The 144,179-nt window shown below is 45.7% G+C and overlaps 1 protein-coding gene and 3 long non-coding RNA genes across 7 annotated transcripts in view; all 4 read left to right on the top strand.

Annotated features, from left to right (window-relative positions):
* The window catches only part of LOC135897006 (uncharacterized), a 51,007-nt gene extending 6,211 nt beyond the window's left edge, over window positions 1-44,796 (top strand). For all 3 annotated transcript variants that reach the window (XM_065425565.2, XM_065425564.1, XM_065425566.2), the window contains exons 3-5: window positions 1,708-1,878; window positions 33,199-33,288; window positions 44,501-44,796. In XM_065425565.2, coding sequence (XP_065281637.1) covers window positions 1,708-1,878; window positions 33,199-33,288; window positions 44,501-44,596 — 357 coding nt within the window. In that variant the 3' untranslated portion in view covers window positions 44,597-44,796. The remainder of the gene's footprint in view (window positions 1-1,707; window positions 1,879-33,198; window positions 33,289-44,500) is intronic.
* Window positions 4,724-14,864, top strand: LOC135897001 (uncharacterized). Of its 2 annotated transcripts, none has more exons than XR_010562867.2 (5): window positions 4,724-5,148; window positions 5,760-5,850; window positions 8,604-8,788; window positions 10,590-10,751; window positions 14,627-14,864. It is a non-coding gene; the product is annotated as an uncharacterized lncRNA (long non-coding RNA). The 2 variants fall into 2 exon arrangements; XR_010562866.2 differs by having other exon boundaries at window positions 14,624-14,864.
* A 26,153-nt stretch (window positions 44,797-70,949) lies between the features above and the next one.
* On the top strand, window positions 70,950-78,628 carry LOC135897005 (uncharacterized). The gene is made up of 3 exons (XR_010562869.2): window positions 70,950-71,118; window positions 72,619-72,755; window positions 77,851-78,628. It is a non-coding gene; the product is annotated as an uncharacterized lncRNA (long non-coding RNA).
* Window positions 78,629-82,876: 4,248 nt separating this feature from the next.
* Window positions 82,877-119,566, top strand: LOC135897012 (uncharacterized). The gene is made up of 5 exons (XR_010562873.1): window positions 82,877-83,041; window positions 95,081-95,217; window positions 95,284-95,351; window positions 109,802-109,888; window positions 119,383-119,566. It is a non-coding gene; the product is annotated as an uncharacterized lncRNA (long non-coding RNA).
* Window positions 119,567-144,179: the final 24,613 nt, after the last annotated feature.

Here is a 144,179-nt window from a genome sequence, read left to right as displayed (position 1 = left end):
TGTACAAAGCTTGTGATTAACGATTGATTATATTATTGATTGTTTGATTGATTGATTGAAGTTATTGCGCTATACGCACCTCAATACCACCAGCCATGCTGTTAATTGTTAGTGCTTCTATAAATAAACAGTAAATAACAACACTAATTAAAGTACAGGGTCGTAATACGAACTTTGTAACGTGTGATTGAACAGCCCCGTATAAGCCGTACTCAATTGCTTTCTAAGTTACTATAGTAACTTAAGAAGCCGGTTGTCGCGTGTACGCGAGGGTCAGCAAGTCGACTGAAGTCAAAGCATCTGCAGGAGGCTGGTTAGCGTGCTATCCGCTTGCCCAATTAGCCCATCAATTCGGTCTAGTCGTGCAGTCCAGTGACAAACGAAACGTGGGAATTGGTGTTAGGCGTATAACCATCTTACATGTCTGGTCGTTCAGAAAATGTAAACGCAAGCTCTTTTCTAAAGCTTTCGGAACTAGTACACCACAAATTTTATTTCTCCTATTAGAATCAGTATCTTTAGGTATTTCTTATATATATTCGTGGTAACATTACTTAATAACTGATTTGGCCTACCCGTTGGAAGTTGAATGATTTTTCTGTCCCCATTGTTTCGCTGAAGACGTTTTATCATTGGAACAAGAGTCGTTCTTCTTTCCGCTATGAATTATTATCCAACACAAGGGGGCTGGTCCAGGATTGTTGCGAACGTGCACGAAGGAGGTTGCGATACTTCTGCTGGAGTAACAGTTCTCGCGTGTTTAGCACCACTTTCTAGAGCCCCATTCCCGATAGAGTACTCTGATTCTATCTCGGCATAAGTAAAAGGAAAGTGCTCGAGCTATAACGTAAAGAGAGGCATTAGGGAGTTTGGCGACTCTTTAAACGAAGTTAAATGCGGGATGAGCAGTTACTCCCTGCAGTAGGAGTTTCCGGCACACCCTTCTCCTAACAAGCGTGCGACACGGGAACTAACGCGCGGAACGTGGTATGCTGCAAAGCGAGCATGAAAACAACACGATGCACTATAAAATAATTTTACATTGGTTTGAGGCTTATGTTGTGCGGGAACAATAGCGGTCATCTGTCTTGCGCGCGTTTTCTCGTTTTGACGCTCTACGCTGGCAGCTTCCTGTAAAGAACGTCGTCACGCTGATACGCGCGTGAGGCTCGCGACCTGAAAGGGCTGAACGCGCGCCAATAAAGAATGTGATCGCGACGCAAGAGAGTCCACGATTATTGTTTGGGCACAAGATAGGCATAAACGGGTAAACGCCTCCTTAGAATAGAATTCAATTCCAGGGGTTTTCGTGCCAGAACAACGATCTCATTATGAAACGCCGTAGTGGCGGACTCCTGATTATATTTGACCAGCAGCTGTTCTTGTACGTGTACGTAAGCTTAAGCACACGGGTAATTTTTCACCCTATAGAAATAGGACTGCCCCGACAGGGATCGAGCGTTCGACCTTGAGTTTAGCAGTGCAATGGTACAGCCACTAAGGTACCACGGCAGGTAATTCTTTTCTGAGAGTGTGGGACGTGACTCACATATTTCAGGCCAAGTATAGACCTCGTTGACCTCGCTTGCCTTCTAAAGAGCACACTCTGGTGAACGTTCGCACCATTTGGGGGCTTTTAGCCAGTTTAAGTCACCTGAGGACCGTATTATTATTGAAAACTCGTACTCGCCGCCTCCCTGATCGCAGCTGGGTGGCGTGACCGTGTACATGATGATGTCCTCGACGCCGTGGATGGCATCTCGGGCGACGCGCTTCCTGTATGCGTGCTCCCTCACGTGCAGCCTCTGCGGAGTCCACATGATCGTCTCCAGCATGCTGAGCCCCACCTCCGCCTTCTACCTGCCGCGCACCTTCTACGTAAGCATATGCGCGGGTCAAGGGGGGCGCGCGGCAACTTACACACCGTTGTCGACGGCGTGTTGAATTGGCCGAACGGGAGCGTATTCTAAAGCCCCATAGGCTCCGGTGCTCGTGCGATGGGATACTATATAACGTGAAAGATTGTTGGTTTCCTTCAGTTCTCGGAATTGACAAAAACAAACAGTGAAGGCACCTGTCCTGTCGGCTACTGTAATTTGTCGTCCTGTTTTAGTGCCATTTCTACGATGACGAACCTGTACGGACACAGCCAAGAAGAAGTCGTACTGAACCAACAGTGGGCATTTTTTAAATTTAGTTTTCCAGCCCGGAGACGGGGTTAGGGTAGAATATATGCGCTAGATGCTGTTGCATGAAATGGGGGCCGCGGCGGCGGGTTGACTTAAAGGTACATTTCAAGTGAACGTTGTTCCATGGAGGAAACAAACAAAACAGGATAGGCCCTGACGTCACGTTTCTGAACCTGGAAATCCAGCCACGTTGGTGTGCCATCCCCCTTTGCGCCTCCAGTCAGCTCGCTGGAGTAGATAGGCATGAGCCTTGAACTTGCATACCTGCGAGCCGCCGGAAGTGTGTGCTGCCGACGCGCATCAGAACAAAGCCTACGAAACTTTTGTGCGGTTTAGTGAAGCAGACGCGCTTCTGTGCGTTTTCGTAGCTCGCGTTGAAGGCGACGCCGAAGACCCGCGCCGTAATTACTTGAGTGTCTGTGTTGCTGGCTGACACTCACACTCATAGACTCTAAACACAACTTGAAAGCTTGCACACCGCGCCCTAAAGTCAGCTAGTTTTGCGAACAGAATTCGCTGTGGGAAAGCCACTGTCCGAAAAATTTTATCTCACTTTTCAGAGGCAGAGAGCAGCAGCGAGAGCTTCAGGAGCGTGATTGCTATGGCAACGTTGACGTTTGGGGTACCAGTCTCAGACGAGACGTTCATTTGAGGGGTCGCCAGTCGTTTGTGCGCAGGCGCGAGTAAGAGCGGGCGCGATAGAGAAAATCTGTGGGCTTTTGCTTCTTGAATATATGACTTTGCCTAGGTACTACGGAGGAGGCTTCTTAGCACGTGTTGTAAGCTTTTGTCCCTAGGCGTGCCGGCATTGCGGAGTGGGGCAGAGTTTACGTTCCGACGCTGGCTGCCGGCGCGATAAAGTAGGTGCAGCAGCGGGCTAAGTCAGTCGTGGCGGATCATACACTGTAAAAAATTTCCGTAATTTTACGGGGGATTTCTGTCATTATACGGAGAACTGCAGATAAAAATACGGAAAGTATGTCATATTTCAAAAATACGGCAAAATCTGCCGTTAATATACGGAAAGTGCTCTCCGTATTCAGCTTTACGGACATTTTCACTGTAATCATATTACGGCTATACACTGTTTTGGACGAAACAGAGAGAATTCCGTATTTTTGTTATGTGAACATCCGTATATTGTGAGAAAATTTAAGCTGTCTGAATGAGCGCTCGTACTCATAAAGTTTCAGCTAACAATACATTATTGAACACGCAAACTGTACGCATTATAAAGTTGCGTACAAAATGTGAGAGCTAGCCTTCTACCAAAAGCTGCAATAACAGATCGTATAAATATATATACGCATCTTCTATTCCGGTCGCAGTTTGCCGCGCATATGGGCTTTGTAACGCTGATCATATGCGCAAATATATGCGTGTTCTCGCAATGTTCTCAAATTAAGCGCTTTGTAGTTAATAACACAGCATATATGTTTAAGTGAATGAAGAGCCTGGGACATATGTGCATACGTAAACAAGCTTGCGGCACTCAGGTGCTGGTGCACTTGGAATGACATTGGTGCTCTGTACGCCAAAAATTGTGCGCACTCTAAATCAGTACCGAAACGCAGGGAGTGGTATAATGACCGTAACTGCGTTTACATTTGGCAATAAATGGTCTCGAAGGGGACTGGCGGCCTATAGATCCAAGTATAACGGTAGGAGGAAATTTTCGAATGCGGCAAGCAATTAACCCAAGTGTCAAAGGGCACTGCTGAACTGCAATGTAGTTGGTTGAACTCATTCCCATGATATTTACAAAATATCTCGTCTCTGACAATAACTGCCCATTCATTGAGACAAATCGATTACGCATAATCTTCGCTGTTCATGTGTTAATTCTTGCGATAACATGTAATCGCAAACATTTGGCGCTTCATCTTGAAACAAGACCGGTAAGCGCGCTCGTTCTTGTACGGTAGAATAAAGAACGCGAACATGCACCGACATGTGTGTAAACTACTGGAAGGTGACTGAAGATGAAGGACCTATTACCGTGCTAGTACTGTGTATACTGTCAAAAAGAAGAAAAAAATAATACGGAAAGAAAGAATGCCCAGTGTCGAGATGTAACGATTCAAGCTTTATTTCTTTTTGACCTAGAATGCAACACCATTAGTTCCATGTGCTTTATGCATGGGTAATGTTATGACACAACTCATTATTTACCCGTTCATTACATGCACCAACCAGCCCAGATTATCACTGTACTAGAGCTTATGGACGCATCGCAGTGCACTGCTTTGCACTTCATTGTAGCACAGGGGTTTGCTATCGCCAGTAGCGAATGCTTTGGTTGACCTCCCTGCCTTTCTGCTTTTTGAATTCTCTCTCCCTTTGTATAAAACGCACTAACTTGTGGGAGAGAAAGCGTTCTCCTCTTTTAGAATTCAATTAATTGTCAAGCAATTATATTGCAGTTCCAGTAACTAGAACACAAATGCGAAAACGAAACCGATTCTGTTCGGTTCTCCGCGCTCAGAGTGCGGCACCAGGGGGCAGCGCGTGCTGCGCGTCCGTTGGAGTGGCAGACGGAGCTGCACATGTGTAGTCAGCCGGCATTTTTCGAGTCGTGTTGTAAATGTTGGTAATTCGCCGTAAATATCTCTTGATTCGTGCTCAAGAGTGGAGCAAGACCGCAAGGAAGAGAGTTTGATGCATCGGGAGCGAAGAACAGAAACGATGGATGGTTACGCTGCTTGGGTCTCGGCACGTTCGAATTGGCAAAGTTCCGAATTTGTCGCTGTGTTGTGTACGCTTGTGCGCTCGTCATTTGCCGTCATCGCGCGGAGATATTTGCGCTGGATGTCTTTCACTTCGTGTACAAAACTCTGCACGCTGCGGCATCGAAGAAGTTTTCCTGTGTTTGGGTGCACGTATGCGCTTGGACACGGATAGCCTGCTTGCTCTCAACGGGTGTTCAACAGTCCACGCGCGCTCGTAACTTGCTCATGAGGTAAGCCCATTTTAATCTTATTTGGTTTGCATAACGTAGATGTTAAAATGATGTGTGGTAAGCCGGTGTCGCGAACAGAAATATTGTTTCAAAAGACCACTATGCAACGTCTTAGGGCAAAAATGACGCATGAATGGGGAAAGGGATCACCCTATCTTTTCAGATCGATTCCAGTCGTAGCGCGATTGGCTCGATCGCAATTTCCGTGAGGTACTTCTAACCTTTTGTTTACTCGCGTTAAAAGCGTAGAATAAAACTGCGTTCAGTTGAGCTCTTGTATTGACGCTTGTATTGGCTTGAGAGCATACTGTATCCGATACAAGAACTTTAAAATACGGAAATAAATGTTCGAGGCAATAGCAGTCGCTCACTACCTGTGATCGTTACTTTCTTGCTTGGGTGCACGCAAGCAGTAAACGGGGTATCAGTGCGAAAAAATTTGGACATACAAGAGAAGCGAATGGTATCATCATAGACTCTTTTATTTGACGAATAATTCAGTTGTGTTACTAAAGCGGAGAGTGGATATGCATGAAAGTCAGATTGTATTGATACTCAGCAAAAACAAGGTAACTTATCATTACTAATCAATCCTTTTCTTTTACTGAAAGGCAAGTTGCTGTTGTGCTGGAGCTGAGAAGAGGTCTGCTGCCTGCAATGGGTCCATCTCTCCCAAGTTATTGCAGTATTGTAGCTCTCAAGGTGAGTGGATTTTTTTTTCTCTTAGCCATTTGCCACCTGAATCATGACCGTTTACTTAGCTGTGTAGGTGATCACTGTTAGTGGCATTGGAGTGCTGGTGGACCAGCACTCATTTATGATTGCAATGCGTATGACAGGGTGCAGCTGTGGCAGTATGCAAATGTGTTAATCTATAAGCCAAATTAGGTTCTTTGAGGTAATATGTTAATATATTGATGACATTGGATTGTGGTCTAGCAGGCAAAAATGCTAAACAAGAAGAAATTTTAATTTGCACTTGGTAAGATGTGCAAGCAATTCAGGCTGTTATACATGAAATGGGACATTTGTAGATGTCTTCTACAGTGCTGCAGTCCTGAATTGCTTCAGAGTTGAGTGATACCACTATAATTTCTCTGTAGAGCACGCAGCACAGTTTAGCATTGGGGGAGGCTGGCATCAACAGGCGTCTACTTACTGTGAAGTTCAAATGAGGTGTTACTGTTAGGGTGACTATATATAATTTATGGTTTAATTCTAATCTTTGTGTCAGGCAGACAGTTTACCCAGTGGGTAAACAATAGAGATGTAATATCTATGTATACAAGTATTACCCATTCATTTATGCCATTTAGACAATGGCAGAAATGCGTGGGTAATACTTGTGTACATAGACAATACATCACTATTGTTTAACGAAGCGGTGCCCCTGCATGCTAAATTTTACAGGGCTATTATTAAGTAATGTCAGCTTTTGTTGTAACATTAAGCCACCTTTTATATTATTACAGATTACCACCATTGTGCACCATCATAGTGTGATATTTACACTAAATGTATTTGACTTTGCTATAAAACCCTGCACAGCGGTGCATCATGAAATTTTTTTTTATAGTTTCTGGCCTCAGAATGCACTTCACGTTATATTCTTGTTTGCAACAAGACCATAATGCAGGTTTCTCTCCTTATGTGTTGTGGCACTTCAAACTGCGGTGAGTTAAACCACTGGGCAGCAATACTGGATACGCTACTGTGTGTGGAGCTGTCTTCAAACACACACAAGGAATACATCATTGCTTTTTTAGCACAAAACAACGGACACAAGAAAGACGACAGAACAAGGCGCTACTCTCAACTGACATCACTTTATTGTGTCCCTCCTTTGTAGACAGCAGAATCTAGAAGAACATGCGCTGTGAACACCCATGTGCAGGAACCACCAACATCTGATCAAAAAAGCACACTCATGCGACAGAATCCAAAAAAAACCATATTGAGCACTGTACAAGGTTAAATAAAGCACACTAATGCACTGTGACCCCAATGACTGTATGAAGAAAACTTCCGATAACTCTCTGGCGGTGGTATCACGGCTCTTTTTCAAAATCATAGCATCATGGAACATTGCGAACCTAAGCGATCCATACCAACAGGCACAGGTTCCCATTTGGCTCAACATTGTAAAATATGGAAGTGCAAAGCCATGTTTCGTGATACTACGATTTTGAAAAAGTGTTGTGATACCACTGCCCGAGAGTTATCGGAAGCTTTCTTCATGCAGTCATTGGGGTCACGGTGCATTAGTGTGCCTTCTTTAACCTTGTGCAGTGCTCAATATGGTTTTTTGGATCTCGTCGCATGAGTACACTCTTGTGATTGGTTGTTGGTGGTCTCTGCACATGGTGCTCACTGCGCATGTTCTAGATTCTGCTATTTATAAAGGAGCGACGCAATAAAGTGATGTCAGTTGAGTGTAGCGCCTTGTGCTGGTCGTCTTTCTTGTGTCCATTGTTTTGCGCTTAACAAAGTATTTATGGATTCACACCAACTAGCCCGCCTACACATTGTGTTGCGGGCACTTCTGAAGTACTGTCTGTCCAATAACCTTGGTGGCATGGAAGCGCCGTCCACTTCTATGCGTTGCTTTCTGTTTCATTGTGGCATCACATCACATTATAATAATGTGTGTGTACTTTTTCCAAGAGACCCATATTCCTATCCTTTTATTATATTTGCTGTCGCATTATTTATATGCAAATGACCAGTGCTCCAAGCTCCATTTTATCGCAAAGTAAACTACTGGTACCTAAACAGTTCTGTATATCAGAAAACCAAAGCTGAACTGCCGAACAGTACCAAGCGGCAGCCTTAGTGCAGTGTCAAGTACTCAGATTTTATTGGTCATGCAGAGGTGCACAGGATAGCTCTTTATTACTTGCTGAATAGTTAAGCTGTGTGAAAACTGAGTATTTATGTAGCTTCACCCACATGCTATTGGCCATTGCTCCTGCCCTCATCAAATGTGGAAGATTATCACGGCATTTCCTATTCTCTTTTTCCTTATTACAGTGTGATTACTGCATGCGTAAGTAGGAAACGGGTCACATAGGCAATCGGAAGCCAACAATGTGCAAACTTGGAACATTGATTGTACAGTTTGATGACCCAGAATGAGTAGAAATACACCATAAATGATTGACAATTAACTTTTACTTGACACAGAGCTAAAGCATACAGTAAGCATACTGTAAGCATAATGTATGCTCATACGGTGTCACATCAATTTAAATTTTAGTGTAGCTTTACAGTGTGCGCTTCTATTGTTGCATTCTGTCAGAGGAATGGTAATGTTTCGCGCGTATAGCAACTAGACTGTCTATATACAGTAGTAAAAATGTGGGAACTGTATTTCTTAATGATTTGATAGAATATGTAGCACAATAAAGCCATACAATCAACGCACAGTGATGTGACTTTCTCTGCACATGTTGCAGGTTCAAAAATGTATGGTGGAAGCTGTTGCCAAGGTTCTGACCAGAAAAGACAGCCAGTATAAAAGGGTCCACGCCACTGATCTCTACTACAGGGAATGAACAGCTCATCGAGCACCCTCGATTGAAGCCGGCCTTGTCCCGGAAGTTGGTGCTTCACAACTTTGCGGCAGCACTTTGTTGCACGGGTGTGTGGCATTTCTTCCCCTAACATGCCTGCCTGATGTGCCATAAACTACCCAAGCAGTGTTTCGAGGTGTCCAGAATTTTTCCATTGTAGTGTCTACAGTGTCGCTAACATAAGTGGCGTGCAATGGAAACACTGGTAAATCAGAAAAAACTTGATGTAAAAGAACACTATCGTATACGGGTTCAGATTGTCATAAAAGTGCTTACCAGACATCTAGAGACCTCCTAAAATGTGAAAAACCACAAAGAAAAGTTTTTCGGGAGCAATATTATCTGATTGCACGCACTAGTTAGTCCACCATATGCCCTGCTTCCAGGACAAGCAACCGCATGACATCGCATTTCCACTGGCTTCACCTGCATCCGGTGCGGTGTGCTGCATCCAGCGAAACATGTTAGAAATCAGTGGTGCACAGTGTTTTCTGTCCCCTTTCTCGACGCCTACTGAACACATGTTAAACTGTTTCCAAAGCAGACAAACAGAGGGAAAGGGCTCTGAACACATTGCATTTTAAAGTGGCTGGTACTGGGTAACGCAAGTACTGTGGCATAGTAGATTTGCACCAGGCAACCTGGGTGCCCAAAAAGGCTGCTGTTTACTTGCAAATGGCCAACATATTGTGAGCATGTTGAAGTTCTTTTTTTATTCTCATCGCTTATTTAGCTAATGGAGACAGCTTTCACAACTGAAGAAGCCTTGGAAGCATGAAACACTTCAAAAAACCAGCTTCAATATATCGTGTCTGCATCACAATTTCATGGCTGCGTGAGTGAACCCTCTGGTTAACATGTAAGAGAGTTCATGATGTTTGCCATGCATTATCCACTTTACAGGTCAACCCTGTCTTGAGATTTAAGCTGATGTTGCGTTTAGAGAAATTATGGCCGAGAGCCAGCTTTTGAGAATACAGATTGAGCTTGACAGATTAAACGCCAGAACAAGTCGTTGAGGATTTCAGATCAAGTATCTTCAAAGGCCAGTTCATTTAGTGGTGTTAATATTCTGCTCGAAGTTGTTGATTGTTACGTTCATATGGTGCCCAAGCATTGCGGTAACAACTTCACTTGGAGTACATAGCAAGGGTGTATTCGATGTAAGCTGCCGGCTTTTTTTCTGTGTTTTCAAAAACTGGTTTCTTGTTCAGTTTAAATTTTCAAATTTTGCATTTTTTATTAGGTGTTGTGTCCTGTTTCCTTTTCCTGCAGCTTCTTAGCTAAACATCTGAATAGTGAACACAACTTGACCTTTTGCTTGATTGTCTAGATTACATGCCCTCGATGCAAAACAATTTCACTTCAAAACTGCTTGTACCATACTGAAAGAATAACTTGAAGCAGCCATAGCCACCAATGACACGCAAGAGATGATTATGAAAATTTAAATTTTGTTTTTTGATCTACAGGGTGTCTTAACTATCATGCACCAAGATTTAGAAATATGTAAATGCGATGTAACTAGACAAAATGAAGGTAATGTTTGCCATCGCTTGGAGATACTCTGATTATATTGTGCATTCTGCCTAATTACATAATTCTTAATTAGTTATTAAATATCTCAAATAATTAAATGAAATCTGTCAATGAAAAGTTGTAGAGCAACATGAAAGCCTCCTGATACACTTTTTTGTTACTGTTACTCATTGTGCGCTACATAAAAGTGCTTTTCCAAGGAATAAGCCTGCGAATACACAGTGTCTTGAGTGGCCAGTCATGTGTCAGTTTTGTGGTGCAAAGCCACGAATACAACTTAAATGGGTTCTTTTAAGAAAAAGACTTAGCAAATTATCTTTCTTTGTGCAGCCTGTGGAGACAAGGTTTCTTAGACATGGCCATGGCTCTCAAGGAAGATGCCGAGGCCACAGGCAGTTCCTCCAGTGACCGTGAAAAGGTCCCCTGGGGCACAAGTCTGGTTTGGCACCCTGACCTTTCTCCTGCAGCTTTTCTGACTACTTAGTTAACCAGGTGGGTCAATGATGGCAAAAGGAAAGAAGAATCAACAGCATCAAACGCAGAACTTGCTCAAGCTCAATGCATTTTTGGTGTGAAGTTTTTCCCTTATCATTTATCAAAAAACGGGTAATAAGTATATGATATGGTCTTCATACGGACACCTCTTTCCCACAGAGAATTAGCAGTAAAAAAAGCAGCTTATGAAGGCTTGAATATTAGCTAGGATGATGTGGCATAGATAGGATAATGATTATGAATGTTTCTAATGAAGGTAGTGGTAGTAGAGTGAATAATCAGAGTTTATATATAGATGGAAAAACATTTCATTCCAATGCCAGAATTTTAAATCATCCCAAATAATTCTTGCATTTTATAGTCTTCATTTTATAGTTCTTGATGCTTGCTTCTTGCTGACATCATTCTTATGCTGCATAATTCACCTGTTATAAGTTCCCTATTTTTCCTGTTCAAGCAACTTTACATTCATCATAAGAAACCTCGTAGATGAGTTCCAGAAACTTGCTGATGAGATTAAGGGGCGGCGTGTACCCCAGGCTTAGATATGCATTCAAGAGCCTCATATCTTGCAAATGTTAGAAATACTCCTGCTAAGCAAGTTCTTGGTGTCATACAAGGTTATTTGCGAATACGAATTTGCCTAAATTTAGAAAACAGTCAATATAAAACATGTCAAGCGATATCGCTGACGATAGACACACATTCCAACTGAACTAAATACAAATAAATATAGCACCAAATGCAGAATCATTGGCATGATGCCATTCTTTCAGTGGAATAAAATCTGTCCTGCATTGTAAATCTGGAATGCTTTATAATCCAGACTACTAAATACTTATGAGGGTTGTGACGTAAAATATGCATGTATTTATTCCTCGTTTTTTTTACTTTAGGACCCGATAATGCTTAAACAGCAGTGAAAGAACTGAGATCACAGTACCTAATACTTTATATTGCTCCAGAAAACCGTTTCTCTGCCGATCGCAGCATTCGACACTAAAAAGAAGGCACATAACACTTAGGGTGGTGCTAATCACTTTGATTGTTTGGGAGCGAAACCCATAATGTACATGTTATGGCCCTACGTGTCATTACGTTTGAACAACAAAAAGGTAGGGGGTTTGCGTTTTGATAAACTGCGTGGAGGTTTTCACTGTGTGCAATTAAAATTAGGAACCTTCCCAGCTCATACTAAATGCATTCTCCAAAGCTTTAGGTTATACAGGTGCACTACTTTACACGGAACACTCTCTTTTCCCTCGTCACGGCTCACACTCTTAGGCAGAGTTACACCCCTTGAAGAGCCCCTTCTTCCACACAATGATAATTGTCATCTGCCTTTATGCATTTCCTTTCTTTAACGCTGCGAGCCCTGTGCTTTCCAGTAACGAACGGCATGCGCGTTATCAGCATGATAGCATTCCTGACAGCAAAGTAGCGGGCGTGGCGTTTTCAAGAAAGGAAACGCATCAAGGCAGATAACGATTATTGTTGTGTGGCAGAAGGGGCACTCCAAAGGGTGTAACTTTGCCTAAGAGTGCAGGTGGTGATTCAGATTCTTCAAAGGTGTTTCATTGTATGGGATGGCACATCGCGCTTCACTTATTTGCAGAATATTGCATTCCAATTGTGTCATATGAGAAATCCATTTGAGAGCTTTAGCTTGCCCTAAATTTATTACAGCTGTGTACTGGTAAACTGGCCGCAGCTTGCAGTGCTTGTGGAAAAACAATTGTAACTGCCATATTATATGTCACTGCTAGTGCACAGGCATCGTCAGTAGCAATGGTTAGGGTACACTTGTTTCTTCTATTCTGCAGTATGCATCCTCCACCAGAAAGTAGTTTTTTTCGTCTTCCTCTTCTACCATATTGGAATGTGAAATGGGGTGTAATTTGTAGGATATACTCTTGCATAAACTTCATGAGCATTTATTCTTGTCTGTGCCACAGATCATTGTTGCTACCACTGTAAAAGCAGGGTGCCTGTTTACAGCACCCGTAGGGAACAATCTGTGAATCTTTAACGAACAGTAAGGATAATGAATAATCGAATAATTTTTAGTAATTTTCAACAAATTTAGCACTCTTTGCTTTCCACTATGGTGTTTTTCAAACTCTAATGTTGGCACAAGGTTTGAGTGCAGGGTGTCATTTTGTGTGAAAGAGTACACTTGTGCGCATACCACCTCATCGTCAACATTCTGCTGCACAGAATGTCATTAGCTTTCGTATGCATTGGTCACTATCTCACAAACCGGTTGCTCCTTTGTTAGTTGGAATGTAGCATTTATGTAAAGCGCATTTGGGGTGCGATCTTGTACGCGTTCAAAAATAGAACGGAGGCGGTCCGTTCCACCGAGCCGCACACGGTTGGTCAGTTTGAACGGTGAAGAACGCCATGACGTCAATTGTGAAGTGATATCTGCTGTCAATCATTCCGTGTTGTCTGCTATCGGACGAACGCAACGGAACGGACCGCCAATTTCGCGACGGAAAGAACGGACCGCCTCCGTTCGAGTTTGGAACGCGTACAAGATCGCACCCTTGATGTTCTAACAAAAAGCATTGTGCCCTCTTATCCCCTAATTCTCCTCACTTGATGCCTAGTGTTGTAATAGCATGGTTGACACCACGAGAGTCAGTGTGGTGAATAATTGTGTCTGGTGGAGTAGGGGGTGTACGTTAACTTAAGCAACTTTTCCAGATGACTTGAATCAGTATTGTGGAATGCTGTTTTTTTTTTTCAATCACTGTTACCAAGTTTCACTTTGGTTGTGGCAACAAGTATAATGTAGTTCGCTAGCACTCCAGCCAACACATATAATGTGCAGGCATCTGTGTTGAAAAAAAGACCAGCTAATGGTTTGCCAGGAGCTAAGGTCCATTTAGACCATTAAATTTTGAACTACCGGTGGAAATAACTGGTGAATGAAAGCACACCCAGGAGAACTGACCATAATATTTTCTTTCATTATAACACTGCTGAAGCTTTGAACTGCATTTGAACTGGCTTGTTTAAAAAATGACCCGTTTCCTTGTTCAAGTAAGACAAAGGTTCCACAGGAAGACAGAAACTTGAAGCCGTCAACAGCAGCATGAATATAAACAGCGCTCGACGTTTTGCAATCTTGCACCTGGTTATATTATCCATCCCATTTTTTTCCACAGGCTGTTCTTTACTGTTTTATGGTCATACCCAGTTTAATTTTAATGTCCCTATTTTTTAATATTTGGTTAATAGATCTTTTCTTCATCGGCTTTCAACAAAATATATATTCATAATGTGCCTTCATTTACCATTTGCAGTGATCTTAACCAGATGCATCTTGATACAAAACTTATTTTCCTTAATTCTTCGTTTTCCTTTTCCAAAAGTGCAAACTGTTTATCTTGATACCTATTTTGTCTTCTGGGAAGATTTGGTCTACTGGATTAATGAATGCCTACATGTGTATATCGTTTTCTGTTTTGGTCACCCCTACTCTTGGCAAGTACTGACAGCATTGCTCATACCCGCTCCATCACAATCACCACTGCTAAGCACACCCTTCCTTCCTTTATTTTAACACTTTGGCTTCTCTTGACCTATTATATGCACCAGTTGCTTCTCCCCCAATGAGGCTAGGGGCCAGTGAGATATGCACAATCCAAAACAACACAGCCAAAGAAAACATTTGCTACCCTAATGACAAGCACCTATGTCGAAATGTTGGCTACAGCAACATCCCTTGTTCCAACAATGTTGATCTACTTACATGTTTTTCTTAACACAGAAGTTACTGCTTTGTCGTGTTCTGTGATTATACTTTTTTGCTGCTTTCTTTAGGATGGATATTCACGAATACTATTTGTTTCTCCTAACAGCAGCAAGTTTATCCTTGCAAGCGTTTGGAGTCGAGAATAACTTTCACCAGGAAGAAGTGCAAGACGAGTGATTGAAGAAAATAAAGTTGCTTCTGTGATCTAAGAACTTGAGGACTGAAATGTTGCACCTTTTTGTATATATGCTATGCAGTGCATTCATATCACAAAGTGCAAAGTGTTTTATCTCTGCAGCCATGTCAGTGTGTTGGCAAGACAATTTTCTCAATGGTGACCTGCTGCTTTGATTATGCGCTGCCTTCATGACATCTGCATTAAAGGAGCTGTACTATCGTGGACAAAAGAACCCTGGAAGTGCGAGCATTGACCAAATTGCATTTCTGCTCAAGACCGCTGAAAACAGTGGGTCACGTATGCACATTCCGAACGCAGATGGTGGCACGGCTGATCCCAGCAAATAGCACACCAATAAAATTCGGTCGACTCTCGCATGTCCTGGGCAATTTTCTCCCCGATGGCACATTCTTCGAATAATGGATATGCTCTGCAAGATGAGATACGGGAAGCACCTGTACTTCAACGCATATAGTACAGATTTAGCATACGGAGTCTTTCGTTTTCTGAATACGGCAAGCACCTGCTTTTTAACGGTTATAGTACAGATTCAGCATACAGTGTGTTCCGTTTTCTGAATACGAGAAGCACCGTACTTTAACGGTTATAGTACAGATTCAGAATACAGAGTCTTCCGTTTTCTAGATACAGAAGCACTCGTATCTTGTACTACGGTCTCTTTTTTTACAGTTGTCCGTTCTACGGAAATGACCGTTCTTAATTTACGGAAGAGTGTTCGGTCACAAATTACCAGCAAATTTTCTGTAAAGTAAGGCAATTTTTTTTTACAGTGTAGCTTTCTCGCGCCTTATGGCGATGTACCTTGTAAATAACATCACAGATGTTTCTGTAGGAACAGTAGCGACTGCAGTAGAGCCTGGACCGCATGTATTGATAATCTAGAAGGCAGAGCTGAGCGCCTTAGCAACCGCGGTTGAACGCAAGTGGCTGAAAGGCCACCAGTGACGATGACTGACTCAGCACCAGCGCCGCAGGCGCAAGAAAGTGTGTCCGACGTACGTACGTACCTTCAGAGGCAAAGTTCTGACTGGTGTTGTAGAATTCGCAGGGTGCGGTGGTGCTGAACTTAGCATCACAAGTTGGCGGCTGGACGTATCTATATTTATTCAGTCGTGTTTTTACTAGTTGTAAAAACGTGCCATTATTTAGCATTATTGGTGGCGCCTCCGGGACACCAAACAACGCCTGCGCTTGCCAGAGGTGTATGAGATCGGCTGTCCACTATCGCGGACAGGCAATTTTTTATGCGAACACCCCCTGGCACGCTTCGGCCTCCGTGGCCTCAACCCGCAGGCCGCCCTGCTTCCAGCTTTGATCCCCCCGATATATATACACCTTGGGTGCCCTGGAGATCCTGCGCCGCCTGCTTTAGTGCAACCTAAGCTGCTCTCCTGAGGCCTCCGTTTGCCGGATACATGTGCCCTCCTGGAGCAGTGCTTGTAAAAAATCCAAACTATCGTCGCGACGAAAAAAGCGGCCCGCGATTTATACAACACCAGTCAGAACACTGACCCTTCAGACACAGCGATCACCAAATGGGGCGTCCGTGCCCTGCCTCAACGCGCGGGCAGCCAGCGGCGGAGGACAAACGCATACAACCCACGCCAAGAAACCTCCTCCTTATGTGCCTCGGCAGAGTCATACATTCAAGGAGCAAAAGCCCCCAGATTTTCTCTCTTGCGCCCGCTCTTACTCGCGCCTGCGCACAAGCGACTTTCGATCCCTCGAATGAACGTCTCGTCCAGTCTCAGTGCTCCTTCGCAAAAAACAGCACGTATCTTCCGCCACACTTTCCCCAACACGTCCGTGCTGGCCGGGGCCTCTCCTACGCCTTCCTGCCTCCATGACGTTGTTCAAATAAAAGCACCCGCATTTCCTTACCAAACACAACGATCACAAGTACATATGTTGTTCCGTTTGCATAGCGGCTGGATTTAACCGGTGATACCATAATTAGCCTAATCTATGTTGACTACGGGGACGAAGGCCTCGCCAAGAGGTGCCTGACTACTCGTCTTGCGTCAGCTGACTTCGTCCTATGTCTACTATTTTTTTTAATTTTATCATAGCGCCTAATTAATCTTCGACTGGGTTTTTGTTCATTTTGCATCTATTCTGTGAATACACTGGTCATAGCTCTACACATTACATGGCCAGCCCAAACAGGTTTCTTTATTTTAATCTCAACTGCGACTCGATTACTTCCGGAAGGTCGCTAATACACGCCGCTGTCTATCTGTCTCTGACGCTACGCCTATCACTTTCAGTGTCTTCGGTCGTTGCGCTTTCTGTACATACCTCGTAGGCTTCGTTGTTATGCTTGAAATTTCTGCCCCTTAAGTTGTTATTGGTAGAATGCAGCTCGTGTATATAGACCTTTTTTTCATGAATGACGGTAATCTCTCTGCATCTACAGGACTGTTCAACATGCAGCGACCGCTCGATTGCCCTAATTGAACGGGAAACATGAAAAAAAATCTCGCCTCACGAACAAAATTACTCATCGACAATGACCCGTCGGTATACATACTGCAGATTATCAGTAACATTAAGGTAAAATTCCAGTAGTGTGCCAGAAAGCACGTAGGTACCCAGGACAGCTAAATATTTTACAACACAACCTGATTGTCATGAGGGAACACATACTATGGAAGGGCCACAGAGGCACGGCGTTGTTGTAAGTCCTGGGAACATTCGCACTTTGTAACATGGTACTGAAATTTCACCACACCGTTCCAGTGGGCCTTTATAGTATAGATAAATGCGAGTAATGTTTGTTGCCTAATTTCTTTCGTGAGGTATGTTTCATTCTTCTCATTTGTTTAAGGCGGGGCGCGCGGTCGCCCGACCCTTTGTAGTTTCTGCAACTAGTCTCGTATGTCCCCCATTTTCGGCCGTGCTATGACTAGGTTTCTTCTGTTGTGCGCAGTGTAACCCCTTCATATTATTGCGTAAATTTCCTTCTCGCAGTACAGCTCCCCTGTGACTAATCGGCCTTCATGTATGCTCTCTTGGACAGCTTCTAGAGGCTGGATACCAATCCCGAATTCTTGTTATCTTTCGAGACCAAACGAATCATGCCATAGTCTTCGGCATATTATTCCTCAGAGACACTTTTAGGTCGCTTAGGGCAATCAGTCAATTGTTGCAAGTCATCGCCAGAGTTGCTGAACAGGGCAGCTACCCGTTAATTCTCGAATTTGATTGTTCCAAGTTTATGTAACAGTCCGAATACCGCGAACCCTTCATTGTCGCGCGTTTTCTTAAGCTTCCGCGAATTTCGCGATTTGAAAATGTCGCGAAATTTAAGGGTGCGAAAAATTTTCGTGCTAGTTTGCACTAAACCAGCTAGTTTTGCTAGCTGGTTGAGCTGCTGGCCCCATAAAGCGTGGCGCACCCAACTTACTTGGCTGCGCAAGTTTGCACTATGCTATTCACTTCAAGTGCTGCACGCGGAATCTCTGGCCTCTCACAGTGCAATACTTTGATGAACCAGGCGGTGCGCAGTGGCTTCAAAAGTGAAACCGTTAGAAGTACTTGTTAGTTTTCGGTCTAACCCGTTGCGATTGTGTCATCGTACTGAAGTACGGCTTACTGCAGCGTACTTCACTGTTTCCAAAATGCAAAAATTGTAAAAAAATGCAAACTAGCTTTTGCGGGACATGTCAGCGATTGGGCACAAGCTCGAAATCGCGAACAATTGGGACCGCGAAATAATAGGGTTTTACACTACTTCTTTCAAGTGTGCAGTAAAGAGCATTGAGCAGATTGCTTCTCTTTGCCCGGCAGCCTTAATCTGCCTTATCGCGCTTTTTTTATAGATGCTTAAGATAGCTGCGGAACATTCCTAGGGAATTTTTCATCATCATCATCATCATCACCATCATCATCATCATCAACAACAACAACAACAACAACAACAACAACAACAACAACAACCTATTTTAAGTTCACTGCAGGACGAAGGCCTCTCGCTCTGATCTACAATTACTCTTGTGCTGCGCCAACCGTTTCCAACTTGCGCCGGCGAATTTCTTAATTTCATCGCCCCACCTAGTATTTTGCCGTCCTCGACTGCATTTCCCTACTCTTGGTAGCTATTCCGTAATCCTAACGGACCACCGGTTATCTAACCTACGCACTACGATACCTGCCCAGCTTCATTTCTTTCTCTTAATGTCATTTAGAATAACAGCTATGCCCGTTTGCTCTCTGATCCACACCGCTCTCTTCCTGCCAACGTTACGTCTATCATGCTTCGTTCCATCGCTCTTTGTGCAATCCTTAACTTGTTTTCGAGCTTCTTTGTCAGTCTCCAAGTTTCTGCCCCATATGTTAGCACCGGTAGAATGCATTGATTGTACACGTTTCTTTGTAATGATAATGGTAAGCTTCCAGTAAGAATCCGAGTAGGTCGGCCGTATGCATTCGAACTCAGTTTTATTCTTCTATAAATTTCCTTCTCATGATGAGGGTCCCCTGTGAGTAATTGTCCTAAGGAAACGTATTCCTTCGCATACTCTCGAGGCTGACTGGCGATCCTGAACTCTTGTTCCCTTGCCAGGCCATTGATCATTATTTTTGTTTTCTGCATATTAATCTTCATCCCCACTCTTACACTTTCTGTGTTAGGGTCCTCAATCATTTGTTGTAACTCGTCCCCGGTGTTGCTGAATAGCACAATGTTATCTGGAAACTGAAGTTTGCTGAGATATTCGCTGTTGACCCTTACCTCTAAGCCATCCTAATTGACCAGCTTGAATAATTTTCGAAGCAGGCAGTGAATAACATCGGAGAGATTGTGTCCTTGCCTGACCCCTTTTTTATGGGTGTCTTCCTACTTGTGAAGAATTAGGCTAGCTGTGGAATCTTTGTAGATATTTTCCAAAATATTTACGTAAGCCTTCTCTACTTGATTACGTAGTGCCTCTACGACTACTGGTATCTCTACTGAATCGAATGCCTTTTCGTAATCTATGAAAGCCATGCTGAAGGTTGAGTGTACTCTGCACATTTCTCGGTTACCTGATTGACTACATGGATGTGATCCATTGCACAGTATCTCTTCCTGAAGGCAGCGTGTTCGCTTGGTTGAGTGAACTGAAATGTTGCCCTTATTCTATTGGAAATTATCTTCGTAAATATTTTTTTACAATACTGGAAGTAAGCTAATGAGCCTATAATTTTTTAATTCTTTAACGTCTCCCTTTTGGTGGATTAGTATAATGTTGGAATTCTTCCAGTTCACTGGGACCCTTGAAGTCGTGAGACATTTCGTATAAAGAGCTGCAAGCTTTTCAAGCATTATGTCTCCTCCCTCTTTGATTAAATCGACTGTTATTTCATCTTCACCTACCGCCTTTGCTCGTTTCGTGTCTTCTAAGGCCCTTCTAACTTCATCGCAAATTACAGAAGGCACCTCTGTAACTTGTTCATTTCTACTTTCAAAGTAGGTGTCCTGGCTGCTCTGGGTATTTTATAGGTCAGTTTAGAATTCTTCCGCAGCTTTTACTATATCTTCGAAATTGTTGACGATATTACCCTGCTTATCTTTCAGTGCATACATCTTGGCTTGTCCTATGCCAAGTTTTCTTCTGACTGATTTCATGCTGCGTCCATTCAATACTGCTTCTTCAGTCTTTCTTATGTTATAATTTCGAATACCCTTTATTTTATCTTTGTTGATCAGTTTTGACAATTTAGCGAATTCTATCTGATCTCTCGAGTTCGACTGTTTCATTCTTTGTAGTTTATTTATGAGGTCCTTCGTAGCTTGGGAAAGCTTACTTACTGGTTTCCTTGGTGCATTACCTCCCACTTCAATTGGTGCTTCTGGAGCCTGCCTAATTATGGTTTCATTCATTAGCTCTATGTCGTCTACATCTCGCTGTTCTAAGGCTGCATATTTATCTGCAAGTACCAGCCTGAATGGGTCCGCTTTTATCTTTACTGCGTCTAGGTCGGCCTGTTTCTTCTTGACCAATTTTACTCTGTTTCTCTTCAAATTCAGGTGAATCCTAGACCTCACTAACCTATGATCACAACACTTTACCCTACCTAACACTTGTACATCCTGCACTATGCTGAGATCAGCAGATAGTATGAAATCGATTTTATTCCTTCTTTGGCCATTATGGCTTTTCCAGGTCCAGTTTTTGTTACTACGCTTTCTGAAGGAGGTGTTCATTATTTGTAGCTTATTCCGTTCCGCGGATTCTACCAACGTTTCTCCTCTAGGGTTCCTAGAGCCGACGCTGTAGTTGCCAGTTGCTTATTCACCAGCCTGCTTTTTTCCTATTCTTGCTCTGAAGTCGCCAATTACTACAGTATACTGAGTTTGGGCTTTTTTCATGGCTAATTCCACGTCTTCATAAGATTGATCTACTTCATCGTCATCATGACTGGAGTTGGATCGTAGGCTTGTACCACCTTTAATCTATACCTCTTATTAAGTTTTATTACGACTACTGCTACCCTATCATTAATGCTGTGGAGTTCGTCAATGTTGCCCGCTATGCCCTTATGTATTAGGATTCCTACCACTGTATAACTTCCTATCTGGGAGTCCTCTGTAGCAGAGGACGTGACCGTTAGTGAGCATTGTATAAGCCTCGCCAGTTCTAATCTCACAAGGCCAATGATATCCCAAACAATGCCTGAGAGTTCCTCGAAGTGTCCTCCTATGTTAGCCTCACTCGAAAGAGGTAGGGTGTTAAAGGTTGCAAGGGTCAGTTTCCATTGGCGGCCTTTCCGGGTCCAGAGATTCGTAGCACCGTCTGCTGCGTTACAAGACTGACCGCCGCCTTGGTCAGGTGCTCCGTAGCTGCTGGGGACTGAGGGCCATGGGTTAATTGTAGGACTCGAGCCCTACAATCATGGGAGGTAGTTGCCGAATACTGCACCAGGGAGGCCATTTCCTACTCTGGTGAGGGAGCGACTTTGTTGAAGCTTAGTGGGCCTTCCTAATTCGATTTGTATAGTACCACTGGCTCCTCGCATTTTAGCCCATGACAGGCGCCACTCCAAGCCTGCATATTTTTGAGTATTGGAGATGCTGAATTCCAGATTACCAATCTATGAGGGCCATATAGAGGGCTTGGTTTTGTTCAGCATGATACGACATTCATCCAGTGCGAGCCTGTTCTCTAGGTCGACTAAACCAAGCGTAGTCCTGATGATTCAAAGTACAATAGTGAATATTTTGTGGAATATGGAAAGGAAGCTAAAGGTACGATAATATATATATATATATATATATATATATATATATATATATATATATATATATATATATATATATATATATATATATATATATGAATATATTGTCACAGTCGTTAATGTGGACAGAAGAGGACGATGATGGCGGCCTTGTTGGCTCAGCCATTAACAGCCATCTGTAAATAGACGCACGCTTCTTCCTTCCCGTAACATAATCGGTGGAAGTGCTGGGTAATCACTTGCGCAAGACGGAGCTCCGCAGTGGACGTAACCTGGCTGCCATGTCATCCGAAGGAGAGAGTTCAACCATGGCCCCGTCCTCGCCACCGACGGCGCAGCTTACCGTCGCCGCTCTCCGACGGGAAACTAACTGCGGCAGACTTGATGAAAAGAGCGCTACGAAGACGCGGACTAAAAGAACAACATGTACGACGGACAACATGTCCATCGTACATGTTGTTCTTTTAGTCCGCGTCTTCGTAGCGCTCTTTTCATCAAGTATGCAGAACCAACTCGCCCACATCAAGCTTCTGCTAACTGGGGCAGCTCCTGGAGGTGACGCTGCTCTAGAACCCCGGCCTGAAATTCGTCTGATGACTTTGCCTACTAATCGGAACCTTCTGGACGTGGATGGTTTGCGCGTTACAGCACTCATCGATACTGGAGCCCAAATTTCCATCATGAGTGCGCAGCTTCGAAGGCGCTTGAAGAAAGTACTTACTCCTGCTCCGGCTCGGCTGCTCCAGGTCGCTGATGGTGGAACTCCGGCTGTGCTTGGAATGTGTACTGCTCGTGTCAGTGTCGCCGGTCGCCACACGTCCGTTTTGTTTAGTGTGGTGGAACGTTGCCCTGACAATGTAATCCTCGGACTCGAATTTTTGGTTGTCCATTCTGCTCTGATTGACTGTTCCACCGGTGTTGTAGAACTTACCGTGCAACTTCCTGTTCCCGTTGACCTTCCTGCTCAAGCTCCAACTCAGCTTTGTTCCGCGGATTTTATACACCTGCCATCTCTTGCAGCAACCTGCATCCCTGTCTTAGCCTGCCCACCTGTACCTGACGGAGACTATGTCCTAACTCCCGCGACTGCAGTCCTGCTTTCTCACAATGTCTCGTTACCGCACACCATCGTTTCTGTTGCGGACAACGAGACATGTCTTACCATCCTAAATTTCGGACAGTGCCCTCAAGTACTTCCTCGAGGCATGTGTCTTGCCACATTGTCACCGACGCACGAGTGCCACATTTCCGCTCTATCTGTGGCGCCGTCTTCGACCAATGCTCATTCTGTGCCTTCTGCATCAGCCCCGACGGACGACTTTACAAGCATGATTGCACCGGACCTCTCAGCCCAACAAGCCGCAGAGCTCCGTGGCCTCCTCGAGTCCTACTCCAACATGTTCGACTTAAGGATTGCCCTTTGTGTCAAACTACGGTCGTGAAGCATCGTATAAATACCGGCGATGCAGCACCTGTTCGGCGACGCCCATACCGGGTGTCGCCCTCTGAGCGACAAGTTATCCAGAGCGAGGTTGACAAGATGCTTGGCAAAGGGATTATTGAACACTAACCAGCCCGTGGGCGTCCCCTGTTGTTCTCATCAAAAAGAAGGATAACAGCTGGCGATTCTGCGTTGACTATCATCATCTAAACACGATAACCGAGAAAGATGTATATCCACTTCCCCGCATTGATGCTCTGGATTGTCTCCACGGCGCCATTTCTTTTTCATCTATAGACCTTCGCTCTGGATATTGGCAGATTGCCGTGGACGAAATGGACCGTGAAGAGACCGCATTTGTCACGCCAGACAGTCTGTATCAGTTCCAGGTAATGTCTTATGGCTTGTGCAATGCCCCGGCGACCTTTGAACAGAGATGATGGACATGATCTTGCGTGGTTTGAAATGGTGCATCTGTTTGTGCTATTTGGATGACGTCATCGTATTCTCTTCAACCTTTGCGACTCATCTTGAAAGAATTTCATCTGTTCTTTCTGCTTTTCGCACCACTTGCTTGCAACTCAACTCGTCCAAGCACCACTTCGGTCACCGCCAAATAACCATGCTCGGACGCCTCGTCAATTCGTCAGGAATTCACTCCTACCCCGCTAAGATTCATGCTGTGCAGAATTTCGCCGTACCAACTTGTGCCAAAGATGTTCGCAGCTTTATTGGCCTTTGCTCTCACTTCCGCAGGTTTGTGAAAAATTTCGCTCATGTTGCCCGTCCCCTGACTGACCTCCTGCAGAAAGACGTTTCTTTCTGTTGGGGCTCTGAACAAGCGTCTGCTTCCTCGCAGCTCATCACGCTGTTCACAACACCTCTTGTTCTCGCCCATTATGACGCCTCCGCTCCGACAGAAATCCGCACTGACGTCAGTGGCTACGGCATCAGCGCAGTTTTAGCTCAACGCCAATGTGGGCGCGACCGCGTCATCGCCTACGTCAGCCGACTCCTCTCTCCCGCAGAGCGCAATTACTCGATTACTGAGCGCGAGTGTCTCGCCCTCATTTGGGCGGTGGGCAAGTTCCGACCCTACGTATATGGTCGACCATTTACAGTTACAACCGACCACCACGCCCTTTGTTGGCTTTCCTCCCTCATGGATCCCACCCGATGCCTCGGTCGCTAGACCCTACGGCGCTAGACCCTTTCGTTTGTTTTTACTAACATTAGAAGCATTTTTCCGAAGCTTGACGCTCTCAGTAATCTTGCCGACACAACAGAGTCTGACCTAATTCTTATTACTGAAACTTGGCTTAATTCTTCAATAGAAGACTCTGAAATATTGCCATTTTCCCCTAATTTCAATATCTTCAGGCATGATCGAACTACCAAACGTGGTGGCGGCGTATTCATTGGCGCTCATAAGGACCTTCAATGTACTGAAATTAAGACATCGTCCTCCCTAGAAATTCTGTTCGTCCTGTGTAATGCCTCTTACCCACCCACAATAATCGCAGTCTGCTATCGCTCCCCTGGTAATGGTCCTAACTTTGTTACAGAATTCCACGAAACATTGCGTTCGGTAACTGAATTGCATCACCACTCTCCGATGTTACTGTTCGGTGATTTTAACTTCCCCGCCATAAACTGGACTAACCTAACATCAGCAACTTCGCAACACAGTACCGAAATCGATTTTGTTAACTCCTGCCTAACCTTTGGATTAACGCAACTTGTCACTGAACCTACACGTCAAAGTTGTAATTCTTCTAACATACTCGACCTAATTTTTGCTTCTGATCCTGACAAAGTTTATGCAATGACGCATTTGCCTGGTCTTAGTGATCATTCTATAATCCATGCATCGTACTCCTGTCAGCTTACACAACCTACAAAGATAACCAAAGTGATCAAACTGTATGACAAAGGGAATTACTCGGCAATTAACTCGGAAGTCGCACATTTTGCTGCTTCATTCCACACCAGTTTTTTGATGCGTTCTGTCGAAACTAACTGGCTGCTTTTTAAAAACAAAATGCTCGATGTGTTCGCGAGATACGTACCCGTTATTACCCTAACCGAAAAACAGTCATCCCCATGGTTTAATATCACACTAAAGCGTCTTAACAAAGAAAGAAAAGAATTTTTCGCTCGTCTAAACGATTTAACAACGCAGGCGCATGGAATAAGTATTACCTTGCAGAAAAAGAATTCGAAGCTCTAGCAAATAAAGAAAAACGCACTTTTTTTTTCGCAAACGCGGCCGTCTATGTTAAGAAATAACCCCCATAAATTCTGGAAGGTTATTAACCCTAATAACTCCCAGCCATTAGCTCTGTTTGATGATCAAAACCATCGTATTTCCGATTGCCAAATTGCTGAACAACTTAACCTTACTTTTTCTTCCGTCTTCACAACTGAACCTGTTCACATATTACCTCGCTTCCCTCTTTCGGATCATGCAGTCATGCCTGATATTACCTTTTGTCCTTACGGCATTGAGAAACTAATTGATTAATTAAAACTTACATCATCGTCTGGCGTCGATGAAATAAATGTTAAAATGCTGAAAAACACCGAAAGAAATGTGAGCGCGATGTTATGTGCTATTTTTAAGCAATCATTGTCATCAGGAGTGGTGCCGGAAGACTGGAGAGTAGGCAAGATTGTTCCAGTCCCCAAAAAAGGTCCTCCATCGTTGTGCTCTAGTTATCGCCCCGTTTCACTCACCAGTGTTTGTTGCAAACTAATGGCGCATGTTATTTACTCTCAGATCGTAAACTTTTTAGTATCCAATAACCTCTTTCACCCAGCTCAACATGGCTTCCGTAAAGGTCTTTCATGTGACACCCAACTAGCTTTATTTTTTCATGATCTAAGCTCTAACCTCGACTTGAACGTACCTGTAGATGCTATTTTCTTAGACTTTGAAAATGCATTTGACAAAGTTCCACACCAACGGCTACTCCTAAAGCTTTCGCGTCTCAAGACTAGACTGGATACATAGCTTCCTCACTAACCGACAACAGTTTGTATTTGCTAACACACAGTCATCTAAAAGATCTTCTGTCCTTTCGGGCGTACCACAAGGCACAGTTCTCGGACCACTACTTTTTCTAATTTACATTAATGATCTTCCTACTGCGATCTCTTCTAACATTCGATTGTTCGCAGACGATTGTGTAGTTTATCGACGCATAACTAACACTTCAGACATGCATTTGCTTCAAGATGACCTAAAACGCATTGAATTATGGTGTAACAAATGGTTGATGTCTTTAAACACTAAAAAAACCTCGCTAGTTTCTTTCCATCGCAGACAGCATCACCAATCAGGGAAATACACGATATACGGTGCCGAAATCTCATCCGTAGACTCGTATAAATACCTCGGCATAACATTTTCAACTACCCTAAATTGGTCACATCATGTCATTAACTTAGCCAATGCCGCGAATCGAACCCTCGGTTTTCTCCGCCGGAATCTAAGACTTGCTCCCCCATCAGTAAAATTGTTAGCTTATGTTACATATGTCCGCCCTAAGTTAGAATATGCATGCTCTGTCTGGGATCCTCATCAACATAACCTATCTAATACACTGGAATCAATTCAAAACCGTGCAGCCCGGTTTATCTACTCTGAATATTCTTATCATGCAAGCGTGTCTGAACTAAAATCCCGTGCCGGTCTTACTAATCTAGAATCGCGACGTCTTATTTCTAGACTGTGTCTTTTTCACAAATTCTATCATTCACCACTCCACATTTCAGCTATATTACCAGCTCATCGTCAGTCCAGCCGCATTAACCACAGCAAAGCCGTGTATCCTCCCCCGGCGCAGACTACCTCTCATCTACGATCATTTTTTGTGAAAACCGCCAGGGACTGGAACGGTCTGTCTGCCGACAACACGCACCACTCCGACACTCATCACTTCAAGGCTGCTCTCGAATCACTGTTTTGTTAAAGCCCATCCCTCATGTAATACCTCATCTCTGGGGCCTTTGAGGTATAATAAATAAATAAATAAATAAATAAATAAATAAATAAATAAATAAATAAATAAATAAATATCAGTTGTCTAACCGCTTAGAATAATATAATGTTGACAATCTTCCACGTCTCTGGTACACTTGCAGTCATAAGGCTGAGCGTATAAATGGTCGAATTTCTTTCGAGTACAATGTACCCGCCATGTTTCATCAGGTCAACAGCTAAGCCATCGCGTCCTACCGCTTTTCTCCTAGACACACCTTGCAAATTTCTTCTAACCTCGTCACGTGCTACACATGGTACTGATAGCTCGTTTTTGCTATTGCGTGGTGTAATCGTTGTTCCGTGGCAGTTCTGATTACTGCATAGTTCAGCATAGAATTCCTCTGGTGCCATTAATACATCGCAGATGTTGCCGGTGACATGACCCTGCTTATCTATGATTTCATGCATCTCGTTTTTTTTACAATGACAAGCATTCTTCTTACCGATTTCACCCTTCTCCTATTCTTTGACATTTTATTAGTATTTCTAATACTATAATTTCAAACGTCACTTATTGTTATTCGACTGTGACAGTTCACCAAGTTCAGCTCCGTTTTTGGGTTTGGACATATTCATGGCTTGTCGTCTCTTTATTATGTCTTTTCTTACTTGGGAGAGGTTGCTTGTTTGCTGTATTAATGACTTACCTTCGACTTTAGTTCCTACTTCCGAAGTTATTTTCCTGAGAGTGTCGGTCCTTATCTCCATGCTATCTTCATCCTGCAGTTCTAAATCCTAATATTTGTTTCCGAGTACTTCCCCGAGTTTCTCAGCGGTTCTCCGGACTACTAATGTGTGGCATGTTCCTTCGTCACTCATTTTCACTCATTTTCTTCTTTATTTTTTATTCTTTAGCAATGCTAGACCTCTCTAACCAATTATTAATGTCCTTTATCCTACCTAATATTTTACGTCCTCCGCTATGCTCAGTTTGTGAAAGAGCAAGAAATTTAATTAATATCTTGTTTGCTCGTTTGGACTTTTCCATATCCACTGTGTGTTATAACATTTCTGAAAGAAGGTACTCTTATTCTTAGTCAATTTCCTTCCGAAAGCATTTCCTCTACTAATCCTAGAGTAGATGTCATAATTGCCTGTTGCCTGTTCGTAAGCTTGCTTTCTTAAACTTATTTTTTTGATCTTTCGAATTGAACTTTATCATAACTACAGCGTACTGAGCTTTTCCCATTTCTCGCCACTGATTGAACGTTTCCGCAAACAGCTCTATTTTTTAGCCATTGTGATTGTATGTTGGGGCATGTACTTGTACCACCTCCAATTTATATATTCGATTCAAACTAAGAAATACCAGCCTGATCGGCTAGAGGGTTTGGATGCGAAAGTTTCCAGGCTCAGCCGTTGCGCATTATTGAGGTCTTGATGCACTCAGCATTCATGGCTGCGTCAGAGCTCTGACTGTCGCCATGCTCAGGTGCTCCGCAGCCGCTCGTGGCTAAACGCCGGGGATTACTTGCGAGATTTGCGAGAAAAAGGTAGTGGAGGCACACTGCACCAGGAAGGTCAATTTTTCTTCTCGCGGGTGAGTATTTGATTGCACATCAACTATAGGCAGGTTGCGAACGTAGTTCCCGCGCCTACTAGGGCGCCCCTCGTGGCGGCGAGCGCGGAACCGGCAGGATACGACCGGCCCACTTGCGTTCGGAAAGCCTGTCTGTGCACTGTTTTGCGCGTAGCTGTTGCCTTTTCTGAGCAATGCCTAAGTGCAAGCCGAGCTGTTGCGTAGTGGGCTGCAACAGCACGTACACCAACTCACGAGGAACAAAGTTTTACAGGTTTCCAAGCCGACCGTATGAAGCAGAACAGCGTCAACATGGATAGCGCTCGTCCGACGGCATCAGCTGTTTTATGTTCTGGCGTTATGCCAAGTGCGTTAACGCTGAATTCTTTGCTTTTACAGCAATGACGGCAGCAACGGGACACCTGCAGTGCGTACCAGGATATGCAGAAAACAAAGTAGTTTGTTCCCACACTGTACCGCAGTAAAGCTGTGGAACTCTTTCCCAGTCCTCTCTCATTCAAACAGCGAGGGCTTGCTGAGAGATTTGAGGAAAGGTTGGAACTGTTTGAGCTGGCATACACCCTTCTGCGCCCAGCTTATCAACTAAGGGGCAGTTGAGATCACCAAAATTTTTGACGACGTGGTTTATTGGAACCCCCTTTGCACGCACTGAAAAATCGCAACATAAATGTATCGCACTTCCAGTAACTTGGGCGAAAATATTTTGCCAGCGTAGTCTAACACAACTGGTAAGTTCCTCCATTTTTTGTGTTTTTGGGGAGAGCAACGTTAGAATACCTCGGGTAGGTCTTACGAGTCGTTCGTACGCCCCACGTTCTTGGATGAGATGTTTTAGATCCGTATTTGCCGTCCTGTATGTACAGGGAAACTACCGCGGCGTCCTTGCGCTTCCCTGCGATGCCAGCACGGCAATCGCAGCTCCCCGCTAGGATTTGTCTGCTGTCGCCGATCTTCAAGAATCAATGTCACCTATAATTTCATGCGTCCACACCGTATATAACGAAGTAACTTACGAACATTGTTTAAGTGCGCGAACAGACTGAGCTCAGAGAAAGCATGGGACAAGGACGGGCGCAGACTTGCAACTAATGTTTATTCCACAACGACCACATATAAGTACACCCCCGACTTACACCACTGCGCGTGCGCGAAAAAAAGAAAAGATAAAGAAAAGGAAAACCTTGTATATGCAAAACGCGTCCTAGCTAGAAGTAGTAAAGGCAAGGCGCAGAAGACCAGGACTCAAGAAGAAAAACACAAACGACAGGACCGGTCCTGTCGTTTGTGTTCTTCTTGAGTCTTGGTCTTCTGCGCCTTGCCTTTACTACTTCAAGCATGAACCACCTAGCCCAAGCAAGAGTTTTACGCGACCTAGCTACGCTTGTCAATAAACCTCATCTCACTGTTGTGTATATAAACTGAGGTGTCACTGACACTGTCTTGTTCCTTCTTTCTAATATGGTACGCGGCCTCGAGTAGCTCTCTGGCTCGGCTATCTCGGCAGCGGCACAAAAAAAAAAGTTGTGGAATAAGCTTTAGTTGCAAGTCTGCGCCCGTCCTTGTCCCATGCTGCCTCTGCGGTCCGTTTGTTCGCGCAGTTAAACAATGTTCGCTGATATGTACCAAATCGCCCAACAATAAGTTCTTCGAAGTAACTTACGCTGAGCTTCACGCATGTTGCTGGTGCGTTTTTCGCTTGCGGAATACACATAGCAGTCACTTCCGATCAGTGCGAGTTCAACACTTCCCTCAAGTCATAGACGGGCCCCACTTCAAATAGACGACTTCCTTTCACTAAATTCTTTTCACGAAAAAAGCTGTGAAGATGTTGTAATTCCCGAAACCCGGTGAAAATTCGGCACGCTGTTTCGCGCTATCGCTACCGTTTGACAGGGCGCCAAACACGCAGCGCGAGCTGCTGACGCCGTGAGTAATCCTACCGCATTCGCGCAACTGTTCGTCAGATGGCGCTAGGGGTCGAAAAGACAGGGTGCCGCCTAGCACTTGCAACGTGCCCATAGTATAGCCCCACCAGCACTCAGTAGTTTCCTTTCTTTCTTTTATTGCCGGGTTCTGGGACCACTCATGCTGAAGGATTTAGTTGATTAGACGAGGATTCGGACTGAAGAGCGAGTAAGGAACTCGATGCTTTACTCCATGCCACCACCACGTGACCAGACATACACGAGCATGCCTTTAGAAGTCATATAGAGGTACCAGATTTCGTGCGATGTCCTTTGATTTACTAGGATTCTAGTCTCCATGACCTGCGATCGTTCAAGCTATCTCACAAACATACTGCAATTTCATTTGTTTTTCTTCTTGCATATAGCCTAAATCTGAAAAGGTATACTCAGCTACATCGCTTCGATGACTCACCTCTACAAATTTCGGACTGGCGTCGGAACGTAATATTCTGCATGAATTCTCTGTACCGCCACATCAACACACAGTCCTTATGTCACGCCCCGCTGGGGCTTTGAGCAATAATGAATAAATTTTACAATGTAAATAAATAATAACGGCCTCTGAAGTGACCGCTTGGCAGGGCGTCAGCGCAAAGTGTCAAAAGTCACTCTTCGTCTGAGCCACTGACGGCAACGACAAATTTCTGCGTGATCACTAGTAATGACAGTTCGCAAACTGGAACTCATTGACAACTCATTGGAAAAGCCACCTCTGTAGTTCACTTTCACTACATTCATGGTACTTTTAACCTCTGCAAGGACCGTCCCCTCGCAAGTTGGATGCTAATAAGTTCCAAGACAATCACATTTTTTAACTATTCGTTGACTCATCGTACAGCCATTGCACACAAACCTTTGATTTTATATTGTTTGCCTGGTACATATAAAGCACATGACTAGTAGTTATGCCTACGACTCGATCAGTCGTGCCACTTGTGTAACAGAGCTTGACATGTCGGTGAACTGAGTCTTGAAATATGCGGCTCGTAACGCAAACGTTTAAAAGCTTAGAACGGGCGCACCGTAGTCTGGCGGCAGCGGTTTGACAGTTTATTTATTTTTTCACAGAATATACGTTTTCCTTTGGAAGACAAGATTCCTGAAAACCGAGACACCGGGCGGATGCGTACTTTTTGGCTGCTCTACTACAATTTTCAAAAATTTTAATTAAATTCTGTGAGGAGGAGGAAACAACTTTAATAAGTCAGTTTGGTTTAGTGAGGGGTGGCTACCAGGCAATGCCTTACAGTCACCTCCTCCGCTGCTTCCATGGCCCAAAGTTGAACCTCCAGGCTCGGGTCCCGGAGTATTGCTTCCCACGCTTCAGGTGAGGGAGCGGTGAGGCGATCTGACAGGGGAGGGTCTTCCCTGCAGTCCCAGAGGATATGAATTAAAGAGGCCATGGACCCACATAGTGAGCAGTGTGGATCTGTCAAGTCAGGGTAGAAGTGTGTGTATACTTGTGGATTGGGAAAGGAGTGCGTTTGGAGCCGGCGCCAGGTGAGTTCTTGTCCCTTAGTGAGCTTGGGATGAGGCGGAGGTTTTGTCCGTCTTGCGAGGCGGCAGTGTTGGGCTATGTCGTGGTGTGTGGTCAGTGGCCCGCTGACCAGGTGCCCCGGGTCAGAGACGGGACCCACCGCTCGAATAAATTCTACCATTTTACGTGTCCAAACCATGATATGATTATGAGGCACGCCGTAGTGGGGGACTCCAGTTTTTGACCACCTGAAGTTCTTTAACCTGCACCCAATGCACGGCACACGGGTGTTTTTGCATTACACCCACATTTAAATGTGGCCGCCACGGCCGCGATTTGATCCCGCGAACTCGTGCTTAACAGCGCAACGCCAAAGCCACTAAACAACCACGGCAGTTTCTACAATCTCTGCTTCAGGCTTTGCATTCAAGGATTTATTGATGAGCGCGAATTATGATTCGTAACGACAGAAAACAATGTGCAGCTAAGTGATTCCTTGTTTTGTAGAGGTTCTGTCGCTCTCGGTGCATAGCATACAAAGAAACGTGTTTCCTATGCAATTTGGCATGTCTTAGAAATTAGAAGGACAAACTCACGGCCGTGTCTTTTATGTGCGTAACTCGAGGTGACACAAGTTCATAGCGTGCAAGATCGAATTTGTGGCGAACTAATAGGCAGAACGCAAATGCACACATTGATCCGGGCACAGACGCAGTTGCAGAAATATCGGCATTCACAAGCTTTTTGATCATGCAGTGACATCACACTACGCTTCATCCACTGCTTCGCAGTACATCCTCTTCCAAGGCGCCGGCGCCGGCTGCTACGTGATCAGCTGCATCTCGATCATGCACGAGGTCCAAAAAATGTCATCGCTTTGTGTGAGTATTTTCCAGCATTTGGCGAATTGCGACAGTGAGAGGGCTGCAGGAACCTTAAACCTGTCCTCTACGCTAGAAGCCCCCGAGATTCGTTATTTTAGGCTTCTTTGGCAGTAAGGAGGCTGTCCAGTTTTCCCTATTGCCAGAGCGGAAGCTACTCCTGATGGGCCTAGTAAAGAAACACTGTAAATCAATCAATCAATCAATCAATCAATCAATCAATCAATCAATCAATCAATCAATCAATCAATCAATCAATCAATCAATCAATCAATCAATCAATCAATCAATCGTATCAACTCGATTAGTGCTGAAGCGCCAAAATGTCGTTCTACATGCTGCGCATGTCATGATGTTCAGTTTATAATAAGCATGATTCGTTCCTGGACGTGCCCTTCGCATGAATACACCGCGAAGCTACGAAAGTAACCTGCACTGTACTGGTTTTAGCACTATAGTTTCGTTGTCAAAATTTTTCGGGCATGTAGTCCACCAACTATTCTGGTTAGCTCTTCTATTAGGCCAGTGAGCGGAGCAGTTCTCCGGCAGAAGCGGTGACACCGCGTTCGATTCCCGGGCCAGGACAAAATTTTCTTCAACAGCGGAGCTTTGGTTGTGACGAACCCGTATATGCTTCCTTTTGTAAATTCATGCTACGATTCGGTAAATAGCAACTATTTTTTGTTTCAATAAATTTACTTACTTTGCTGGCTTCAGCAGGAATTGTTTGCTTGCGAGTCCTTTCAGTGGTCGCTAACCGAACAGCAGACAAAGCGTTCGGTGGTAGTTTACGTGCTGCCACATAGACAACTTCCCTGACAAGCCTGAGTAAACAAGCGGCAATGAGGGAAACCGAGTGCCCTGCGAGACGCCTTAATAAAATACGTTTATCTTTGTCACCGTAAACACTGGGGCACTGCTATGTCTTTCTGTTTTCTATCTGTGATCCAGATTTGCTGGGAAAGCAATCGGGTAGCTCGATCACGCTTTTGTCACGTATGAGGGTACATGCCCGCAACGTCATGAACCCCTGCCCCAAGAGTTCCCATCGAATAAACTCAAAGAATCTGGGACTTGTTTCGTCGTATAAAACGGAACTCTGACAAGAAAAGCGTCGCAATAAATAAAATGGTAATAGTATTTTGACATACTACGTTGCTTGTTCGATTGCTTCGAGATTCACTGGGAAAGAAGTGTAAATTTGTAAAATTTATCTAAAATATAACCGCCTGGTTCGCTATTTAGGCATCTGACTAGCGCCTCTTGTGTTGCAGCGTTTTAAATTACAGGTATTGTGGAAGAAGGCAGACACTAGTCAAGTATTGCGCAACACCTATCACTCGCTCTTCATTCACTTGCGACATCTAATTATTAAGCCAAACGAGATTACCTTGAGGTACGCCAAATGAGGACCTCGAAGACACGACAAAGATGCTAAAAATATTGACACGTGGACTTGTTTGTTTTTCGGGTGAGCGCTTTTCACCGTCTAACAAACGTTATCGCTAAGCGTGGGACTCGTCTGCATGCGTTAGAAGTTTCTAAAATGTTATCGATGGTTCTATCCGCTGTCTGTTGTCACAGAAGCATGTGTAATCTGATGGCATCTATGCGAGACGCGAATGACGTAGAGCTTTCTGGAGGACACGCTGGCAGCAGCGATTTCTCTGGAACGCTCGATGGCTCGTGTATAAAAGCCGACGTGCTGGACCGGCAGATCAGATTTTCGACAATTGCCGACTGCGTAAGCCGCTACCGTTGTTGTTTGAGTGTAGCCTGCTTATGAGAACACAAGTTTGCCCAATAATTTCGTCAATCACAGTTTTGCTGCCTTCTTCACCGTCACTACTACGTGACACCTGGTGAAGGTGCTAGTGCGTTCATGCACTGCAAAGTTCATGTACCGTTCATGCCCCCACAAAGCCGCGATCCAAGCCCGAAACTCGAAAATGACACCAACGTCGCCCAAGACCAGCAAGCTAGCTGCAGACTGCAAGGACTGCCCCCGAAGCACGGACTTCTGCCTGATACGACCAGGAACACTGTGGCCAGCTGAACAATCACAATGGCAGCCCCAGCGTTCCCCATCGTGCTTAAACAACCCAGGGAGCTCCCTACCTTCCATGGAGCTTCGTCGGAGGATCTAGTAACCTGGCTCGAAAACTTTGAGCGGATTTTAACTTTCAACAACTGGACCTCTGAGGATAAGCTACGCCATGCGTACTTCTCCTTAGAAGATGCCGCGAGGACTTGATTCGAGAACCGGGAGTCCACCCTTACAACATGGGACCTATTCCGCAGTAACTTCCTGAGAACCTTCACGAGCGTTGTCCGAAAAGAAAGGGTCGCAGTTCTGCTGGAAAGACGAGGGCAACTACCCAATGAGACCATCGCCATCTTCACGGAAGAGATGACCCGTCTTTTCCGGCACGCCAACCCGGAAATGTCCGAGGAGAAAAAAGTCCGCTTCTTGATGCGAGGTGTAAAGCAAGAACTTATTGCAGGCCATTCAAAGTAGTCAGCGACCATCACGCGTTGTGTTGGCTAGCGAATGTAAAGGACCCTTCAGGACGGCTGGTGCAGTGGAGCCTCAGACTGCAAGAATCTGACATCACTATAATTTAGAAGTCGGAACGAAAACAGCAACAGCAACGAGCCGACAAGGGGCTAAAAAGCCTCGTCAAGTATTTGGAAGGAAACACCGACGTTGTCCCTGGGGCATTTAGATGAGTATTGTTTTCGTTATCGTCTATGGATGAGATAGTTCAAGTGGCTGAGGAGTTCTATAGAGATTTATACAGTACCAGTGGCACCCACGACGATAATGGAAGAGAGAATAGTCTAGAGAAATGCTAAATCCCACTGGTAACGCCGGAAGAAGTAAGGAAAGCCTTGGGAGCTATGCAAAGGGGGAAGGCAGCTGGGGAGGATCAGGTAACAGCACATTTGTTGAAGGATGGTGGGCAGATTGTTCTAGAGAAACTGCCACCCTGTATACACAATGCCTGATGAATTCGAGTATACCGGAATCTTGGAAAAACGCTAACATAATCCGAATCCATAAGAAAGGGGACGTCAAAGACTTGAAAATTATAGACCGATCAGCTTACTGTCCATTGCCTACAAAGCATTTACTAAGGTAATTGCAAATAGAATCAGGAACGCCTTAGACTTCCGTCAACCAAAGGACCAGGCAGGATTCCGTAAAGGCTACTCAACAATAGACCATATTCACACTATCAATCAGATGACAGAAAAATGTGCGGAATGTAACCAATTTTTATATATAGCTTTCATTGATTACGAGAAAGCGTTTGATTCAGTCGAAACCTCAGCAGTCATGCATTGCGGAATCAGGGTGTAGACGAGCCATATGTAAAAATACTGAAAGATATCTATAATGGCTCCACAGCCACCGTAGTCCTCCATAAAGAAAGCAACAAAATCTCAATAAAGAAAGGCGTCAGGCAGGGAGATACGATCTCTCCAATGCTATTCACAGCGCGTTTACAGGAGGTATTCAGAGATCTGCATTGGGAAGAACTAGGGATAACAGTTAATGGAGAATTCCTTAGTAACTTGCGATTCGCTAATGATATTGCCTTGCTTAGTAACTCAGGGGACCAATTGCAATGCATGCTCACTCACCTGGAGAGGCAAAGCAGAAGAGTGGGTCTAAAAATTAATCTGCAGAAAACTAAAGTAATGTTTAACAGTCTCGGAAGAGAACAGCAGTTTACGATAGGTAGCGAAGCACTAGAAGTGGTAAGGGAATACATCTACCTAGAGCAGGTAGTGATCGCGGATCCGGACCATGAGACTGAAATAATCAGAAGAATAAGAATGCTCTGGGGTGGGTTTGGCAGGCATTCTCAGATCATGAACAGCAGGTTGCCATTATCCCTCAAAAGAAAAGTTTATAACAGCTGTGTCTAAGCAGTACTCACGTACGGGGCAGAAAGCTGGAGGCTTACGAAAAGGGTTCTACTTAAATTGAAGACGACACAACGAGCTATGGAAAGAAGAATGATAGGTGTAACGTTAAGGGATAAGAAAAGAGCAGATTGGATGAGGGAACAAACGCGAGTTAATGATGTCTTAGTTGAAATCAAGAAAAAGAAATGGGAATGGGCAGGACACGTAATGAGGAGGGAAGATAACCGATGGTCATTAAGAGTTACGGAATGGATTCCAAGGGATGGGAAGCGTAGCAGGGGGCGGCAGAAAGTTAGGTGGGCGGATGAGATTAAGAAGTTTGCAGGGACAACATGGCCACAATTAGTACATGACCGGGGTAGTTGGAGAAGTACGGGAGAGGCCTTTGCCCTGCAGTGGGCGCAACCAGGCTGATGATGATGATGATGATGATGATGTTTTCGTTCTCGCTTCAAGATAACGTACTCGTAACCCGGTCGCTCCTGACGGGCGACTTTGCCCGTTACGTCAAGACACGCCGAGATTGTCAGCGACGGAAGACGCCACCGACAAGGCCAGCGGGATTACTACAGCCCATCGGTCCTCCTTGCCGACCATTCCAGCAGATCGGGATGGACTTGCTGGGGCGCTTTCCGACGTCAACATCTGGAAATAAGTGGATCGTCGTGGTGACGGACTACCTCACCCGCTTCGCTGAAACGAAAGCTCTGCCGAAAGGTAGCGCAGCCGAAGTGGTGAAATTCTTTGTCGAGAGCCTCCTGCTGCGACATGGTGCTGCAGAAGTCATCAGCGACAGAGGAACGGCCTTTACAGAGGAGCTCAACCAAGCCATTCTGCAATACAGCCAGACAAGCCACCGGCGGACAACTGCCTACCCACCGCAGACGGATGGTCTTGCGAAGCGCCTGAATAAGACCCTCGCCGATATGCTAGGGCTGTACGTCGACGCCGAACACAAAACCTGGGATGCCGTCCTGCCATACGTAACGTTGGTTTACAACACGGCGGTGCAAGAAACAACACCGATAACGCGGTTCAGGCTGGTTTATGGCAGGAATCCGACAACGACTCTCGATGCCGTGCTGCCGCACGTCTCCGACGAAGAGAACCTTGACGTCGCCACCTATCTCCAGCACACCGAAGAAGCCCGACAGCTCGCCCGCCTGCGGATCAAGAACCAGCACAGGACCGACAGCCGACACTACGACCTTCGACGACGCTACGTCGAGTACCAGCCCGGCGAACGTGTTTGGGTATGGACCCCGATACGTCGACGAAGACTCAGTGAGAAACTATTGCGACGCTATTTCGAACCCCACCAGATCACCCGACGGAATGGCGCACTCGAGTATGAGGTCCTACCAGACGACATTTCGCTATCACAGCGGCGCCGCTCACGACCGGAAATAGTCCGCGTTGTGCGACTTAAGCCGTTCTACCAGCGCTAATGAACTTTGGGTCTTTTACATAGCTGAACTTTCGACTTTTTTTGGAGTGTGTTCCTTTGTGATTTGTTTCTTTGATAAGTGTCCTTTTGTGTTTCGCACTTCTCTTATGTTTGTAGCATCAGGACGATTCTTTTTGAGAGGGGATCATTGACACGTGGACTTATTTATCTTTTTCGGGTGAGCGCTTCTCAGCGTCTGAAAAACGTTATCGCACAGCGCGGGGCGCGCTTGCATGTATGGAAAGTTCTGGAATGCTATCGATGGATCTTACCACTGTCTTTTGTCACCGAACCTTTTGTAATCTGATTTCATTGCGTAACCCTAATGATGTAGAGCTTTCTGGAGGACACGCGGGCACCAGCGATTTCTGTAGAACGCCCGATGGCTCGTGTATAAAAGCCGACGCGCTTGACCGGCAGATGATATTTTCGATGATCGCCGACTGTGTTCGCCGCTACCGTTCTTCTTTGCGTGTATCTTGCTTTTGAGGCACAAGTTCGCCCAATAAGACGCCTGTTTCGATGAAGAAGGCAGTTTTGCTGCCTTCCTCACCGTGACTACTAGGTGATAATACGGTATTAATTATGCACGTTAACACTCGCAGTTTCATCAATAAAACGTTTCGCCGCTTCTTCAGCAGACGACAGCCAGAGCCGTTTTGAAATTGCGCCATGCCTCTGGGCACCTCACGTTTACTGAACTCCAAGTCATCCTATCGAAGTTATCAACGCGCACCATATTAAAAGAAACCTTTCTAGCGAAGCCTCCCGGGCTTTAGTAACGACCTACTGCTGGTGTCCCACCAAATATTTCACACACGAGGCAACGCTCATACGAGGAATCAGCTTATATGCAGCCCGTCTGCACTACCGCTACAGGTGTGCCGGTGGCTGGGACTATTCTCTACTGAATTGCTCAGTGAAACAAGAAACAGTACCCAAATATCCTGATTGCAACAAATATGTGCCATCAGGCGCTTAATTACTTTATTGAAGCGAAACTTTATAAGGAATATTCTCGGGGGATGGTACGTCTTCTCAGTCGGCTTTCTTTAACTTTTCTGCCGAGTAAAGTCGGCCGGTCCTGTAGATTTTTTTTTATTATCGGCTTGGCAAACGAAAATACATTGTGAGTATTACATGGCCATAAAAAACAACTAGTCAATGCCGGATCAGTGTGGTGTGATAAGAATGATGTACCCTAGTCACTTTGTCCAAAGCACTTAGCCAATCAGGAGGCTCTGTGCACAGAAAAATTCGCGTATATATAACACACTTTCAATGAAATATTCATGTGCTGGGGCCTGAACAATGCGCTCATGTCTAATATCCATACGCGTTCGCCATACACTGTGCATGCACAAAAGCATTAACAGATCGACAGGCACTCCCTCTGGTTCCGCGCATGGCAGGAAGCGTATTCCGAAAGTACTTAACGGCAATTCCTTTTTAAGGCTACGTTTTAGAATATCCCACAAAAACACTGCGTCATGACAGTCCAAAAAGATATGCTCAATCGTCTCCGGTATTTTGCATATAAAGCAATTCACAGACCAAGGTACAAAAATGCCTTTGCTTTGCAGCCACGGTTTATCTGGCCGTTGTTACTAGTAAGAAGTTGTACAAAGATCTTGTTGATGTATTCTTGCCTGTACCATTGTATCGTACAGTATTTGTTTTAGGTTCGGAACGAGATGTTCTTAAGAGAGTTAAACGAATGCCGGTAAGAGCTTCTGTTAAATCTTTCTTTTTTCAACTACATACAAGCACTCTCCCGGCCGGTCCTGTAGATAGTGCAATAGTAAACTGGGCTCATTCCACGAGGATCGTGTGATGAAAGTGGACATATCACGGAGGCAGTGTAATTCGCCGTCACGTGGGTCACATAGTGGGGCATTTCCGCTTCATGCTGACTTGCCGGGCAAACACTCAATCGCTGTGGTGAAATACGCGCTGCAGAAGATGAACATATGTATATCATTTAATTAACCTCTTGAGGAAAAGTCCACTTCGCGCAGATTTCAAAAATGCGTGTTGGATCTACATTCGTGTCTCCACAGCAAGTCAGGTGCGAAACGCTGCTACTTTTCGATATGCAGCTCCGGTATGCTTCAGAAACGGGATAACTGTTTTCTAAGCGCAGTTCCTATAGAAAAACAATATCTATATATGTGCAAACAGCTGCATGATCGCTACTTGAGTGCATGCGGGAGAAACGCTGCCCACTGTTTGCGAAAAAAAAAAATTTAATATATGCTTCTACTTAGATTTGAAGAGGCAGATAAGTTGTTTTTGTCGTGCTTCTCTGTGTCTGCCTTCTTATTTTATTGAAAAAACGGTCGTTATAACCACTTTATCTTAAAAAAAGGCCTGTATGCGACATTCTCTAGGTTGCACAAGCGCATTTAACAGAGCTCCACAGCACGTTGGCGCATCTGGGAAACAGCCAACTATGACGGAAATACACTATTCTGTGACGAACGAAGCCAAGCCTTGAAGAGAAGTAATGCTGCAATGACGAGTCCCGTAGAGCCACACCGGGTGCCGAAGACCTACGAAGATGTGCGAAAAATCTCGGTATCGGGGTTGTCGGTCTTGCAGATTAGCCAGCATCAAGACCTGATGTACAGCAGTGAGACTGTGGAGCCGAGGCAGCGCCTCGGAAACTTCGGAACTTATAATAATAATGTTTAATAATAATCCTTATTTCCCGTCAAGAAAGATGGAGGAGGCTGTAGGTAAAAGCTGCACGAACAAACGGCAGCTTGACAGGGGCTTGCAGCCCCCTCTACAAGGCGGCAGTAAAAAGGTTGCAGGAAAGAACATCGAAAACATACATAGGCACCGAAATGGACGCTGGGAATTAACACAATAATCATCCGATCAGAAAGACTAGATACCTTATACATAGCGTTTCCGTATTACAGCATTAGTTATTTTTAATATGTCAGTGGTACTTTTGTTGTATTTATTCAGGAGAGTGGGCAGGTTGAAGGACAGTTTTTCTGTGGAGTAGTTAGCCCGAGGGGTTATAACATTCCATTTTTCTTTGTGCCGGGTAATGTGTATGGAAATGTTCTCTTTTAGTGATGATAAGTCGCGTAGAAACGTTCTATTTTCAAGTACTTCGTGTTCGAAGGCTAGTGTTAACTTATAGTCATAAAGATTTTTTACTGGTATAATGTTTGTTTTTTGAAATAGACTGTGTGTATGGCTGTTATATGGTAAGTCATAAGGCAGTCTGACAATTTTTTTCTGGAGGACAAAAAGTTTCTGTAAGTTAGTTTGAGTAGTTGTGCCCCAAACGAACGAACAGTAATTTAGATAAGAGTAAAAAAGCGAATTATAAAGAAGAAGTTTGAGCTTGAATGGCAGGTATGTTCTTTATGCGACATTTGAAGTCAACCTATCTAATGGCCGAAGTGTAGAAGCAAATAAGCGCAGCTCGCATGAACTTGCTACTCTTCTTTGAAGACATGCACCTTTTTGAAGCATTGAAGGTATGCACCACTGGTACGTGATGTGAAGGCATTGTTCTCTAAGGAGGCAGATCGGGAGCCTTATACGCACGCGTCCAAAATTTTTACGGGGCTAGCCAATAATGTCAGCGCGAAGAGAAAGTGAGAGAGCGGAGGTTGCAGTAGGAGCGCGAGTCCCCTGTTTCCTGGAACTCTTCGGTTATTGCACGTAACATCTGCAAGTTCCGTGAGGTTTGTAAAAAAAAGAAAAAGAAAGAAAGAAGAAAAGAGAAGTAAAGCTGCAGGCGAATAATGGGCGATTTCAATAACACGGGATCACACATCGCCGCAATCCACCCAGGGCTGCCGCTGCACACTGCTGGCAACGTTGTATGGCGGATAAAGTGAGTGGCCTAGATTTGCATTTTCGCAAACTCACTTCTTGTCGTTCTTACGGAAACGTCCGTTTTTAGAGCTACCACTGCGTCCTCTAGGGCCGCCCGCAAGTGCGTCGCTTGAAGTTTCTCTCGCGTAATTATGATGAAAGAATTACAGACCGAAGAGTCGCGCGAGCTGGATGCAAGAAATAAAAGCAAAGCAAGAAAATGATTACTCTGCCTTCTTTATCTTCCACTGCGTTCGCTAATCGCCGCGACAGCACAGTGGCTTTGGCGTAACGCGGCTGAGGTCGCAGGTTGAATCCCAGCCGCAACGGCTGCATCGCAATGAGGGTGGAATAAAAAAAATGGCTGTGGCTTAGGTAAGGTTAAGCCCAGGATGCGAAGCATACTAGCCTTTATTTTAGTTGTTGAACCACTGTTTAGCCTGGTGAACTGCTGTTGCTTGGCTATATTTGGTTCGGCTAGACGAAGAAACAACTCATGCGTTACTCTGCTTCGCCTTCAAGAGTGGAACGTGACAGCGTTCCCGTCAACCCGCCAAGGGGTGTAAGACATTGGGCTACGGCGCAGCGACTACGCGCCCCGCATTGGACGCGCTGAGCGTCGAGCAACGCAGCGTTCGGCGCGGCAACGAAATGTGCCCCTGAGCAAGCGACGCACGCCTGAGCGTTAGAAAAAGCTCGTTTCTAAGGCAACACCGCATTCACTAGAGGCGCTTTTGTACCGCTTTGAAGCATCGTACTCGTGGCTGAGTTGTAGCGTCTCCGTCTCACACTCCGGAGACCCTGGTTCGATTCCCACCCAGCCCATCTTGCAAGAGTTGAGCCAAAGCCACTTCTCCTCTGTCGTGACGTCACGGTGCCACGTGGTATTGAAGGCGACACCGCCGCGCCTGAGGAGCTGGGTTGAGCTCTCGTAATATGCTTCGCATAAAATACACACTCGTGTACCGAAATTTAGGTGCACGTTAAAGAACTGAAGGTGGCCAAAATTAATCGGAGGTCTCCCACTACGGATTCCTTCATAATCAGATAGGGCTTTAGATAGATAGCCCCAGAATTTAACTTTGCTCGTTTGTTATCTTTGTAACAGAAAAAGAAGAGACGCAATGTGAATTTTCGCTGTCCGTGACACGCAATATGTTAGGCCCTCTGCGCATGCGCTGCTTCTCCGCGGAGGTTTCGATGCGTGTTAGCATACCGTCACCGCATTATGTGCTTGAGCGTAGAGTGAAATTAATCATGTAGTGAAGAGTGAAGCTCGTACAGCTTTCCACGTCGCCATTGCATTAGGAACGTTAGTGCTTTGAAGACTGGGCTGGTTCGGACACTGCAATGTTGTTACGCAATCACGCTAACTTGTCGCGATAGCCCGGTAAAAGATGGGCATGCAGAGTTACAAGTGAAATTCGGGAATTTTACGGGCTAAAACCACGCTATGACTATGCGGAACGCCGTAGTAGGGTTTCCAGTTTAATTTTTTACCGCCTCTGATTCTTTAACGTGCACCATATGCACGGTACACGGGTGTTTCTGCACTTCGCCTCGCGTTGAAATGCGGTCGCTGCGGCCGGTATTTGCAGCGCAAGGCCAAAGCCGCTACGCCACCACGGGGAGTGCGCATGCGTAGGGGGCCTGACTTATCACGTGTCACGCAAAGCTAAAACTCTCTAATAACCTAAAGTGTTTACCACTGCTTCGGTCTTGCGCACTCTTGTCATTGCAGAAAATGCGCTCGCTGTGGTACACGTTTCTCTCACAAATGGCGGAATATTTACACTAATGAGATCCTCAGTGCCGTCTTCCTTTATGTTGCTCTCCCGTTAGCGCTCTTTTTTCGCTGCGTCCGATGTGATTGCAAAGATTTTAGCACACTACATATATGGTACAAATGGACGGCGTGCTGTCACAGAGCTCTTGAAACGAAGTCTTATGTACAGGCCATTTTCTCTCTCTCTCTCTATTGTGCAGATCATCGGACTGAGCACGGGAGGGCTGCACGCTCTGCACTTCACGTACACCTTCTACAAAATGTACATCGAACCTAGGGGCTTCGGCTTGTTCTGAGAACCTCGTTTCCTCAGCCGTAAAGCCGAAGGTCGCGAAAAAAAAGCAGCCCGGCGTTCTCAAAATCAATGTGCCTGCGTGTATTTCTTTCAGCGTATTTGGGCGTAGGTGCTTGCCAAAATTGAAAGCTTAATGGGGCCACTGTAACACTGCCCTTTTGTTTGCTCTCATTCAATGAAAAATAAATGAAGCCTGGAAGTAGCCGCTTCCGCAGTTTCACCTGGTTTCGCAGGCAAGGTATCAACACACCAGTGAATACAAGGATGCACACGAAAAGACTCCTTGTGGACATGTGGGATTCGCAATAGAAGCGAAAGTTGTGGACCTTTTACCAGTTCGTTATATAGTTCATAGTGACTTCGGGATGGCCTTGCAATTGTTCAATGTGGGCCTTTCTGTCCCGCTGTACCAGTGTACGCAAAGAGGCGGACACGCGCGAACTCTGTTGGAACTCGCAGAGGTGTGCATGGTGGTCCGCATAGTCTAGTACAGCGCAGAGGCAACAATGCATATGGAGATCAAATGAATAGAATACCGATCATCGGACACTGGGTATACTCATAGCTGCCGGAGTATGCTCGTAGCTCGGAGTGTGAATTTATTTGCGTATAGTAAACATTTCTTGCGTGATGGTGTAACGTTTCCGAGCCCATTCGGCACGTTTAGGACAACGCCCTGCCAACACTTCTTCGCGGAGGATCCGTTTTAGCGACTTCTTGAACCTGCCGTTGAACGCCGCCGCGATTTTCGACCAACCACCGCAAGCTTAGCAAGGGGAAGCGGTCCAAGTACATACGCCAGCACCGACATCCTCTCCCTGTTGACTACTTTCACTGCGCTAGCTTGGCTCCACTTAAACCCACTCCATTGCTTCGTGCTCCTCGCATTTTGTCAGCCAATTCAATAAGAAAAACCAGTCAAGATAGGCAATGCTATTTGTTTTGAAAGCAAACAAAAACGTCTTGCAATAAACGGACAGACCATTTGACTGGGCACTTTAAACAACGCTGTGGGTCACCGCCCCATGCTTGTGTCGGTGGTTACGAAACTTTGACATCTGGACATTGAAATAACGTAGTTGAATAGTTCTACGCTATAGGGCCAGTAGTTCAGGCAAGGCATTGCGTGGCTTAATGTAGGCACGACGTAGGTAAGTAATTTAGAAGAATGCTCGATTTTCTGGCAGTCGATGGCACCGCTCATTACGTCGCTTTTTCCCCGGAGCGCCTTTTATCGACTAACCACTACAGCAAAGTTATCGCTTGGCGCAAACCGCACCTTTCTATTCTTTTATTAACTGTGTTCGATATCTAAAGTGGTGCCGGTTATACGGTGGCGCCTGCTCTGTTTCACTTATTTTAAGTGTGTTCGAAAAAAAAGTACTAAACAAAGAATGCAGAAAAAATACAACCGAACTCATCTCGCAATGACTGTCGACGGTAATGCGAAAATAAATAGAGCAATGTTGTGATAGACCACATTGCTGAATTCCCGTTTATATAACACATGTAGTGGTAATTCTGAGACTTTCTTTGACACGTCTGTGTGCCACATACTCCGATAGGGTCCCACTTTGCTATGACACCCGCTTGACAAGGTCGCCGGTGGGCATGGAGGCATAGCGACGACTGTGTAGCGACCGTCCGTCACTATACGTTTTCCTGCGATCCTGGGAAAGCCGGTAACCTCGCCTGGCCTCCGCGTAGGGGTCAATACCCCTGCTGTTTCTTGGAAGCTAGGTGGCTACCCGACGTTAGCGACACCACAGCCACTCGGCAAACCTGCTTTTACTGTGGAATAAATGCAGTCGACCGTCCGTTCTCAACCTGTCAAAACGTGTATTACTCGCCTCCGCTAAAATAAGCTTCCAACAATTGGTGACCCAGGACATTGACGTTTTTTTCCAACACTGCGAAGAACGACGCTGTTTCTACTTCTGCTAACAGAGAAGACGCCACGATTACGCCTCCTGTCATCGCGGCAGAGATTTAGCTTCCCAGCTTATGGACCAAAAATCCTCGAGTTTGGTTTATGAAAGTAGAGGCCCGTTTTCAACTCCGGCGCATGACTTCACAGATAGCAAGGAACCTGGACGTCGTCGCCGCTCTACCGTCCGACATCGCCGTTGCCATAGACGACTTCCTAGCGGGTACGATGTCGGCCACAGCATACGACGACCTGAAACGCTTGGTCTGGCACTGCCTCGAGCCATCCCAACAGAGTAGGCTTCAAGAGCTTCTCTCCGAGGCTATCGGCGAGCAACGACCGTCACAACCAGTGCACCGGTTGTGTCAGTCGCTGGGTGGTCACTCCGCAAAGGAGAGCCAACTTCGATTTTGCGCGAACTGTTCTTGCGGCCCCTTCCACAGTCCGCACGCATTGCGCTGGCGGGTTCTGACGAGACTAGTATCGATCAGCTAGCTGCACTCGCTGACCAGATATGCGACTGCTCGTCTGCGGCACAGCTAGCTATCTATCGCCAGTGCGAGAGTCTCAGACAGGAGAACGACTCTTGCGCCTGGAGCAAACAGTGGACCGCCTTACCAGTGCAGTGGAGAAGCTCAAAATGGCGGCAACACTGGCGACCAACTTCGGCGCAACCACTCGGATTCACAGACTCGCAGTGCACCTAGAGGCTCTCTGCGGCAGTTGTGCTGGTAGCACCGTCGCTTTAGGGAACGAGCAAGTCGCTGCACCCAGCCCTATTCATGAACGGGAAACGCAGTGGCCACTCGCTAACAGCGGCACGCGACACAACCCTCGCGCAAGCCGTGTGTTCTTCGTAGTCGACCGCATCACCAGCACCTGCCTCCCCACCTACACCTGAGCCGAGCTGTCTATCGTTCCCACCACGGCCGCAGATAGGAAACGCGGCAAGTCCACACATACGATCCACGCAGTGAGCAACACTGCCATCGTGTCGCATGGGCTCCGGTCAATAACGCAAGAAATTTGACTCCGGCGCTTGCACAGATGGGTGTTTGTGATCACCGATGTCAGCTTTTCCGTACTGAGAGCAGACTTCCTCAGCTGTTGCAACGTAGACGGGAGACGCCTAAAAGATAACGTCACATCCCTCGATGTACTTGGCCTGCAGTCCAACCTCACCTCACCTGGCATCCGTACGTTTCAGTCGGTCTTAACGTACGAGAAGATACTTGCTCAGTACCTACAACTCACGGAGTCCCGAAATGATGCACTGCCCGTGAAGCACAAGGTGACGCATCGTATACATGAGCAACGAAGAGTGGCGCCAGTCATAAGATGATTCGACATGCACACGTGTAATCATTCTCGGCAGCTATCTTGTTTATCATCATTGTCTCTCTTGTAGACATTGTACATACATCTTTATATATGACTTCTGCGACGCAATAAATTGGTGAGAGGTGCGGGCAGTGGCGTAGCCAAAAATTTCGTTCGGGGGGGGGGGGGGGCTCACTTTGCAGCTCGGCCTCCTCCTTAAGAGGAAGCTTTAGCTCGTGTGTTAGTATCTAAATACATGTAGAAGGAGAATTCGTTTTTCTCGGCAACCGCTGCACCAAATTTGACGAGGTTTCTTGCAATTAAAAGAAAAACGTTAATTCTAGTGATTTTTTCTTATTTTTTGTTTAGGCAGTCACTTCTTTATTAAAAATTCGCATAAATCGCACATTTTCAGAAAGCCAAACTATGAAGGTTACAACTGTAACTCAATAATGAAAAATGATATCAAAATTCTGTGAATTGCATCTAATAGTATATTTATAGCGGAAAAAAATTCTTTTGTTATACATTATCCTAAAAAAATTAATATTATAAATACAGTTTTTGCAGAATCCTTGTACACAACGTAACAAATCCACGTAAGATACCAATTGACCAATCAAATTTGTCCGCTTTGAGTGTCTTAACAGATGCCGTTTACAGAACCGCAATATCTGTTCTTGATGCAGAGCAATTAATATGCAAACGTCGTGCTTCAACTTTTTTCCAAATTTCCAAATTTTCAAAATATTTTAAACAAAATTCAGACCCTAAATGGAAATTCCGTTTCCAACAGACTCTAGAATTTAACTTTCTCTCTCAAATGCAACAAGCTTCATTAAAAGTGATCCAGGGGTTATCTCAGAAAAGCGTTTCTGCCCTTTACATGTACTTGAATAGACCGCATCGGAACAGGGCCCGAGCTAAAGCTTCCTCTTAAACAATTTGTCGAGGGATCAAATACATACTGCATTGTCATTGCCAAGGATGCTGATATATTTTTGAGTTATTTGTTTGTCTATTTATTAAGTAAAGAAAATATCCCACGAACTTTAGTACTATATCAGTTCGAAGCCAGCAAAGCAGTGCATGCCGCTGATATGAAAAATGTAAAGGCCATGAAATGAACAAGTTGACAAATGTGTTAATGAAACTTTGGCGTTCAAGAACCTTTTTTACATTCTTGTACATATGCAAAGGCCAATGAAATATCTCAATAACGCTGTCCTTTGCTCCAATATATTACGCAGGAGCAGATGTCACCGGTCGTGTATCGTGAGTAATTGCACCGAAATTATAGTCGCAACAGAGAACACGTATAAAAAGCAGAAGTTTTGCAAAATATACGAGGGCCAGTCAAACGAAAGTGAGCCAATGCGAACATATGACAAACGGGTTACTTTATTTAAGATTAGTCTGCATGACCAATTAGACATTTGTCCTATTGACTAACGAGTCGCGTGATTCCCGTCTCATAAAACTCCTTGGGTTGCTGCTTCAAAAAGTATGCAACTGACTCTTGCACGTCATCGTCCAACACGAATCTGGTTCCCTTGAGCTGTTTTTTCAGTTGCACCAAAATGTGGAAGTGGCAAGGCGACAGGTCTGAGCTGTATGGCGGATGTTGAAGCGTTTCCCACTTGAACTTTGCCAGTTTTGTTTTCACCACATCAGCGACGTGGGGACGGCCATTTTCGTGGAGCAACAAGACCCATTCGTCAATTTTCCACGTCGTTTGTTCTGCATTGCGACACGCAACCGATCCGGCGTTTCACAATATCAGAAACAATTGATACTCTTTAAATATTCGGAAAATTCTATCAGTAATGACCCCTGATGATCTAAAAAAGTCAACAACACCTTCCCTGCGGAAATGACGGCCTTTGCTTTCTTTGGGGGTGGTGAATTCGAATGTTACAACTGTAAGCTTTGCCGTCGTGTTTCAGGCTCGTAGTAGTGGCACCATGCTTCGTCCCCGATCAATATTGCAGACAAGAAGGCGTCATCCTCATTGTCATGCCAGATCAGATGAGTCAAGGCAGTGCCGAAATTCTCCGTCTTCTGGCGGGGGTTCAACATCTTGGGCATCTATTGCGCACACAAGAACCGATAACCGAGATGTTCATGAATTATGGTGGGAGCTAAAGCGTGGTTGATGTTCGCACGCTCTGCCAGTTTATCAATCCTTATCCTCCGTTCCTCTCTAATCAGCCCATCAACCTTTGCACGGTGGTGATTGCACGGTGACTTTGGCCCGGTCTTGGATAATCCTTGCAACTTTCACGTCCTTCTTTGAACCGTTCGCTCCAACGCTTCACAGTGGCCAATGAAATCCGATGTTCAACTTACATGGCAGCCCTACGGCAACTAATTTCTTTTTACGAAATACCTTCAGCAGTGGGAAACCTCACAAGAACACGCTGCTCAAACTCTGGAGCGTACATTACGTCACGCAGCCATGTTCAACCCAGTGTATGAGAGTATTAAAGAACATTTATCCTCACACCTGCATTTCACTTTTGTAAATGGTAGATGGTTGGGTGCTACGCGCATACCTCGCAGATAATAAATCGAACCATTATTGCGTGGTGTGGGTTGGCTCACTATCATTTGAAGCGACCTCGTACATTAGAAATGCGAAGATATAATGGAATATACAAATGCGAAGATAAAGCTTGATAAAGACCATCAAAGTGTCACTGGAAACAAAGCTCATGCACGTATACAAAAAAACCTCGCAACAAGATTTTTAAATATATATGTAAGTGTCCAATAAATCTACGCACCTAAGAAAAAGCCACTGTTGTAATGTGTCAAACAAGGCAAATAAACATGTTGCGCAATCACGGATTCACAGATCACAGAATCCTAAGGCCCGCCCACCCTCCTTCCACGTCCCCGATGTATAGCGCGCGCCGGAAGGCGGCGCGCTTGCTCCCCGCTTTTCTCCTCGCACATACACCATGCGGCGCGCGGTCACGGTGTTATCACCCTTGGACTTTATACGAAACACACGGGTGACGGTGATGGCAGGAATGCGCTTGGAGTGTCCATATAATTGCTATCGCAGTAATATCATAAGAGTATCCGGCAACTCAAGCGTCCCATGGCCCATTACTTCCCTTAAAAGAAGTAACAAAATCGAACTTTTACCATGCAGAAATTTGCTGCATCGAAACAATGTATTTTTTTTCTTCCTCTTGAGAGGCGCGGCCACCGAAATGAACAAACGCAAAGGAAGGCATGTTGGCCACAATCGAATGCCTACTTTGGGCACGTAATGGGGCTGCCGAAAGAATTTCGAAGAAAACGTGAGACGCTTGGCCCACAAAGAACCGTGAGCATGCTGCTCTGTATCCTACACCGGCGAGACAAAATATTCCGGAGAGGTTGTGCTCAGGCGAACGCCTTGCAATCCGTCGAGTCCCCACAGTGATGGCGGCGAGCGGCGAGCGTCCATAGTTTTTTTTTCTAGTCTGCTAGCCAGAAAGCGTCCGAAACTCTCGAAGGCGAAAATCCACTCGGCCAGAGAAAACCGAACGCGCACCGAAGTGCGCCGCGCGGTGGTAGGGGCACACCAGGAAAAGGCATGCGCTCTCGCTGGCTCTGGCAGCCCGCGGGCAGGGTAGCGAGAACAAAAAAAAAAAAAAAAATTGAAGAGGCTCAAGGTGTCCTTGCAAATAAAAGTCAAAGTAGAAAAAATAAATAAGAACATAGTTACCTTGGCTGGCTTTAGTATCTTGACATGGATGCTTTGACGTAGGTGAAAAAAGAAATGTTGATTTTTTTTGTATGACATCACGGCACAAATGAACCACCACAACATTTCGTCTCATCGGACTTCGCTGCGTGCTTTGTCAACTTGTCTGATAGTGTGTTGATTTGGCTTTTGTCATTGTATGTTCCGATGTAAGATTTTAGAAAAATCAATGAACCTATGGTGCCAAATGTTTATAACAACATTTAACCCACAAGGTTCCGCAATTGAAAATCTAAAGCCCAACTTTGGAAATGTCAATGAACCTTTCACATGAAAAGTTCATGAGATTTATACCCATATAGTTTCGGAATTGACATCCATGCGCTCCATAGATTCCGCGGCCTCCGCGATATGCCGCGACGAGCCTGCTCGCCATCAAAACGCCCTTTGTGCTCGGAGGGGGCTCCTTGTATTATGTGACTCCAGGTGTATGGATGCTACCGCGAAATCTAGCCCGAGTTCGCAATGTTCGCGGGGAAATGCCTTTTCGAGCGTGAAAAAAACATTCTACACAAAATCCAGACTGATTTCCGGCGCCGGAGGTTGCTTTGGTCGGCGGTGCATGGACAGCACGAAAAAAATTCGGGGGGGGGGGGCTGAAGCCCCATAAGCCCCCCCCCCCCCTGGCTACGCCCCTGGGTGCGGGGTACCCAGGAGAAACAACAGCGGTCATCTTGGGCTGCACAACATGACGTACGAAACAGGACCCGACATGGCGCGGGCCACATCAACGCCTACATCCCCAATGGTTGTGCTGGCTCAGCCACAGGATCCAGGAGCGTTCTGCGGCACCAATCCCCTAGACGTAGAAGACTACATCGCCACGTATGAGCGTATAAGTGCCCACAACAAATGGGATCCGATGATTATGTTAACTAACTTTGTCTTATCTCCGGTTGGCTACCCTGTACCGGGGGAGGGGCAAAGAGATGCGATAGGTGAAAAAGAATAAAAAAACCATCCACACGATACAGAACTGTTTCTGTGGGCACTATCGCGCAGTCTGCGAAGGCTTTCCTAGTGTTACGCAGTGTCACCGTCCCCATCCTACGTCAAAGAGTGTACAATCACAATTTGTCAAAAAATCCCGTGTCCTTTAAGTAACGCAGCAGCAACTTCATAGCGGATCGCGATGATGTTCGCATAGGCCAATTTCCAAGACTCGGTTGCACATGTAGTGGATCGCTGACGATGCTTTTAGCCTGCTCATCTCCTGCCTGCTCATCTCCTGCCTGCTCATCTCCTGCCTGCTCCTGCCTGCTCATTTTTAGCCTGCTCATCTCACCTCCTGCTCAAAAATTTTACAGGAGGTATTCAGAGACCTGGATTGGGAAGAAATGGGGATAAAAGTTAATGGAGAATACCTTAGTAACTTGCGATTCGCTGATGATATTGCCTTGCTTAGTAATTCAGGGGACCAACTGCAATGCATGCTCACTGACCAGGAGAGGCAAAGCAGAAGAGTGGGTCTAAAAATTAATCTGCAGAAAACTAAAGTAATGTTTAACAGTCTCGGACGAGAACAGCAGTTTACAATAGGCAGCGAGGCACTGGAAGTCGTAAGGTCATCATCAGCCTGGTCACGCCCACTGCAGGGCAAAGGCCTCTCCCATATTTCTCCAACAACCCCGGTCATGTACTAATTGTGGCCACGCCGTCCCTGCAAACTTCTTAATCTCATCCGCCCACCTAACTTTCTGCCGCCCCCTGCTACGCTTCCCTTCCCTTGGGATCCAGTCCGTAACCCTTAATGACCATCGGTCATCTTCCCTCCTCATTACATGTCCTGCCCATGCCCATTTCTTTTTCTTGATTTCAACTAAGATGTCATTAACTCGCGTTTGTTCCCTGACCCAATCTGCTCTTTTCTTATCCTTTAACGTTACACCGATCATTCTTCTTTCCATAGCTCGTTGCGTCGTCCTCAATTTGAGTAGAACTCTTTTCGTAAGCCTCCAGGTTTCGGCCCCGTAGGTGAGTACTGGTAAGACACAGCTATTATATACTTTTCTCTTGAGGGATAATGGTAACCTGCTGTTCATAATCTGAGAATGCCTGCCAAACGCACCCCAGCCCATTCTTATTCTCCTGATTATTTCCGTCTCATGATCCGGATCCGCCGTCACTACTTGCCCCAAGTAGGTGTATTCCCTTACGACTTCCAGTGCCTCGCTGCCTATTGTAAATTGCTGTTCTCTTCCGAGACTGTTAAACATTACTTTAGTTTTCTGCAGATTAATTTTTAGACCCACTCTTCTGCTTTGCCTCTCCAGGTCAGTGAGCATGCATTGCAATTAGTCCCCTGAGTTACTAAGCAAGGCAATATCATCAGCGAATCGCAATTTACTAAGGTACTCTCCATTAATTTTTATCCCCAATTCTTCCCAATCCAGGTCTCTGAATACCTCCTGTAAACATGCTGTGAATAGCATTGGAGAGATCGTATCTCCCTGCCTGACGCCTTTCTTTATTGGGATTTTGTTGCTTGCTTTATGGAGGACTACGGTGGCTGTGGAGCCGCTATAGATATCTTTCAGTATTTTTACATACGGCTCGTCTACACCTTGATTCCGTAATGCCTCCATGACTGCTGAGGTTTCGACAGAATCAAACGCTTTCTCGTAATCAATGAAAGCTATATATAAGGGTTGGTTATATTCCGCAGATTTCTCTATCACCTGATTGATAGTGTGAATATGACCTATTGTTGAGTAGCCTTTACGGAATCCTGCCTGGTCCTTTGCTTGACAGAAGTCTAAGGTGTTCCTGATTCTATTTGCGATTACCTTAGTAAATAGTTTGTAGGCAACGGACAGTAAGCTGATCGGTCTATAATTTTTCAAGTCTTTGGCGTCTCCTTTCTTATGAATTAGGATTATGTTAGCGTTCTTCCAAGATTGCGGTACGCTCGAGGTCATGAGGCATTGCGTATACAGGATGGCCAGTTTCTCTAGAACAATCTGTCCACCATCCTTCAACAAATCTGCTGTTACCTGATCCTCCCCAGCTGCCTTCCCCCTTTGCATATCTCCCAAGGCTTTCTTTACTTCTTCTGGCGTTACCTTTGGGATTTCAAATTCCTCTAGACTATTTTCCCTTCCATTATCGTCGTGGGTGCCACTGGTACTGTATAAATCTCTATAGAACTCCTCAGCCACTTGAACTATCTCATCCATATTAGTAATGATATTGCCGGCTTTGTCTCTTAACGCATACATCTGATTCTTGCCGATTCCTAGTTTCTTCTTCACTGTTTTTAGGCTTCCTCCGTTCCTGAGAGCATGTTCAATTCTATCCATATTATACTTCCTTATGTCAGCTGTCTTACGCTTGTTGATTAACTTCGAAAGTTCTGCCAGTTCTATTCTAGCTTTAGGGTTAGAGGCTTTCATACATTGGCGTTTCTTGATGAGATCTTTCGTCTCCTGCGATAGTTTGCTGGTATCTTGCCTAATGTAGTTACCACCGACTTCCATTGCACACTCCTTAATGATGCCCACAAGATTGTCGTTCATTGTTTCAACACTAAGGTCCTCTTCCTGAGTTAAAGCTGAATACCTGTTCTGTAGCTTGATCTGGAATTCTTCTATTTTCCCTCTTACCGCTAACTCACTAATCGGCTTCTTATGTACTAGTTTCTTCCGTTCCCTCCTCAGGTCTAGGCTAATTCGAGTTCTTACCATCCTGTGGTCACTGCAGCGCACTTTGCCGAGCTCATCCACATCTTGTATGATGCCAGGGTTAGCGCAGAGTATGAGGTCTATTTCATTTCTAGTCTCGCCGTTCGGGCTCCTCCACGTCCACTTTCGGCTATCCCGCTTGCGGAAGAAGGTATTCATTATTCTCATATTATTCTGTTCCGCAAACTCTACTAATAACTCTCCCCTGCTATTCCTAGCGCCTATGCCATATTCCCCCACTGCCTTGTGTCCAGCCTGCTTCTTGCCTACCTTGGCATTAAAGTCGCCTATTAGTATAGTGTATTTGGTTTTCACTCTACCCATCGCCGATTCCACGTCTTCATAGAAGCTTTCGACTTCCTGGTCATCATGACTGGATGTAGGGGCGTAGACTTGTACAATCTTCATTTTGTACCTCTTATTAAGTTTCACAACAAGTCCTACCACCCTCTCGTTAATGCTATAGAATTCCTGTATGTTACCAGCTATATTCTTATTAATCAGGAATCCGACTCCTAGTTCTCTTCTCTCCGCTAAGCCCCTGTAGCACAGGACGTGCCCGCTTTTTAGCACTGTATATGCTTCTTTTGGCCTCCTAACTTCACTGAGCCCTATTATATCCCATTTAGTGCCCTCTAATTCCTCCAATAGCACTGCTAGACTCGCCTCACTAGATAACGTTCTAGCGTTAAACGTTGCCAGGTTCATATTCCATTGGCGAGCTGTCCGAATGTGCAGCGGTGGCGTAGAGGTAGAACACCTGCCTCGCGTGCAAGAGGTCCGTGGTTCGAATACCGGTGCCAGCAATTTCCCACCGGATTAAAAAAAATCCACGTGTTGATAAAATTGCACAAACAGGCCTGGAGTGTGGCCTGATCCCGGTGACCAGAACCGGTAACGCACTCCCTCACCAGAGCAGGATTGGCCACCCTGGTGCAGTACTTGGCCACAACCTCCTATATGAACACAACAATCAAACCCCGGCCCTCAGTCCCCAGCAGCTGCGAAGCAACTGACCACGGCGGCGGTCAGACCTGCAACGCAGCAGAGGGTGCTAAGAATCACTGGCTCCGGACAGACCGCAGATTACTGGCCAATATATTTTGCCTCCCGGCGTATCGGTCACGTTGCTCGCGACTGTAACAACCGTACTGTCTCCTACCCTCTGCGACCGCCATTAACCAGCGATTATCGCCACGAACAGAGCGAGCGTGGTTACCAGTCTCTAGTGGCAGCACAACAGCCAAACAATGACGCTCGTGTGCTTTGGAAAAGTCCCTCGTAAACATTACGGCGTCACCAGTCCTGTTCGCCGCCAGCTCATCGGCCATCGTTCCTGTCGCCACAGGCTCGTCGTCCACCGTCCTCGATGCAGCCCCGACGCATGTCGCTGGAAAAATAGGTGATGTAGCTCCCTGAGTTGACGTTGCATTAACGACTCGACCGCAAAACCCTCTGATCACTTTGCTCACCAAACAGAACTTGATGGACGTTTTAGTCGACGGCGTCAGTGTCCCAGCAATCATTGACACTGGCACGCATGTATCCGTGATGAGTTTCCAACAGCACCGACGCCTGATGAAAGTTCTCACACTCGCTGCATGACTCATCCTTCGCGTCACCGACGGAGGAACGCCTACCGTGCTTATTATGTACACCGCTCGCATTGGCATCGCGGGGTGGCTAACGGCTGTTTTGTTTGTCGTTTTAGAACAATGCCCTTACGATGTTATGCTCGGCTTAGGTTTTTTATTGCCTCATTCAGCCCTCTTTGATTGCTCGTGTAGTGTCGTTCAGCTTGGACTTCCGCACGGCTGCTATAGTCCACCAGTCACACAGCCACGATTATTCTCTCCCGAAGGTATGCGCCTGTCACCTCAAGCCACGCACGTCACTTTGCTGTCGTTCCCGTCTCTTCCTGAAGGCGTCTATGCACCATGTTCCACCGCTGACATACTGTTTGAAAGAAATTTGGCCGTTCCCCATACTTCGCTCACTGTTACAGGCAATCAGACTTCGCTCCCATTCCTTAATTTTAACTGCTCGATTCAAATTCTTCCCAGAGGCATGTCTTTGGGCGACATCTGGCCTGTGATCGATTGCGAGAAACTGGCTCTTGACGCCGACATTTCATCGCCATTTACAGGGACCTCTGATTCCCTGACTCTCACAGACCTTACCGAGATCGTTGCATCTGATCTTCGGGCACAAGCTGCTGACCTCCGCCATCTCTTGGAAACTTACCGTGACATTTCTGACTTTGACGGCCACCCTTTAGCTCGGACATCATTGGTCACCCATAGTACTTACACCGGAGACGCCAGTCCAAAACGCCGCCGGCCGTATCGTGTTTCCCCTACTGAACGGCAAGGGATACAACGAGAAGTCAATAAAATGTTGGTGCTTTGTGTGGATTACAGTCACCTCAACAACATCACAGCTTCGGGATCGGCTCACGTAGGAGGAGTGCTTAACGGCTGCTTCACCTACTATGCGCCTTGTTCCGGCATTGCACGATCATAGGGATTGGCCCACGTATGGGGATTGCTGAACGCCTGCTGCACCTCTGCCACGGGTCGGCCCGGTATTGCACTAGCTTTGAGGTTGGTTCACTTATCGGGGGCGCTTATCGCCGGCGTTACCTGCGCCATGTGTCGGCCCGGCTTTGAACAGTCTTCGGGATCGGCCCATGTGCTTAACGGCTGCTTCACCTCCGCCTCAGGTATGCCCGGCATTGCACAACCTTCGGGATAGGCCAGAGTATGGAGAGTGCTTAACGTCTACTTCACCTCCGTCGCGGGTCGGCCCGACATTGCACTAGCTTTGAGATCGGTTCACGTATTGGGAGGTGCTCAACGGCTGCTTCACCTCCGCCACGGGTCGGCCCGGTATTGCACTAGCTTTGAGGTTGGTTCACGTATAGGGAGGGCTTAACGCCTGCTTCTCCTCCTCCGCGGGACGGCCCGGTATTGCACGGTCTACGGAATGGGCCCACGTATGGGAAGTTCTCAACGTCAGCGTCACCTCCTCCGCGGGCCGGCGCGGTATTGCACGATCTTCGGGATCAGCCCACGTATGGGAAGTGCTTAACGGCTGCTTCACCTCCGCCGCAGGCCGGCCCGGCGTTGCACAATCTTTGGGATCGGCCAAAGTATGGAGAGTGCTTAACGTCTGCTTCACCTCCTCCGCGGGTCGGACCGGCATTGCACGATCTTCGAGATCGGGCCATGTATGGGGAGTGCTTAACGCCTGCTTGACCTCCTCCGGGGTTCGTCCCGGCATTGCACTAGCTTTGAGGTTGGTTCACTAATTGGGAGTGCTTAACGCCTGCTTCACCTCCTCCGCGGGTTGGCCCGGTATTGCACTAGCTTTGAGATTGGTTCACGTATTGGGAGTCCTTAACGCAGGCGTCAGCTCCGCCACGGGTCTGCCCGGCATTGCACAATCTTCGCGATCGGCCAAAGTATGGGAAGTGCTTAACGCCGGTGTCACCTACGTCGTGGGTTGGCCCAGTGTTGCACTAGCTTTTAGGGTGGTTCACGTTTTTGGAGTGCTTAACGACTGCTTCACCTCCTCCGCGGGTCGGCCCGGCATTGCACAACCTTCGGTATCTGCCCACGTAAGAGAGGTGCTTAACGCAGGCGTCACCTCCGCCACGGGATCGGCCCGGCATTGCACTAGTTTTGAGGTTGGCTCACGTATTGGGAGTGCTTAACGCCGGCGTCACCTGCGCCGCTGGTCGGTCCGGCATTGCACGATCTTCGTGATGTTTTTGTACACGCGGACTCGATAGCCAGGGAGGCAGGCGTCAACAGCTTCGCTGTGACAAATAATTTACCTCTGTGCTTTCAATATGTAGTGCGCTATGTTTTGGTCGAGAGGTAATGCATTGTGGCTGCTGGTCTCAAACCATGTCATTCGTCTTGTGCGCTGGTAAATATGCTCAGATGTCCTAGGCATTTCATAATTTGTATAAGACTTAATTTCACAAAGCGTATTGCAGTTAGTTTGTGACACACTATTCGTAGTCGTCAATGTAAGCAACGCAAATGTACTTGTTAAACAAGGCTACGAGAATGAAAATGATATAGAGAATCAGAGAACAGAAATCTGCTGCCAACTGTCCCTCTGCTAACCTAGATTTCTCGAAATTATGAGGCTTTGACAGGTTGCATCAAGAGCTTATATCGTGACATGATGTCTGAATGTGGCACATGTGATATGAACACATCCTTCGCGCCAGGGTGTCCTCGCGTGTCGTGGTTTCCAGGGAAGACATTGTAGGCCAGAGATGTGTTTCACCGCCCATTTCTTCCGCATCCTGCATCTATTCAGCACATTTTGTGCTGATGCTGTGCCACAGACTGTCATGACAATCTCCATTGCCTCTTTAAGTGACGCATCATCGATGTAGGCCAGAAGCTGAAATCGTGACTTCAGAAGTCCAAACGTGCCTTCAATAACCACCAATGCCTACTGTGGGTGGCATTAAACTTCTATATTCAAGGCTGCCAGTTTCCCATGCACTGTCGGTATGGTAGCAGAAACTACGGCTGCAGTGGATAGGCTGCGTCATCCAAGATGTAGCCCCCTGCGAGTATTTACAAGAACATTTCATAAGCAAAAATATCTGCAATGTTTCACAATCTAGAAACATCTGCATCATCTGCATGCCATGAGCAGTGTATGCGTCCATGACATCTAAGTGATACGCAAGGCATGCTGTAAATTTGACAACAATCGGTTTGTAAAAAAAATTGCAGATGATTTGACCAAACAAACTGCATAGGCAGACGCTAGTCTTTGTTACTGTGAGCGTATATTACAGCTCCAGCTTGTTAACGCCAACGGCGAAACATGCGAATAACACAAGGAGCAGTCACGTAGGGCTGTGTTTTCTGCAAGCTCCAGCTCCAAGCTCTTAACCAATAGCATAGCAAGAGCTTCAAGTATCAATTTAGAAAACACCCAACGCGGTGGCGCCGTAGCCGCCGCGGCTGCCTTTCGATACGGTTGAATTGCTAAAACGCTGGTGTACTCATTTTTAGGTGCACGTTAATGAGAAGCAGCCAGTCAAAATTATTCCGATATGATCAACTACAGGGCGCCTCACAATGATATTGTTGTTTGGCATGTATACTTTCAATTTTTATTTTGTTATCTTTTCTAATGTACTGCACACATTCACACTTCAAGGCGGCGTTCTTAAATAAGAAGCTGCCTTTCAGCTCTCAGGCATCGTGGGCCCTGCCCTTCTAGTCTAAGAATACGTCATTGACTCCGTCGTGTCTCGTCTAACGACTTTGAAGGATCATCCAGTGTAACTTTTTCGCAGTTGTAGTTCCTCGTGCTTCGTGGTTCTTGCGATGCGGACGTGGCAGCCGTCAACGGCCCCTATGACATCTGACAGACCAGCATGGTTCCTTGGTAGCAATACAGAGCCTGAAATGCGCGTTGGCTGCGCACTGCTTCATCGCAATCAAACCAGTAGATCTCTCGTGCGCTAATAAAAATGAGGAAGCTGAGAATGCGGAAAATTTCGCTGTGACCTGTCGGCTCACTCGCGTCGAGTTAGTGAGCAAAGCTGTACAATGACGCTTGAATCCCGAGTTGGGTTAGTGCGATAAGCTTCGTATTCTCGTCTGATGTCTCCGGTCTTTCGGGGCAGTGCATTCATGAGAAGGGAATCTACAACAGAATAGCAATGTGTTGGAATGCATGCGTCCGACATTACCAAGGCCTGACTGGAAGTTTAGGGCGGTCACTTACAAGAGAAGTGTACAATCACTGCCTTCTACCAGTGCTAACGTAGGGGCAGGAAATTGGAGGTTAACAAGAAAACTCGAGAGCAATTTAAGGATCCCACAAGAAGCCATAGAATTAAAATGCTAGGCGTAACATTAAGATACAGGAAGAGAGAGGTATGGATCAGAGAGCAGACGGGGATAGCCGGTGTTCTAGTTGACATTAGGAGATAAGAAAATGAAGCTGGGCAGTTTATGTAATGCTCTGGGGAGATAACCGGTGGACCATTAGAATTACACAATGGGTGCTAAGAGAAGGGACACGCAATCGAGGACAGAAGAAAACTAGGTGCGGGGATGAAATTAGGAAATTTGCAGGCGCAAATTGAAATCAGCTAACATAAGACATGAGGGATTGCTGGAGAAGCCTTCGTCCTGCAATGCAAATACATACAAACTGATGATGATGATGATGATGATGATGATGTAAGAAGGCTAATTCAAGACTTCTGGCATGGCAGGCTTACATCGGTTGCCTCTCGAGGTCACATTCACTTGGGTCGTGTTTTCCAATCTGCTCAGTTCGTGCCATCTTGCTGTAGAAGGTTCGCTTCCAGCGCGGCCACCATGATTGCGCAGGCAGCCAAGCTTGGATGCAGCCAGTCGCTCATCTGGCAAGATGGATGCAGCACGAATACGTCGGACGTCACCGGCTGCCTTCATAATCGTCAGCAAGCCGCCTTTTCACTCCGGCACGGCACCACTTCCAGCATAGCAGGCTTAAGTACGTTGCCTTTCGAGGTTGGTTACCTGAAAGGTGCTGTTTGTCTGCAATACAGTAATTCTGGGTTGTCGTGCCTACGAGACCTGAATAATGTATGAAAACAGTTTCTGGCTATAGCGTCGGAAGTGTTCGATGCCTTGTCTGCAATAAGACTGAAGGCATCGGGAGACGTTGAATGAAACCCTGGACGAATGAAAAATGCTCAAGAAGATGCATTTGCTACGACACTATAGTGGCAATTAAGAAATTAGAAGAAGGGCGATCACACTTGCTCTCTGAACTAACTAGTGTCAAAAACGGTTGTACTGCAGTCACAGGCAAGTTTAAAAAGCCAGAAGAGGAGCCGGTAACACTATTCACTGATCTAAAAACTTCGAAACAAGGGAAGAAGGCCGCTGAAGGTGAAATCAAGCTGCCGAACGCAAAGATCGCCATGCTGGCCAGCCCTCCCGCATCCGGAAGCTCGGCTGATATCCTATGCGGTGTATCTGATTGATTGGCTCCAATATCATATCGTGCGATGACACTGAGACTAGAATGCGACGCTTAAACCGACTCTTTAGGATAGCGGAGGACGAAAGAGAGGACTGGGCTGCGTCCGAGCGGAAAAATTGTTGCATTCGGTTCTCATAGGCTTGACATAAGCCTATGAGGCACGCACTTCGAAAGGGTGCACAGATTAGGCAAGCATGCTCACAATATAAAGAGGCCCTTCATAGCGAAGTTGATCTTCTATAAGGCTAAACAACGGATCTTGTCAGCTGCGCGAAAGCCTAAAGGGTGTGGGTTTTCTACGCGAGAAGACTTCTCCTCAGGTACACGAGACGCAAGAAGGAAGCCGATCAAATTCGCGAAGGCGACAAAAAGGTTTTTGAATCTCAACGTCGACAGAATGCGCATAGATGACACAACCTACACGTGCGAGCACGTCACAAGCACAGTAGTGCCGCTGAGCAGACAGCATGCACAGCGGCGATTCCCAGCAAGCACCAGAACCACCGAACTTACCGCCATTATCAACGTCATTTACTAATATTCGAAGCCTTGTGCACGAGCCCGATCAAGTCTCTTCTTTCATTGACGATACTGGTTGTGACATTATCATTTCCATGAAAACAGGACTCCATCCTTACACTTGAAAGAAAGAACTCGGGCCCATGCATAGCACGCATAATATTTACTGATGTGATCGCAGTAACAAACGAAGCAGATGCGTACTTGTAGGCGTTAAGATGACGATGACCTCTCATTTATTTCAGCTCTGAAGTAAACTTGAGATTGTCTGGGTTTCGTGCTTGACTCATTAAAAAAATTACTGTTAGGTTGCTGTTATCGTCCTCCAATTGCTTGTTAGCCACATGCGAAACGGCATAAATCACGCCGTTAAGACTTGTCTGCTTGAAAGCATTTATCTTTTTGGGGAATATAATCTTCCCTCCACAAACTGGATGCAGTTGTCATCGACCTGGCACCTTTTTATCTCACTTTATTGCCTTAAAATTGCATTTCAGCCTGTCACCGGTCGTCAGCTAGCCCGCTCGTGATTATAACATATTGGATTTAATATTAGCCATGGTCTCAAGTACTGTTGAATATATAACATATATAGATGATGTCGGTAACCATAAATTAATGCAAGTAAACATTAAAGTCCGCTCCCGTTTGGCTGGTGCCAGAACACAGGTAATTAGATATTATAACACTGGAAATTACAATATTTTCAATGCTGAATTTGAAACATTTCTTGGCAGTGTATTACTTCCTTCTTTCCTTAATGGTTTAGTTCATGATAACTGGGCTTTGTTCACAAAACAAGTTCCCATCACTAGTCAGTGAACGCATTCCGCACATAGTGGTTAACCAAGCTAAGCTTAAGTGACTGAGAAATAAGAAGCGATTGCACGCCGGCGCAAAACGTGCGTGGGCTCCAGCATCTTGAAAAAAAAAATAGAGTCGCTTCTTGAAGAGCGCCTGCTCTTCGACATGGGTGCTTCTCACGATTTGCAGTCAGTATTCACATATAAGACACACACAACAAAATGTTGGGAAGCAATGGGCCCGTATCAACACGACTGCAACATCGCCTTGCAGTAATGATGACCACATTCCTATTCCAGACAGTGACTGTCCTAACGCGTTCAATGCACTCTTTTCATGAGTATACACCGTAGAAGACCATTCAAGTGGGCCTGAGGTAGCTGATCTTTACCACCCAATTTTGCAGCCCTTCCACATCACTGTCTACGGCGTCGCATCCATTATAAATAATCTGAAAGTGTCCAAATTAGCAGACGTTGACGAGATTAACTCAAAGATACTATAAAACGATATCAGTCTCGAGTAAAATATTATACATTCCTGCAATCGCTATGGACAGGATAGCTTCCCCATGACGAGAAAATCACGAAGGTCATTCCCATATTTAAAAGCGGCAATAAAAATTCACCTATATCACTAAATTCCCACTGCTGTAAGGTGCTGACGTATATCATCGCCTCCCATATTTACGATCATTTAGAGCATACTACCATTTCTTTCCAAATCCATCACGGCTTTAGGAATGGTTTATTGTGCGAAACTCTACTATTTGAGCTCACGACTGAATTACATTTTAACTTGGAGAAAACCCAGCCAACTGATTGCATTTTTTTGTTAATTTTTCAAAAGGCTTTGATCGCATTGCTCACGGCGACTCATTTCTAAACTATCTTCTTTTTTCTCAGTTCACCAACAGTATCTTCGATCCGTAACATTAGTAGCAATCGGCAGAAGTTGATCGTTGTTAATAACATTTCCTACCCCCTCTCTTACGTTTCTTCCGGTGTGCCGCAGGGAAGTGTGCTAAGTCCACTACTTTTTCTGATATCTAATAATGACTTACAGAATAACGTATCCTCTCATGCGTGGATTATTGCAGACGGTTGTATGATTTGCCGGATGATTACCAATGCTGATGACCACTTAAGAAATAAAAGTGACCTTGACCTTATTACCAATTGGTATAGCACGTGAGTTATGTCGCTTGATCCAAATAAATGTAAGGTATTTACTTCGCGAAGATATCATTCAAACTTTTTTCGTGGATGAATAACAACCCCGTGTGTGAAGTTACTTGTTTTAAATATCTAGGCGTAGCCCCGACATCAAACCTTCCTCGGACTACACATACCAGCAACATCTGCAGCGACGTCTCCCGGTCCTTGAACTATTTACTCCGGAACCTGCGTAATACGTTGATTATTATACGCACATTAGCCTAACACGTGTTCGCCCTAAACTTCTACAGTATGGTCCCCTCATTACGTTTATTGAACCACTATGCTAGAATCAGTTGAGAATATGTAATCTGGATGGATCATTCACCTCAAGAAATCAGTACAACGCAAGCATAACCCAAATTAAAAACAATTTATGAATTTTTTCTTTAACACTCCCCGTGCTGTAGCACTCTTATCGCAGTTTCACAAGTACTTTCAAGGACCAACACCATCACCGATAACTCCGCAAGTCTCTTCATTCACGTCATGAAGAATACATAATAAACTTTCTGCCACGTGCATCTGCGCTAAAACAGACTTACCTGCGATTGCATGTGTCATCCGCTTGTGGAACGACCTTCCCGCCTTCCCGATATCCTTGCAGTTGAAGCTGACAAAGGGACATTCCGCCACGACATCAACACGTTTTTTTTACTTGTGCTAACTTCTTGTCTCGTTTGCTTCTTGGCCGCATTTTTTGTATTTTTTCTCTAAGGAATTTTGACTTTGGGTAAACTTGATTTTCATTGTATCATAATTAACAAAGTGGTCTTATGATTTGTAGAATTGTATGCTGTCTTCATTGGGTAAGTTTTGAAGCTCCCCTTATCCAATAACCATCCTTCGGGCCTGTCGGGTATTTTGAATAAATAAATAAATAAATAAATAAATAAATAAATAAATAAATAAATAAATAAATAAATATTGCGTACGTGGCACTCCGACAGCCTCCCTTTCTTGCCCCCCAATATTGTGCTTTTTTCTCAGAAACGCCAAATTGGTACTGGAAGGGCACGCTGCCCGGCCGAAACGTCAGTAAAGCCCTGTTGTTATTTTTAAGTGATTCTATTCCTTGAACTATATATATAAATATAATTTGCAGACGCAAATTAGAATAAGCTAGCGCAAGACAGCGGTAATTGGAGATCTCTGGGAGAAGCTTTTATCCCGCAGTATACATAAAAATAGGGTGATGATGATGATATATTTAGTTCTCTTTACACTGGAAGCATCAAGCTTCATTTTAAAATGTTTATTCAGAACATTTTACGAGGCAACATACCGGGTAGCTATCGAAAAGAAACGGCAGCACTTCACGGCCACTGGCTAGCCGCGTATATTATAGCCTCAAGTTCATATTTTGAAAACTTAAAGCTATCCTAATACAATCTGCATGAACACAACAAAAGGCTCGAACGCGCATACATAGGAAACAATGAAGGTAGCAGCAAACACTGCAAGTAGCTGTCACCGTTTAAATAAAAAGAATTGCGTAGTTTCTGACAACGGTCAAGTTTAGCACCAGTGTTCGTTCTTTCAGCTGAAACAAAAAAAGAAAAGCTGCGGCAAGTGAGAGCCCAAAAGCACGTTTGCGTATTGTACAGTGCATGGAATCTACCGGTTTTCACATTATTGGAGAGATTTCACATTATTGGAGAGAGCTCGCCCAGGCTTGGACGATACGGTTAGAGTGCTGAACAATGGCCGCTCACATGCATTAGACATAGAAGCCTACCCTGCATGTTATTTTATGAAGGCGTCATTTTCTCTAGTCATAGGTATTTTGTAACGGGCGAGTTCGTTGACGTAGAAAAGGTAGTTGGCACGGTAAGGCATGCAACAATACCAATGAGGTGGACTTCCGTGAATACAGGGCAGATTGTCTTGAGTAGGCAGTGGGGAATTTCTTGAACACACTTCTTTTTGCTTCTTTTCCTTTCTCGGATTTCTCATCATATAAGTTCTATGCGTTCTTGCTGATAACCTCTTTCTGCATCATTTGTCTGGGGCGAATTGTGCGACAAGACATATTTTATTGCTTTTATATAAGTTCGATCCGCTTTACACGGCTAATGCTGCCGTGTTGTGCTTTGTTATTTGTTTTATTAGGAGTTGTTATACTTCCTGGGCCGGTGTGATGGCTATGGAATAGCACTGGCATGACGCCCACGTATGCGGCACCTATTTAGGGCGGATCTCTTAGGCGCCCGTTCCTGTATTGAGCGTCGGCGTGCCTCAGTGTCGTACTTGGAATTTATTCTCTCTCTCTAGGCGTAACTAAGGGAACTAGCACAGCGAATGATGAATGAGCGAACGCTAGCGGCGGATGAAAGATGGCGAGAGCGAGGAGAGCGCGAGAAGGAAAGTGGAGGTGGAAGTTGCAGCGGAAGCATAGGGAAAAAAGCGGAGGAAGCCACCTGGAAACATGTACAGATGGCGCTCACGTCCATGCATCCGTAAAGCCCCTGTAACTTCGTAAAGTAGTGCCACTCTCCTCCTCCGCCTTCACTCCTCCTCGTTTCTCCTCTCTTTCACGGTCCCTCCTCGACCATGGCGCCGCCTACGATGCTCGGCAGTGCTAAGGCAGTGCTCTTTAGGCGTTCACGTTGGCTTTCCAGCTCCGCGTAACTTCGTGTACAGCATAGAACTTCTAGTCGGATGCTTATACGAATTCGGTAACGGCGGCTTTTGTTTCATTTTTTGACAACTATTTCTTAAAAAAAGTACCTAAAGGAGTGTTAACGCTGTGCGTTGACGACTGCGAATGTATCGCGTGCCCTACAATTAGTTACGCAGCATTTGTCAAGGGCGTGTGGCAAGATCTTGTTGCGAATGGTTGTAAATAACACGTTTACCATCGAATGACAACCTCTTGGCTTCCAGCAAGCCCTCAGCCTAAAGAATCCGCGCCACCCTTACCATGTGAATTCGCGGTGCGTATCAGCTATGACGTACAAAGGCTGACGGAGATCACTGCTCTGGAGGTTCGCAAGTGTATTACAAGCTACACTCTAAAAATTTTACACCCTTATGGGTGTAATGCGGGTGTATTCATCTTTTCACCCTTGTAAACACCCTTGAAACACCCTTTTTAAGGAAAAAGGGTGTTCAACAAGAAAACACCCTTAGAACACCCCAGTCTTTCTAATTTACACCCTAATTATAAGGGAGTAAGTGAACAAGCTTACAGTATATGATGAATGAACATTGCCAGTTAAGGCGTTGATATTGGCTGTACATGAAACGCGCGCTACCTGCGCTTGAATCAGGTAGCTGGAATGATTAGATCGGGGCACCTAGGCAGCAGCGCACTGGCTCCGAACAGTGGTCAAAAATGAAGTTTCCCACGAATGTTGATATTGAACGGATGACACTAACGCGCCGACTTTGCATAGCCAGATATATGCAAAAGGCTTCATATGATCAATAGCAAAATATTTACAATGCTATCACTGAATACTTAAAGGTGTGCAACCAGTTAGACTGGGAATGGTTAGGAGTGAGGGCTAACGGTAAATAGCTCACCAACTTACGGTTCGTAGATGACATTGGCATACTCAGCAACACTGCAGACTATTTGCAACAAACGTTTGAGGAACATGTCGAAGAAAGTGTAAGTCTGACTGAGAGTTAGTATGCAGAAGAGAAAAGTAATGTTCCGCAGCGTGGTGAGAGAACGAATGTCATGGTCGGCAGTCAGCCTCTAGAACCTGCGCAGAAATACGTTTATTGAGCTTAATTACTCGCAGGGGCCTCTGATCAAGGAAATTAACAAAAATAAAACATTAGCTGGAGAGCTTACGGCAGGCATTACTAAATCATGACCAGGGAGCTTACTGCTAACCATTGCTTTCTACCGTTACTAACGTATGGGGCCGAAACTTGGAAGTTACCAAAGAAGCTTGGGAAGACGTTGAGGACCGCGCAACGAACGATGGAATGAAAATTATTAGGCATGATGATAATAGACTGGAAGACAGCGATGTGGATTAGAGAGCGAACGGGAATAGCTGATATACTGGTTGACATTATGAGAAAGAAGTCGTGCTGGGCAGACATTGCAATGCGTAAGGGAGAGAACTGCTGGTCTATTGGAGTTGCAAAATGGGTGCTAAGGGGAGGAAAGCACAGTCGAGGACGGCAGAGAATAATGTGGACGTGATGGAATCGGGAAACTTGAAAACACGTGGAACCAGTTAGCACAAGACAGGGGTATTGGAGATCGCTGGAGAAGCTTTCGTCCTGCGATGGACGTCAAAATAAGCTGATGATGATGATGATGTGACGACATCCATGCTAGCTTCGCGGCATGTCTTTCATGTTATGTCATGCATGCGTGTCATGCACGTTCTGATAGCTCGATTTCCGCCGATTGCGGGGGGGGGGGGGCGCTAGTAGCGGCGTAGCCAAGTGGGGCACACCGGGCACTTGTAACGCTCACTAAAAGTAAAATTTTTGCTGCTATGGCAATGGCCCCGCTCCTTCCCCCTCCACGGTCAATTGGGACCCCCCCCCCCTCACACGAAAAAATTTTCTGGTTACGCCACTGTGGGGAGGGGGGGTGTAAGATTGCTCTCCCCCTAACTTGTCAACGGAAACGGGGGACGGGAGGGCAGCTGCCGCCGGGCCGCAAACCTTAGGCAGCCCAATTAACGGCTGAATTTCCCTTTGGACATGAATACTGCATTAATGCCATTACACTGTAGGATTCGTGGCGGTTCGAGGGCATGCGACAATAAAAAAAAACGCATACAGCCATCAGAAAGTCTTAGCTTGAGCAGATCTTTGGGAGCTGGGCAAGACTCTCACAAAAGAAAAAAAGCTTGGCACTCCTCTTACAGGCATTGTCAACTCTGGGTCCCACCGCTGACTGTACATTTCCGGTAAAAAAATCACCCATGAACTCCTCTCGGATTTGTCTAAGTGTGCGTAAGCATTGTGACTCTTCCTCATCTACACGCAGTCCATGTCGTTATCAATATTATGAGACTTGATCCGACAAGTATAAGCGCCAGCGCTGCGGCGACACGGGCTGCTCTGGTCGGCAGCGCAAGCAAAGTACTGCAGGTGGCGGGGCCAGGCGCGCTGGTGACGTTCCGTTCGTTTTTAGCCGTTATCGCTCTTTAGCCCTCCTCATCCGCGACGAACCATTATCAACCGTTCTCCGGCGGCGGCTGCTTGTGGCACGGCCGCGAGAACCGTATCTTGAAAGCGAACTGCATTGTGGACAGAGTGTGCCCACTGCTGAAAACTTCACGCGCTGTGTTCTCACCGTTTACTTCGCTTTGAAAACAGACGCGCGCACACCTATCTTGAAAGTGATCTGCGAAAAGCGCATAGTGCGGCATAAGCTGAAAGCTTCGTGGGCGCAGTGTTCTCGCCGCTTCGGTCGCGTTGAAGCCTTGAAGCGAGAGCTAGCACGAAGGTGAATTCACTCGCTGCTGCGGGTTCTATATTGAAAGATATCGTGCGGTACGGACTGACGGACGGATGGTTTTTCTTGTTGGGGAAGTATAGAAATGCTTACGTTATAAAAAAAAATCGCAGGGTTCGCGAATTTCGCGATAAGAACCAACACCAACCCAACTCCCCCACCCCCCGCTGAGCGATGCCGTCTTGATCGCCCCCTCCCAACCCCAGGAAAAGGGACACTACCTTTCTATCTCAGTTGAAGAAAGGATGATGAAGCGTTAACAACGACAATAACGGCATTTTCTAACGACTTGTCTTATGGCCTCTGAGATTTGCGCGCGAAGCTGGCGCGCGCGAACCTGAGAGGCCATAATTGGCCGCTTAATAGCATAAAAAAAAAGATAATGCCAAACGACACAACTAAAAATTCAAACAAAGAACTGATCTTAGCTATACTGTTTGGGGAAAAGAAATAAAAAATTAGACAGCCGCAACACACGCCACTAAAGCCGCCACCGCCGGCGTAACGCGGAACCAACAGTTGGCAACATTCATTCGCGCATCATTGCTTCGTCCGCTTCGTCTACTCAACGAGAGCCGCCATCTTCTCGCGTCTAACGTTTCGTATAGTTTTGTTCTCTGCAATCCGCGCACACAGCGCATCGGTGGTTGCACGTCCGCTCGGCGTCGCAATGCGGCCTGCGTCATTTTCTGGTGCTCGCGCAATCGGTGTGAAACATGTCGCATGTGAAATGTTTGATAGAAGTGCCTCACGTCCAAGTCAAGCCGCCGTACGAGTGTATGGCTGTGCGCCCCGTTCTCGGAAGCGTCGACGGGTTTCCGGCATGCGGATTTCAGGTACGTGCAAATGCGTTTCGCCCTCCTATTGAGCTCGGGAGCAAAGCGTGCAATATTTCATGTGAAAGATGCAGTGCCCGTGATCATGGTGTGAATTTCGAGCGGCAAACGAGAACTTTGGCACTTAGAGCACACCGCGGCTGCTAAGTCAGCGTGGAAATTGTTTTACGTTACCGTAATATGTTGCTGTCAGTCTAATCTGCGGCTTGTGGACAGCTAGCCCATTGGCGTTTGCTTGTGGCAGCGATAGGTGTATAAATGGAAGCGGTAATAATTTTCGAGAGCAGAGTTTTTTCGCTCGATGTTTTGTCGTGTTTATGGCGATATGAAAGCTAGAAAACTAAATGGCTTGATCGTGCTTAGTTCCAACTCTAAGGGGCGTAACGTTGGCGCTGTATATGTTTGTTTTCGGTGTCACGAGTATCGCTTTCATGCTTTTGTTGCATGAGAGTGGTAGCTGCTGCGTGCCGTCTGGGTAGAACACAATAAAAGCAATTTCCTCACTCATACGTATGCAATGTGAGGTAACAAAATTTCCAGCGTTTTATTCGGAGCGTAAATATCCAGTATAGTTTAGTAAGAAACTCAAATTGTGTGTTAGCTTAGTAGGCGTGAAACAAGTGAAACTCGCATTCCTTTTTGAATTGTTCGCCCAAACTGCACCGCCCCCAGATGCGTCATCGGGTAATTGACAGTAGCTTCGCTACGTGAGTTGTTTTATGCGCCTATATTGCCCGGTTAAGTATCCTGTTCATTTATGCTGACGCTCGTTCATCTTGATTTTAAGCGGTTACTATCGCTGAGTACCGGACGATGCCAAACTTGTGAGGTGTAGCAAACGCGGGAAATTCAAAGTGGCGTGGCTGCAAGCCCCTGTTTTTACGTTTCTTGCATTCAAAGCCAACAGACACAGTATCACTGATTTATTTTCCATTTCTGCTGTACTTGATCAATCTAATGGGACAACTGCATCTGCGCTTTAATGTTCTCCATTTACTGTGTATTCAGCTTGGCTGCCACCTTCTCTTCAGAGGATGCCGCTGTGATAGCTCTTTCGTATAGCACATGCCTCTAGGCCCTTGTGTTTCAAGGGCTCCCGCGAGGCAGCAGTGCTCCAAGTAATTTTACCATTCTATATATTTTCTATTTTGCATCATTCTTCCACGATGGATTTTAATGTTAATAGTATTTGTCATTAGTCATCGCCATAATGTTATAGCACGTAGATTTTACGCACTTCACATCGACAATTTTTAGGCCAGTTTACAGCCAAGTCACATCTTCCATAATACATCAACATTACCACTTGTCATGGCGCTCTTTGTCCAAACCTGGCTCTTGCGCCATAAAACACCACACATCATCATCATCAGCTTGGCTGCCAGAAAATGCTTGAATTTCTTTCAGTATCCAAGTGACGAAATATTTCACTGACGGCCGTGTGTGAAACACGCAAGATGACAAAACTGGTAGCAAAATGATGAGATATTTCTTTTATAGCGTTTGGACTCGACTTTTGGTGAGGATGTCGATCGACCTTGGGCCTGGCGACAGCACACCCGACATCGCCAAAGTGCAGCCTATCAGTTGAGTGCCCCCGAATGGACCATCAACATTGGAAAATGAAGCAGAGCCAGGTAGGGGCAATTTTTACTTTGGAACAGAATACTGACAGCTGCCTCTTTTTTTAAGAACTAAATAACATATTTACAAACCAATCCTTTCTCTTTGTGCAGCCTACATAGAATTGTTTTTTGCTTGTTATACAGACCTTCAGAAAGCAGTTCTGAACCCTTTTTGCATGCACAAATAAATAAAGAGGAGTGCACTTTCTGAAGAAATTGATGGACTGAAATGTGCGTTCGACACACAGTGAGATGCAAAATAACCAACAACTTTAAAGCGGTAAAAAAATTTGAAACATGTTCTAACATCATAGCCGGCCTTGGCATACGGATCTAAATATAAGAGCAACGGAGGTGCATGCAGAGAAGTGTTTGTAAATGTTTGCAAGATATGTACATTGTCTAAGAAATTGTTTTTATTTACTTGGAGCTTCTTGGTGCCATGGCAGTGCAGTAAAAGCTCAAAATGATGCCCCTGCTCCTAATAAAGCACTTTTAGATTTTAAAATTAAATTATTGGCTTTTACATCCCAAAACCTAAAGTTTTGGTAACCTGGCTTCTTTAATGTACACCTGAATCTAAGTGCATAAGCGGTATTGCATTTTACCCTCATTGGAGGGCAGCTGCCATGGCCTAGATTGAAACTGGGACCAGCATGACTGAGCAGCATGGCATCATAGTAAGTGGGCTATTACACCAGGTCAAAATGAGAAATACTGCTTAGAACTACCAACTTCTTGGCTCACAAGCACTTTGCACTAAGTTAAAGGAGTATGTAGTACTGTCAGTGGCCGTTTATGTACCAATTTCTTTTTAACCTGACTCCATTATTAAAGTGCGAAGCTTCAATTAGTCAAAACCAGCCTAAATTACAGAACCAGCTCAAAACACGCACCATGTATAGCTGGATTTGGACATGAAAATGGAGTCAATTCATGTCGCCGAAAATGGCGGTGGCAGTCACACTATTTCATCCATTTTGCATAAAACATAGCCAATAATAATTAATCAATTTCTAAAATATTCTTTTCAAAAAGTTTTTTTCAAGCATGAAAGGAGGAGCCAAATGGTGTTCAGGTGCACGAGCAGTTAGTTGCACAGCACTTCTTGCATGTGTTCACTGGCTTCTTTCTAACTTGAAAGAAAAATTTGTTGCACCTATTGAGCAGTAGAAAGCTGGATTGGGAATTTTTCAGGATGCTCTACAATTTTCGCACTGACACTTTTGCTTTGAATATAATATTTGAGCAGTTAAGTAATCGTTAGTAACTAATTAACTAATTAGAAGAAATGTAAGAATTGGTTTCACTTCCTCAAAACGATGGCAAACGACATTGCCTTGGTGCTGTCCAGCTACGTGGCACTTGTACATATTTAAAGCTTGCACATGTCATACAGACCACCTGGTAATTACAAGGCATATATAGAAGTGGCTAAGTTGTGTGAGCCAGCCATATGTAGCAAATCATGAGAAACAGCCATGTTTCTTTCACTTAAGGGCATGATAAGATTTACATGCTCGACACCTTGCATCAGTGTGTTCTAGGCCTGTTCGTAGTTTAGCTGCTACATAAACAATATTTCTCCACATGTAAGCTCATATGCATCTTTCAAGTATACTGCCCCGTGTGTCCAAAATAAACCATTCTCGCGCTTCCTTCATTATGTATACATCTGTTGCTGTGCTAAATTTTTAACATGCAACTGCACAAATTTTCATCTAGTTTACATATTTCCTCGTTGTTTGGTGGCTTTATTTCTGAACAAGTTGTTTTCGTTAAACCCTGTTGCACACAGCAGTACACAGCATTTCTGCCTAGAGTGGGAATTGTTTTTTTTTCAGATTGACATAAAATATACACCTTGCCTGGGCAATGTAAGGCATTCTACATAACACGGCCCTGCAATACTGTTTCATATTGCATTCCAGCATCATACAGAACTGTTTACTTACCAGATTAGAATATGTATAAGTGTTGGAAGTAACAGAACTGGAAGAAGCCAGCAGATAATGAGGCCAAGGAAAGCATAGAGGAACATGTTTTAAGTTTTTTATATGAAGTATAGAAATGATGAATTCTAGGTAAGTGAAAGTGGATTAAAAGATATCCACCTCTTGGTGGGGAACGGACCCATAACCTTCACATTACGCATGTGATATACTAACCACTGTGGTACTACGGCCGTGTTCGAGCGTCGACAATCTGAGGGGCCATTGTGGACGGTTGAATGCTGCCTCGGTGGCACAGTGGTTAGTGCATCGCATGCCTAATGCAAAGGCTGTAGGTTCGTTCTCCCCCCATGCCTGTTTTTTTTACCATTTTCATTTCCTTTTATCATTTCTACATTTAAATAGAAAATTACAAATAAGTTTCCACGTGCCTTCCGTGGCATCTTCCAGCCGTGATTCAGAAAAATTTTGACCCTCAGTATCCGTTCTTCTCGTTTGGAAGAACAGGAGCTTCATTTTAAAAATAATGAATTCACCTTGTTCAGCATCTCAATGTGGTCTCAAATCTTATCACAGCATGTGTATTACTAAGTGAAGTTTTTGTTAAGATGATATAGCATGGGACCTAATTAGTAGCCTTTGTGTACAGATATATGACTAGTCTAATAAATAGGAGGATTTTAAGAAGCACTTCTAACATGGTCTGAGCATGTGTTTAAAAAAACTAATCTAGCATGATTTCAGGCATAGCTGTTGCCCCTGAAAAATATTCATTGGCATTGTTTTTAGAGAGCACCAATACTGCTTTGATAGAAGTAGATTCGTGGAACATGAAGCATGGCTTCTTGCTTAGTCAAGGAAATATTATCTGCATATCTGACGTGCATGTGTCATATGCTCGAATGCTGTTTAAAGGCTGCTAATAAAAAAATTACTTCACTTGCCTTCCAGAGATTGCTTCAGTAGTCTACTCGATCATAAACAATTTACCAGAGTGAACTTTCATCACAGTTGGCTTTGCAATGTTTATGCAAAATACAATTGCCTACTAGACATGTGACTGCACTAAAACTTGGAATTAATGACCAGTAAGATTTATGGGACCAGCAAAACTTAGTTTATTACTCCAGAACAAAATTCGAGGCACTTCGGTTATTTCTGCCATAGAGTTTCTTAGAGTAATTACTAGAGGGAACTCTGGCGCTGCAGTCGTACCACCATGGGAATGATGGGAAGCACATGGATTTGTCTGATATTCGTGCTTGTGAATTCAGACGTTCTTGTGGCTTCGTATATTATACGCTATATAAATCTTATTGTCGTAAATTTCAGCGCAGTCTGTACTCTTCGAAGTGCAGAAGACGGTGCCAACACGCACAATTGCTATTAATTGCAACGATTGAGCTTGTCCAGGTAGCCAAATCGAAGGGCACCAAGCGTCTCAAGGCACTAGTATGCCCGCGAAAAATTCATCAGGACGTTGCACTCGCTTGTCGTTACATGCCTCCGTTGCTTAATGGTTTCAATATCAGACTTCTGTTCTAGAGTTCCTGTGTTTGAATCCTGTCGTCGAACGATTTTAATGTTTATTTATTCATTACACAGTATATTGTTGAAAATGACTAGAATACAAAGTCACAAAGCCGTTTGAAGCCAAACAGACGAAGTTTAGGCAAATTCATGTACTTCCCATAATTTCCATGCTGGTACAGCCGTTCTTGTTTGATCTCCTGTGGACACTAACGTCAGAGTTCCCTCTAGTAATTATTGTATGAAACTCTGATTTCTGCGCCTCGCTCGTGCAGAAGCGGCACCACACCTGCTGCGTAAACATGCACTACCTTTCGGCCGAGTGCAGGGAATGCTGTGAACTCGCCATGTACATAGCCTGCACTAAGTAAAACAAATCACAACGTGTAGTTGCTACCACGTTGAACTGGTGGAATGAGTAGTGAAATGCAGTACCTCCTGAACTAGTTCAGAAAGTGCAGGTTAATCAAGTGGAGATTATATAGCAACAGAAGTTGAGTGATTCTGCATTACATTCACGAAATATACTTCATGATGCTTTTCCATTTATTTCCTCAGTTATTAAGAATCCCTTTTGCATTGTTGGACAAAACTACAGAATGCCAACATATTTTCCAGCATTCACTGATAGCAAACATGTCAAAACATGTTCTAGTGTCTGGATTGCCGCTTTAGCTGTTAACCCCCAAGTTAATTCCGGAAAATGTACCAAATGTTTTACATACTCAATTTTTGGTGTCATTTTCTTTCTAAAATATATTACTTCATTGGTCTCTGGTTAGAAATAACACAAAAATAAGAGCTGCTCTTGAGGGCAGCTTTCCCTCAATGCCGACTGTAACTCATCTTTGACAACAAGAGCAGCATAACGTCGGGGAGAAAGAGTGCAACTAGTCATTCGCGATATTGGTACTACCTCCAGTCACTAGTACAGCTTGTGATCAATGGTTAAAGGTTGCGACTTTGTTGCTGCCCAATTTTAATTCTGCAGCTGTTACACTTGGGTGTAGCATGTGTACGTACGTGTGCATGCATTAAAATGACTTCACGCTAGAGCAAAGCAACTAGTGCAGAGAGGCATTAGTCATCTTTATATATTTGCTTTGTAAAGATGCACTAACTTTATCTTTTCCAATATAGATTTGGCGCTCATTGGCCAAAGATGCCCTTGTGCTACTAAAACCTACCAATTAATTCGCTTTTTGCAGTAGCAGGTGCTTATTCCTTTTTCAGGATCGGTCTGTGAGTTCTAATTTGTTTTTCTTGAACTGTGCGATTCCCACTCACAGGACTGCATGTCATCTAAGGTGTTCCTTTTTCAATCAAGAATGTTGAGGTTGTGTTTGTGAAACTCGATTTCTTGCCTCAAACGAGCTTGTACAAACTGACCAAGCTGATAATTCTACCTGCTTATATAATAAATGTGTTGCGGTTATGAACCCTCATAATGAATGACACACAGTATAAAAATTTTATCTAATAAAACAATTTAATGAAAATTTTCATGTTTTTCGCGTTTGTGTTCACTTCTCTACTCCTGTCCGTGTCCTGTCTGCATGCCTCACCTCTTTTTTTGCGTATTAAATATCGTATAAACTTAACCATGCTTTTTTACCACAATGCAGGGGGAAAAGGTTCCGGTAACACTGCATTCAGTATGGTGGCCCAGACGTGTATGCAAGCAACCTCCTTCATGTGGACCAAGAACTACTCTGCAGTGTCTCACAGACTTGCATGCGAAGCCCTCAACATTCTCGTCTCAGTGGAATGGCTGCTCATCTATCTGCGTGTCCATCACCAAGATGGCCAGTTGTAAAGCTCCTGTACCCGTTTAAGACAGCTTAATGATTTTTTTTATTTAGTTTTCATGGTTAGCCGTAGAATCTTAACATTTTTGATGTTTCTAACGTTTTTACCTGGCCCAAAGTGGTGCAATAACTTTAAACCAGTGTAATGTATTTAAGTGATGCTCACTCTAATGCCTATCTGGTTTTGTTTGTGTTTAAGAAATTTGAATGTCTGATGAGGTAACAGCATTTAAACTTGTCATCGTGGCTCTTTTCAGTGAGCTGCTAGGAAATAAGATGCAAAACTTATCACACGCCAGTTGTAGCATTTTTGTTTTCAAGACTAAAGTATACATGTTTCAAAAGATGGAAAGTGGGGAAAAAAGCCTCAAGAACATAATCATCCTAGGATTGTCATGTCCTTACAACTCTGCAATGACTAATGCCTCATACATCTTGGGAGCACATTGGTCGCAATGCCTACAGGTATACTTGATAAGAGAATAGCTTGCACTCAGATTTGCCACGCAGTTGATGGCTGATAGCTTTTGTTTGTTGTCTTCATGTTACTACTATGTATTCAATATTCATTTACATGTGCTGCGGTTTTTTGCAGTCACACACACACATACACACACACACACACACACACACACACACACACACACACACACACACACACACACATATATATATATATATATATATATATATATATATATATATATATATATATATATATTCTTCGTTTCAATAAAAATTTAGTTGAGAGTTAGCGCTCATCCTGTCTGCTTCTAGTCTGTGTCCGTGTCACTTCGCGCTACAATCCAAGATCAGGTTACTGTACCAACTTGCCCAACTTTTTATCCTTGTGTTAAAGACACACTCAGACTTGTTCTTACTTATGTGACCGGTTATTTTTGTGCTTTATAATAAGATGCAGTGCTTTTCAAATGAAAACATGTGATAGTTCGTAGTGAGGTTATTTAAAAAACTGTTCTGCTTAAAATTTAATTGAGCAAGCCTGTGCCATTATTCGGTGCTTATGTCTTTGTATTGGTATGGTTTTACTCATCTTCCTTTTTACTTTTAAAATGTGCAAACATTATTATGTAACCATTTCTCTTGAATGAAATAAATACTTCTGACATTTCGTCACAAATTTTACAATGATTTTGTTCAATTAGGTAACCTTAGACTAGCTGATTGTTATTGTGGTAGCTTAACTTACAATGTCTGTAGAATATTCAATGCAAGCACATGGTGAAAAATACACTAAGTTATTGGGTATAAGCAGGTCACTGTCAGTAAATGGAGCATACGTATATTTCAGAAAATAGTGCATGCTTACATATTGAACAGCATGCACAGCTACACATGCTGTTTTGTTCGTAAATGCTGAAAGATTATTCGACGTGGAAGCACTTTGTTCTTGGGCTTTCAGTGCTACCTTTGTCATATATGTGAAGGTACTAGTAGAAGCATCCCGTGGAGATAAATGACAACTTTGATGAGTAGAGGTATAAAATATGTGCTTAAAACGGCAAAAAACTGCTTGACAGGCAAACGTATGCTTCTGTAGTACTGCACTTGTTACCGTCGCCAATACATGCATTGCTTGCGCTCTATTGCATTCAATATGAGCTGCAGCAGCGAGCTGTGGTGTCTTTCCCTCCTGGTCGAGCTGGTGTTGCGAAAATTTTTGACCAAGAAAAGTGGAGGTTTTTAATCATTTCTGAAATGCATGTAACTATGCTTTTGGCTGTGTGCTGTTTCCACGGAGTTATAAGTACTGGTGCACCAAGGTGCGGGAGATCCTGTGTCCTTTGTGCAGCGCGCATTGTTATTGCGCTCTGCATCCTGCCGGCAGTGTACTATCACTGCAGAGGAAGATTACGAAAGCATGGCGTGTGTGCCTTGCTGCAATGGCGAAACCTTAAATTGTTTGCCTGAAAGGGCCGCACGTTATGCTACCACATGACGGACCAGAAGCGCAATATGACGACGCCTCACAGATTCTGGCTCATACTGAACAAGGTAGTACCATAGCTAAGGCTAGGCAGCATTCACAACAGCTAGTCTGCCCATTAACTACATGGCTGTAGTGAACGCTAAAATACTTGCAGGGATAACACCCTTCTGGAAGGGTGTTGTCACATACTACACCCATATTGAAAGGGTGGTTGTCTGTGTTACACCCCATATAGAAAGGGTGTTGTTTGCTTTACACCCATAGGTGAGGTGACGTCATATTAACACCCCTTCTTTTGTGGGGTGTTAATGTGCACCCTTTGCTTGGGGTGTAGCAATACACCCAAAAAGGGTGTCACCCATGGGACAAGCCATTGACACCCTTAAGGGTGTTAAAATTTTTAGAGTGTACACTGCCGCCAACGTGCGTGCTTGCCAATCTAAGCGCACGCAAAGCCTCATAGGTGGGCGCTGGTGCTATTATGTTTCTCGTGTCTCAACGCCGACAGAAATACCCCTGCCGATCATCGAGTCGGGACTGTGCGTACACAAGAAAATAAAATGAGTTTTTAGCATTCGTGCGCGAAGCGGGAGCGCTTTAACAATGTTTGACTCAATCTCAAACAAGACCACTGTGGCCTTCAGTAATTTTTTCAGGTTAACGACTTATCACGAATAACACTTCATCGTGCGTTGGTTCGTCCGTTTACTTAGTGACGTACGTGTCGCGAACCGAGTTGCACTGAGGTGCATGCATTGAGGACGGTTGCACTCCCTTCGAAGTAACATTTGCGAGACATGACTTTATTAGTGAAGTCATGATCGCGCAAAAAATCCTCCCGCCATGACGCGGCCCACATTGCGGCAAGTGAAATGATGTTTTATCCATAGGTTAAAGTGATATGAAACGGCATTCGAGTTGCAAGTTAACAGTTTATTTTCAGCATAGATGCATTACAGATTTGCCTTTGCAGTCACAAGTCCGTGTGCACCATTTATTGTCTCATTGCGTAAATAAACGCACCAGCCTAAGAGTCGTACAGCAAGCGCGTCTCAATTAGGCATATTGACTGTAGAAACCAATGGTGGCATAGACGAGCAAGCGAACGACTATATGAGCGCGTGAACTAAACGAGCGAGCAAACGACTAAACGAGCGCGCGAACGAACGAGCAAACGACTAAGCACGAACGACGACTAATCCAGCCAGCGAACGGGCGGGCCACCACACGTTTTCTTTGCGAGTGATCCACCGCCGCATCTTAAGCTTCGCACACTTTAAAGCTCACGCGAATTAGCACATACGTCTCAATTACCTATGATGCGGTCGCTCGACGACGAACGCACCGCGTAACACGGTATCGGGAGAGCACGCACGCTTTTCATCGGTGCCTCTGTATCGCAAATCCACCGGGCGACCGCCAACGAGGAACACGAACAAATGTGGCAAACAAAGCTAGCCTATCTAAAGAAGGCTACTAGGTAACCACAAAAGGCAGGGAGTTGCTCTCCTGATCGAGACTGAAATTTTATCAAAAGGACTGCGCTGAATCTTAAAAATTTCGTAATCACGTTATCGCACGCAACCTCGCGTGCCCGCGAACTCAAGCCGGTTGGTGTTAAAAACGATTAAGCGCACCAAATATGACTAACAAGACCACGTAGTGCGCATATAAGCAAAGCACACGTTGCGTAAAACTCATGTTAAAGCGTGCGTACAAATGACAACATGCACAGTGAACTGCGCAATACCTACTACGTTATTGCCCGCAGCACAATACGCAAGCCTGGCATATACAATATTCTGAGAGAGCCACAACTTACATCACATAGTTGCGCGGAGAAAGTTGGTCGGAAGTTCTCCCTCCCGATTCGGTGAAGCCATGTCTTTCTTCTTAACCCGTTGCGCTTACCGGACGGTATCGCGAACATATTCTTGCCTTTGCTAAAACTATATTGGCATCCGAACGCGCAGCAGGTCATGGTAACAGAAAATTACGTGAAGCGACGTCGCACTTGCCACAAAACATCCTTCAAGGCGTTCGCAAGATCAAAACAACACAGAATAGGAACGGAAGGAATGCCGCCAACAAGCGCCGCTTCTCGAGCAAAGATGGCACTGAAGCGCGACTGTAAACAAACGAAGCCGGCGCAAGGGGCCACGTGATGCCATTAGGCCAATAGCGACGCGGCGTCGGCTTCGGCCAGAGCGTTCGAGGAGGAGGCGGCATTCTTTAAAGCGTGGCACTACTTTACGAAGTTTAAGGGCACGTTTAAGGGGCTTTATGCATCCGCGGCAGCGGACGGTAGGACGAAGGAGAGAGAGGACTGGAAAGCTCGCCCTCACGCTTAGCGTTCGCCGCAAGCGTTTGGCTGTGAAGTTTACGGTAGCGTAAGCTGCAGTTGCCAAGAAGGAGCATCTGGGTGGCCAGTCTGTATATAAGGCCACACATCACGGCTCTCCCAGTCGGTGCGGCGACATGTGCGAAGGTTCAATATATCGTGAAATTAAAACCCGTATAGAGCTGCGCTCAAATTTCGCATTAGGGAGTATCGTAATCGCCGGGGAATTAAAAAAATTATTTTGCTCGAATCAGGGCACTGTGCACTGGAATTCTACTTTGACATTGTCTGCACTTTCCTTAAAAAAGACCCTAGAAAAGAACGCTGTAAAAGAAGCTCGCGAAAAAGAGTAAATGCATGCATTTATTCTGTAGTGCAATCCAGGATTTCCTTTTTTTCTCTCAGCCTTTTTAAACTAAAGACGCAAGCAGACGCTTTTAGGCAATGCATTCTTTGACAGTATAACTTACATATCCATGTGCCCTATTCTTGGGTCGCACACCTGTTAACTCCACAACATTCAGCTTACGTCGGCGCCGATTCAGAAAAGCTTTTTGTTAACAACGCGACGAGAATTTGTCGTAGACGGTGCGCTCTCGGCAGCTTGCTGCAGCATGCACATGGAGCGTCTAGCAAGTTTTCTGTTTGCCGTCTGTTTCGTCCCGTCGGAGTGCAAGATTCCAGCCCATGCATGGAAAGCTTACAATATACGAAAAGTAGGTATATGTTTGCGTAATGATAACATAAATTATCAAGTTGGTCCTTTGTTTGCTGTGTCAATAGTCAACCCTAACTTTCCCCTTAATCGATAGCGTTCCGTAAACAAGTTTCTTAAGCGCGATTTCATGTTGCAAGCCGTTTGTTATTTTCCATTGTTTGGCAGATGATTGGCCGATGCAGGTCGTATTGCTGACAAAGCGCCAACAAGCGAAAATGAATTGTTAGCGTCGTGGTTGAGGAAAGGGCATGGCTGGTATTTTTGCCAGCACAGGATAAGCAGCAGTTGTGTGACTGCACCCTGCGGGTGTTTTCCAAGGGGCTATAGCAATCTGAACTGTTACAAGGGGCCTTTGTGGGAAGTTCGCTGTAATTTGGAAAAAAAAAACTAGACTGGTCTAGTTTGTATGGCTCATTATTCCTACAGAACAAAAGATGAAGCGAGAGGGAAGTCAAGAACGACGGGACTGTGCAATGAATATCCACCGACTTTTTTAGTTAATCGGAACAAGGCCCAGTTAACGCACCAGCCATTCCCCGGAATCCTTATCATGGCTTACTGCTGACGTGCACTTCGAATTCAGAATTGGCGCATATGAACAAAGCAAAACCTTTACTGTACTTTGAATAGAAGTATTTATTTGTGTTGTGTTAACGTTGTGTTTACGCTGTAAGCATTACTTATGTTGTATTTATAGACGTCTTGGACACACAAATTAGAACAGTTTGCGGAATATTTAAACCGTTATGGCTTCATTAGAAATAATTGGCCGGTCGATTCGTATCATGAATATCCTACTATGTTGTTATTAACGATATCCAGTGCTCTAATAGGCGTATAACAGCAGTATCCCTTCATGTTAATGCTTCAGGTTTCTTGCTTCAATAGTGGACACGGTAATGATAATTTCTTTAAGCTGCAATATTCGAAGTATCACTCTTACTCATTGTGGGGGTCCCAAATCAGTGAGGTTACGAATCGGTTTACGAATAGTCAGGCAAATCGCTGTTCAGTTGGCACAACATTGTAATCGTTTACATCTTTACATCCTTAAAGTGATAGGTCTTCATCCGAATGTATCAATATAAAACATCAGCACTATGAAAGATTGATATGATCGAAAGTTCGAAGAGTCTTAATGACGTTTTGGCGCTTCAGGAATGGCTTTCACAGGTATAAAAAAATGCCAGACATATTTACCAAAATTATTAGGTTTCTTAATTTTGACGTTTTGCTAAGTCGTTTACTAATGTCACCAGTCTCTAACGGCTCGAGAGATTTTAAGCCCGTTACAGATGAGTGGTTCTAAAATTGTATTCGAGCGGTTTTCATAATCCACCTAGCATATGTGTAGTGCCCGCGTTTTGATCTCATTGATCTGTACTCAAACGACTAAGCTTGAGGTAGAAGTAGTTTGATGTCGAAAGACACAAAGCGAGCGCTGTTATTCGCATATGTTATCGCCTGCTGCCTATTTAAGAGAGGCTAACGGCGCTTTAAATGAATTTACACTTTATTTTTGCTGAATTCTTGTCTGTTAATTATTGCGCAAATTAGGTTGAATGTTCAAACCGCAAAAATATGGACTCTGGGGAGGTTGCACTGCCCCTTGGACTGTAAAACTAATCGTTGTGCAGCGTGCAAATAACAGAACGATGGCATATGGGATTATACACCGACATACTGTCATCTTGTTGTACATGTAGTTATGCTATGTTAATAAGCCAAGTATACAACCTCATTAACTTGAAAGCGTCCGTTAGAATGGTTTTGCTTGGACATTCTAACCCCAGTACATATCAAGGCCCCGAACAGGAGGCATAATGCTGAGCTTTTCGTAAAAGAATCACCCATTTTGGGAATCAATGTCGACGAAGCTTTGTGGGCTGTTTGATAATTAGCGGTGGTGTTGACGCCGAATATTTGATTTCTTCAGCGTTTTGTCCAACACAAGAGTGGTGAGTGGATGCTAAACATTACCTCGCGCGAACCACTGCTGTTTATCTGCGTCATAAACAGAACTCACAGGGAGACGTGCTTGATTGAGGCCTTGTGCGTCATTGTCCATAACTTCTCAGAGGTTTGAACGTTGCCATTACCTCACGTGGCACATCGCATCGTGGTAGAAGTGTTAAACATTATGGTGTTAAACAAATTATGGGGCTGTATTATGCCAAAGTTAAAATCGGTTTATGGGGCGCGCTATAGTAGAGGACTTCGGATTAATTTTGACATTCAGGTGTCCTGTATTGTGCACCTGAATCTAAGTGCACGAGCGTTTTTTTTGTATTTCGCCATCAATGAGATGCGGCTGCCGCGGTGAGGATCGAACACGTGACGTCGAGAAATACGAAAGCCGCAAAGCTACCGCTGTGGTCACAAAAGCGTTGACATCCCGTGCGATGCTATTGTAGTGTCCCCTAGTTTCCACGGTGATTTAATGCGGCTTTGCCTCGGCACGCCCTGCGTCAGTTGTCCGCTTGAAAGTGTGGAAACCACCCGCCATGGTTGCTCAGTGGCTATGGTGTTGGGCTGCTGAGCGCCAGGTCGTGGGATCGAATCCCGGCCACGGCGGCCGCATTTCGATGGGGGAGAAATGCGAAAACACCCGTGTACTTAGATTTAGGTGCACGTTAAAGAACCCCAGGTGGTGTTTATTTCCGGAGTTCTCCACTACAGCCTGCTTCATAATCAGAAAAGTGGTTTTGGCACGTAAAAAAACCCATAATTAAAAAAAAATTAAAGTGTGGAAACCAGCAATACATTTGTCCTTCAGGATTCTGCCACATCTACCTCGATGGCCATAGCTCGCGAACCAATCTTCGATACAAATCCAAACTTCCCCACGACTAAGCAACAACAGCTGGAATGTCTCCTGGGACCATACAAAGACTACCTTTCAACGTCATCGAGGATTCGGCAAACACCGGTTGCAAACCTTCGCATAATAACTGAAGAGTCCGCTGGACCACTCCGCCAGCACCATTACCGAGTTTCGACGCGTAAACGAGAAGCTATAAGAAAATAAGCCGATGAAATGCTGCGCAACGACATTATCCGGATGTCGAAACCCTGTTGGCATACCTTGTGGGCTTACTGAAGAAGAAGGATGGATCACAGCGCTTCTACGTCGATTATCGCCGCTTGAACAAAATCACGAAGAAGGATGTAGACTCCCTCCCATGGATAGACGACGCATTAGACCGGCTCTGCAATGCCAAGTACTTTGCTTCGATGTATCTAAAGCCGGGTTATTGACAAGTTGAAGTCGACCAAGGGAATCTAGAGAAGACCGCTTTTAACACACCATACAGCCTCTTCGAATTGAAGGTGATGCCATGAGGATTTCACTGTGCACCTGCAACATTCAAGTGCGTAACGGATACAGTCTTGGCAGAACTTATGTGGAAGACCTGTGTCGTTAACTTGGATAGCGTTGCAGTCTTTGTCGCGAATTTGGAAGATAATCTCAGGTGGCTTCACGCAGTACTAGAGGTGATCAACTCATCCTCATCTGGACTCACCCTGAAGCCGGAAAAGGACCGTTTCACTTGCGAAGAACTTCTGTTTCTAGGCCACGTCACCTGCAACTCTAGAGTCAGTCCCGACGCACAGAAGACAGCTGGCATCGCTGAGTTCCCATGGCCCGGCGACAAGAACGCAGCGCGCAGATTCCTTGCGTGTGTGCCTATTCCAGGCGCTTTGCAAGATACTTTTCAAGCACTGCGGAGCCATTAAGCCATCTCACAAAGTACGACGCAGACTTGAATAGGGAAACACGCCAGGACGACGCATTTGAGAAGCTGAAGTGATGGTTGCAGTAAACGCCGGTAGTTTCACACTTCGACGAAGGAGACCGAACTCCACGCCGACGCAAGTAGCGTAGGCCATGGATCCGTGCTAGTTCAAAGGAAGGACGGAGTTGAAAGCGTAATGCCTTGCGTTAGCTGGTCACTGTCAAAAGCGGATGCGAATTACTCTACGACAGAGAAAGAGTGCCTTGCGATCATTTAGGATAGGGTGAAATTTCGTCCTTGCATATACGGCCAGCATTTCAAACTGGTAAGTGACCACCATGCCTTTTGTTGGCTGGCAAATTGAAACTATCATTCAGGTCGCCTAGCCCGATGGAGTCTCAAACTCGTGGAATTGGACATTACCATGTTCTATAAATCCGCGGGGAAACCTTCTCACACCGATTGGTTGTCGTGCGACAATATTGACCCGCCAAGGCAAGGCGAACTCAACAACGACGCCTTTCTAGGAAAAAAAGAATCTGCAGACGACTTCGCCGAACAGCAACGAGAAAACGTTCAGTACCTAGAAGGCAAGACCGATGTTGTGCCTAGGGTATTTTGAAGTGCACTCTCCTTGGTTTGCTTGCGCAACGACGTCCTCGTAAAAGAGAACTTCTCCTCTGCCTGCGGAAACTACCTCTTCTTTCTGCCAGCAGCAGTCGAATCCTTATGCAATACCCTAAAAGGGGTCCTTAAGGGAGAATAAAAGATGATGATGATGAACCGAAATTCCTGCAGGCCCTGCACGATGACGAGACAGCCGAGCACCTTGGGCTTTCCCGTCATCATCATCATCATCAGCCTGGTTACGCCCACTGCAGGGCAAAGGCCTCTCCCATATGTCGCCAACAACCCCGGTCATGTACGAATTGTGGCCATGCCGTCCCTGCAAATTTCCTAATCTCATCCGCCCACCTAACTTTCTGCCGTCCCCTGCTACGCTTCCCTTCCCTTGGAATCCAGTCCGTAACCCTTAATGACCATCGGTTATCTTCCCTCCTCATTACATGTCCGGCCCATGCCCATTTCTTTTTCTTGATTTCAACTAAGATGTCATTAACTCGCGTTTGTTCCCTCACCCAATCTGCTCTTTTCTTATCCCTTAACGTTACACCTATCATTCTTCTTTCCATAGCTCGCTGTGTCATCCTCAATTTGAGTAGAACCCTTTTCGTAAGCCTCCAGGTTTCTGCCCCGTAGGTGAGTACTGGTAAGACGCAGCTATTATACACTTTTCTCTTGAGGGATAATGGCAACCTGCTGTTCATGATTTGGGAATGCCTGCCAAACGCACCCCAGCCCATTCTTATTCTTCTGATTATTTCCGTCTCATGATCCGGATCCGCCGTCAATACCTGTCCTAAGTAGATGTATTCCCTTACGACTTCCAGTGTCTCGCTGCCTCTTGTAAATTGCTGTTCTCTCCCAAGACTGTTAAGCATTAGTTTAGTTTTCTGCAGAATAATTTTTAGACCCACTCTTCTGCTTTGCCTCTCCAGGTCAGTGAGCATGCATTGCAGTTGGTCCCCTGAGTTACTAAGCAAGGCAATATCATCAGCGAATCGCAAGTTACTAAGGTATTCTCCATTAACTTTTATCCCCATTTCTTCCCAATCCAGGTCTCTGAATACCTCCTGTAAACATGCTGTGAATAGCATTGGAGAGATCGTATCTCCCTGCCTGACGCCTTTCTTTATTGGGATTTTGTTGCTTTCTTTATGGATGACTACGGTGGCTGTGGAGCCGCTATAGATATTTTTCAGTAATTTTACATATGGCTCGTCTACACCCTTATTCCGTAATGCCTCCATGACTGCTGAGGTTTCGACAGAATCAAATGCTTTCTCGTAATCAATGAAAGCTATATATAAGGGTAGGTTATATTCCGCACATTTCTCTATCACCTGATTATTAGTCTGAATATGATCTATTGTTGAGTAGCCTTTACGGAATCCTGCCTGGTCCTTTGCTTGGTCCTTTCCCGTACGTTAGCAATAATGCAAGGTAAGTACTATTGGCCCCACCTTGCCTCCGACTTTGCCCTACGTCAATACATGCCGTGACTGCAGCGACGCAAGACCGCGCCGACAAGGCCAGCGGGATTATTACAATCGATCTAGTATCATTGCCGACCATTTCAGCAGATCAAGATGGATTTGTTGGGACCTTTTCCGACGTCAACATCTGGAAACAAGTGGATCGTTGTGGCCATGGACTACCTTACCCGCTACGCCGAAACAAAAGCTGTGCCGAAAGGTAACGCAGCCGAAGTGGAGAAATTCTTTGTCGAGAACATCCTCCTGCGACATGGTGCCCAGAAGCCCTCAGCAGGGACAGAGGAACTGCCTTTACTGCAGAGCTCACCTAAGCCATTCTGCAATACAGTCAGACAACCACGCGAGGGCAACTGCCTACCAAGCGCAGACGGATGGTCTTGCGAAGCGCCTGAATAAGACCCTCACCTATATGCTAGGGCTGTACGTCGACGTCGAACACAAAACCTGGGATGACGTCCTGCCATACGTAACGTTCGCTTGCAACACGACGGTGCAAGAAACAACTCAGATCACACCGTTCAATCTGGTTTACGGCAGCAACCCGACGACGACTTTCGATGCCATGCTGCCGCACGACACCGACGAAGAGAATCTCGATGTCGCTGCCTATCTCCAGCGCGCCGAAGAAGCCCGACTGCTCGCCCGCCTGCGTGTGAAGAATCAGCAGAGGACCGACAGCGGACACTGCAATCTTCGACGACGGTACGCGGAGTGTCAGCCCGGAGAGCATCCTTGGGTTTGGGCCCCAATACGCCGAAGAGTTATCAGCGAGAAGCTTTTGTGATGTTATTTAGGACCCTACGAGATCATCTTTGTATTAGCGCACTAGACTATGAGGTTGTGCCAGACGGCACGTCGCAATCACAGCAGCACCGAGCACGATCTCAAATGGTCCATGTAGTGCGCCTTAAGCAGTTCTATCAGCGCTAAGGAACTTTGGGACTTTGTTTCTTCGTTTCTTTATAAGAATGCGTTTGTTTTTTGTTCTGTTTTTATGATTTTACCATCGGGACGATGCATATTAAGAGGAAGGCATCGACATGTGCAGCTGCTTACGATTCGCCGGTGACCACTTGTCACCGACCAGCAGATGTTAAACGTTATCACTCAGCGCAAGACGTGCCAACATGATTTGGAACTTAAGCGAACGTTATCTTTCATTCCAGAGGTGTAGCGGGTAGAGCATAGATGTGCAGCGGTGGCGTAGAGAAAGAGCATCCGCCTCACGTGCAAGAGGCGGATGCCCTACATCCAGTCATGATGACCAGGAAGTCGGAAGCTTCTATGAACACGTGAAATCGGCGATGGGTAAAGTAAAAACAAAATACACTACACTGATGGGCAACCTCAAAGCCAAGGAAGGCAAGAAGCAGGCTGGAGACAACTCAGTAAGGGAATATGGTATAGGCACTAGGAATAGCAGGGAGGAGTCGTTAGGGAACGGACGAAAGTGGTACTTAAGAAGCCAATCAATGAGTTAGCGGTAAGAGGGAAAATAGAGAAATTCCGGATCAAGCAAAATACCAGGTGTTCGGCTTTAACTCAGGAAGAGGACCTTAGAGTTGAAACAATGAACGACAATCTTACGAGACTCATTAAGGAGTGTGCAACAGAAGTCAGTGGTAACTCCGTTAGACAGTATACCATAAGCTATCGCAGGAGACGAAAGATCTCATCAAGAAACGCCAATGTATGAAAGCCTCTAACCCTACAGCTAGAATAGAACTGGCGGAATTTTCGAAGTTAATCAACAAGGCAGCTGACATGAGGAAATATAATATGGATAGAATTGAACATGCTCTCAGGCACGGAGGAAGCCTAAAAGCAGTGAAGATGAAACTAGGAATTGGTAAGAATCAGATGTATGGATTAAGAGAGAAAGACGGCAATATAATTATTAATATGGATGAGATAGTTCAAGTGGCAGAGGAGTTCCATAGAGATTTATACAGTACCAGTGGCCCGCATGACGATAATGTAGGAGAGAATAGTCTAGAGGAATTTGAAATCCCACAAGTAACGCCGGAAGAAGTAAAGAAAGCCTTGGGAGCTATGCGAAGGGGGAAGGCAGCGGGGGATGATCAGGTAACAGAAGATTTTTTCAAGGATGGTGGGCAGATTGTTCTAGATAAACTGGCCACCCTGTTTACGCAATGCCTCATGACCTCGAGCGTACCGGAATCTTGGAAGAATGCTAACATAGTCCTAATCCATAAGAAAGGGGATGCAAAGGGGGTGCCAAAGACTTGAAAAATTATAGACCGATCAGCTTACTGTCCGTTTCCTGCAAAGTATTTACTAAGGTAATCGCACATAGAATCAGGAACACCTTAGACTTCTGTCAACCAAAGGACCAGGCAGGATTCCGTAAAGGCTGCTCAACAATACACCATATTCACACTATCAATCAGGTGATAGAGAAATGTGAGGAATATAACCAACACTTATATATAGCTTTCATTGATTACGAGAATGCGTTTGATTCAGTCGAAACCTCAGCACACATGGAGGCATTACAGAATCAGGGTGTAGACGAGCCGTATGTAAAAATACTGAAAGGTACCTATAGCGGCTCCATAGCCACCGCAGTTCTCCATAAGGAAAGCAACAAAATCCCAATAAGGAATGAATCAGGCAGGGAGATGCGATCTCTCCAATGCTATGAACAGCGTGTTTACAGGGGGTATTCAGAGGCCTGGATTGGGAATAATTGGAGATAAGAGTTAATGGAGAATACCTTAGTAACTTGCGATTCGCTGATGATATTGCCTTGCTTAGTAACTCGGGGGACCAATTGCGACGCATGCTCACTGATCTGGGGAGGCAAAGCAGAAATGTGGGTCTAAAAGTTAATCTGCAGAAAGCTAAAGTAATGTTTAGCAGCCTCGGTAGGGAACAGCAGTTTACGATAGGTAGTGAGGCACTGGAAGTGGTAAGGGAATACATCCACTTAGGGCAGGTAGTGACAGCGGATCCGGATCATGAGACTGAAATAATGAGAAGAATAAGAATGGGCTGGCGTGCGCTTGGCAGACATTCCCAGATCATGAACAGCAGGTTGCCATTATCCCTCAAGAGAAAAGTGTATAACAGCTGTGTCTTACCAGTACTCACGTACGGGGTAGAAACCTGGAGGCTTAGGAAAAGGGTTGTACTTAAATTTAGGACGACGCAACGAGCTATGGAAGGAAGAATGATGGGTGTAATGTTAAGGGATAAGAAAAGCGTAGCTTGGGTGAGAGAAGAAACGCGACTTAATGACATCTCAGTTGAAATCAAGAAAAAAGAAATATGCATGGGCCGGACATGTAATGAGGATGGAAGATAACCGATGTTCATTAAGGGTTACGGACTGGATTACAAGGCAAGGGAAGCGTAGCAGGGGGCGGCAGAAATTTAGATGGGTGGATGAGATTAAGAAGTTTGCAGGAACGGCATGGCCACAATTAGTACATGACCGGGGTTGTTGGAGAAGTATGGGAGAGGCACTTTCCCTGCAGTGGGCGTAACCAGGCTGCTGCTGCTGGTGATGTTGATCGTTCATTCTATCAGGTATTTCCTCGCCGAATCATGTGTTATCAGATTGCATACGCGACATGAATCGTGTAGTAGTTTCTGGAAACCATGCGGGCACCAGTGATTAGACTTGAACCTTCGCCGAGTGACATATAAAAGCCGTCACGCTTGGCCCGCTTATTAGATTCCGACGATCGCCGACTGTGTTCGCCACTATTGCTGTGCTTTCAGTGTAATTGGCTTTTGCGCGTACAGGCTTGCCCAATAAAAAATTAAGTTGTTCACAGTTTTTCTGCTGTGTTCTTCGCCATCACACTACGCGTCATTTTCTAGCCTCTTATGCTGACCAAGCGAGTCGAACTGTGTACTAGCTTGTGCCAGAAGGTACGTGCTCGTGGTCGTAGTGTCGTCATGGTTGGTCCACCATCGTTATTCGAGCTTCGTCATATAACTGCGGCAGGAGTCCTGCAATGACAGAATGTATGATAAGCTGGCAGCATTTTATTATCGTGCTCGGCTGACGTCACGTGGGTAGGCTGCTCGATAAATCAGTCCCTAGCAAAGCTGGACGGCCGGCTTCTTTTCCCGAAAGCTTGGACTACTCGCTCCAAGACAAGTGCCCTTTTCACTTCAGTTTAACCATGCGACAGAGTCGTAGATTGCGCACACGACTCTTTCCAACGTAAGCCATTTCTGCACCTGCTTGATCTTGTCGTCACAATATTAGAGAAAAACCAACCCCGTTATTCTAGAACACTCCTCCTGTGAACCCGCCATCCGAACCCAAGAAAGTGAATGGCAATGCCATCCCCCGACAAAAGCGGTCACTGCGATTCATGGACACTCCATGGTCCCGCTTGAATATCGCTGCGTCTTTTTTGATCCAGGAACTGCGCATGCTCAGCTGGGTGGAACAGCTTGTATAGAATACCTGTTTACCTCAATCAGGTTTGGTGACTATTTGTCACTGCCCAGTTTCAAACGGTATGCCAATAAATCCTCATCAAAATCATAGAGTGGAGGAGCAGGTTTGAGTAGCTGATCGCTTCAGAATACAGGGAATTGAAGTTTTCAGCCGTAGGCATATGCCTAAAGAATGCGTGAATATCTGCATAAACAACGCTAGTATTTGTACGATAGGTTTGTTCTTATCGGTATATGAGCATCATGCGTAGCATGATGTTGATTGAAAGTGCCGCGTACCTGATGACTACCTGATGATGATAAACTGATGAGATTAAAACTGTTCTTGAGTTTACATGGTAGCAAAAGAGCTCGCAAAGTGGTTTTATTTTCCGGCAGCCCTCACACGTTTCCCCGCTTGGCAACCATACGCCAAATGCTGTATCCCGCGGTTCGAGACTTGGAACCGTGAGATCGACGATGTTTTTCAGTTCATTCAATAGCCAAGTTTTCTTTTTTTACAGTCTGATAACACAGACTTGTTCAACAATTGCCATTGTTGGGTCAGCCACAGCGTCCGTGACAAATAGCACAGGAGCAACCTGATATAGTTCTAAGCATAAATAAAGGTAAAATCCGACGTCCACCCGTTCGTAGCAATTGCTACAAAGGAAACCCATACGGGTTCCTCGACAGATAAGCCTTGCAGTTGACGAGAAATTCGTCCTGGTCCGGGACTCAAACCCGGGACCACCGCCTTTCCGGGGCAGCCGCTCTACCATCTGAGCTAACCAAGCGGCTAGCAGATGGCAGGGCGAAGTTGAATTTCTCAACAACTCGAAGCAAAGGCAAGAGTTTGACGTAATGGTTCTGAGGAACTATTACGTCGAACTATTACGTCCCGGGTTCGAGTCCCGGACCAGGAGAAATTTCTCTTCAACTGTGAGGCTTATCTTTCGAGGAACCCGTATGGGTTTCTTTTGTAGCAATTGCTACGAACGGGTGGATGTCTGATTTTCACTTTTTTAATTACTTCTATGCACCTTGCGGGTTTCCACAGAACTATTACGTCAAACTCTTGCCTTTGCTTCGAGTTGTTGACAAATTCGACTTCGCCCTGCCATCTGTTAGCCACCTGCTTAGCTCACATGGTAGAGCGGCTGCCCCGGAAAGGCGGTGGTCCCGGGTTCGAGTCCCGGACCAGGACGAATTTCTCTTGAACTGCGAAGCTTATCTTCCGAGGAACCCGAATGGGTTTCCTTTGTAGCAATAGCTACGAGCGGGTGGATGTCTGATTTAGCCTTTATTAATGACTTCTTTCCACCTTGCGGGTTTCCGCAGAACTATTACGTCTAGTTCTAAGCATGGTGGACACGCATCGTACCTCTTGTGCATTGCCTACATAAAGCTCGATGATAAAAGTGTGTAATGATTCCTGTGGTTCAGTGCACATATTTACCTCCCACTGCTCAATGAAGGAGAGGTTATTCAATGTATGTTAACAGATAGGAAGAGAGCTACACACACTGCATAAGAGTATTTGTGTTTGAGCGCATTGGCAGAACTCTAACGCTAAGTGAAGTGCAGTGAAGGAATGATGATGATGATAAAGATAACGGGCTGGTACACAATTTTCAATCCCACTATGCGCATTGTGCATAATCGAACGAGAGCAATGAAAAGTAAGTGCTGTATATAGGCGAACACGCACACGCAGCGATGGTTCAGTATATATAACAAGTATGCGGGTCTTCTTTCTTTCAGTTCTTCGATACGACGGAAGCAATATGGACTGTGTATACAACCGGACCCACCAATCGTCGATGTGAGGTTGACTTAGTTCAAGACGTGACGAAAGCTTCAGTTTATTTCAAGCGACAGTTTTTTCTTGGAGAGAAAAAGTAATGTTGTCGTTTAACGTATGGCACCGCATGAGCAAATATGCTGATAAACTTTTTTGTTCGCAGGATCTCTAGAAGAATTCTAGGAACCTTCAATCCGAATCGAAAGAAGCACATGGAAGTCAATATTCCAGGTATCTTAGTAAGATCGCTTCATTTGCGTTATATTTTCTATATAAAATAGGATTTTTCAATACATTTTTTAAAATATACCTGCTAATGTTACTGAATCCTTCCGATACCGAATTTATGAATTCTGGTTTAAGGCTTGGCCACCCTAACATCGCACAGCATTACTAGTGGCGCTTGCGTTTACGGCCGCTCGCTAGCACTTGCTGGTACGGTGCCTGCTGTACTCTGAAGGAAAAAAATAACAATAAAAAACCGCTTTACCCGCGTGCCGCGCTACAGTTTATGGTAGACCTAGCAGTCGATTGAAAGTCAGTTGCAAAATACTGTACTTAAAGTTCACTGAATGTGCTGTCACAACAAATGTTCCCAGAATCCCGCCACAGGCATTTCACCACAATGTGAAGCGCACCCCCAGGGTATTTACCCATGCGATTTTCAATAACAATTCCGAAGATTCCATTAAGGAGCTCTATCAATACGCTAACAACTATAGGATAACGCAGTCATTCGCTTAATGCTGTCATTGAGAAACGTAGCAACAAGGCTCTAAACATTGCACTTCCTGCTGACCACAAAACTTCTACCTGTTGTGCCAGATATCATGCGCCCATTACATAACGCCGATATGTGTGAGTTAAACGCCTTGTAAAGATGGTACCACGCTAATTGTGAAATGGTAGTTAACTATGGTGAGCATATTTGTGATAGGTATGGATTTCGGAGATATAGGTTGGGAGGATGATTAACGCTGAATCCTTCGTTTTTAGGAAGCACCATCGTGGAATACTTTACTATATTGCACCAAATCACACTTGACGCACGCAACCTTCGATAAACCCAGAAAGCACACACACACTCGTTTGACTCTTGAAAAATGTCGCTGTTCAGCGCAGGACGCAGCTGCATGTAGCGGAAGTTTCTCGAATGTTATCAATTGTTCTATCGGCTTTTAGTTGCCACCTAACCTTGTGTAATTTGCTTGTGTGTATGCGTAACGCGAATTGCGTAGTACTTTCCGGAAGACACGCGGGCACCAGTGACTGGGACTTTCGATGACTCATGTTTAAAAGCCGACGCGATTGACCCCCCGATAAAATTTTCGCCGATTCCCGACTGTGTTCGCTGCTATCATCGTCTTTTGAGTGTGGCCTGTCTTTTGGGACACAGGTCGGTCCAATAAAGAGTTTCGTCATTTACAGTTTTGCTACTGTGTTCCTTACCGTCACTACCCCGTTACATCTGATGGAGGTGCTTTGGTTCAGGTACCGGATGTCCCAAACAAGCCGTGATCGAAGCGCCAACACTGAAGACACCACCAACGTCGCCAAAGACCAGCGAGCTAGCCGCAGACTGCAAGGACTGCCTCCGGAGTACGAACTTTTGCCTGAGACGACCAGGAAGGTGGTAGCTAAGTCAATAGCAACAACGGCAGCTTCAGCGTCCCTCATCGTGCTTCAACAACAAAGGGAGCCAGCTACCTTCCGTGAAGCTTCGTCGGATGATGCGGAAACCTGGCTGGAGAATTTCAATAGAAGTTAAGCCTTCAAAAACTCGACTCCCGAGGACAAGCTGCGTCCTCTGTACTTCTCCTTGGAAGGTACCGCGAGGACATGGTTCTAGAACTGCGAGCGCACCCTTACAACGGGGGACCTGTTTTACGGTAACTTCCTGAGGAACTTCAGGAGCATCGTCCCGAAGGAAAGGGCCGAAGTTCTATTGGAAGCCCGAGTGCAGCTACCTAACGAGAGCGTTGCCATCTTCACTGAAGAAATGAGCCGTCTATTCTGTCACGACCACCCGGAAATGCCCGAGGAGAAGAAAGCATACTACTAAGTAGCAGAAAGTCGCCTACTCATGAGCGGTGTGAAGCAAGAACTTTTCGCCGGGATCATACGAAGTTCACCGAAGACCATCGAAGAAACCACACCAAATTGTGGAGCAATGGGAGGAACTGCTGCCCAGCGACCGCTGCGAAAGCCAGCTAGGTCTAGTGCGGTGTGCACGATGGACAGCAGAGGCCATAGGAGCCCAGGACTAAGGGCAGCCTACCACGGCGATAGAGGACGGACGAAGCAGCGAGTGAAGACCTCCGGGAAGACACAAAGGAGAGGTCTTCCCTGAAGAATCCGCCCCAGCCACAGAAAAAGACAATTACTAGAGCCCAGTAAAGTTTGCACTCACTCACTCACTCACTCACTCACTCACTCACTCACTCACTCACTCACTCACTCACTCACTCACTCACTCACTCACTCACTCACTCACTCACTCACTCACTCACTCACTCACTCACTCACTCACTCACTCACTCACTCACTCACTCACTCACTCACTCACTCACTCACTCACTCACTCACTCACTCACTCACTCACTCACTCACTCACTCACTCACTCACTCACTCACTCACTCACTCACTCACTCACTCACTCACTCACTCACTCACTCACTCACTCACTCACTCACTCACTCGCGAGACCAGCAGCATGGAGAAAACACTGGAAATGCGGAACCGACAATTCAAGCGCTGCGCAATCTCACAAACTACGCCGTAGTTCAATCACTAGGCACCGACGACCTGCGCGAGGCTATCAGAGTGGTAGTGCCGGAGGAGCTTCAGAAGTTGTTCCCTTTATCAGAGGCCCAAGTGGCTTCGATTGTCGACGTCGTGCGTGAGGAGATCCAACAGGCACTAGGAGTCCATGAATCACCGCAGCCTCAGCCAGAAACGAAGACGTACGGTGCCCAAGCCCGCCGTCCCGTACCCCCACCGCACCCACACCAGGCCTCGGTAGCACAGCAGGTCTGTCGTCCCCTGCCGCCGCCGCTAGCACGCCAACCCGTAGCCTCACGCAGCATCCCAAGGAAGACAGACGTTTGGCGCGCCCCCGACCACCGTCCACTTTGCTATCCCTGCGGAGAAGCCGGCTACATCTACCGTCGATGTCCTTACCGCGACATGGGCCTACGAGGGTTCGCCATCAACGCGCCACGTCCGCAGCTTGGCGAGCGGCCACGTGACATCGTCGACTACATAGCCGGAACACAGTGAGACGCCGACGTCTTTTGCGTTCGCCGTCGCCATCACGCTACCTGTCGCCACAGTGCCGACCATACAGTGGCGCAGCCCGGGGTCGGTCCTTAAGCCTCTTTTGGAAAATTAAAAACAGCAACTGATGGAGGGGTGGTTGCTGTATGTCTAAATACCGGAAGATCCCCCGCCGCCGACGATGACAGTTCAAAATATATTTCTAGTACAAAGTTAGCCAGTCTGTGACAAATATACACGTGTCACATGCACCTCAGCCATAATCGGTGCTGTGTACACAGATTGACACGCCGCCGTCCCGACGAAGCCTGGGAGCCAAGAATACTCCGACGAAAGACGACCTGACGACACCATGTACCAGTCACACAGATCCACGCTCACACAGACCAGTCACACAGATCACACAGATCCGACGCCAACACCTAACTGCAACGGAACACAAAGAACCACCGACCTCGACGTGCTTCTCGACGACCACGAAGTGAATGCGCATGTAGATACTGGAGCTAATTAATCCGTTAGCAAGGGATTATTCGCCGCCATGTTGCGACAGTGAAGACTGCATGGGACGGTTCTAAAATTCGGACAGCTGTAGGACACCTCATAATGCCGACTGGAATGTGCATGGCAAGAATTATAAGACGTGAGCAGACCGCCTTGCGACGTCCGTTGTACTCCAGTAGTGCTCGCGAGACGTAATTCTCGGCATGAACTTGCTGTACCAACACGGCACAATAATTGGCTTGACGTTGAAGTGCATAACGCTGCCACAAACAAAGCGATGCGGACCGAAAGGCCTCCCAGTGAGCGTGGCTGGAGTGCAGTCGAGGATGAAGTGAGCATCCCACCTCGGTCCAACAGTATCATTTCCGGCGGCAGCGAAACACCCGCAGACGTAGAAGAGTTCATACAGAGCGACCAACATCTACTGCTTGATTATGAAATTTGGTTCACAAGATAGATCGCTGGGCTGCACGAAGGGAAGGCGAAATCGATGCAGACAAACTTCAGCCTGGAGTTCAAGCACATCAACAAGGGGTTGACGATCGCATACAACGAGGAAATTGCGGAAACTAGCAATGCGTTTGTCCTCTCGGATTCTGTCGTATCTACCTCGACGAGCATAGTTCCCGAACCAGACTTCACAACGTAAGTCCAAGCCTCTCCATGAGTAATCATCAAGAGATCAGAAGTCTTCTTTCACTATACAAAGACTGCTTTTCGACGTCACCGAGGATTTGACGAACATCAGTTGCAAAGCATCGCATAATAAACGATGTGTGCGGTGCACTCCACTGCCAGAGCCTTTACTCAGTTTCGACGCGAGAACGTGAAGATATAATACACCAAGTCGACGAAATGCTGCGCGACGTGATTATCCAGCCGTCGAAAAGCCCGTGGCGTCTCCTGTAGTCTTGGTGAAGAGAAAGGACATAAGCCTACGTTACTGCGTCGACCGAAAGACGTAAGCAAAAATGGTGGACGCCGCAAGGAGTGAAAACACCTCAAAAATGCTCAGATTGACGTCGAATTTCACAGGGAGCGGCCTCTGCACAAAGTAAATTATTGGCTGTGAAAAGAAAATTTGGCAAATCTCGGCCTAGATGGCAACGGAACGCGGGCCTCCGGAGTGCAAGAGGAGCATGGTTCTCCGATGCCAGGGCGGCTCTACGCTTCCGGCTGACTAAAGCCGTGCCTAGTGCGTTCGTCATTGCGCACTTCACGCCGCGACCACCTGGCTGACTGAATGTGTGGCGTAGTACGTGCGTCACTGTGCACGTGATGGCGCAGCCAATGGGGAGCAAGCGGGGCCGCGTCTTGAGTGTATAAAATTAGCGCGCTGCCTTCCGTACGTCTCTTGCTCTTAGGATTTCATCGGTGCTGTGTCTACTGCGATGCACTCTCGATGCCACGTCATTAACGTCTAAAATGAGCCGGTCTGTGGCCAGTACAGACGCATTACCTCCTTTTCGAATTAATCGGTGCTGCCTCCCGTTATGGAGCCTAGATGCCACGTTATGAGGGTACGAAGTGAGCCGGTCTGTGGCCATTAGTCACGCGTCACTTGCTCTTCAGAATTTATTGGTGCTGTGTATACTGCGATGGACTGTCGACGCCACGTCACGAGTGTCTAAAGTGAGCCGGTCTGTGACAAATATACAAGTGTCACTTCCATTCCGGGCTTCATGTATGCTGTGTATACTGCGATGCATTCTCGACACCACGTGATGAGTATCTAAAGTGAGCGGGTCTGCGGCAAATTTGCATGTGTCACTTGCACTTCGGCAATAATGGGTGCTGTGTACACTGCGACGGACTCTCAACGGCCCGTTATGAGGGTCTAGAATGAGCCGGTCTGTGGCCACTACAGACACGTAACTTGCCCTTCGGACTTAATTGGTGCTGTGTCTATTTTATGGACTGTCAACGCCACGTCATGAGTGTCTAAAGCGAGCCGCTCTGTGACGAATATACACGTGTCACTTACAGTTCGGACTAAATCGGTGGTGTGCACATTGCGATGGGCTCTCGACGCCCCGTTACAAGGGTCTAAAATGAGCCGGTCTGTGGCCACTACAGACGCATCACTTTCTCTTCGAACTTAATTGCTGCTGTGTCTATGCTATGGACTGCGACGCCACGTTATGAGTGTTTAAAGTGAGCCAGTCTGTGACAAATATACACGTGTCACATGCACCTCAGCCATAATCGGTGCTGTGTACACTGCAATGGACTCTAGACGCCCCGTTATGAAGGTCTAAAATGAGCCGCTCTGGGGCCACTACAGATGAGTCACTTGCTCTTCGGACATAATTGGTGTTGGTTGTATGGTATCGACTGTCGACGCCACGTCATGAGTGTCTAAAGTGAGCCGGTCATGACACGTGTCAATTGCTCTTAGGATTTCATAGGGGCTGTGTCTACTGGGATGGACTCCCGATGCCACGTCATTTATGTCTTAAGTGAGCCGGTCTGTGGCGACCATACACGCGTCACAGGCACTTCGCACTTTATCGGTGCTGTGTATAATGCGATGGAATCTCGATGCCACGTCATTAATGTCTAAAATGAGCCCGTCTGTGACAAATATACACGTGTCACTTGCATTTCAGACTTCACCGGTGCGGTGTAGACGGCGATGGGTGGTTCACGCCACGTCATGAGTTTCTAAAATGAGTTGGTCTGTGAGAAATATACACGTGTCACTTCACTTTGGATTTCACTTCATTTCACTACTGCAATGGACTCTCGACGCCACGTGATGAATCTTGAAAATTAACCGGGCTATGACGGATATGTACGTAAACACACACAACGAATTAGCAGAAATATTTCTAATGCATGTCGAAAGCATCAGCCGAGAACATTTCACCAAAGGGACTCAAATGCTTTGACATTTCCACATGAAAGCAGGTTTTAGTATCTTTGTCAAATTTTTTTACGTTTTGTATGGGGTGTCCCAGTTAGCAAGTGCACCAGTACAAAGGCTTTGTAGTGGTTCCAGGGCTATATCTAAATGGTTGTTTGTTTGACTGATTGATTGATTAAACATAAGTGCCATGGGACGCCGAAAGACAGTGAAACAAATGGAAACGCATAGGCACTATTTTTAAAAAAAGTTAAGCTGTCGAAATACTAAAATACAACCGTTAAATTGGTGCTTAACATGATTTTAGAAAAATTGAAATATATAAGGAAGAAGGATGGTTACCTTGCTGCTGGTGGCAGCGGAGCTGGAAACACCGAATGATGCAGCGCTCTACAAACGAGCTACGGAGATGGCTCTCATTCCGTTAACATATCTCAGGAAGTTCATGTGTGATCTGATCCCGGCAATCTTGAGACTAATAGAAGTATCTACAGATGGGGGGGGGGGCAAAATAGTCCATATGGCACTCCGTCCCTTCGAAAGCGGGCATTCTAAGCTGCACACTGGAAATACAACAAAAGAACAGCAGATGCCACGTTGTTTTTCAGAATAGCGGCCACGTAAATATGCTTTTTTGACTACGTGTTCCTTGCTTACGCTGGGAGATTGTCTTTAGGGCGTTCTAACCCCCTCCTGTAGCAAATGGCGCTTGGATGGCCGCCATTAGGCAGTTAAGGACATACAGTTTTGTGCCATGCGAGCCAGCTGAGGTATGCGCCTGTGACCCTGCATCGCAGAGGGGGCTGTCTCGTGGCCGTAAAAATGAAGTTTCGCCTTCCACCGCTTTCATCATTCCGTTTTTACTGGGCCGTGTAACGTAGCCATCTCTGAAAAGAGAACATCAGCTTTGCTTTTTACAGTGAAGCTGTATATGGCTAGCCGATTCGTCCTTCCGCCTGTCGCCTTTACGCCGAAAACACCCTCTGACGCAACCTCAAGCGCATGCGCAAAAAGAAACAGAAATAGACGCGCGAGATTGGCTGCACCAGTATTGACATCGTTGCTCTCTGTCGCAGCCGAGCGTGCGTGCAGCAGTTTATATCCGGTTCCGAAATAGGCCACGTGCCAGACTTACTCCTGAGGAGCACGCAGCTTTCGAACAGCAACGCCGCGAGCAGAGCCAGGAACGAGCTTGTCTACACAGGGCCGATGCTGCAGCGCGGGAACAAGAACAGGCCGAGTGCTAGCAGCAACTGCGTACCGAGGATCTGGCAGCCTAACAAGCCGCTGGTAAACCATCTGTACGGAGTGCTTGGGCGTTGTTTCTTTCACCACGTATGGTCACCGGTGGAAATAAAGCTGCTTTGATTGATTGCTTGATTGATTGCCCGTCGGAAGTTTTGTTTACACAGTGGAATTCGTAAAGTTCCGTCCATACAGCTCTCTGCCGCAATAGTGGTTAAAGATGATTCAGTAGCAGCCGAGACAGAAGCAAACGAAATTTTGGGGTCGCGGAGACGGAGTGACGAACAGCGATGTAAAAGTATCGATAGTTGAGTTGTAAAATTATCGACAGTACAAAACCTATGGATAGTGCTAATCGCGTGCCCTTGATATCGATAGGAACATTAAGCACACTGACGTTAGTACAATAGATCATAGAGCGTCATACAATATTTACTAAAGGGAACTCTGGCACTGCAATCGTTCAGCCACCATAGGAACGATGGGAAGTGCCTGGATTTGTCTCATCTTCGCACTTATGGATGCAGACATTCTTGTGGCTTTCTTATAGCGAAGCTGTTTATGCGGACTCAGTGCCGTCATTGTCGGACTTCACTAAAAAGGGGCCACGTGACCTAGCGGGCGAGGAAAAGAGCTCAACAGGGGGAAAGGGCTTGGAGTGACCTGTTTCCCCTTGTGAGAATGCGTCTTATACGTGAATCTTATACGGTTGTCACACGGTGCTCTTTCGGTGATCGACCCAGATCGGCATCGAAATTATCGACTATTGATTTGGATCGGAAAACATTTATTGGGCTCTAGAAAACAGATCTTCGCGGCTTCAGACGGCCTCTTCCATCTTCTGATGGATTCTTCTGTCTGCAATCACAGGGTTGGTGCCCTAGTCCAAGGTTCCACTGAGTATGGCCAACCCGCGAGCTCGCTCTACTAGGCGCTTTTGGCCGTTCAAGCTTACCCTGGAAAGCATACTCTCCCACTGTTCCGCACTCGCGTATTTAATTTTATAGATAGTTGGGGACTCAATATATTGACAGGCCCATGATATGTGGTACAGATCTGGTTTCTCTCCGCACCATGGGAACTTAGCCTCATATTGTGTAGGGAAAATTTTATTCAGAAGGTTTAGATTCGGGAAAGTACCCGTCTGTAGTTGTCGCCATGCAACAGCATCCTCTCTGCTTAGATCCTTATCCAGGGGTGGGTACTTCAGTCTGACCCCTTTATAATAATTTAGGATATCTGAGTAGCCCATGGGTACTGACTCGGGTTCCTCAAGGCTGGATGTGTCGGACGCCCGGTTGGTATGCCCTCCACCCATTCGCGAAAGAAATGAATGCTAGGCCAGCCATTGAAACGCAATACTAAGAGCGCGTAGCTGCCGGTACTTCTTGTGCCAGCAAGAAGTGCCGGCAGCCACGCCAATCATCAATCCAATCCCACCATTAGTCAAAACGATTGCAGCGCCCGTATTCCGAGTGGTGGGCTTTGCGCCCAATATACAGAGCTTTGGATTAGTGGTTCCCCACATTTAGTCCCAGCTACAAATATGGGAAGACCATGAGTAGTCTGTACTCCCGATGAAGAAGCTGCCTACCGCAAGCGTCAGCGAGAGTAGGGGGCTCGTCTTCAAAGGGCTGAGCTTGAGCTGTGGGCGACAGATGCCTAACGCCATAACGCCAGATGCCAGAGATGCCGCAAAAAGAAAAACATTCCAAAAGTATGCTCACCACTTGAAGCACGCAAAAGTGAAAATGTGGTGAAAGAATGGCGAAACAAAAGATTTCCAATATCTTTACGCTAAGGTAGGTTACGTTACTTTACGTTACGCTTATTTATATTTCCTGCCTAAATGTAATGCCGTTCCCAAGTGTACGTCCTCTTGCCAAGGCAGCTACTGTATTATAAGCTGGTTTCAGTTATTGCGATGCGCTATCATAAGGACAATAATGAAGCAAATAAAGGAACAACATGCCTCGCGTACCCGTAGAGATATTTGTAGATCTACTGTATTCGTCGAAGTGTGGTACCACATTGCGTACCAAGATTTAATGGGTTGCAGTTGCAGATATGGTGAGAATCTAAAAAAATTTTTCCCTCGCCTGCATCAAGTTAGCAGATTTTCATTTTGCCCCAAAATAGGACATATATATTGAATGAAAGCTTCGAACTTGTTCAGCTGACCCGATTAGCAGCTCTGCGTTAATTCTCTCAGGAACTGGTGCACCTCTGCGCAACCAATTTTGGCAAGAACATTGAAATATCAGAACTCACCATTGGTGTTGTCAGTGAGAGAGTCGAATGATCTGCCGGAACAAATAGTTACTTTACTTATGGGTCAACCTGTAAGATCGAATTGCTGATGTATCTGGGCCGAGTCGACATTAAGTAACCCTAATCCCATCAATGTTGTTATTAAATGATTGATATATGGATGAACGCGAAGTTTGGCAGAGGGATGAAGACGATGACGAAGTCGCTTGCACGTGGGTCACATGAGACTTCTTTTGCCCTAGCTTTCTTTGTAAATATATTGTTAATATATCCTTCGCCTACATTTCGCCTGCGTCGCAATACGCATGAAATCGATATTTTATTTGGTGTGCCTCTTGATTGTGAGATGACATCTGTTCTCTTCTGCTTTGATTTCTAAAGGCTCTATTTCTATTGTACTTACTGTACTTCTTTAGTTTCCCTGGCTTCTGTAACTTTCTATACGTTATGATTGTATATTATTCTCCTGTCAAATGTAATGCCCTCTAGGGTTTTAGGGTATTGAAATAAATATAAAAAAATACAAGAAACAGCCACGGCAACCCAGCAACACAATCACTCGGAATAAGAGTCCTCACTTGCACTGGCCCCTCACCTTCGAGACTTCAGAAGTGGTGTTATGCGTCACATTGGAACGGAAACGACTATTCGATCATTTTTAATAGTGAGTTGTGAAGTAAAGTACGATCTGAATGACAAATACCATTCAATTAGACTAAATGTTATTACTTCACATCGCCTACTGGCGCGTTGAAGGAGATCGCCAGACAACCCAGGGCGATTGCATTGTAAAGACTATCCGGTCTCCTCGATTCAGCCTGAGTACATAGTCAATATCTCTTCCCTAACGCTGTTGTTCATATTAACGTCCAATAATTGCCTTGATTCCTTTGCTTGGAAAGTCAATTGGTTTACCTGGGTCTGGTGCAGCTTTTGAAAAAAAAAAACACGTTTATTCCGGTCGGGAGTTTTCACTTTTTCAATCAGTGCATTTAGGATATTTGATAATTTTTTTCTTAGATATATGTCCTGGATATATACATGTCTATACACCCTTATATTTACCTAAAAGTGTATTGGTTGTCTGCATCTCTTCGCGCCACGCAGTTAATAAACGTTGTTTATTTTACTATAACCACGATATATTTAATCATTCTCCCTGATGAATATTCCACCAATAAGAAGCGTGCGTTAAATGACACGATATCCATAAAATTTTTTTACGTAGCTTCATGTTCCAGATAGGCGGCTTCTGTGGCAAAAATTACGTGTTACATTTAGAAAACATTGTTAAAAAATAGCAGTTCACCTGGGGCGCGATCGGAGATATTTTGTTCGATACGCGTTCTGTTCAGTTGCTGCAACGTCACAAAGTTGCAGTATGCAAAATTTGTTACAGCGGGGCGGAGAGAGCAGCCAATCAGGAAGCGGTCACCTCCCCGGAACTTTACCTCCGTCGTTTGTCGTCTGCTTGCAAACAGTATACTACAAAGCCAAATGTTTCTCGTCTTCCGATTGAATGAAATCTTTGTCTAAAAAAACGTATTTTTTCTTCTCAAGCCCAAACACGTTTTGAAATAGCAGTACGTGTGACTACTGCAATTTATAACTGTTAGGTTCTTTGCGTCGTCCCTAGGTGGTGTCGCGCACAGCGAGAAGGAAAAAGAAAAAAAAACGACGGGAAGAGTGGCGCACTTTTCAAGAGGCAGCCACAACATCCCAGTGGTTCGCTGGCACCGATGATGTTGTCGATTTCTCTGTACAACCAACGAATTATTTGTTTCGAGAAACAAAAACGTCGCCGGAATTCACTTTCTGCCATTTCTTCAAACGCGCTTCGCACCCCCACCCACTCTCCTCCTTCCTCTAGAAACGCAAGCGAAACAACCGAAGTTTCCAACGGAAGCGCCATTTTCTAGAATTAAACTACGGATCGGATTCAAACGTGCCATTCGTGCCATTCCGCAGCCGAAAAGGACGCCTGTTGGATCCAATCCAAACCACCAGACGCGCCATGCGAAGCCGTATGATCGCTCCAAACTTCTAAACTCCCGTCGCGTTCGGACGAAATGCTCGGTGGGCGGATGGTTGACAGGAGCGTGTCGTCATTTTGACGTCACCAAAAACGGGGCGGCGCCCCGCGGCAGGCGACGTCGGCGCGGAGTAGGCCAATCGCGCGCGCCGGTAACCGAACGAACGCGCCAACAACCATCTCCGATCGCACCCCTGGCTGAAACTACAGTAGGTACCGGCGGACAAAAGTCGCCGGTGCCTATTGTAGTCTATGGAGGCGTCTCCCACACACCGCCTCTCGAGATTTCGCGATTAGCGAGGCGGTCGCGCCACACATCACTCCGCTTGCAATGTGCCGCACGTTACAGATTGTCCACGCCAGCCAACATATCGTGAAATGAAAACACGCTATTCAGCCGTGCTCAAATTTCACACTAGGAAGTATCGCAGTCATCGATGACTTTTACGACTATTAGTGTGAAACAAAAATTAAAATTTTGTATATTACGAATGATCCTGCTCAAGTGACTTATTTTGAATACTTAGCATATTACATCAATAACACCCTTCATTCGTGGAAGAACATTGATCACGTTACAGCTAACCCAAACCAGAAGCTGTTCTTTCTCGAAAGAACTTCTAAATTGTCAACCTCTGTTGTTTGGTGGCTAGTGTATAAAAGTGTTGTCTTACCACTCGTAGACTGTGCTTCTATAATATGAGACCTTTCTACAGCGTAGGCTGCTGTGGGCTTATTACAACAGCCGTTTCGGTTGGTGGAAGTGTCTACCGGAAGCACCGCAGCAGCCTCCACTACCGGTGTGAGGTGTCCGTAGCACTTATCGTCGGGAATGAAAACAAAAAACAAAAATATACGCAGTTCACGCCGAGATCGACCCCGGGCCCACGGCGTGGAAACCCTGCGAACACCCGCAAAAGTGCCGCACGACTGGCTATTCGAGGCACTTAGCGTGTATTCGCGGCCTTCTTTCACGCTCGGAAACACACTTTGATGTAGCACGTATTGAGCAACAGAAAGCTGTAACGGGTGCTTCTTCATGCTTCTCGACGATTTACTCATTGTCACTTTTCATTTAATTATAATATTTCAGAAGTAAATTAGAACTGATTAGGTATTTAGGCGTAACGAAAAAAATTTTGAGTATCTCCAAACGTATGCAAACACCATTATCTTGGTGCTGTCCAGCTACGCGGTAGTTGCATCATTTTTACATCTTGGTAAATGATAGTTGGAACACCCTGTGTGTGTATATATATATATATATATATATATATATATATATATATATATATATATATATATATATGACGCATAACGCGAGCAGGAGGGTAGGGACGTGTAGAGCAACATGGTTGCACGAACACTAGCTTTATTCTTCGTGTCCCTTCACATCGAACTACACTCCATCTGTACACCGTTACATATTCCCCCTTAGCCTGAGAGAGCGCGCGCAACAAGCAAGATGAAATGTACCAAAGAGAGAATGAATTAAAATATGAGAAGACGCACTTACTACAATGTTCAGCCTTTAGACTGGTTACAACTTCCGAAAAATGCATGGCAGTCCCGTGACGTCCAGTGGAGCTGAGGTGACTGAGGCTGACTTTTGTATTCCGGACAACATATGCATGCCCGATGATGGAAAGTTTGGACACATGGCAGCCTTGGGAACTCAGATGTCGTGGCGACTTGCAGGCACACCGTGTCTCATGCTCCAATGTCCGGTAGACTGAGTGATTGAGGCGACGTCTCTGTTGGTCCGGTTTGCCGGGAAAGTGCCCATGTTTTTTGTGTTGCCAAGATACTTATACTAAAAAATTACAAACTGTATGTCGAAAGTTTATATTCCAGTGTTGTTATGTATTGCGCAAACTTTGCCATTGGAGCCAGCTGTCGAAGAAGTTAAGGACAAAGTGACTCGTGAGCGCAAGCAGTGGTTCGATGCCCGGTTGGGCGCTCTTGGGCGCGGCCTGCCAAGACTGGGCCTTGCTGGCGTGGACTGATGTACCGCGCCATTATATATATATATATATATATATATATATATATATATATATATATATATATATATATATATATATAGACAGAGAGAGAGAGAGAGAACAGAGACAGGGAAAAGTAGAAACTAGCCCCTTCACTTAGAAAACAGTTGGCACGCTTCTATTTTAAGCCAATGCAGCTGCCCGCCACCGCTGTTAATGGGCAGCAGCCTTTAAATCACTAGTGTCACGAAAAAATGTGTCCATATTCTAGCATGGTACTATCATGAATATGGGTGTCGAGGCTGTAATATAAGGCCGCTTATATTTCTCTGCTGACAGTATTGAGCACAAAAAAAAGAAAACATTGCGGTGGGTAAGCGCGATGCGGAGTGACCTAACTTTTCGGGAAGGGCAATTGATAGTGCTCTTCATTGGAAAACGCAAGTAGGGACATATTCCATATAATGATGAGTAAGCGGATTTCCACATATCTCTTTGCAGGTAGCAATAACACAGCGGCGGAGGATATTCTCTACATGAGTGAGAACAAAGGCTGTGCGGTGATTATGAGTACGGCGAGTGCTGAAGGTGTGTTTTTACCTTTGCAGTCTGTCAATAATGTAGACTTTCGATCGAACATTCTTTAAGAGGAGTTGTAATTCGATGTAGCACTGACTGCCCGTTCTGGGTTATTGGTGTCGGTTTATTGCTATAGCAATGACTTGCACACTTCAGGCAAATTTTCGTCGTCGCATTCGCTGTGAAGTTCTGTGTAAAGTCCAAGTGTGATGGAAATCAGTGGCCCAGGCTGCGCATGCTGCGCGTGCAAGGGGAAGCGTGCGAGGGTAAGCCAAGAAAGATGGCGGCTGGGTGCGCACCTTATTCAAGCGCGTACAATGTTCTAGGTCACGTGATCGAGCGCGTGCTAGGGGACGTGGGCGTCTCGTCTAAGATTACCATGGCTTCATACGGTCGCCCTAGAGGCTGAGTGTATACGCAACCCGCACCTCGTCTTTGTGCTAACCTTCGATTGCTATATATACTAAGAGCGAGCCGAGATAGCTAGTGGCTTCATGCGTGCTCTCTTGCCACGCATTTACATTTTTTCATAGCACTGGAGGTGACGTAATCAAAGTTCCGGAGGCGCTGTGAAACGAGCGGCAAGACAAAGCGTTTGTACCAGTCGCCTGAGCGCTGCGCTGCGCCAGTGTTGTGACAGCGAGTGCTCATCGACTGAGATCTGTCAGTGTTTCGCTGCTAGTTTGGGCGCGTCTGGCACTATGCTTATTTTTCAATTATTAACTAAGCCATTACTTACTGCACGTTATACAACTGCGAATTCAAACTACAGTGCGTAGTTGCCTGGTAGACTGCTGTCCCTATGAATGCTTGGCTTTTCAGGGCAACATTGGAACTTTTGTTATTGCTTTGTTTTGGAAATCTCGTGCACGTGTATTTTTGTTTGATAAATGCATGTTCACGTTGATATAATTACCCTTAGATGAAGCGCAGGAAATTTACCCTTTGTTTCGGGAACCTAATGAGGCATTCACTATTCAATAATAGTAGTCAAAGAATTACATAAAACACACACAGAGCGCGTATATTACGTGATGTACTTCGCAGAGATATGGAAGAAAGATACTGGCTGCAGTGCGGAGTTCAGGTGTCTTATTCATTGAATACATCATAATTATAGGGTGTATATGGTATATGAATTTTAAATGAGAATGCTTCCCTCTATAGCCTGATAGCCTGATCTGTTTAAACCTGTATTATATTTTATCCCATCTGGGCACACCAAACCCGCAGAGGCATCTGCGTCAGTAGACGCTTGGTGTGTAGTAACACGACGCATGCGAGCGCACGGGGGTTGGACCTTCCCGCGTCTAGCTGTGCATCGCTTAGCCGTGTCCGTGGAAAAGACGATCCTGAGGGTTGAACTGACGCTGAGTGTCTTGACCTATAAGGCCCCACGGTGGAGGCAACACAGCCCTTTGGCCTCGTCTTCTCTCCCGGACTAACCCATCCAGGAGAATTTCACAGTTGCCTTTCCCTATCCTCCTCTCCAACCGTCGTATTTCTTACTTTCAATGTTTCCTGTCTTCTCCTCTGTTATGTTTTACTCCCGACCTTCTTGGCAGCAAGGATTAATCCGTGTGAGTAGCCAACCTTGGTTAGGTCATATTTGGTTATGAGTGAGTTAGTGAAGTAACTTTATTTTGGTCCAGAGACGACGCAGGGGAAACCCCGCGCCACCCGGCTAGTCCCACGTAGGGACCGCCAAGCCGAGCTTGACGGCCCGATCGCGGGCACTCTGGACGGCCAGGGTTTGGTCATTGAGTTCGGGGCTGCCCAAGAGCGCAGCCCACCTATCCTCGCTGAATGAGGAGCCGATGGCTTTACACTCCCACAACACATGGTCCAATGTTGTCCTTAGTCCACAGGCAGGGCAGTCCGCACTGGGATATCTTTCGGGGTATATGGCATGAAAAACCGCGAGGTTAGGGTACGCACGGGCTTGTAAAAGTCGAAGGGTAACCGCCCGCACCCTACATAAGGCGGGGTGCGGGAGGGGGAAGGCCCGTCTTGATAGATAGTAGTGCGTGGTGATCTCATTAAACGTAAGCAAGGGTTCCCGGCGGAGCTGAGGGACTGCTGAGGCGGCGCGGTCAGTGAGTCCTCGCGCGGCCTCGTGTGCGCCCTCGTTAGGGTTAGAGGGAGAACCCTCAATCGACCCCAAGTGAGCGGGAAACCAAAAGAGAGAATGCGGAGAGATACTTTTGGCGCTTTGGAGAATGCGGATGGCCTTGGGGGAGACCATACTGGTTCGGTAGGCCTTAATGGCTGCCTTGGAATCACTGTATGTTGCCTCTCTGCGACCATCAAGCACAGCCAGAGGGATCGCAACCTGTTCGGCTACCACGGGCCTCAAAGTGCGTACCGTAGCGCAGCAATATTCTGGTGACGTACTGCCGGCCTCTGCAGGACCTGTGTTTACAGGCGTCTGCTTACAGGCTTCCCCTTGTAGAGCTTCACGGTGGTGGGTGGAGTTATGCCGAAAACTACACATTCATCTATGGCTAGTTTCTTCCCCCCTCCCTGATCTCCCTCAGAAAAGAGGGCAAAACGATGAAGCCTTCAAGTCGTTTTGGTCGTGAAAAAGAATCTTTCCCCTGTTTTCATGTCAGTCACTCTGAAAAACCAGACAAACCAATATGAATAATTTCACTAGTCCTTTTTTCGTTATCTCTTACCGAAGTTTTTGGTACAGATTATGAAGCAACGATGATGGGAAGCGGTCATTTCCTCTTGAAGCTCCGCGACCAGAAACAATGTGAAAACCTGCCCAATTTTGATTAAATTTCTTTTTCTATTGCTCCAGCAAGCTGGTAGCTTATCCAAAAACAGCATGCCATACCACTTTCTAGCGGTGGCCCCGAGGTAGCAACGCACATTCTGAATCTTTTCATCGTCAGAGAGCCACCGATTCTTCTCACATGCATATTCGTAAAACCACAGCCACTAGTGGGGACTCGTGGAGCTTTCCTAGAATATATCTGGCTCCACAATGTTCTGTTCGAGGTTATGCAACCTGCGCAGAGTTGACATAAGTTCACTTTGATGGGTCATCTGTTGTTGCTGTTGCTCGAGGGCATTCAAAATAAAGCCCACCTCTGCCGATGTTTTCTGCTTAACGGTGCGTCTTTGTGAAGGCTTGAGGACCGTGTCCTCAAGTCCTGCAGCTGTAGATCAACTTTAATGGATTCCGTCTGCAGACGTTCTTCGCGACTCATAGAAGCTCTCTCCAGCACCACTTCGACGAGGGTAGCCGTTGTGACATCCCAGGCAAGGTCTTTCGCTGGCTCACCTTGCACTTGGGAACGGCTAAAGGATATGTTCGGTCGTGACTTTGCGTCAACAAAAAAAGTAACCCACATGTTCGCTTCGACGGCTGCGCCAACATGTAGCATGCCTAAATAGAACGGCAGTATAAAAGACACAACTTCAGTGAGACCGGTGTCGTCCGCCATTTTCTTCTAACTTCTTCATCCTCCTCTTCTTCCTCTTCCTCGTCTTCTATGACTGCTGGAGCAGACCGCTTCAAAAGTCCCTAATACAAGGTGGATAGAAAAATATTTCTGACTAATATATACTTAGCTATGCTACGAGAAACGTGCTCTGAATACCAAATTTTTGCGAAATGTCTCCCTTCCATCGTAAAAGAAATTATTACGGCAATCAACCTTATACCTCAAAATGAACACTTGGGCATACTTTGGTGTTCCGGCTAATAGCCAGGGAACAAAAAAAAATTTAGATTGGGGGCGGTATTCCTTTGAGCTTTTCTTTTACAACTTAAGCCGCAAGCTAGCTGGCTTGCCGCCACTGCATGGTGAGGCAGTTCAACATGTTTTAACTGTTTCGAGTGACTAGATGCTTACCTGTTTTGTTTGGGCGCGATCTGCGCGTCTATTTGTTGTTGTTGCCCCTTTAGAGCATGACTCTCGAACAGTGATTTCGCATAAAGGAGGTAAACAGACGGCGTCGAACCAACTTGCATATATTGGTTATAAAATATATAAAAAACATGAATCTTACCGTCAAACCACTTTCTTGTTCGCTATCGAATTTGGCACGCAGTTGCGTTTCGCACATATGCAAAATTAGTTGATATTACATTTGCGAGCATTACTTACAAATTTTGTTTGTGAGAAGTTTGGAGTTGGTGTCGTGCGCAGTTATGCCGCTAAAGACATGTCGATTCTGCTGCAACAAAACTATGGCGCCAGCTCTCCAGGCTGAGGTTAAGACCTCAGTTTTGCCTTTACAATGACAGATGGCACCACTGCCTCATAGCAGCAGAATCAAACATTTGACAGCGAAAGCTGTATATGATTAACAAAATTGGACTTAGCCATTTCTTGCTAACCCATACGGGTGCAGTGCGGCGGCGCAGATGTCAAAATGCGGAACAGATTAGAACGCTGCTCGCCGTGAACAACAGCGTGACGTCAAGGTTATCGCAGCATATAAGCAGGAGGGGCATCGGCGCTAAACACTGCGTTAGCGATGAGGCGGAGATGTACAGTTCGTACACCGGAAGAAGAACGTGCGTACGAGGAGCTCCGGATGGAACAGCAACGAGAATGTAAACGGCGCCGGCGCGAAACGACCACCGACGAAGAACGTTCACGCGATGCGCAACAAAAACGACAATCGCGAGCACGGGCACCTCGCAACGAGGAATGACGCCAGGTTCACTATGCAAAAAAATTACAACCATTCCACTGTGTGAAGATAGAATGGCTGCGAAAGCACTTTGCTTTTCGTTTGAGAGCTTTGACCGTCGTCAACTTTCGCTGCCATTCCATCTTCCCAGAGTGAAACGGTTGTCATTTTTTATTGGCGTCGCTGCATACGACGTCAACTTTAAGTTCGTTGGAGACGACACATGTCAGTAATGCTCCCAAACATGGCACCGAGCTAAACTCGTGGCAGAATTTGACCCATGTGCAAAATGTTAACGAAACCAAGGCGGCGGTTTAAGATAAATAGAGGCATATTGCTTAATGCCTTGCCGCAAATCCTGCCGAATACAACGAAAACAACAACTACTACTAATACTACTACTAATAATTAGGACATAAATAGCTGGCGCTCGTATTGATGCAAAAGTAGAGCATCGTCTACCAACCTGCTGTATACGTATTCGCTGTTAAAGAAAAAGTGATAATGTGGAGCGACAATTACGAATGAACGGGTACATCAAAATGTCTAGACTAGCCACCCAAGCAATGCAGGTAAACATCTTAAGTGCCATCATACAACTACCAAACAGTGGGACTGGTCCTCCGCACAACGCGGTTGCTCTCGCTTGCACTGATAAATTCTCAATGGAAAGCTTCAAAAATATTGCTGATATAAAAAAGTAAGATCTTTTGTTGCGATTAGAATCCTTAGGATACTTAACAGATTTTCACGCGTCTTTGTCTCTCACCGTTTTCCTGGCAGCTTCAGTCAATATGTTGTCTAACGTGTAGGCCATCGGGCTTATGTGATAAGGGAACGGAGTTTGAAATTTACCATCGAATGAAGTCCCCCCAATTATTCTTCATTAAATGTGCATGTAGGAGAGGCTGGCATCATGGTAGATGCCCGCTACTCGTTCCCGCTTAAGCAAACAGAACATGGAAAAAATAGGACGGCTCAAACAAACACAAAAAAAGAATGAATATGAGAATGGATACATAAACATCCAGTTCACGAAAAGTACAAATTTTACTTGGCTATTTGTTTTATTTAACTTGTGGGCATAAAACAATCAGAGAGAACAGAAAGATAGCTAGCTGGCAACTACCACCCGCAGGGGCACCGCACCTGCCGGCTCTAGAAGAGCAAAGGCACATAAAGAATCATGAATGAACAACACGAACGATATCAAAAGGGAAGGAAACTAGAAATTGAAGGCCATTCCGCCCAGCGAAGGTGAATAACCAGCGGAGCTGTGAACATCTTGGTAAGAAATCTTGTGGTAAAGACATTATTGCATCGCTCATTGTCGCCCAGTAACGACGTTCACAATGGCTTTCTGGTCGCTATGATTTACACTGATCGGTGTACCCAAAACTACAGATGCATTCTTTGATAATGTCACATCGATGTACGTACGCCGATGGGTGGTCGGTTGGCCGGATCGGCATGAAACGCGCAAGCCACTCTCTTTCCTGTCCCGACACATCCACATTGAAATCAACGACAGTGACCACAGGGGTAGTGTCATCGCAAATAACCCACAAAAAATGAGTAACCGTGAACCTTACGGAGCTATGACCCATTGCATTTTTTTTGCTTCTTTGTGGGGCTATGAGCCATTGATAATGATAGTTCTTGTGTGAGGACACGAAACTTCTATGGTACCCTAGCCATATACAGCTCCACTGTAAAATATGGGGGAGTGAAGGACAACAGAAGAATAGAACATGCATGTAACACACAATCATCAGGCGTCACTTAAAGGGACACTAAAGGGAAATATTAATTCAAGCTAAAGTGATAGATTAGTGCGGGCCCGGGAGACAGCAAGAGCCGCAGGAGCCCTGGACTAAGGGCGCCTCCCGCACAAGCAGAAAGACACCTGCTTGTCCTTTCTTTTATTTTTAAATAAATGTTTCTCCTCCTCCTCCTCCTTGAGAATCTCTAGCCATCAATATTAGCGCGAACAAAGCCTTAACAATTGAGAATTCGAAGCAAATGCCGGACGTGATTAGAGATTCCCCTGGGTCATTCAAGTATTTGCGCTATGACGAAAGCACTGCACAGTTATATTCTGTCACTAGTACTCAATCACTCGTTGCAAAAAACAACCTTGGATTGTACTATAAGACGAAATAAAGTGCTGCTTGTCCAGTTCTATTTTAATTTTAGAAAAAAGAACTCATTGACATAACCCTTAAAACGACGTGGGCGGCCGCAAGGTTTCGTTTTCGCTCGACTCCGGGTCGCCCACGTTTTCGTGTTTCAGTAGTTATCGTGTGGTGCTGCATTGGTTTTGCTGGCTTGCGAAACTCTCCCGAACTGCAAGTACCGAAGAATTCAACTTCCATGTGATGACGCGGGATGCTGGAATGGTCTGCGGCACTTGACCAAAAAGCAGCTGCAGCGGCGAATCCACCATTCGGTCTCTGCTCGGTACCGCCATGTGTCGGGTGCCGTTTTACTGACCGATAGCAGCAAAAGCTGGTGATAGCGCATCCAACGTCACCACTTCCTCGGTTCGGTGGCGGGAGATTTTAATTTACAAATAGGTATGCAGACCTTTCAGAGGCACTTTTTTCGTAAACTCTCTTCTTGCCACGACACAAGCGTTGCGAGGTTTCTGGAATGACGTTTAAACAGTCGACGTCGATTTCGTATTTGCCTTTAGTGTCCCTTTAACGCCCAGCAAATGCTCCACAAATAAGCAGAAAATTAGAGCAAAGTAGTAGGCTATAATCGGAAGTCCAGATTTGTCACCTTCTAAAATAATTGATCGCCTCTATGCGCTTGATCACGTTTGGACGCACGACCAAAGAAAAGTATATTGCCGTCCGTAGCGGTTCATGATAAAGCGAGTGTTCGGTAGTCCCTGTAAAGTGTAGACTCTTGCGCACTGAAGCAGGAACAGTCTTACGTAAAGCGACTCAGTGTTTCTGTTGCTCCACAGGAAGCAGATGAAGTACTCAGAGCCCGCCCCTATCGGTACTACCGTTCGTCCAGTATGACACACCCTAAATTAAACTTCAGCTACAAATCCCTAAGGTAGCGAGGTAATCTATGCCCAGGCACACGTGGACGACATGACCTTACAACTGAAACTCAGTGATCAGGGTGCTCTCCGAGTAAGTGCTCGCGGATCAGCAGAAGAGCATCATCGAGTTGGCAGAATGCTTTTCGATGAATCCCGCTCTCACTGTCAAATTATCACACTGTATGTCACAAGACACACAATTCTCGCAGCAAGTAATGTGTATTAAGATTATAGAGCGATCACGTGCACTTGACTTAAATTTCAAGAAAGCACAGTTTACAATACAATATATACAAAGTGACACCACATGTAAAAAAACATCAAGGGACTTTTCGAAAAAAGCTTAAGCTGCAGCGCATAACCCCAGAAAATGTTTGGTGGAGAGCTGTTTACCGCGCTCTAGTAACTATCCGCAATTCTTTTAACGTCTAAACATTATTTTAAAACGCCTACTGCGGATTTCCGTAGTTCATTTGTTCGATATCCCCAGCGTTTTTTACAGTATGAGCAGCCGTTTGTCTAAAGCTCACACTTTATCTCCACTTTTTTTATCCACAACATGAGTACTGCAGTGCTACAACAAATTTTTGATACCTTTCTCCGATTCCGAACAAGAGCATATAGCACTTTTCGCTTGTCCTATTCTATGTAAAAAAAATCTATTTTCGCCCGGAATGCCGAGAATTAATATGTGTATTGCTACATCAAGGGAACGTGTAACATGTTCGTGAATTTTGAAGAAATTTTGGGTCAATAGAAAATTGAACTGAGTTTCGACCACCATTTTCGCACCAACTATCTCTGGATAACCGGACGGACAAATGACGTAAACGGCTGCGTGCATCTCTTTTAGGGAGTGGTATTTGATGGGCCTCATTTTAGTGTTCGCCGTAGGTGCTCAACTGTCTGCGTCTGCGTTGCTGTGAATTCCACAGTTGCCACAGGAATCCACTGGAATAAAATTTTATGATGCTAGTCTATTGCCTTTGTGTATACATGTACTACGTTTTATACCTAATATACTTCAGCTTGACTTTTTTTGTTCATGCTTGTGGAATAAATGCTCAGTAAAGATGCTTGACAGTCGCTCAGGATGACCCATTTGTGTGGGTGTGGTTTTCAGCATGTTAAGGTTACGGTACACATCACGGCGTAAAGTGCTGCTGTAGTTACGCTTGATAAGTTGAAAATTCTTTGTTTTCCCGCTGAGCGTATGTAGAACGAAGATGTTCAACTTTCATTTTGACACAAACCAGCGGTGTAAAGCTGAGCGTTATCCCTGTAAGTACAGTAAATATGCGCCCTCTGAAGACATATTAGTGATGTAAGAAAAGAAAATTCCTAAATTAATATTTTGCGAAATGAAAAAAAAAAATTGAGACTACCAGTCCAAAACTTTGGATTTCCGGGTTAACATAAAACGGTGAAACCTATACATTATTTTTTGACATTTAGGGCGGCAGAATGTAGAAACATAATTCTCTTTACAATAGAAAGGAAAGCGCATGAGGTTATAACAATAAAATAACACGATAAAACTTTTTGAAGAAAATAGGCATTTGTACGATGGTATCACTTTGGCTAGAGGAGTGGAGTAGTTTGTTTCGTTTTATTTTTCAGCTATCACACATTATTTAAAATGCGACATGAACGACAACTTTGGATGTTTTCTGTTCACTTTCCAGTTTAGTGGAAGATAATTTCTGTATTTACTTTTTATTGAGACAATCAGGGGGTACATGATATATTTTGCAACAGATGCTGCATGATTTTCATCTGCCTTTACTTATAGGAAAGAAGCACCACACGCATGACGTCCGAGTACGGAATTCGTCCGTATCACGCAGCCCTGGCCATGATTGCCTTGCCATATTCAGGCAGCATGAGAAGTGGGAACAAGTCATCTATACCAGAGGTTGCCAGCACATACTTGATAAAAAGTTGAAATCTCCTATGACGAATAAAATATAAGAAGGAACGACGCCAGAACCCACCCGTTATGAGGTTCCTTGGATATGGGTGTTGCTACTTGGGACAAGCCCGAGTGCAATGTCGTAATACGCAGCCGTTATAGCACGAAAAAGAAGACTACGGTCATAGCAAAGCACAAATAAAAGGAACAAAACTGAGTCAAGTATACGGGGCACACGGTAACAACTTGGAGCAAGAAAGTCATTATGACTTCATGGAAAGTCCCGATAGAGTATGGCGCGAAGCATGAGAGGATGGGGAGAAAAAGATTGGTCACCAGTGGTACAAATGATAAAGTACGAAGGGTTGAGTCTCAGCTGGTTCGGCGGTCCAAACAGATGGACTGCAGCTCTTAGTGTTCGCTCGTCGCCCCTAGGCGAACGCTGGGTATTTACATCAGGTGTACTACTTCCACTGTGGGCCGTGAAGAGGATGTCGCAGTTCCCACCGGGAATCCACTTGGACCTGTTGGAGTCGCGAAGATCTGGCCACTAGCACGACAGCTTCCTTCGGCACCCGGTGCAGTGTCGGCGTCTTCAGTCTTGCATCGCTGGTCTCGAGCTCCGAATCACTACCAATGCTCTACCAAATCGACCGTGGTCTACCCAGCGACCCAAGCGGCCGCGAAAACAGACAGACAGACAGACAGACAGACAGACAGACAGACAGACAGACAGACAGACAGACAGACAGACAGACAGACAGACAGACAGACAGACAGACAGACAGACAGACAGACAGACAGACAGAGAGACAGACAGACAGACAGACAGACAGACGGACAGACAGACAGACAGACAGACAGACAGACAGACAGACAGACAGACAGACAGACAGACAGACAGACAGACAGACAGACAGACAGACAGACAGACAGACAGACAGACAGACAGACGGACGGACGGACGGACGGACGGACGGACGGACGGACGGACAGACAGACAGACAGACAGACAGACAGACAGACAGACAGACAGACAGACAGACAGTGTGCGTGAAGTATGTTTAACTTCATGCATGGTTGCTCTCAAACTTGTTCTTAACTTGTTCTCAAGCTTCTTTGTCAATCTCCAAGTCTCTGCCCCATATGTCAGCCCCGGTAAAATGCACTGATTGTACACCTTCTTTTCAATGATAATGGTAAGCTTCCAGTCAAGAGCTGGATGTGTCTGCTGTATGCGATCCAACCCATTTTTATTCTTCTGTGAATTTCCTTCTCATTATCAATGTTCCCTGTGATTAATTGACCTAAGTAAACGTACTCCTTCACGCACTCTAGAGGCCGACTGGCAATCCGGAACACTTTTTCCTTTGCCCGACTATTTATCATTATCATCATAATCATCATTTTATTTTGTGAAACCAATACCATTATCTTTGTCTTCTGCGTATTAACCTTCAACCCCACTCGTACACTCTCTCTGTTAAGGCCCTCAATCATTTGTTGTAACTCGTCTGCATTGTTTATTTATTTATTTATTTACCGTACCCTCAGAGTAAATATACATTATAGAGGGGAGAGGCTTCATAAAGGAAGTAATAAATGATAAACAGGAAAGGCACAGTATAAGTAAAAATAGAAAATTATACTAGCTCAATAATTTATACAAAAAATAGTAGTTGTAGTTCACCATAAAAAACTCATCATACACTTCAATATACAGATTGGGAATGATAGGTAAATACATACATAGTCAATTTGAAAAAATAGCACTTATACAATAACAAGTCACATGATATATTGAACGCAAGTTTCATGATTCACACGTAGTTAACTAAAGCATTTCTAAATTGAACAGGATTATTTATATTAACAATAGACGCTGGCAGACTGTTCCATTCGTTGCATGTTTTAGGTAAAAATGATTGCGAATGTGTTAGTGTGTTAGAGCGAGGAACATGTATCTTATGCGTATGATCTCTACGTGAGAAGATGAATGGTGCTGGGTTAATCCACGCCGATCGAAGCGCAGCGTTCTGGTAGTAAATCTTATGAAATAAGCATAGACGGGATTGTTTCCTGCGGGTTAATAGCGAAGGTAGGTTCAGAGTAGTCTTCATTTGTGTTACGCTTGCTGTACGATGGTAATTAGCTAGTATAAACCGAGCGGAGCGATTCTGGACACTTTCAAGGCAGTTAATTGAGGTGGCATGATGTGGGTCCCATACTGATGATGCATATTCCAACTGTGGACGGACATATGTCGTGTATAATAAATGTTTGAGTGATAATGGTGTGAGCGAGAAGTTTCTACGAAGATATCCAAGTGTGCGATTAGCTTTGCTCGTTATAAAGTCGATATGGTACTTCCAGGATAAGTTATAGGTTATATGGACGCCCAGATATTTGTAATTTCTTACGCTCTCTAAAGGAATGTTGTTAAGTAAATATGCAGGACAAGCTTCATTAGTACGGGATATTCACATTGATTTACATTTCTTGACGTTAAGCTGCATGTGCCATTTTATAGTTCAGTTATGCAATGTGTTTAAATCGTCCTGAAGAGATGAAATACTAGTGTCATTAGTAATTTTGCGATATATTACGCAGTCATCTGCAAAAAGACAAATTTTAGACGAAATGTTATCAGGTAGATCGTTAATGTAGATTAAGAATAACAGCGGCCCAAGCACAGACCCTTGTGGAACACCTGATTTAACTGGGGTAAGAGTTGAATTAACATCATTAGCGCTTACGAATTGCATGCGGTGTGTTAGAAATGCTTTTATCCAATTAAGTACATTAGTATCAATGTTTAGTGCGCTGAGTTTAGATAGCAGTAATGTGTGGTGTACTTTGTCAAAAGCTTTAGCGAAATCAAGGAAAATACAGTCCGTAAGAAATCCTGCGCCCAAGTTAGTGTGTAAGTCGTTAGTAAAGCAAAGAAGCTGAGTATCACAGGAGAATGTTTTACGAAAACCATGTTGGCTAGATGTAAAGAAGTTGTTAGATTCAAGGTGATTGATTACCTGAGAATAAATTACGTGCTCCATTATTTTACAGGGCACAGAAGTTAAACTAATGGGCCTATAATTAGAAGGGTTATGCGTATCACCAGATTTATGAATTGGAACTATCTTAGCCGTCTTCCAATCTAAAGGCAATGTGCCGCTGTGAAGCGACTGAGAAAAAAGTAATTATAAAATTATCGAGCAATATTCACTAGTACTGTATAAGAATTTAATGTTAATTCCATCAACACCAGATGACGATTTCAATTCTAATTTATTTATAATCGATTTAATACCGTTACTACTAAATGCTATGGGATCCATGGGGGGGTATCTTTTAGGCCGTATTTCGGGAGGAGGAGTAACATGCGAAGACGGCGAAAAGGCCTGTACGAACGTGTCATTTAGCACGTGAGCGCATGCGTGTTCGGCGATTGCTTTCCCAGTTAGTGAAGTTAGAGTAATCATTCTAGTGTTATCTCCTTTCATAGAGCTCCAGAATGCCTTACTGTTAGTTTTCAGTAGCTTGGGAAGGGTAACGTTGTAGTAGGAAAATTTTGCAGACCGTAAATTTGAAAAGTACGTGGCGGCAGCAGATTTGTATGAGAACCAGCGTTCAGGATTTAGTGACCGTTTGGCGATACGAAATAGGCGTTTCTTTTTGTTACTTAGTCTGCTAAGGTGTCTGTTATACCACGGTGCGTTACTATTTGAATATATACGTCGGACTTGAATATAACGATTTATTAGACAGATACTTTTTCTTTAAAGAGGCGCCAATTTGTCTCGACAGAACGATCAAGATGGCAAAGTAGAAACGTGTCAAGAAAGGAAGCAAGTTCGTTGTTTATTGCCGAGAAGTTAGCCTTTTTATAATCTTTTATTTCCTTGAATCGTTTACGTTTCAGTGGTAGTGATATCGTGATTATAAAATGTAATGTATCGTGATCGCTAAGGCCAGGTAAGTGCGTTATCGGGGATATAATATCAGCTGATGATGTCAGCACGAGATCAAGTAATGATGAAGTAGTGCCTGTTACACGTGTTGGAATAACGACCGTTTGTACTAAGGTAAAGTCAGAACAAATAGCGATAAACTGATTAGCCTCACTGGATGATGGGTTAGAGAAGGGACATGTGCTTGACCTGACATGTGCCTGACATGTTGCTGAATAGAACAATGTCATCGGCAAACCGCAGGCTGCCTTAGATATTCTCCATCAATCTTTACTCGTAAGCCTTCCCAGTTTAATAGCTTGAATACTTCTTCCAAGCACACAGTAAATAACATTGGAAAGATTGTCTCTCCCTGTCTGACCCCTTTCTTTATAGGTGTGTTTCTACTTTTCTTGTGTAGAGTTAAGGTAGCTACTGGATGTAATTAGTTTCATTACTGAATAGGTTGTTTTGCTTTTCAGGCAAATGATGCCCGCCTGGGCAGATAATTTATCGTTACTGACGGGACTGGGAGCAAACGTTCCAGGGTTGTTAGAAAAAAGGGCCGAAGTATAATAAATTCTGGCAGAACGCACCTAACGATGGCTTTCCATGGTGATGCGACTAGCATTCAAGCAATGTATCGACACATAATGTTGCTGAAGCCTCCCGCAGGGCTGTCTGTGTCATCAGGCGTTTGGTGCGTTGTGACACCAAATACCAAAGCACATGAGGGTTGGACCCCCCCCCCCCCCCCCGCGCAAAGGCATGCATAGCTTAGTCGTGTCTGGGGAAAGGGGGATCCTGGAAGTTCAGCCTAGGCCGGGTATTCGAACCTTTAAGGCACACCGACGGGGGCAACACACCTCTTTGGACTCAGCTTCACAAAGACTGCACCTGTGACTGTACCGTCCGGGGGAAATCGGCTATCGCATTTTCCTGTACACTTAATCACTCTTCACTTTTATGTCTTCTTTCCAATCTAGTCGGTATTCTCTTCTTTTCTCGTTATTTCGCAATTCCCTGGAGGTTAGGTTAACCTTGCATGGATGGCGAGTATTGCTTAAGCATACTTGGTTATAGTGGTGATGTACTGCTGGCATTAGCAGGACTTGTGTACATAAAATTCCTATAACGCCCCCTTGTTGGGCTCGATGTTGGGCGGCAAGCATCGCTGCAGAAAGCAGTGAACATAGTGTGTTCAGTGTATCTAAACCAACACCTTATCGTAGCGTGAGAAGGTTGCAAATCGAAGCAGCAGTGACATTCTTTTCAAAGGTGCTCAAGCACTCTCCCAAGCATCGCGTAATCCATAGTGAAGAGTCAGAAGAAAAAACAACAGAACAATCTAACCAGTTTTGTAGTGTGGTTTGCTAGGCCAGTTGGTGCATAGGGAACGTATAACGGGTTTCAGCAAGTACGGACGCGAGCACAAGTATAAAGAAACAGACAGGAGAACGCTGGACAGCGTCAGGACAGCGTTGTCCTGACAGAACGGCGTTGTCCTGTCTGTTTCTTTTTACTTGCGCTCGCGTCCCTACTTGCTGCAACCCCTTATACGTTAACCAGTTTTGGTTGCAAGAAGCTTGATAAGGAAATAATAAGGATACAAGGTGTACAAAACGGTGAGCAACAATCTGCTGTTTGAACTCCGAGACCGAACGCAGTACGAAAATCTAGCCACTCTCACATCGTTTTGAGGCGTTTGTGTTACACGAAAACCACACCGATGAATGAACCCCATTCGTATTGTTTTTTCTGACGACAACCTGCTAAACCTACGAGACATTGAAATCATTTAAGAGTGGAAATTTCAACATGTCATCAATGTTCAAAGAATAAAAAGGAGACGGGGTAACAGAGAAATCAACGAAGCGTCTAACACTGACATTTGTATTCAACGAATTGCCTGAGGCGATGGAAACTGGTTACACCAAACTAAATGTCTGCCCATACATTCCTATCCTGCAAGTGCGGGCATCCAGTGCGACAATGGACATAATACATGCACCATTGGCACCTAAGGAGCGGCGCCTTTCTTTGGACCACCTCAAGAAAGAAAAGCGTAATAGGGCTGGACGGCAGTCTTGTTAAACAAGGCGCAACTTTATCCTTGAACACAGAACCCTTTTTATTGAACAAAATGACTGCACGAGTAATCCAGTTGAATGCTCATGGCATTCTACATAATTTCGATGAAATAAAAGCGCTTATGCATTAACACAGCCTGAGGCTGTTCAGTGTTGACGAGACACACGTGTAATCAACCCACGAAATTATTTTTAACACAATAGGCAGCGTTAGTAAAGATCGCGATGATGGTGACTCTACATCAGGTGGCGTGACGATTACAGCTCAGAAGTCTGCTGCATGTCAGCACCACAATCTACAAAGAAATTTGGAAGCTGTAGCAGTTACGGCCCAATTATTCGACAGGCTAGTAATAGTCTTCATTGTATGAGCCACCTATTATTAAGAACTTAGAGAATTTGAGGCACTTGTTGATCCTCTTCCAAAGCCTTTCATTTTAACAGGAGTCCTGAATGCCCAGAACACACACTTGGGCGACTCGCCTTGTGGCATAAGAGGTCATATGATTGAGAATTTACTTTTTTGTTCTGAGGCGGTTTTACTTAGTAAAAGCGAACCCACGTTTTACAGCACCACACATAACTCGTACCATTTCATAGATTTATGCATAGCATCAGCATCAATTATGTTACATCTCGATTGGAAGTTCCTCAAAGATCATTATGTTAGTGACCAGTTTAAAGCAGTCCTAAACCACACACAATACATTGAAATTCCAGCGTATCGACCTTGCTGGATAATGGACTCGGCTGACTTGGAAAATTACAAATAACAAATTTCTGAAGCGAGATAACGTATTGGCTTATAGCATAGACGATGTCGTGGCATACCAGACAGCTTTTGTCATTGATGCTGCTTGAAAGTCTATTCCACAAGAAGTGGATTTTCTGGTGAACGACGCGTTCCGTGGTGGAATGATAAGTGCAGGAACGCTCATAGGAACCAGAACAAAGAGTGGGTAGGCCTAAGAGAGTAACCAACTGAAGCAAATCTGGTTGATATCAAGTTAAAATCACATAGAAGAAGAACACGCATGCAGGCTGGACGGGACAGCTGGAAAACGTAACTATACGAAATAAACTCCTATACAGGTGAGAGCAAAGCTTGGAACAGGGTAAGAAAACTAAAAGGTAGGCACACGAATCCAATGTCATCAGTAAATAATAGAGGAAATACCCTACAAGACCAAGCGGACTCACTGGGTGCTCAATATGAGCAGCTATCTAGCGCTTTGAACTATTCAAGTGAATTCGAAAGGCACAAGCAGCTCACCGAAAGGAAGTCACTACGGTTCAAGTGTGGTGCACGCGAGGGCTATAACATTTTATTTATTATAGCTGAACTCTCTGCAGCCCTCAATACGCTTAAAAACACTGCCCCTGGAACTGACCGCATCATGTATGCAATGATAAAGCACCTCCATTGCAAGGAGGAGGAGGAGGAGGAGGAGGAGGAGGAGGAGGAATTTTAATATTGCAGAAACCATTGCGCGGTTTATTCCTGGGTGGTTCCCTCTGACAGGGCTCCACTGGCGATCGCGGCTAGCCGGGCCTGGTCAAGGGTCGCCAGTTCGCTTCCCTGGTCCAGTTCGGAGAGTCTCGCCTCCCAAGACCACGTAGTGAGTGTGTGTGTTGTGACTCGTGGCGAAATTGCGTCGCCCGGACGGTCGGTACATTCGTATGTTATGCGCGCGAGTGTCGCTGTGTGGTTGCTACACCAGGGACATGTCCGGGGCGTATAACTGTCTGGGGAGATTGCGTGTAGACGAGACAAGTGTGGGTATGTGTTAGTTTGCAGGCGGCGCCAGTCCCTTGCCGGCAGTTTATTGAGAGCTTTGTGTTGGGAGCGTATTGCGTTCTTCCGAGACGTCGATCCTGTAGTATTTGTTGACCTGTCGTTAATAACTCGTGGGTTGCTCGTCGGTCCGTCGAGGGCTGAAGAACGGGGTGGTCTGCCACTCGGCTAGTGAGACCTCGAGCTCCGCAGTCCGCCTCTTCGTTGACCCGCAGGCCTTCGTGCCCGGGGCACCAGGGGATACCGTGGGTCCATTCTTGTGAGCGAACCAGGATTCGAATGGCTTGTATAGAGAATGTTCCATTCATGTATAAACGACAAGCCGCTTGTGAGTCCGTAAGGACGTGAGCAGACCTTCCCTTGCTCTCGGCGCCGCGAAGTGCGAAAGCGATCGCTGCTGCTTCTGCTGCTGCGCTGCATGTGGCGCGGATGGAGGCAGATGCTACCAGGTTCCCCTGATTGACAACGGTGAGTGTGTATTTGGGCCCGCAACGTGGCGACTAGCCCGTATCCCTCCATTCCAATGCACTTATGACACTGCTATCGCTGCTTAATTTTATGTGGGCTGCTGGACACCTTGCTCCCTCTGGGGAGGAAGCTATTATAATTCCTATCCTTAATGACGGGAAGGACCCACTATTGGCGAGCAGCCACAGACCCTGTACAGACTCTAAAAGTCTTTGAACATATGATAAACAAGCGCCTAACCCATTTCTTAGAGGATACCAAGCTATTAGACACCTATCAGTGTGCGTGCAGGGACGGTAGATCGACAGAGGATCACCTTGCTTGTATTGAGTCAACAATTATACAGGTATTCACCCAAAAGCAGTTCTTTCTCTCAGAGTTTTTATACATGGAGAAGACTTATGACAGAACATGGCGCTATGGAATTCTGTAAGGTTTGTTTGCCATGGGAATCAATGAAATCATGCTGAAACTGCTGAATGATTCTCCGAGCCATGCTAATTCTGAGGGTAAGTAGAAGGATGACGCTGCAGTCTGCGAGTACTTCGCCTTCTCATGTGCCCGCGCATGTTTCTGGAATCGTTACACTAGCACGAGGTGGTATCGTGACGCTGTCGTCGGAAATTCGAAGAGCGGCTCTATGGCGGCAGGCGTCTCGTGTCGTCGCTTTCCTTGTACAGAACGATATACACCATCGGAGGAGGTCGATCACGGCAGCATACTCTCGAAGAAAGTCGATTCCAAGTAAATAGTCAGGGGAGCTTTCTCGGAGAGCAAGAGAACTGATCGGAAACGTATAATTTTGAATTTGTACACGAGAAGTGTACACAGCACGTGGTTTGACGACATGTCCGCCAGCTGTCCGTACGTACGCCTCTGTCCAGGGCGTAACAACTTTCGTGAAACTGCTTTCCAGTTTTCCGTTGATAATCGAGTAGTCACAGCCAGTGTCTATTAAAACAGTGACATTTCGACCGTCGTTCAGTACAGGTATGTTGATTGAAAAGTTGTCTCCAGCCTGAGACGCCGGTGTCGTCAAGTCCCCATCGATCTGTGGTCCCGTCGATTGGAGATCTTGCGCAGGTCGAGTGTGAGCGGCCTCGCCTGGAAAGGTCGCTCACGTTAGTCTTCCAGGCGAGGGCTCGGCGATCGTCGTTCCGACCTCCCACTTGTACCTCACTAATAAAACAATCGGGGTGACGGCGATCGCGACTGGCGCCCTGATGACGGTGGCGCATGCTGTCAGCCGATAAAATCTTCAATCTCAGGTGGCTATTGTCCAAAACGGGGTCGGTGTGAATTAAAAGGGAACCCCTGGAGTCCAAGGCGGCACTGTCACTCTCGGTAGACATGACCCGCCTCACCACACTGGTAACAGAGTGGTCGACAGTCGGGCATGCGCCAGATGTCCCATTTACGTATGGCTGGTAGAGCCTCTCCAAACTAAGAAACCGCCTGCGCTGACTGAAGCATGGCATACAGGGTGATGGCAGGTAGCGGCGCTGGTGCAGGGATAGGGTGCGCGAATGCGTCGGCATAAGTCGCACGCTCGTATTCGCTCACGGTAGGAGGTGTCGACGGCGACGGGACGGTGCCTCTTAAAAACGTCAGCGTATGTTGTGCGTCATGGTTCAGTTGAAGTTGTGAACGCCTGATAGGGTGCAGCGGCCTGAAGTGGTGGAGTGGCCTGAAGTGACGCTTCGTAACGTGGTACGCCGAGCGTATGCTGTGCTTTGTCACGCACAACGCTAGCTGTCGAGTTGGCGGAAGGCTGCTTTACCTGATCGAACTGTCGTAGTTCGTCACCGATTATTGATGGAATAATCTCGCGAAGCGACTCGACGTCAGTCGTAAGAGCTCTTAGTCCACTGGTAACAGAGTAGAGATTCACTTGCCGATCATACTAGTGCGAGCGCTGGTGCAGGGAGCGCTGGTGAGCCAGCCTGTACTCGTCTTCTTCTGTGAGCAAGTGGCCCAAGCGCGTGGCGTGGGACAATATGAACACCTTTATACTATAGCACCATTTTGAACCAGTCCGCCACGCCGACTTCTCTAAAGATGCTCGACCCTGTTACGATCTCGGTATCCATTTTGCGACTGGTGCCTTCTGGACAATTCCTGTACAGAGCTTCTACGTAGAGTCGGATCAATGGTCTATTCCCCTCCAACGAACATATTTTCACGCTCGAAGCATTTACTACAAATGCAAGGCAGATCAACGGAAATAGTTGGCGTTTTTCATGACCGGCCCAAAGGTAGCCAGCCGAACGTCGTCCTCTTTCGGCACTTCTCGTCTTTGTTATCATTCACGCTGCTTCTGCCCTCTATTACGAGAGGTCGTGGCGTTTCCCTTTTGGCAGACAAAGCCCGCCGGGCAAGTCAGTCAGTCGCTCGTGGATTGTAAGCCTCCAGGCGGGCAACGTGCGTGATTTCAGTGTTGGCCGAGTGTCGTCCACTGTTTGTTGACTCGCTGAGTCAACCTAGTCACCTAGTCAACACAGTTGACCTCGCTGAGGTGTTCAAGTATAACGTAAGGTCCAACATAGTGGGCCAAGAACTTCTGGCAGAAGCGGAGCTTCCGTAATGGCGTCCAGAGCCAGACAAGGTCGCCAGGATCGAAGCATACATGTAGGCGACGGCCGTCGTAGCGAATCTTTGATCAATCCTTTCAAGCCAGGGTACGTAGCCGGGCGAGGCGTCGCGCTTCTTCTGCTCGACAAAGAATCTTGGTAATAGAGTCATTGTCATGAGCGAAGTAAGGCAACATGGTGTCGAGCATGTAGCAAGGCGGACGAGCATAAAGAAGGATGAACGGTGAGTAACCGGTGGTCTCCTGTCTGGCGGTGTTGAATGCATAGGTGAGAAAAGGCAAGGCACTGTCCCTGTTTTTATGTGCGGAATATACATACATGGAGAGCATGTTGGCAGGTGTTCTGTTTATACATTACACCAGAGCATTAGTTAGAGGATGGTATATGGCATCACATGCCGGAAGCTAGCTGAAGACAGACGAAGGGTCTCTTCAAGAACGCCTGCGGTAAATTGTCTCAGACGATCGCTGATTATCGCGCAAGGAGGCCCATGTCGGAGAATAATGGAGTATAATTAGAAAACAGAGAAGTCTGTTGCTGTTGCGGATGGCATTGCTGCCGCCTCACAGTAATGGGTCAGGTGGTCTACAAACACAATAATGGAACGATTGCCACTGGATTATCGCGGGAATGGGCCTAGGAGATCTATGCGAACTTTTTCAAAAGTGGTGCGGAAAGGCGGAACTGGCTGAAGTAGCCGTGCGGTGTGTTTGGAGGTGGCTTGTATTAGGTGCAGCTGGCGACGTAGCGTTCGGTATCATGACGCATCTTGGGACAGTAAAAGCCATATTGAACACGGTAGAGCGTTCTTGTGGAGCCAAGATGGTCAGAAGTTGGATCGTCGTGCGTGGCACATAGTACCTGTAAAGGGAGGCCCTTGGTGGCAACTAAAAGAGCGCGACAGTGGTCAAGTAGCTTTCCTTATACAGGACGCCGTCACGTAAGCGAACGCGGCTATTTCCTGAAGGCGCATGTGCAGTCGTGAAGAGTGGTTGCAATTTCTCGTCATTCTGCTGCTCGGATTGAAGGTACCCATATCAGGGAATTCCGTAGATACAAAGGCGATGTATTGATCGAAGTTGTCAGCGCCGCATTCAATCATTGGAATAGGCATCCGAGAGAGGTAATCAGCATCAGCGTGTCGTCGACCGCTCTTATAGGGAACAACAAAATCGCGCTGTTGTAAATGTAGAGCTAAACGCGCAAGTGGACCAGAAAGGTGCCGAAGACTCATTAGCCAGCGCAGTGAATGATCATTTATGACCACCGTGAAGGGGCGCCCGTACAGGTAAGAACGAAACTGTTGAACCGGGATGATCGCCAAGAACTCTTACTCGGTCACTCCATAATTGCGCTCGGAGCAACTCAAGGAGCTGCTAGCGTACGAGATCACGTGCTCACTTCCGCCGATGCGCTGAACAAGCACCGCGCCGATTCCAACATCGCTCCCTTCGGTGTGAACCTCTGTTGGTGCTGAGGGATCCAAGTGGCGAAGAATAGGCTGCGACGTCAAGATGAACTTTAATTAACGAAACGAAGAGTCGCACTCAGTTGTCTGCTCAAAAGGAACGCCTTTCTGGAGGAGGCGTGTGAGAGGATTGGCCAGGTTGGCAAATTTAGGAATGAATTGGCGAAATTAGAACACGAACCTAAAAAGCTTCGCAGCTGCTGGACTCCGGGAGGTTGTTTAAATGCCTCTTCCGCCGCAGCCTTTTGTGGATCTGGTCGTATGCTCTCTTAATCGAGCTGATGTCGTGGCATAAGAGCTTGTCCTTCACCAAAATGACATTTCTTCGAATTCAGGACAAGGACGGCTTTCTCCAAGCACTTCAGCACCAACTACAGGCGCTTGTTATGCTCACTAAATGTTCGCCCGAAGATCACAACGTCGTCCAGGTAGCACATGCAAACTTTCCATGTCAAGCCGCACAGTATAGTGTTTGTGAGCTATTAGAATGTTGCGGGCGCGTTGCGCATCCCGAAAGGCATGATGTTAAATTCAAATATTTCGTCGGGTTAGAAATCGTCTTATGGTCGCTGTGCATAAAAATTTGCCAGTAACCTGACCGCAGATGAACAGAAGAGAAGTACGAGGCCGCAAAAAGGCAATCGATCATGTCGTCAACGTGGGGAAGCTGGTACATGTCTTGTTTAGTAATGGCGTTTAGTCGTCCGTAATCAACGCAGAATCGCCATGTACCGTATTTCTTTTCTGCCAATATCACTGGTGCTCCCAAGGGCTAGATGATCATTGGATGACTTCTTTGCTTAGCATTTCTTCGACTTGATCCATGATTATCTTGTGCTCTGCGGGCGACACCAGGTAGGGCTTTTGTGCAATCTGTTGGACAGACCCTGTGTGGACGCGGTGACGAGTTCTAGACGCAGGAATCTATGGAGGGCTGTTGATCTGCGCGAAATCAAATATTGAGGATTGTTTCGCAAGGAGGGCCACCAACGCCTCAGGTTTATGTTCACTGAGTGATTTAGCAACCGTGCAAAGGATTTTTGAGTGCACGGAGCGCATGTTCCCCGCTTCTCCTGTCTCTGGAAGTTGTGTAAGACCTGTCGCGGGTTTCGGCGAGCCTTGAGGCAGCACTGCCGCTTCAGTAGAACAATTGACCACCCACAGCCCTGTGCATCCATTCAGCCCCGATAGCATGCAATGCGGAACCAATACATTTTTGTTTAGGCAGTTCACATGTACAGGATCCACTGTAGCATCAAACAGCTTGCTAGTTGTATAAACAACAGAAACGTGGATTGCAGGTAAAGCGCGCACAACTGTATCCCCGGAAACACAAAACACACATTTTTTGTCTAGGCGAGTCTTCCAATATCACCCATGTAACACTGCCGCCCACTCTGAGTTCGCCCCTTCGGCAGTCAACATTGGCACCAGGCAATTGTTAAATGTGGATCCCTAAAATGACGTCGTGAGTGGAACAAGGACGAACGGTAAACTCAGTTTTAAAATCTCGGCTGCTCAAGGACACATCCACATTGCAAACACCAAACTGGTATAACGAGTCACTACTCAGTCCATGAAAACAAGTGCTCTGGTCCCAACGAAACCTAACCTTGCGTCCCAGACGGCCTTTAAACAGCAGTCTCATGACGGAAACAGTTGCGCCCGTGTCGACTAAAGCCATGGTGAGGACACCGTCAATAAGCACGTCAACCATGTTCTTCAGCATAAAAATAGTTAGAGGTATATCAGCCGGTAGCAAAGGTTTTTCAGTGACGTCCCCTCCATCGGCCGGGCTGGCTAGTTTTCCAGCGGGGTGACGTGAAGCGGCGCCGTAGAGATGACGACATGATGCGCCGCCGGGGTACGCTCGGACAGATGGTGGTGATGTCAGAGCGCGATTGGAAGCAGGGAAACGGATGTGGGTTCTTCCTTCCCCAACATAGCTTCTTAGGGTGGAATTAAGTGGCCGGTATTCTCGGAAGTGGCCTCCTAGAGCGGAGTTTCCAGGCCGTTGTGTGTCCAAGATGCAACCACGTTGCAACGTAGACGGCATCGACTGCCCATAGCCCGACGATTGGCATTGGGAACAGTATCTAACTATGTGACATGGTATGCCACACCTGTAGTACGCTGTCATAGGGTGAACTTCGGAATGCTGATGACAATTACAGCAAGCGTGGTAACACTAACAGTAAGCAAAAAATCAAAAATAAATAATGACGCCATACCTGTAAATGACAATGACGTCCAGACCTTATGCTGCTTGGTGGGAATGTTTGAATCCTTTAGCGTTCGGCATTTCAACCGCTACGTCAGCAGCTCTTTCTTCTTTTGCGGATATGGTGTGCTTGCGACTCGCCTAAGCTGAAGCGCCAGCACGTCATTAAACTATAGGAGTGGCGTGCTTGTGGCGCAGGTCATAATGTGCACATAATTAGGTTGTTACTTACGGCAATTGCTCTAGTAGGTTCATCGGGAAGGCGAGCGAATAAGATGAAAGAACAGTGCCACAGAGGATTCAAAAACAACTTCAGCCGTGTTCATCTAGAAAGTGCAACCAGTATAATTTACCCATAGAGTTTCTCACTACATTACCTAGAGGGAAATCTGGCGCTGCTGCGCTGTGGTATGCATGGGAATGCCGGTATATTGTGGATTCGGATTGGCATCGTTCTCGTAGAGACAGGACACCTTGAAGACGCACTTGGCAAGTACCGTTCCGTCTGTCACAATGATTCATTTTCTACTAGAACAGCACGTGAAAAGCTGTTTTAGCTTTATTATTACGAGAAAACATGTTTTGTTTAACTATGATAACTTGTTATTGTGTGTACGACTACATGTTACGTAAAAAGTATCAGCGGGCCGCTAAAGTTGGAGGACAGACGACAAGGTTCGCGCTCGCTTTGAAACAGTTGGTCGTCTGTTCTTGTTTTTCTTCGCTTGGTCATGCATCGTGGGTGAGTAAAGATGTAATATGCGTGAATGGAAACATTTTATGAAGATTTTACTTTGAGAACGCGTTATTTGCATAGCCATATCCACGTTTTAGACGAAGCCTCTTACAACACCAGCCAACACGAGCCTCGCAGACACATATACCGTCATTCCCATGACGGCACGGTGCCCCCTTGAGAAACTCCCATAGACGGTGGCGCCAGATTACCCTCTAGGTGTTATAGTGAGAAACTCTATGAATTTACCAAAGAAAACATAAGTTTTCATGAACGAAGATCATATATATATATATATATATACACATTGTGACACGCTGACGAAGAAGATGTCAGCTTGGTCGGAAGAAGACGATGCTCTGGACTTCGCGCGCTGTTGACCATGTTGCCAGCCGCTACGATTATCGCTACAAACGACCGGTCTAACCGAGCGCCTTAACCGCACCCTTACTGACATGCTGCCCATGTATGTCTGCGCTGACCATCGCGACTGGGACGTTGCACTGCCGTTCGTTACTTTCGCCTATAATTCGTCTCGCCATGATACCGCCGGCTTCTCTCCATTCTTCTTCTTATTTGGCCGCGACCCTACGCTACCTTTCGACACCATTCTGCCTGCTAGCCTGAATTCCACGTCCGAGTACACCCGTGAAGCCATGCTCAAAGCTCAAGAAGCACGCCATTTGACCGACGTCGACTTGTGGAGTCGCAGGACAATCAGCGGCGCTTATATGGCGCCCGCCATCGTGACGTCCATTACACACCGGGCGCTCTGGTTCTCCTTTGGTCGCAGTCGCGACGCGTTGGCCTCTCGGAGAAGTTACTTTCACGCTACTCTGGCCCTTACCGTGTCCTGCGTCAAGTAACTGACGTCATGTACGAAATCGCCCCTCGTGAGCCAACCGTGGCTCAGCAACGCTCCGACGTGGTCGACGTCGCGCGTCTTAAGTTGTATTATTCGCCCACCTCCTAACCAGCACCGAGCCGGTGCTACAGCCGCCGGGGTTCATGTGACACGCTGACGAAGAAGATGTTTTAATTCCGGTCGGAAGAATTCGACGCTCTGAACTTCGCGCGCTGACTACCATGTTGTCAGCTGCCACAATTATTGTAAATATCGTGTAAATATACGTCTGACTGTTTCTAGCCCCGTAACAATATATATATACAAAATATACATACACACACACACACACACACACACACACATATATATATATATATATATATATATATATATATATATATATATATATATATATATATATATATATATATATATATGTGTATGTATATTCACAGTCGGTAATGTGGGCAGAAGAGGACGCTGATGGTGGTGTTGGAGACGACGAAGGCGAGTTTAGTATTATCGCTGTTTTACGCTCATTGGCTCAGCCATTCAAAGTCATCTGTAAATAGATGCGCGCTTCTTCCTTCCCGCAACATCATTGGTGGAGGTGCTGGGTAATTACTTGCGCAAGACAGAGCTCCGCAGTGGACGTAACGTGGCCGCCATGTCATCCGAAGGAGAGAGTTCAACCACGGCCCCGTCGTCGCCCCGAACGGTCATCCTGGCCCAGCCTCGCGACCCTGGCACGTTTTCGGGTATTGACAACGTTGACGTCAATGACTGGTTGTCGAATTATGAACGGGTCAGCGCACACAACAGGTGGGAAAACACGCGTATGCTGGCCAATATAATATTCTACGTCCAGAACGGGTCTGGTTCTAAACACAGAAAGAAGAGATGACGAGTTGAAACCAAAGCAAACAGAAGCTTAGAATTGTTCGGCAAACCCGTCGGCTGCCAACGTGCTGCAAAGAAGGACATTGGGACCCCTGTACAGACGTCCACTGAATCTTACGTGGTGTATATCTAGGTCGTCCTCGCTCTTTTCCGCAAATGGATAACAATATGGACCTTCTGGTCGCGGACGTGGATGGTTTGCCCGTTACAGCATCCATCGACACTGAAGCCCAAATTTCCATCATTAGGGCGGAACTTCGAGCGCGCTTGAAGAAAGTACTGACTCCTGCTCGGACTCGACTGCTCCAGGTCGCCGACGGTGGAACTGCGGCTGTGCTTCGAATGTGTACTGTTCGTGTCAGTGTCTCCGGTTGCCACACGTCCATTTTGTGTAGTGTGCTGGAACGTTGCCCTCACAATTTGATCCTCGGACTCGACGTTCTGGCCGCCCTTTCTGCCCTGAATGACTGTTCTGCCGGTGTTGTACAACTTGACCTACATGTGCCTGTTCCCATTGACCTTCCTGCTCAAGCTTTTCTTCCACGGATTTTTTACGCCTGCCATCTCTTGCAGCAACTTGCATCGCTGTTTTAGCCTGCCCACCTGTACCTGACGGAGACTATGTCCTTACTCCCGCGACTTAAGTCCTGCTTTCTCACAATGTCTCCTTCCCACCCACAATCGTTTCTGTTGCGGACAATCAGACATGTCTTCCCATCCTAAACTTCGGACAGTGCCCACAAGTACTTCCTCGAGGCATGTCTCTTGCCACGTTGTCACCGACGCACGAGTGCCACATTTCTGCTCTATCTGTTGCGCCGTCTTCAACCAATGCTCATTCTGCGCCTTCTGGATCAGCCCAGACCAATGACTTCACGAAGACGATTGTACCGAACCTCTCAAACCAACAAGCCGCAGAGCTCCGTGGCCTCCTCGAGTCAGGCCTACTCCAACATTTTCAACTTAAGGATCGCGCTTTGCGCCAAACTATGGTTGTGAAGCGTCGTATAAATGCCGGCGATGCAGCACCTGTTCGCCGACGCCCATACCATGTGTCACCTTCGCAGCGACAAGTTATCCACAGGGAGGTTGACAAGATGCTTGACAAAGGGATTATTCAACACTCTTCCAGCCCGTGGGCGTCCTGTGTTGTTCACGTCAAAAAGAAGCATACCAGCTGGCGATTCTGCGTTGACTATCGTCATCCAAACACGATCACCAAGTAAGATGTATATCCACTTCTCCGCATTGACAATCCTCTGGATTGTCTCCACGGTGCCACTTATTTTTCATCTATAGCCCTTCGACCTGGATATTGGCAAAGTGTCGTGGATGAAATGGACCGTGAAAAGACCGTATTCGTAACACCACATGGTCTATATCAGATCTGGGTAATGCCATTTGGCTTGTGCAATGCCCCGGCGACCTTTGAACGGATGATGGACATGCTCTCGCGTGGTTTGAAATGGTCCATCTGTTTGTGGTACTTGGATGACGCCAACGTATTCTCTTCAACTTTTGCGACTCATCTTGAAGGACTTTCATTTGTTTTTTTTTCTGTTTTTCGAAATGCTGGCTTGCACCTCAACTCGTCCAAGTGCCACTTCGGTCACCGCCAAATAACCATGCTCGGACACCTCGTCGATTTGTCAGGCATTCGCCCCGACCCCGCTAAAGTTCATGCTGTGCAGAATTTCCCCGTACCAAGTTGTGCCAAAGTTGTTCGCAGCTTTGTGGCCTTTGCTCTTACTTCTGCAGGTCTGTGGGAAATTTCGCCCATGTTGCCCGTCCCCTGACTGACCTGAAGAAAGACATTCCTTTCTGTTGGGGCTCTGGACAAGCCTCTGCTTTCTCGCAGCTCATCACGCTGCTCACCACACGTCTTGTTCTCGCCGATTTTGACGCCTCCGCTCCGAAAGAAATCCGCACTGATGCCACTGGCTACGGCATCGGCGCAGTTTTAGCTCAACGCCAATGTGGGCTCGACCGCGTTATCGCCTACGCCAGCCGCCTCCTCTCTCCTCTCTGTATGGGCGGTAGGGCGGTAGGCAAGTTCTGACCTTACATACATGGCCGACCACTTAAAGTTACAACCGATCCTCACGCCCTTTGTTGGCTTTCCTCCCTCAAGGATACCACCGGACGCCTCGGTCGCTGGGCTCTACGGCTGCAGAAATACACATACACTGTGGTCTACAAGTCGGGTCGCCTACATCAGGACGCCGAGTGCCTGTCTCGTCATTCCGTCGATGTACCGGACAGTTTAGTGGACGTCGCACCAATCTGTGTTCTTTCGCTCTCTGCTTTGCAAAACATTGGCGCTGGGCAACGACGCGATGAGTCGTTACGCCTCATTATCGAACGCCTGCTCTCTGATCCGTATGACCCGTCGCTTCACACGTTCGTACTACAAAATGGCATCCTGTATTGCCGGAAGATGCACCTCGATGGGCCCAAGCTCCTAACGGTCATTCCGTCTCATCTGCGACAGATTGTACTGTAGCAACTGCACGACGTTACCACCGCTGGACCCCTTGGCGTCACGCGGACCTATGACCGAATTCGGCGACAGTTTTTCTGGCCCCGTCTCAAGTGTTCCGTCTGGCGCTATGTTGCCGCGTATGAGTCATGTCAACGCCGGAAAAGACCAGCTGTGCCTCCTGCCGGACTGCTGCAGCCTTTGGATATACCGACCCACCCTTTTTTTCGCGTTGGCGTTGATCTCCTCGGACAATTCCCTATATAACATGACAAAAATACGTGGATTGCCTTCGCTACGGACTATACAACTCGCTACGCCTTTACTAGAGCCCTACCGACCAGCTGTGCTACAGACTACGCTGATTTCTTGCTTCACGACGGTATCTTGCACCGCTTTGCACCTCGTCAACTTCTCACCGATCGCGGCAGATACTTTCTTGCCAAAGTCATAGACGACCTACTTCGATCATGTGCTACTAAACACAAACTTACTACCGCTTACCATCCTCAAACTAACGGTCTTACCAAACGCCTGAACCGCACATTAACTGACATGCTAGCAATGTATGTTTCCTCCGATCATCGCGACTGGGACATTGCCCTACCATTTGTCACGTTCGCCTACAATTCCTCGCATCACGACACAGCTGGCTATTCACCCTTCTATCTCCTCTTCGGCCGTGAGCCGACTTTGCCTTTCGAAACTCTCCTTTCGGCCACACTCGACTCGCCGACAGAGAGCACTCGGGATGTCATAGCCACAGCGACTCAAGCACGCCAGATTGCCCGCATTCGCCTTTCTGCTTCCCAGACACGCCAGAAGTGCTGTTACGACCAGCCGCATCACGACGTGAACTACGAACCAAGAGCTCTTGTGCTAGTTTGGTATCTAACTCGGCGTGTTGGTCTTTCGGAGAAATTACTCTGGCGATACTATGGTCCTTACCACATCCTTCGCCAGGTGACCCCTGTACCCTACGAAGTGTCTCCGCGGAATGCACGGTGCCCTCACCTCTCTCTGACATCATCCACGTCAGCCATCTCAAACATCACCTTTCTCCGACCGATGAGCCGCACCAATAAGGTGCTTCTTCCGATGGGGGTGGTATCACAGTCGGTAATGTGGGAAGAAGAGGACGCTGATGGTGGTCTTGGAGACGACGAAGAGGAGTTTAGTATTATCGCTGCTTTACGCTAGTTGGCTCAGCCATTAAAAGCCAGCTGTAACTAGACGCGCGCTACTTCCATCCCATAACAATATATATATATATATATATATATATATATATATATATATATATATATATATATATATATATATATATATATATATATATATATATAGTCGCCCTTCCCCCAATTCGATGTGACATCATGTATTCAAGTACAAAAGTTATCAATCAACATTGTCCCACATTATCTTGTAGCAAAAACTCTACTTACTAATTTTGCTGCCCTTCGGACACTCAGAGTCTCTGTCACAGAGACTAAACGAACATTGTGCGAAGTTTGTTTGCGGAGCTTTCTGCATTATTCGTTACGACGACACAGCGCGTTGGATGACGCAGCGTGAACCTACACAAAAACGAAAATCACCACCCCTTCCAGTAGGTAAATATCCTAAATATCGTGCTTCAACACTCTTTGCCCTCATTTTTGCTTTTGTGTAGTTCGCGTGGTGAGCATGCTTTTGGAGTGCTTTTGTTGCGCCATCTCTGGTGTCTGGCATCTCTGGCACGCAGCTAAGGTTCGGCCCTACGACGACGAGCCCCTTCGAAAGCCAAGTCTCGCGGACGGTCACGGTGGGCGGCTTCTTACTCAGGAGTACGCACTACTCGTGTTCCCATAGTTGTAACTGGGATGGAATGTGCGGAACCACTGCTCCAAAGCTCCATATGTTGGGCGCAAGGCTCACCACTGGAGATGCGGGCACTAGAACGGTTTTGACGATTGGTTGGATTGGTTTGACGATCGAGGTGTCTGCCGGCACTTCTTGCTGGCGCAAGAAGTGCTGGCAGCCACGCGCTCCTGGTATCGAGTTTGAATCGCTGGTCACTCTTCGTTGGCTGCAAACCGCCAGTGTAGTTTATTTCGCGGCAGGGTGAGGTGAATCCTCGATGAATTCGATGCCGATCTGGCTCGACCCCTGAAAGTGCAGAAAATGCACTGTGGGACAGCCTTGCAAGATTCGCGTATAAGATAGCATTCTCACAGGGAAAAGGGACCGCTTTTGAGGTCTTTGTTTCTTCTTCCGCTAGGTCACGTGCTCCTTTTTAGCCAAGTCCGACGACGGCACAGGGTCAACAAACACAGCTTTGCTGTAAAAGCCCGCACTCACACGTCTCGCCAACGAATGCCGTGCGCTAGGTCACCAAAATTTGAAGTGAAGCGCGCACCGCACTATGAACGAACACACATGGAAGTAAAAAAAAAAAAAACTTGGTCAAAACCACCGCGTTCAATTCTCAAAGAGTCCTCAGGTGAAAGTGCCGCCTTCGTGAAGTTATGCTGGGATTTTAACTTCACTCAGTTAGTTAATACTCCAACGCGAACTATTTTATCCAGCGCTATAGCGTACTTGATCTTATTCTAACAATAGCTCCTGATCTCGTGCATTCACTTGTTTTTTTTTTTGCCAGGACTGAGTGACCACTGTGTTATTAATTTTTCAATTAAAGCAGCTGTGAAGCACCCCACCCGAGAGCCAAAATCCATCAGAGAATATAAGACGGCTGATTTTTCAGTTCTTAGTCAACTAGCACCCTTCTTGGAATGCTGCATGCCCAGCTTTTATGAGCGCACTGTCGAGGAAAATTAGTCAATGCTTAAAAAGAAACTTAAGCGTCTAACAAGCAAATATGTACCACTGCGGGTCATCCGCCGCAAAAGGTCACCTTGGTTTAATGTGTCCTTAAGGCTCCTTCAGAATCACAAAGAACACTTTTCTTGAAAAATAAAGTTCAGTAATGGTCGCGGTGACTGGACCGCATATGAACAGATCACCCGCAAATATAACAATGCGATTAAGGACGCTAAGTACACTTTCTTTGGCACTTTACCTGCTTTGTTAAAAGACGACCGCAAACATTTTTGGAATGCTATTAAGGGTGCACGGGAAAACGTATTGTCAATAACAGACGACAATGGCGTTACCACTTATAGTGCGCAATATTCTTACGTATTCAACGAAGTATCTTCAAAAAAACATTTTTAGATGAACATGCTGAGCGCCTGCCAGAAATTTGCGACACTAACTTTCCTACAATGGATCCTGTTATAATTGATTATGATTGTATCGTTGGCTTTATTAACAATTTAAAGGTTTCGTCATCATGCGGCCTCGATGGTGTAAACGCAAAGTTTTTGAAAAATACGGTTGCTTACTCGTCTGTTTTTTGTATGAACTTTTCGCTCAGACTTTAAATTATGGTGTGTTGCCTTGTGATTGGAAGGTGGGAAAAGTGGTCCCATTGTTTAAATTTGGTGACACTCAATCTGCGCTAAATTATGGGCCAATGTCATTGACGAGTGTCCCTTGTAAGATTTTTGAACGTGTAATTTATTCTTACCTGGTTAACTTTCTTGAAGCTAATTATCTTTTCCCATCTCATCAGCACGGTTTCAGGAAGACGTTCTCCTGTGAAACGCAATTAATTTCATTTAGTACTGACCTTTAGTAGGTCTGGACTTGGGATGTTACATTGATGGTGTATTATTAGTTTCCCTCTACGGCTTTCGACCTTGTCTTCCATGAACTACTTTATCTTAAGCTCGGTAAACTAAATCTTGGCTCTGACATTCTTGCTTGGTTAAAGAACATTTTATTAAATCGACAACAATTTGTAACTGCTAATGGCTACGATTCTTCTCTTTACCCTGTCCTTTCAGGGGTGCCCTTAGGTCCTTGCGCCCCTTCTTTTTCTAATTTACATAAACGATTTACCTGATTGTGTTAGTTTCTTTATTAGGCTTTTCGCACACGACTGTGTTGTATATCGCATGATTTCCTCTGATCGCTACTACTACACGTCGCTGCTACAGACTGACCTTAAGAATATTTCTCATTGGTGTAACACATGGAAAATGAAACTCAACTCAACGAAGTGCAAACTAGTGAAAATTTCTCGTAAGCTTTCTACTAACGCTTGGGAGTATAACATAAAGGGTACCCCTCTCGAAGAAGTGGCTACTTACAAATAGTTAAGGGCCCACTTTCATTCTAACGAGTCTTGGCCACCACACCTTATTATATTGTCACTAATGCTAACTGAATGCTTGGGTACCTGCGGCGCAATTTTTCAGTGGCCGTTTCACCTCTTAACCTCCTTCTTTATCAAATTTTTCTTCGTTCCACCTAGAAGATGCAGCAGCAGAGTGGGATCCATTTACTGGAAGTCCTATTAGTCACATTGAAACTGAGCAGAATCCTAGCGTAGGCTTCATTTTTTCCTGCTACTCCCGTCTTTCTAGTGTTTCAGCTATGAAAACAGCTTTACAGCTTCCACCCATTTCCTCACGCAGGAAAATATCACGTCTCTCCTTATTTCATACGATTTACTACCATAACCCTCGTCTTCAGCAGGAATTACTTTCCCATCCTTCATTCATATCACCTCGTTTCGACCATCGTTTTAAGTGGTTGTTCTTCGTTGTCACACTAACCAATACTTCCATTCTTTCATCCCTCAAACTTGTAATTATCGAAACCACTTGCCCACCTCCGTTGCATCTACTACAGGCCCCAGTGACATTAAAAATGCACTTGAACACGTTACCTGGCATTGGCTTTGTGTTTTTAATTTCCTATTTATTGCTCGCAAGTCCTTCTGTAATGCCCTATGGGCCCTGAAGGTATTCAAATGAATGAATGAATGAATGAATGAATAAATAAATAAATAAATAAATAAATAAATAAATAAATAAATAAATAAATAAATAAATAAATAAATAAATAAATAACGCCATTCCGGACGACATAATAGCTGGCTTGAGCAGTCTTGCAAGTCTTGAGCCGGAATCGCTGGTATTTAGGGGTCACCTAGAAGAAACTAATAAATTGTGAAATTCAAAAAAATATCATGTTGTTTTAGTACAGCAAAACTAACTAGTTGAAAGGAGACGTTTACTGGTATG

This window comes from Dermacentor albipictus, chromosome 7, assembly GCF_038994185.2.
Source record: "Dermacentor albipictus isolate Rhodes 1998 colony chromosome 7, USDA_Dalb.pri_finalv2, whole genome shotgun sequence".
NCBI classification, from domain to species: domain Eukaryota; kingdom Metazoa; phylum Arthropoda; class Arachnida; order Ixodida; family Ixodidae; genus Dermacentor; species Dermacentor albipictus.
The sequence above is the reverse complement of the archived record's forward strand: the minus strand, read 5'-3'. Positions and strand labels throughout refer to the sequence as shown.